Source organism: Ceratotherium simum, chromosome 4, assembly GCF_057802395.1.
Source record: "Ceratotherium simum simum isolate JZ-2026a chromosome 4, ASM5780239v1, whole genome shotgun sequence".
NCBI lineage: Eukaryota > Metazoa > Chordata > Mammalia > Perissodactyla > Rhinocerotidae > Ceratotherium > Ceratotherium simum.
The window spans coordinates 69,872,393-70,016,571 of NC_141903.1; the positions used below are offsets into that span (position 1 = coordinate 69,872,393).

General features: G+C 34.9%; 1 long non-coding RNA gene across 3 annotated transcripts; it reads right to left on the minus strand.

Annotated features, from left to right (window-relative positions):
• Nucleotides 1-38,598: 38,598 nt before the first annotated feature.
• LOC147917320 (uncharacterized) lies at nucleotides 38,599-101,308 on the minus strand. 3 transcript variants are annotated; one of them, XR_015552001.1, is made up of 7 exons: nucleotides 101,021-101,308; nucleotides 89,143-89,285; nucleotides 52,545-52,650; nucleotides 50,519-50,581; nucleotides 50,266-50,341; nucleotides 49,346-49,500; nucleotides 38,599-43,632 (listed from the first exon to the last, which is right to left on the minus strand). It is a non-coding gene; the product is annotated as an uncharacterized LOC147917320 (long non-coding RNA). The 3 variants fall into 3 exon arrangements; XR_015552000.1 differs by lacking the exon at nucleotides 50,519-50,581; XR_015552002.1 differs by lacking the exons at nucleotides 49,346-49,500; nucleotides 50,519-50,581.
• Nucleotides 101,309-144,179: the final 42,871 nt, after the last annotated feature.

Genomic DNA, 144,179 nt, shown 5'->3' on the forward strand with positions numbered 1-144,179 from the left:
TAGTAATTTGTCATAGAGTTAAACTTAAAAAATATGCTTACATAAACCAGGATATGATTTGCAATATTACATATAATAGCAAAGTAAGTATAACAATGTAAAGTTAAATAAGCAGAAATTATTTAAATAAATTCTGGTGAGTGTATGTGTGTGCGTACATATAACAGTTATATACAATGAACAAGTTAGATCTTTTTGTGCTGATATGAAAATATATCCAAAATATATTATTAAAAAAAGCAATAAATGGAATGTTTATAGTATAGTGTACTATATACTGAAAGAATAAATTGTATAAAAAATATATTTTCACTTTAAATGATATGAACTGACATATGCATTTATCTATCTATTTATTTTTGTGGAATGCAAAAAAATGTTAATAGGTGTATTTGACAAGAAAGATAGAGAAATGTGGAAGAGAATATGGAATTTTCCTTTTCATTTTATACAGGTTTATACATTGAACTTTTAAATATACCTATTTATATTTTCAAAATTAATCAATATTGATTATTTTGGGAGTGGGTCCTTTATTTCTGTTTGTAATTTTATATATATAAAAACTTTAATAGTATAAATATAAAACATCCTGTGATTTTATTTGGTGAAAATTAATAATGTTGCCAATTTATTAATAACCTTGTGATTTGTCTTTTAATCTCCTCTAAAAATACATTTACCATTACTTTCTTGTATCATACAAAGTAGGATCATTTTATACAGGCTTTGTGTTTTAGTTACATTTTCTTGCCTTTAGCAAAATCCAATACTACCTGCTTCGTGGCAGCCTACTTGTACAGAGTTTAAAAGACAAAATAAATATTCACCATTCTCATGTTCTTCAAATCTGGTCATATTTTTAAAATATATTTTTCTAATGAAGCAGAACTTTTAGGTTATATTGCAGATTGTTTTACTGTATATCGCAAAATAGGTTTGTAATGCAAATTAAACTTATTCCGTACATCTCAAATTGTTGGGGTATTACCTCCATTTAACAATAACTAAATGGATATCATAAAGAAAATGGAATTTCATAATATTTACGAAGTCTCAAACTCAGTTTTTCAAGAAGATTTATAAATAGCTAAGAAAACATCAAAAATTGGCAAAAGACATTCTCAGTTTATTCAGTAGAGTGTAGATATCAGCAAATATTTCCTGAATTATTAATTTAAGTAATATATACTAAGGACATTATTGCAACCTGATGGATAAGAAATTGTTCAAGGGGAGTTGTTTTCATAATAGTCTACATAAATAAAAAAATTTTAAAAATACTGAAATGCATGTTGGAACTTTAATACATTGAATTCTAAATATCAGACCGAATATAAGTAAAGAAGAGGGTTTAAATGGAAATCTGTTCAAGAGGAAATATATTATAGGATTAAAGCTATAACTGAATGGTTAAATCATTGAAAGTAAGTGGACTGACAGGAGTAAAGTAGAGGGTAATAATATACATTTAATCAACATTAATGGAAAAGAAATAATAGAATCTATCAAAAGACAAGAATCATAGATTCTGTAAAAGATCCTAAAATAGCTTTGCAGCAGTATTAAATGGGAAATTGAATTTATTTTCTAATATGATAGCAGTATCAGTGCAGCATAGAAATAGAAGTGGACCATCCAAATTTAATAACATGAATAGCATTATTATCTAGACAATAGTACTGAATTGTGCTAGTTTCTGCTTTTATTGTCATTGTTTAGGCACAGATATCTTTAATGTGTTGTGAACTCAGGGAAGTTTTATTCTTATCTAGATTCTAAAGAAAATGTTTAGAATTATAAAAGGCTTGTTTCCCAAGTTTAATCACATTTAATTTGATATTTTTCCTTTCAATTACACTTATTAACAGCTGAATCCTAACAGATATCTGTTTATAAATCCATTTACTAAAATGTGCCTTTCTCTGCAGTCACTCCAATAAAAACAGTGTAGTCCATTGCACAGCCAAATTGGTGTAGGAGAGAAAGAACTGCTACTTTCATATACATTTTCTTTCCTTCTACCTTAGAAGCCAGATCAAAGTCTTTTATGTTATGTGATGCTGCTGCCTCTCAGGGCAAAGCAATAAACTTCTGAAAATTTCATCCCTGCTAACTTAGTGATATAAATGTCAATTTACTTTAGCTGAAGCAGACTTTTGAAATCAATAGCAAGGATTACTGTCAGTAGAAAGTATATCTTGCTACTTCTTGCAAGTAAGTGGACAATTGTAGAAAATATTAAGTGAATTGAATGCATCCTTCTCAAAATGTTGTCAGTGACATTTTATAATTTCCTATTGACTGCTTTCCAGTTGGTGTTGCTGATATTAAATTATAAAACCTAGACTCTGTTTGAAGCTCCTGTTATGTTTGATTATCTACTCTCAACACAGAATCTCAGTTTTCCCAGCTTGAATGTTTCCATTTACTCATAACCATCTGTGGAGGAGAAAAAATAAAATAAAAAACACATAAGCAGACATGATTTAGAGTTCATGCCATGAAAGTATTTCTATGCATGCATGTGACTGTCAATCTCTGAATTTTGTAGTACAGTTTGAACAATTATTTCTATGAAGACATAACTTTAAATCTGTCAAAGAATGTACATTTCAGGAAAGAGAAAGGCAAAGATTGACTTTTCAACGTTTTAAAAGATATTAAAGACATTTAAAGAAAGAATTTCTATTACAGGACATATTTTTTAAATAAAATTGTATCTCAAGTAATTTCATAACTGGAATACTACAAAAATAGTAATGTCCAGGGCTAGCTACAATCCTCTCCTACTTTATTTAATTGTACAAGTGAAAAGTTTTTTCCTTGTGTTTTGTACTTCCTTCCATCATTTAGGCAGCTGACATGCAGAAATCCCAGTGGATCTAAGCTATCAAAGGAAAAATCTATTTGGTACAAGTAGGGAAATATTCAATGCTACAATAGCCTACGTAAATAATTCAAGACCTTTGAATATTCACAAGAAAATTATTTGCTAATTATTACTCAGTATAGGAAGGTGATGACATGGGAAGCAAGAGTCATGTCTTCCTAAAATTCCCTACCATTTCTCTTTTTTTCAGCTTTTTCACCATATGAGGTGAAAAACAGATTTGACCTGGATAAACAATTGATTGAACAATTATTCAGCATTAAACACTAAATAGATACAGAAAACATATATTCTATTTGCAGTCTTACAGGAACTACAATCCAATATCAGTCTGGATTCCATAAGGAAAACAGAAGCCATTCTCTTCGGAATATAGAATTAGGTCTTTACATGACTTCGCAATTGCTTAGGAAGTGAAATTCAGGGAAACTTTCCACCAATTGTTTGGGGACCTGCCACCAAAGGTCACAGAAATTGACATTGAACTTTTTTACCTGAAGTCCTAAACCAGAGGTCCTTGATGTCTGCCTGGAAGCTGCTACATTCTTGAGGACTTTTGAGAAGCTGTCACAAGTTGTCTAGTCTGATACAGTGAAGAGGGTAGGCCTCAAGATGCCTCTGTGAACTTCACCTCTGACCAGGGAATAAAGGCTTCTCTTCACTCCAGTCTTCCAGAAGTCCTGAATTCCTTTCATAGGAAAATCTTATCCAATAACCATACAGTGAAGGTGGAAGTGATTCCCTAGTTAACCTCAGATAGTCCTGTACAGTGTATGTATTTGTGGACTTAGCAGCTATGCACACCTCTTTTATACATATCTAAGTTCTGACCAAAGGTAATAGCAACAATCTTTGCTTAACTTGTCAAAACTATCCCTGTAATGTCAAGGGCATAATCATCTTCTCTGCAAAAGGGGAGATACAAAGTCCCATAAGCCATTCCATTCATCTCTGGATGACGTTCATTTCTTTTCTAGCTCAGTCACTATCTTTCTTGGATATCTTGAAATGTAAAGACTAAAATATAAATTTAATTTCTAGTGACACCATTTACATTAGATAATAAGGGAACCATCTTGAGAAAGATGAAAAAAACGATTTGTTAACACCTAAAACATCTATATGTACATAAAAGTAAAGAAAAAAATATATAATTACTACAATCCTTACTTGTGTAGAAGGTCACATTGTCATAGTTGGCATCTATAACTTCCCTTTTCACTACCTCTGGAAAGGGTCTTCCACATTCCCTCATCTTCAGCCAGCACAACACCCAATCACGTTTCCTTGCCTGGTGAGTTCTCAAATTCATTCCCAAAGGAACTTGTGCTCTAAGTAGTCTTCCCTGTGTCAAGTGGTTCTAGTCTTCCATTACTTTTTACCAGAATACACGTATGTAGTAAGAGAATCTCCAGGCCTACTTCTATCTGCCTCCATTGAATGGTAGAAAGCCAATCAAGACAAACCTACCCGGCTAATACAGTAAACCTCTTTTCTTTACCTAATGCTTCAGTGACAGAAGGAGCACAAAATGCTTAGTTTCTGGTCTGATGGAATCAATCTTGAATCCCTTGGTGAAAACATCCTTCCCTTAGGAACCACGACCTCCAAATCATCAAAGCCTACTGTGGTGAAGATGAAACGAAACTTTGCTAAGGGGAAATTAAGGTCCATGGTGTGAACAACTACTCTCATGTCCACTCCTTGGTTCTTGGACCTATGAATGCTGGCTATAAGACAAAGAGCATCATCACACTGATCACTGGTGCAGAGGATATACCAAAACACAGAGGACATTGTCTAGCCTGACTAAGCGTTACTCTGCTGGTACTGCTCTTCAAATACTATTCCAGTACTCTTTAACAGCTTTAAGGTTGTTGTATGTATGACGAGGCTGTATGGTAAGTGGTGGTACATGACTATGAGTAGACCATTATATAAGGCAGGAAAAGCAGGTCTATATCCAGAACAAGTATCTATTCTAAGGGAACACAGATGTTGCCATTTCTAATATGAAGGTATGCAAGATAATCAACCTGCTGTCAGGTGACAGGTTTCTTCTAGGGGAATGGTGTCCTATTGGGAGCTCATGGCTGATCACTGCTACTGGCAAGAGGGCTGTAGCCAAATCACGTCTTGGACAGAGGAAGTACTGTGTTTTAAAGTTCACAACTCACCTTTACTTCTTTCACCATGGTCACCTTATTCAATTGTTGGTTGGCCCTTGAGAAAGAGCTGAGGTTTCTGGGAAAAGAGGCTGTCAGACATTCACAGAATCGATCATCTTTGCTACCTGGATATTAAGAGCTTTCTCTGTTGTGGTTATGCTTTTTGCCCATACTAAGATGTCCTTTTGCTTATCTCCTCCCCAAACCCCTTGTCACTAATTTATGAATTGTATTCTTTTCTACTCCATGGCATCCAGCCAACATGTGAGTAGTGGCTTATGAATCACTGTAAATGACACTGGTCCTCTATACTTCCAGGGAAAGTGAACCCTCGGGCATACTACTTGAACTTATTCAGATTCCCCTTCACTACTAGCATCCAGAAGCCTCCTAATAGGGACTGTACTATTGCTGTTTTCCACCATTAGGGGGTGCAAGGTTCAACCTTTCTTTCTTTAGTCAGCTGGTTATGGGAAATTCCTCACGAGGTCACGCATGTGGGTTGAAAAGGGAGCTATGAATCAAGAGTAGATGCCATGAGAATCTGACCTACTTACAAATGGAACTTACTTGTGCCTTAGGGAGTTCCTTGAGCTTTTCCAAAGTAATAAAAGTTTGAACTAAATTGTGAAATGGATATAATTGACTTAGCTTAAGAGGAGGCAAAGAATTCCAAGCAGAGAAAATAACAGAAATAATGATTTGGAAAAATAAGAGAATGGAGGATTTCTATAAATGAATATTGATAATAGTTTGAAAGTTGTATGACATATTACAGGGGATTCTATTTAAGGCCAATGGTTTGTACTCTTTAAAACTTTTAATTTTCACACTGACTTTGCAAAGGTATTTTATAATTACATATTTGTGTGGATAGTACAACAGAAATATTATTAGAAAAAGTTGAAAATTTTAAAGAATAATTGTTGCTGTCTCACATAGAAACCATTATGCAAAGAATATTGGTAGTACTTGTAATTCTAAGATTAGAAAACAGAATCCAGATGTATGAAAAGATAAAAAACATATAAAGTAAACATTCAACTACCCAGCTAGAAAAATTAACAATCAAATTAATCAAAATAAAAACAGGGAAATAATAAAGACAAAATTAATAAAGTTAGAAATATAGAAAATCATAAAACCAATGAAAACCAGTGAAGTAAACATACTATGTCAAACATGTTTTCAAGAGGAAGCAAATAGCACCATCAGATTTCAGTAATTAAAGAGGGAAAGGGAGAGTAATGGAGAAAAGTGCATCTTGAGAGAAGCTATGACCTTGAGGTGATGATTGCAGTTAGCCTAAAGTGACCCCACATAGAAGATTTGGTAGAATCATCAATTTCATTCCATCCTCCCTCAGATCCAAGTCCAGAGATCTTGTTGCTTGAATATAATTACAACAGAGGAAAGGGTGCTTATAGATTTAGTCCATCCTGGTCTGCTTCTTGGTATAGAGAGCAGAGTATAAAGTACTGGAGAACGGATCTAATGGAATAAATGGAAAATACCTTTGGAAAGGATACAGTAGTGAATATCAGATGATTTATCTGTCTCCTTAATTCTCTTTTCTAAGAGGGACACATGCCATGCAGTTTAGATTAGGCAAATTCACACTCTGAATAGAGAGGTAGGCATGTGACACAAGTCAGAGCAACAAGAGAACCTCATAAGTCTGGCCACTTGATTGTTTCAGAGGTGGATGTGTAGATCAAGCTAAGAAATCAACATTTTCCTATGGATGTTGTGCCTAAGCTATCAGGAAAGATATTTACCTAAGAAGGATGTTAGGCTCAGGGACTGTTGAGGGATAAATTGGTAGTCAGATTACTCAACAAGTAGTGAAATCATTCTTGAAGAGTCAAGCTAAGGAAAGACTACTGGAGTCAAGAAATGAAGAGAAACAAAGGCCAGAGATTAACTTAAGTCCATAGGTCCATTCATGGTTGAAGCTGGCTGCAACTACAAACTTCCTAGTTCCCAACTGTCTGAAGCAATATATTCACATTTCTTGGTTAAGCTAGTTTGACTTGGGTTTTGGTTACAGAATTTGATACCTGAAAATAGGATATTTCAAGTGAAGAGCGTGAAAAGTGAAATTGTCTCAGTTGAGGTCGGAAGTGGAGCAATGAGAATACTTTCATCTTCACTTGTGAGGTCCACAGTCCTTACAGCAAACCAATTTACTGAATTATTGCCTGTTATATCTTTGGAAATCAGAAAATATATTACTGAGGCTACAGTATAGAAAAATGTCTTTTAAAAATATTTATCAACTATTTCTTATATTTTTCAGTAAAGTATTATAAAAATAGAAACAATTTCCGTCCAAGCTAGCTACTTGTAATCTGAAAAGGAATAAGATCTGGGTTTTTATACAGAAGTCCTTTAAGCCTGTGGTCAACAATCCACATTTAAGTGACTAGGTAATCATGTGATCTTTAGATCTAGGAAAAGCTAATCCTCTGCTACTGAAGAACATTTTTCTCCCTCCACTTCAATATCAGCCAGACAACAAGCTTGCTTTCTGTTTTCCTCAACTAGTGAGTCGTGCTTATTTAGTATAGTTAATTTCTGACTTATTTCCTTTTGAGCTTATATCTGTATTTTTTAAAAATTTTGATCTCGTACTTTTGAATGTTCCGAAATATGTTCAGAAGCAGAAAGGAGTCCACACAACCACAACTGCCACATTGCCTAGGAGGATTGTTTTATTTTGTTGAATCTTACATTTTGCTGTATTTCTACCTGTTAACTGCATCAAATGCTTTTGGCGGTAAGAGAAATATAAGTATATTACAGTGTCTTCTGCCGCTAGTCATAGAGACTTACAGCAGTGTCCTGCTTACAAAGTTATTTTGATATCATTAAAGTAGAAAAAGAATAATCAGAAAAACTCTTTCATAAATAAGCTTGTTATTTCTCCCCCCAAATTTAGACACAGGGTTGTATATGGAATTGCTTTTATTTTAATCTGGGTAAATACAAAATATCATCTTTTTAGAAACAGTAATACAAAGAAAAGGAATGCTTCAATCTGAGCATCAGATAGAGTTGTCAGATCAGATGAGTCACAGTAGCAGCCTTAGCCAATAGATTTTGCATGATGTATTCCCAAACTCAAGCTCATCTCTCTGCGATGAGCTTATTACAGCACTGGTTATGTCAGCCAATGATTTCAATAATTATAGCTTTAATAATTAGATAAATCCTATTGTAGAGACGAACAAATCAGACTCTCTTAGAACTGATGCCATTGTACATTCATTTGATTCAAATCAATAACCTTCTGATTATGACTTGGCACTCCATGTAGGTCTGCCTATTTATATAGCCTGATTCATGTACTATGGCAAAGTATGGTTAGTATTCTGTTTTCATACCCTAATCTTCAGATTTGTTTATATAACTATCCCTCTGATAGCAGGTCCATTTTTGTTTTGATGAAATTGGGTTTCTGACTCTTCAACATGAGGGCCATATCATGAATTGTGGTACTATGATAAAATCTTTAGGGCAAATGTGACTGGGATGAGAGCTGTCCGTCACTTCCTGCTGCGCAATACAAAACTAATATTCACTGCGCTCTTGCCTTCCTCCAATTAACTTCTCACTACACTCAGAATAGACATGTCTTGGTAATTCTATCTACTTGGAGGAGCTCTTATAAGGCAAAGACTACTTTCTCTCAAGATGATTCATGTAAACTATGTTTGCAGGCTCTTCTACCTAAATGTTACTTGGAAACAAATTTACCTCAGCTGCTGCAATAATTTCTCCCTATTTAGTTAGATTTATAGTTGGATATAGGATATAAGCTATATCTACAGGCTCTATAGGCAATATTTGCCAGCCTTACTCTTAGAGTGCTCATTAGAGGCTTTGGAAAAACAGCCAAAGTTTTGACTATGTAAGTTACATACTTACATACTTATCTGTACAATTTCAATTTATTTGCAATCAGAATCTGACAAAGTGTCTGAAAATGCTAGGCCAGGTTCCAAAAATCACAGCCAAATTCTGTGACAGTAAATTTTATTGCCAGAAGAATGGATATATCTAAAATATGATATATCTATGTCCTAATTTACCTTTTGTTAACCTTTGCCTTCTATGAACTATTCTGTGAAATCATTTTTCTATCTACGAAGTAAAAATTCCTATTTTTGAGGAGTATAAACAACATTGTTCTGATAAATGTTTAATAACCAGCTCAGGGGGGAAAAAAAGGAAAGAAAGACATCAATTTGTAGCTTTTGACAATTTTTGTTGGGCAAATACTGCTATTACAGCTGAATCCAAGCTACTAACGTGTCATTGGTGAATGTGGAGTTAGGAAGAGATGTGCACAAAACACTCTCATGAACCAGAGCCTCCAGTACACAAGTGAATAAGATACATTTAAAACAGAACTGGATGTATTTTTTATCAGGAAAACAAAGAGAATCTAAGCTGAACATGCCATGGAGAGGTTATGAAAACTAAAATATGTGGATTTTAGTTTATTTTAATTGATTTTTAAATAAAATGATTTGAGTTGGAAGTAATATATTAAAATATTTAACCTTGGCTCATTCATTTTACTGCTGAAGAAAGAAAGTTCCAAGTATATAGAGATTTGCCTCAGTTGTAGAGCTGGTTAGTTGACAAAGCTTGAACTGCAACTAATTTTCCATATGCCTACAATGAAAAAATGACTGAAAAAAATGAATAAAGACTCAACAAATACAGTTTCAAAGAGATTTTTAAAAATGCATTATTCTAGAATTCCAAATTAAGTGACCTCTTTCTTTCAGGACTAATGATTGTACTTTTTGATAGAATTAAAAAAGGTTCATTAAATTATAAATAAGATGAAAAGTTCTGGTTACATGTAATGTGAAGTAAGCACACTCCACTCTCTATCCCACTGAATACGGCTGTAAAATCTGGACGGAACGCATGGATCGGCTATTTGAGAGCCCTGAAAAGTAAATAGATGCAAGTGCATTGAGGAATAAGATGGGAATTCAAAGTATTAACAAATCAGTGGTGAGTTTGTCATTTTTCCTCTGCTGGTATACCCTGACCTGGACTCAGAGCAGCTTGAAACCTGGAACAAAACCCACAAGTGGGCATAGACCCTGACCAACTGTACTCAAGGAAATACCCTCTAGTTCCGGCTCAAGGAGAGGAAGAAGAGTGTCCCAACATTCAGAGAGAGAATGGGAGGAATCCTCAATTGATTACCTTTTCTCTGTTCTATATCTCAGCACCCGCACAAGTGCATGGTGTAGCAATAACAGCAGCAGTGAAAATGGGCGGCTGCAGTATCTAAAAGTCCAAGGTGGGGAAGCTTCCTCTGATCAGAGGACCGTGGTCCCAAGAGGATAGGACAAATCTCTATTGTTATTGTTTTTGTTTTTCCTCTTTCTGTTCTCTTGTCTGTTGTATCACAGGCACAGATGTGGGGAGTTCATGGGAGATCCAGATAAATAAAGACCCAGACTTCTGCCCAAAGGATGGGAAAAAGAAGCTTCCGGGTACCACAAAGTAGGGAATTATGGAGAGAGACAAACTTGGGAAAGTAAGCCCACAGAGTTGTTTATGAACACCTGAGCTCACCTCCGAGTTGTGCATGTGCGAATCTGATCTAAACAGTATGCACAGACAGTGGAAACAGAACCGTGATCCCAGGTCCCATATCCCACTGCCAAGATCCCAGATTAGACAGTGGATAGGGCACAGATGAGTCAGCTCTGAAGAGCCCTGCAAAGATTTAAAAACAACACTTACACTAAAGCCATGACCCACAGAACTTACTGTTTTAACCAACTAGATTGATTTTCTGTCAAAACAACAAAAATACCAACATGTTCTCTAGGACTTTAACAAGACAGTCTCATAATATGGTATTGAAAATGAAGAGCAGGGAATCCAAAATTTCTTGGCATAAAAAGAATCAGAAAAATATCAACTCACATGGGACAAAACCACCAGACTCTCTGAGACATTTATTTGAGAAAAACTTTAAAGCAGCACTTTGTAAAAATATTCTAACAAATAAAGAAGGACAAACACCCTTGAAATGAATGGAAAGGGATGGAAATTCCCAGCAAAGTAATAAATGATATAAAGAATGGAAAAATTCTTTATAAATCAAATGGAAATTTTAGAACTAAAAAAAATAATCATAATAACAAAAAACAAAAAAAACAAAATTCCCTCACCCTTTTGGATTCAATAGCAGGCTGCAGATGATAAAGATAAGAGTCAATGAACTTAAAGATAAATCTATAGAAAGTATCCAATCTGACCGAAAGAGAAAAGATTGAAAAAAATGAACAGTATATGAGGTTCCTTTGAGAGACCACCCCTCATAGAACTTGAGAAAGATTTCAATAGAAAGATGCAAAAAGTAAAAGAAAAAACAAAATGTTGGAAAATCCCCAAATTTGGCAAAATATGTAAACATATAGATTCAAGAAGTTCACTGAACCCCATACAGTATGTAAACAAAGAAACTGACACTGGGATACATCGTAATCAAACTGCTAAAAATTAAAGAGAAAGTACTGAAAGTAGCTAGAGAAAATGACATACAGGCTAACAACAATTCAAGTGATAGTATATTTCTCTTTAAAGACCACAGAGGCCAGAAGGAAGTAGCACAATATGTTTAAAGAGCTGAAATAAATAAACTGTCAACCCAGAAATCTATATCTAATGAAAATATCCTTCAAGAATGAAAATGAAATAAATATGTTTGCATATTAACAAAAACTAAGATTCCATTGCAAGAAAACCTGTTTTTATTTTTTAAATTGCTAGATAAAGTTCCACAGGCAGAAGTAAAACTGTATCAAATGACAGGCAAAGCAGACTTGAGATCGAAGAAAACTGTCAAGAATAAGGAGGATATCACACAATAAAAAAATCAGTCCATGAAAAGTACATTAATCTAAAATGTGTACGCAACTTCACAATAGCCAAGACTTGGAAGCAACCCAAGTGCCCATCAAGGGACGAATGGATAACGAAGATGTGGTATATATACACAATGGAATACTACTCAGCCATAAGAAACGATGAAATCCAGCCATTTGTGACAACATGGATGGACATTGAGGGTATTATGCAAAGTGAAATAAGTCAGAGGGAGAAGGTCAAATACCATATGATTTCCTTCATTAAGTAGTAGATAATAACAACAATAAACAAACACATAGAGACAGAGATTGGATTGGTGGTTACCAGAGGGGAAAGGTGGAGTGAGGAGGGGAAGGGGATAATTCGGCACATGTGTGTGGTGATGGGTTGTAATTAGTATTTGGGTAGTGAACATGATGTAATCTACGCAGAAATAGAAGTATAATGATGTACACCTGAAATTTAAACAATGTTATAAACCAATGTTACTGCAATAAACAAAAAATTAAAAAAATAAATAAATAAATAAAATAAAATGTGTATGCAACTAACGAAAGTACTTCGAAATACGTGAAGCAAATATAGACCTACTAGAAGAGACAAGTCCACTGTTATAATTGGGGACTTCAACACTCTTCTTGCAGTAATTGACAGAACTAGTAGAGAAAAAATGAACAAGAAAGAAGAACTAATGACACCATAAACCAACTGGATCTAATTGACATTTGTAGAATAGTCATCCCTCCATATCCCTGGGGGATTGGTTCCGGGACCCCCATGGATGCTCAAGTCCCTTATATAAAATGACATTGTATTTGCATAAACAACATATACACATCCTCCAGTGTACTTTAAATCATCTCTAGATTCCTTATGATACCTAATACAATGTAAATACTATGCAAATAGCCGTTATACTGTATTGATTAAGGAATAATGACAAGAAAAGAAAAAGTTTGTAGATGTTCAGTACAGGTATTGAGACAACCATCACAGGCCTTTCAATCCACAATTTGTTGAACCGGCAGATGCAGATCCCACGGATACAGAGGGCTAACGGTCCTTCACCCAACAGTGGAAAATATGTCCTTTTCTAGTGCACATGGAACATTCACCAAATAATAGACCATCTTGAGTCAGAAAATGAAGCTAAAAATAAACATAGATTGTGGAAAGTATGGTGATTTTAAGTGCACATTTTACTTATAGCTATTAATTTCTTTGTCTTCTCCCTTTCCATCTCCTATCAGATAATTATAGTCATTTTATTTTTCAACAGTTATGGTTTTTACCATTTAGTCTCTTTCTATAATACTTAGCTGTTTGGCCCTAAGTTATGTGAAAATTGTCTTAATTGCTCTTTATCAGTTGCCTGTTTTGTTTACCACAGCTTCTCTATTTCTGATTATTTTATTTGGGTTATTTTTGAAATCCAGTTACGGCCTTTCTTCAAGATGTTCTCACGTATACCTTTTTCAAAATAGCTTCATCTTTGTTTCATTGCTGTTGTTTTCACAGGTTTACAACAATTTGACTGATTATAATATTTAAGTCAAAATCTTTCTGAAAAATTTGTAAACATTGCTCCATTGTCATATGTCACTTGCTATTTATGCGGAAGAGACCATCCTATTTGCTCTCTTACAAGAGATTTGCTTTTTATACCTGTTTTCTCGTGAATCCTTTTTTGTCCTTTAATTTTAGTAGCAAAAAGGCAGTATCTAGTATTAGTCAGCTATTGCCACAGTAATAGTATATAACTAGCTACATGAAACAATTGCACAAATCATAAATATTTGCGCTCATGTTGACATGTCTGAGCTTTGACTGTGGCAACTCGGCTTCAAGCTGTTAATTGCTAGTCAGCTAGGAAGGATCTGCTCTGTGTATCTCATTTTGGGATCCAAGCTAATGGGGCAGTGAATGCTGGGTCCTGGACTTCTAAAGGCAATGATCAGAGACTTATAAAGGACATGCACTCACTCAAAATCTCTTTAGGCATAGGCTTTGAACAGGCCCACTGCATGTCTACCCATATTCCTTCAACCAGAGCCGTTACTTGGTCATGCCAAACATCAATGGGGGAGGAAGAGGGTCTCCAACGTAGGCAGCAGGGAAGGGAATGATTTACTCAATAATAATCTGATCTACCATATGTCTCAACATTTTTCAACATTAATTTTTCTTATCACAGAATGCCTTTTTTAATTTGCAGATTTAATTCTTTATTTCACGAAAATATTTTCTCATTTCTGTAACTATCTTGTATCTAATTTCTTAAATCTCAACCACTCACTGCCTTTAGGATTTGAAACTGAAAAGTTTGTCCATGCCAGTATTTTGATCGTTAACTGAGTTTATTCAATCATTTTAACATCATAACATATTTCTTAAATGTATACTGATGATTTTTCTTTATCAGTTTGTAGATATTGCCTGAAGTCATTCTTTTTACTTTATTCATTTAACACAAATATTTTAAGCACTTACTATGTGCCAGGCTTTTTTTTTTTTTTTTTTTGTGAGGAGATCAGCCCTGTGCTAACATCCGCCAATCCTCCTCTTTTTTTGCTGAGGAAGACGGCCCTGGGCTAACATCTGTGCCCATCTTCCTCCACTTTATATGGGACGCCGCCACAGCATGGCTTGCCAAGCAGTGCGTCGGTGCGTGCCGGGGGTTCTGAACCAGCGAACCCCGGGCCGCCGCAGCGGAGCGCGTGCACTTAACCGCTTGCGCCACCGGGCCGGCCCCTGTGCCAGGAATTCTTACAGATATAAAGGTGAAAATGATAAAATCATGGATGTCATGGACATTTTAGTTTGAGAATTGGGTAAATAAACAAAATAATTTTACCAATCATTGAAGACTTTACTGAAAAAGTGACTTTAGTGATAAAACTTCAAAAAATCATTGGATGGTTGCTCTCTCACATATATATGTATATTTTTATATATGTACATACACATATGTACTCTTTTTTTGGTGAGCACATTTAAGTTCTATTGTCTTAGCAAATTTTAACTGTACAATACACAGTTATCAATTATAGTCACTATGTTATACATTAGATCCTCAGACCTTATTTCTCTTATAACTGAAAGTTTATACCCTTTCACCAAACTCTCCCTATTTTCCCCACCCTTACTCCCTGGCAACAACTTTTCTACTCTCAGTTTCTATGAGTTTGACTGTTTTTTTTTTTTTGGTTCCATATAAAAGTGATACCATGCAGTATTTGTCTTTTTCTGTCTGGCTTATTTTACTTAGCCCAATGCTGCCAAGGTCCATGCATGTTGTCGCAAACACCAGGACTTTCTTTTTTCTCATGGCTGAGTAATATTCCATTATATAAATATATATGTGTGTATATATATTTGTGTGTACACACACACACACAGACACACACACACATACCGCATCTTCTTTATCTTTTCATCCCTTGATGGACATACTTAGGTTGTTTCCATATCTTGGCTATTGTGAATAATTCTCCAATGAACATGAGAGTGCAGATATCTCTTCAATATCCTGTTTTCATTTTCTTTGGATAGATACCTAGAAGTGAGATTGCTGGATCATATGGTAGTTCTATTTTTAATTTTTTGAAGAACTTCCATAGTATTTTCCATGGAGGCTGTACCAATTTACATTCCCCTCAACAGTGCACCAAGGTTCTCTTTTCTCCACATCCTCTCCAACACTTATTATCTCTTGTCTTTTTAATGACAGTCATTCTAACAGGTGTGATACAATAGCTCATTATGGTTGTGATTTGCTTTCCCTGATGATTAGTGATGTTGAGCACCTTTTCCTGTACATGTTTCCCATTGTACGTCTTCTTTGGAAAAATGTCTATTTAGTTCCTCTGTATTATACTTTTAGATTTATCAAATCCATTACTAACAGATTAATTTCTTGAGAGAAGAGATTAAGTTTATCATTTATTTCCAAGTGACCAGTATAAGGCCTAGAACGTGTAGTTCTCCATAAGTGTATATTGAATAAATAAATGAAGAAATAAACATAAATGTAAAGATAAATGTTCGGGTTTTTTGCTATTCCTGGCATCAGATGTGCTAGCATTGGCCACAGCACAGTAATGGAATTTCTGGATCAAGCCATCATTTCTGTGAGGTAGTTCAGAGCATCACATGGGATGCTCAGCTGCCATCCTCTTAATCCCACCCACACAATGCTTTTTTTTTTGCTGAGGAAGATTAGCCCTGAGCTAACATCTGTGCCAATTTTTCTTATTTTGTATATGGGACGCCGCCACAGCATGGCTTGATGAGCGATGTGTAGGTGTGTGCCTGGGCTCTGAACCTGTCAACTCCAGGCCACTGAAGCGGAGCACACGAACTTAACCACTGTACCACAGAGCTGGCCCCCAAAATGCTTTTTTTTTAAACCAACTTTATTTTGATATAATTTACGTACTATACAATTCACCCATTTAAAGTGTACAGCTCAATGGTTTTTAGTATATTCACAGGGTTGTGTAATCATCACCAAAGTCAATTTTAGAACATTTTCATCACCTCAAAGAAAAACCTTCTGCACTTTAGCTGTCATTCTCCTACTCTTCTATACCCCGTCAACACTAAGCAACCACAAATCCACTTCTTGTCTCTATGTATTTGCCTATTCTGGATGTTTTGTATAAATGGAATCATAAATTTGTGCTCTTTTGTGACTGGCTTCTCCCACTTAGCATGTTTTCAAGGATCATCCATGTTGCAGCATCCATGCTGCAGTAAGTACTTCATTCTTTTTTTATGACCAAATAATATTCCACTATTTGGATATACTATACTTCGTTTATCCATTCATCAGTTGATGGACATTTCCACATTTTGGCTATTGTAAATGATGCTGCCATGAACGTTCCTGTTCCAGTTTTTGTGTAGACATATATTTCTTTTCTCTAGAGTACATGCCTAAGAGTAGAATTGTTTGGGTCATATGGTAACTCTATGTTTAACTGTTTGAGAAACTGCCAGACCATTTTTCAAAGTGGCTGCATCATTTTACTTTCCTATCTGCAATATACAAGATTTCTATTCCTCCACATCCTTGCCAATACTTGTTATTTTATTTTTTATTCTAGCCATCCTGGTGAGTGTGAAGTGAAAGGTTTAAGTTTTGAGAGACTCTTTAGGGAAGTTAGAATTACTATAGGGAACTGGTGCATCAGGACTTAAGAAGAAAAAATTAGGGGCCAGCCCGGTAGCATAGCAGATAAGTTCATGCACTCCCCTGCGGCAGCCCGGGGTTTGCAGGTTCGGATCCTGGGCACTCACCAAAGCACCGCTTGTCAAGCCATGCTGTGGCGGCATCCCATATAAAGTAGAGGAAGATGAACACAGATGTTAGCCCAGGGCCAATATTCCTCAGCAAAAAGAGGAGGATTGGCAACAGATGTTAGCTCAGGGCTAATCTTCCTCACAAAAAAGAAGAAAAAATTGTAGTTTTTTGCAACAACCTAGCTCTAAGCCTGATAATGAGGAGAATTCCAGATGTCACATTTGGCCAAAACTCTGAACTCAGTTTAAGAAACCTATGTCCTTGAAGTCAAATCCCTATGTCTAATTCAAAATTATCCCTTTTAAGAAGCAGTTTTGTTACATGAACTTTAGCATGATCTCATAGTATATATTTGTTACTTGTGGCTTCATAACATTTTTAACATTATGGGAATTCCTCAGATTTTCTCTTGATTTTCCATTACAAAATCCAAAGACCTATAATCGCAGACTCCTCTATATCTAAGGTGCAGGTTCATGATCTAGGTTTCCTCAGTCAGATGCACCTGACCAAGATTTGAAGCCTAGCAGTGTGATAATGAAGACATGATTCTTCAGGGAGTGTAGCTGCAGAAATGCTGGCACCCAGATGCAGGTGCCATTGTTGCTAAATAGTGTGTGTGAGCATTTTTCCTGCCCTCTGCTCCTCCCCAAGAATCTATGAACAACCTAGCATATTTTAATAATCTACCCAGAATGGATTTTGTTATTTATATTCCTGACTGACATTGTTCTAAAATATTTTTCTGATTTACTGCAAGTTACATATAAAGCAATAAAAGACACAAATACACACGTATATAAACTAATCCCTTTCTTATTCCCATTACATTCCCTTTCTACAGTTCTAAAATGATAACATTAGAGAAATAATAAAAGTGGATTTAAGTATAGCAAAAAGTCAATTTTATTTTAAATTTAATTCCAAGGACATAATATTAAAAATTCTTCTATTTCTACCAGCACCTGAAATTCATGTCAATAGTCAATAGTGTTTCAACAGATATTCCACTGTACAGCCTCTTCATAATGTTTGAATTATGGCTTTATGGCAAGTAAAAATTACATTTATTACAAATCTGTTTACACATTTTGTTTGCAATTACTTCTGTTTTTTTAGACTTTTAGAGAGCATTTTTGCTGCAATTTTGTACAAGTGATTTGCTTTGTTCATGTTCTTTTCCTTGATGTCTCCATTAAAAAGAGGATCTGTGGCCATAAAATCTGTTAATACAGATATTCAAATACCGCTCCAACACTATGCTGATCTGACTTTACCTTGGCTGTGTGAAAACACCTTCTCAGAAATATTTTCCTGTACAAACTAGTTTCATAAATTATAGCTACCTAGGAAATCACAGAGTGATGTAAAGAGATCTCAAATTTTGGTTCTGCTGGTTAGCAGAGAAAACTAGAATGAATAAAATAATATTTTATGTTTTTGCAACTTAATTCTTGAAGTAATATTAAAACCTTTAAGTAAAAATATGAAAAGTTTTAATTTATTACATTTCTTTTATTTCTTTCTGTACCTCTCCTCCCATTCTATTTTTTACTTTTTTGGTCCTTACTGTATATACATAATATGGAATTCTAGATATGGTTCTACCAAAAGTGCCATGAAAAATACTGAAAGAAATGATAAATCTGTCTCACTTTTTTTCTATACAAAAATAAAATGCAATATATCTATCATCCATCTATCATCTATCTATCTATCTATCTATCTATCTATCTATCATCTATCTATCTATCATCTATTTATTTTGTGGAGTTCAAGGTTTCCTTGTCCAGTAAACTGTTACCATATGGGACCTTCAAAAAGAAACAGATTTCTCTAGATTTCAGAAAATTAAAGAATGCATTGTTATTTGACGTCACCTGGAGCATAGACTCGAGGCTTTCGTGCGCTGAGCCTGACCACAGTGGTTTGTGAGGTATGCCCGCTCCAGCGCTAGCTGCGTTTCAGGGTTTTGAGAGCACTCACCAGTCCTGGGAAACCAAACAGCAAACAAAGCCTCTGCACGTGGAGGGGATATACGTAAGTCCTGTTTCAGGAAATTTAAAAATACATGAAATTTTCATATATTAAACTTTGGGGAGCATTTGTCAGGAACATTTTTTATACTGGTGTAGTGCCAAGGTGTTGGATAGACTTTATCTGGTAGAGGAGGATTTTGTCCTAAATGCCTGCCAATAAACGATTCGCGTATTCAAAATAATCTAATAGGAACCTACTCTGTCCTAGTCAGGGTGTGGTGCTAGCAATTGAAGATGATGAAGCAAATATAGTCCAGGCCTTGATGTGCTTATATCCCAATATGACAACAAAGGGAAAGGTAAAGCAATTTTAGACAGTGCTTTGTAATGTGGAGAAAATAAAACTTGGTAACTGAATAGGAAGTGATCTTAGACGGTTGGCCAGGGAAAGTCTCACACTTTAGAAAGTACATTTAAGCTGAGTCTGGAATTATTAGATGAGACCAATTATGAAAATATCTAGAAAGAGTATTCCCAGCAAAGTAAAAGATAAAGCCAAAGACCCTGTAGAAAAAACGTATTTGCTAATTCAGATATAAAGCAAGTATCGTTGAAATGCAGTGATTAAGAGGTATATATTGGTACAATATGACACTATATTTTATATGTTTCAAAAATATATATGTACATATTTCAATTTTAGTTGGAAGCTTTTGGAAAGTGCAGAGTATTTTTTCCTTGAAAAGCTGAACACAAGGCTCTGTCCTTGCAACAGCTGACTGGGCATGGAATGGATATCCGGCCCAAAGCCATCCAACTATAGGTGAGTCAGTTGTCTAATAATTATCCCGGTGTTTGAGTTCTGCTAACCAAACTAATCGGTCCTTCTATCATGAAGAGGTTTGTATAGAACATGCAGAGATAGAGTACAGGCAATGGCAAGATCAGAAGTTGAACTACACAAATAGAGGAAGCCATTATGATGCAATGAAGCACTAGAATAGCAAATAACGTACGACTACTGCTGAGAAAGCAATAAAGGAACCATGGGACATGGTTGTACTGTATCTTGAATTATCATGTAGTTCCCGAACAGTATTACAGTCTCTATGAGTCTGAGTGAGCTATTGCTGAGATTGTACTGTTTGATGAATTCTTCATGTATTCTTTTAATACCATACCACTAGTTTAGTGATGCACATATCATTCTCTTATGTTCTAACAGAGCTTTAATAACACAGATGCTATTTCCTTCTCATGGAAAATCATTTGATGAGATAAATGTTAAAAGATTTTAATGGTAAAATCTGAAGGTTACACATTTAGCTAGTGGAAGTTGTGGGATTAGAATTGAACCATCACTGACACTGAAGTTAATATGAATAGACGTTTAGCCAATTCTTTATATAATACTGATTCATGTGTGGCTCGAGTTTGCACAACTTTAATAATAAAGGTCAAAATTGGATATAAGACAAGCCACAGGCAGGGAGAAAATATTTTCAAAACATATTTCTAACAAAGGACTGTTATCCAAAATATACAAAGAATACTTAAAACTGAAAAATAAAAAAAGGAACAAAACAATTAAAAAGTGAGAAAAAGATCTGAACAAACATCTCACCAAAGAAAATAGACAGATGAAAAATTAGTATATGAAAAGATGTTCAACATCATATGCAATTAGTGAATTGTAAATTAAAACAATAGTGAGATAACACTACACACCTGGTAAACACTGACAAAACACTGGCAACATCAAATGTTGGTGAGGATTTGGAGCAACAGGAACTCTCATTCATTCCTGGTGGGAATACTAAATGGTACAGCCACTTTGAAAGACAGTTTGGCAGTTTCTTACAAAACTAATACATACTCTTACCATACTATCCACCAATTATGCTTCTTAGTATTTACCCAAATAAGTTGAAAACTTATGTCTACACAAGAACCTGCACACAGATATTTATAGCAGTTTTATTCATAATTGCTAAAACTTGAAAGCAACCAAGATGTCCTTCAATAGGTGGATGGATAAAGAAACTGTGGTACATACAGACAATGGAACATTATTTAGCTCTAAAAAGGAATGAGCTACCAAGCCATAAAAAGACAAGGAGAAAACTTAAACGCATATTGCTAAACGAAAGAAGCCAGTCTGAAAAGGCCACATACTGTATGATTCCACCTATTTGACATTTGAGAAAAGGCAAAACTATGAAGATAGTAAAAGGATCAGTGGTTGCTGCAGATTGCAGGGACAGACAGATATTGGGGGAGCATAGAGGATTTTTAGGGCAGTGAAACTATTCTGTAGGATACTATAATGGTGGAGACATGTATTATACCTTTGCCAAATCCATAGGTGTACAACACCAAGAGTGAACCCTAATGTAAACTATAGACTTTGGTTGATAATGATGTATCAGTGTAGGTTCATTGGTGATAACAAATGTGTCACTCTGGTGAGGGATGTTGATAATGGAGGAGACTGTACATGTGTAGGAGCAGGTGGTATGTGGGAATAATCTATATTTTCTGCTCAATTTTGTTATGAAACTAAAGCTACTCTAAAACATAGTCTATTTTTAAAAAGTGGATACAAGAACTCTGAAAGAAACATAGGTTTATCTATAGCCAAAGAATTCCACCTCATAGAAAAGTGGGGTTTTTTTGTTGTTTGTTTGTTTTTAATTTGGGAGTTGAAAGGATAGCCAATGTGAAATAGCACAATGGTTTATTTATTTGTTTACTTGTGTGATAGCTCTTCTAGTGCACCTATTTAAATCTTTCATTTTAATGGTTTAGAGGTGCTCCTGAGAAAAGTGCAATTATAGTTCTATTAATTTCATATTTCAAGTAGCAATTTAGGATATTGTATTGATAATAACACTGTATTTATTAAAAATTGGTAATTAGTTCTTCAATTCTTAATTAGTTGATTTATTATTTAATGATAGTCATTATAAAACATCATACCAATGATTTCAAAATATCACAGTTCTTTTAAAAGACATAATGCTGCACATTTGTCTCGAAACTGTATTCTTGAAAGAAACATTGACATTTCTAATTGGTTCCTAAATACAGTGAATACATCCCTACCTCATAGATTTTGTATTCTCATGGGAGCATATTTATGTGGAAAAAAATTGATACATTTCATTTTTGCACAAAAGTGAAAAATCCATATAAAAGCTTACAAGGCATTTAAAGAGAATAGATGCTAATGACTTGATTTAGAGTATATTTTTACTTGTTTCTACCCCACTTATTAATGACAGTGAAAGACAAGGCTATTCCTCGCATATTCCTTTAGCACTTTTCTATAAAGTGGTTTGAGGTCCTGTTTAGAGTGATTAGCTGAGAAGTTATAAAACCTATTCTCAATGTTGACAAAAAATAACAACTTTAATGTTCTTCTCTAGAAAATACAGATTTGAAACTTCTATCATCATCACAATAAATTTTATCATATTTTAATGTGGTGCAAATAATCATAATTCCCTGGGATTTTAGATATAACTCTCCCTTTATTTTCCCTTTCAGATAAAATTATAAGGATCTAGAAATTTTTCAGGTTTGTCTTTCTATTACTGAGATAAGCTGTTTAAGAATTGCCACTGAAAGGGTGGATTTTTCTTTCAGTTTCCTCTTGTAATTCTACAAATCTATGCTTATATTCATATTACTATATATGAAATACACTTAAATTTGGACATTATGCTTTACCCACATACTTACCAGTTTCTCACCTCGTTATTCTTTCTTGTTTCTGTGACTCACTTCTAGGATTATTTCCTTCTTCTGAAGGTCCGATTTATTTGTGGGGATTGCATGAGGCCTGTATCGAGGGTGTTTGCCTCTGACTGGTGCACTGACTGCCACCATTCTGAGAACACTTTAATTCTTGATTTCTCAGTGTGAAATTCTCCATACCATCCTGTTAATATAAAATTACACCACAAGCCCCTGTGAGACCGGCCAACGGTTATCCATTCTTGAGGAGATCTTTTTACTCACATCAACGCTAAGTCAAACCAAATATTTTTACTTTCTTTCTTTTTTCTCTCTTTTCTGGAAGACTGGCTTTTATAGTCTTATCTTTAATTAAGGGCCAAGTTTTTAAAGATCTATGACTTTAGGAAGGGCTTTCAGGTCCAACTATATAAATTTTATGAGCTCAGTAACCAAATGACAGTTACAGCTAGGGTTTTTGTAGACTGGATTCTCAATCTTTATGGCTTCTCAATGGCTTAAAGAATTGCTCACATACTAGTTTCCTATGCTTTAATTTTTAGTTACTGGGAAAATGTCTTCTCTTGTTGTGAGTTATACTAGGCACTTAAAAGTATTGTATTACCTAGAATTTTTGTACACACATTAATGGACATTTTTTGTGTAATATTCTTATCCTTATTATTGTTTTGTTTCCTTTTAAATATTTTTGTCTGAGTAACAAGCTTGAATATTGCCAGATAATGGAGATAGTATGAACAAGTGTCCATAAATTGATTCTGAACTTAGGGGGATAGCATTCAACCTTTCATGGTTAAGTATGGTGTTACTTAGAGACATTAACAAGATGGTGGAATAGGAAGTCCTAGCACTCGGTCCCCCCTCCAGAAACACCAATTTATAAATGATACAGGGATCAAAACACCTTTATGACAAGTCCAGAATCCAGTTAAGAAGTTGTAGTACCCCAGACAAGCACAAAACAAAGAACAGATACATTGAAATGGGTAAGAAAGTCAATTTCACTTACTAACATCAGACCCTGCCCCAGGCCAGCACAGCTCAGCACTGAAAGAGATCAACTTGGCCTAAGTTACCTATTTTTGTCTTGCCTCACCGGGAACAGTGAGGAAACCAGTATAGTTTGGGTGTCTGTGGGCAGCTAAGAACAAGGACAAGGGATGACAGTTTACTGCAGCTGGCACAGGTCTGAGATATTGGAGGTGGACACACAACCTTAACACTTCTCCCCTAGGAGGGAGGGAGAGGAGTGGAGTGTGCCTCCAGTGTTCCAGACGTTCAGTGCACAGCACCAGGGAAAATGGGCAGGTTGCTTACTCTGGCTATCATAGCTCTGCAACATTGGGAGAATGTGTACAACCCTGCGACTTCTCCAGAAGGAGGGAGAGGAGTGGAGTGTGTACATCCATAGAAAAGGTTTGAGAGGCTCTCAAAATTTGTAGCTGAGCTGAATGGTGAAAGTCTTTCCCTGTTGAAGACAGTTCATAAAGTTCAAGAGAGATGGCTGTCTCTTCAAATACACAGACACCAACGCAGAGCAAGGAATATGAAGAATGAGGGAGATATGACACAACCAAAGAAACAAAATAAATCTTCCAGTGACCTACTCTGAAGAAATGGATATCTATGAATTGCCTGAAAAGTAATTCAAAATAATCTTGTTAAAGAAGCAGAGTTAGTTACAAGAGAACACGGATAGACAACTAAACAATATCAAGAAAATGATACATGAACAAAATGAGACCATCAACAAAGACATAGAAACCATAAGTAAAAGCAAACAGAAATTCTGGAGCTGAAGAATACAATGACTGACCTGAAAAAATTGGTAGAGAACTTCAACAACAGATGTGATTGAGCAGAAGAATCAGTAAATTTGAAAACAAGTCATTTGAAATTATCCATTAAAAACATGCATATACATAAGGACATTATACTGTCATTCAATTTGTGAATTATTTGAGGCTTCAACTTAAAGCATCAGCAGTTATACCGCTCATGGGTTGGAAGAATTAATATTGTTAAAATGTCCATACTACTCAAAGCAATCTAGAGATTCAATGCAATCTCCTATCGAAATTCCAATGGCCGGGCCTGCCCAGTGGTGTAGCAGTTAAGTTCGCTTGCTCCGCCTGGGGTTCGCAAGTTCAGATACTGGGTGCAGACTGATGCACCGCTTGTGAAACCATCCTGTGGCGGTGTCTCATGTAAAGTAGAGGAAGATGGTCACAGATGTTAGCCCAGGGCCGATATTCCTCAGTAAAAAGAGGAGGATTGGCAACGGATATTATCTCAGGGCTAATCTTCCTCACAAACACACACAAAAATTCCAATGGCATTTTTCACAGAACTAAAACAAACAATCCTAAAGTTTGTATGGAACCACAAAAGACCCAAATAGCCTAAGAAATCTTGAGAAAGAAGGACAAAGCTGGAGGCATCACACTTCCCTAATTCGAGCTATATTACAAAGCTATAGTAATCAACACAATATGACAGTGGCATAAAACCAGACACATAGATCAATGGCACAGAATAAAGAGCCCAGAAATAAATTCATGCATATATGGTGAATTAATTTACAACAAAGGAGCCAAAAATATACAATGGGAAAAGGACAATCTCTTCAATAAATGGTGTTTGAAAAACTGGACAGCCACATGCAAAAGAATGAAAGTGGACCACTATCATACACCATACACAAAAATCAACTCAAAATGGATTAAAGACTTGCATGTAAGGCCAGAAACCATAAAACTCCTAGAAGAAAACATAGGCTGTAAGCTCCTTGACATCAATCTTGGTGATGATTTTTTTGGGTTTGACACTAAAAGCAAAGGCAACAAAAGCAAAAATAAACAAGTGGGACTACAACAAACTGAAAAGTTTCTGCATAGCAGAGGAAACAATCAACATAATGAAAAGGCAATCTGGGAGAAGATCTATTAACAGATGAATGGATAAGGACTATTTGGTATATACATACAGTGGAATATTATTCAGTCTTAGAAAAGAATAAAATCCTGCCATATGTGATAACATCTATGAACCTGGAGAACATTATGCTATGTGAAATTAGCCAGTCACAGAAGGATAAATAGTGTGTGATACCACTTATACAAGGTACCTAAAATAGTCAGACTCATGGAAAGAGAGTCAAATGGTGGTTGCCAGGGGGGCCTCGGGAGGGGGAATTGGGGAGGTTCTCTTCAATGGGTATAAAGTTTCACTTATGCAAGATGAATAAGTTCTAGAGAGCTGCAGTAAAACATTGTGCCTATAGTTAACAATGCTATATTTTTATCTTTAAAAAATTGTTAAGAAGATAGATCTCATGTTAAGTGTTCTTACTACAATAAAAAATAGAAAAATAAAAATAAAGTAAAAAAAGAACAAAGTAGTTGAGACATAGGAAAGATTACACCGAACAACTATTGCATAATAATTCTAAACATTTCTTCTTTCCATTTTAGGAATTTGATTTTCTTAGGTTTCTTTTTAATTAAAAATATTCAATAAGAGCTCTCAAGTTTTCAAAGCCAAATAGATATCTCAGAAATTAGATTTAAGGCATCCTTAAAGAACAATTTATTTAGTCCTAATGTAAAAATCATCCAACAAAATATGCCATTTGGTATAAGTAATTTTATTAGAGAAACTCTGTGGTTTCATATAAGTTGTGCCATGTCTGAAGCTACCAGGATTAATTTGTTTTATGAAGATATTAGATATTATAATCCAATTTATTTGGATGTGTAATTTACATTTTTTATTGTTAAGGTAATCTTCTACTAATCTTAAACATTTATGAAAGTAAAGCAGCCAAACACCAGTAAACTTATTATAGGGAGTTAAGAAGTTCTGATTAATTTTGTTTTCTATAAGATGATAAAACAAGTATTGTACAAGCTAGATTACACTTACATTTTTATATTATGGTAAAATCAGGGCAAAATTGTGTTATAAAAATAGTCTAGATGATTCACATTACTTGAAATATCATATAAAAATTTCTCCCTTTTTATATCTGTAAAACAATATTAATACTTCAAATTATTTAAAAACATGAAAAAGCTTCATTATTTTTATTTTATAAACAAGGATAAATCTCTAAACAGCAGTTTTCCTTAAAAAAACCAAATATTATTCTAAAAGTATACAAGTATTCAGAAGTTTCTATAAACTTATTAACATTGGAGCTCCTGAAGAATTTGAGAGACTTTATAATCTGATCTATTAATTTACTCCCGTTTTGTGTTATATCTTACTATGTTGACTAGATATTCCTAGTGTATACATGTAATGATAAATTTTACCAGCAACTGAAAAAGCTAACCATTGTCAAATTAAAATGGTTTCTATTGAGGGAGGTTGGAGTAACTGTTTAATGCTTGACAGTACCATACTTCACATAGAATAAACCCAGAAAGGTTTTCTTTTACAGCTGAAAAGCAGAATTAAATAAATCCCGAAAAAGGCAGCAATAGCTTCTCTTTCCCCAAAAAATCATAGACAACTAATCCAAACTGAAAGTTCAAGGGGAAAAATAAAATCCCTTCTAGAGTTAAAACAAAATCTCACAGGAGACTGCAATTTCCTACATGAAACTCACTCCTGGTGTGGACCAGCAGGAGAGCGACCTGAGCACAGATGGTCACGTGAAAGCCGGCTTTTCTCATTTCTGTGGGCAGGTGGCACAGTACTTGTGAGTGAGGCTCATGAAGGAAATCGCAGTGGAACCTTCAGACTGCTAAAGTATAAAAAGAGTACTGAAGCTAGAAACAAAACAAAGCAAAGCAAACAGCAACAACAAAATACACACACAACGCTGAGTCTATTAATTTGCAAGGGAAGGAAACCCATAAGAGCGAGAAAAGTGCTTGGTTTGCTGACAGGGGTATAATTAAGAATTTTCAAGTGCAAGAATGGGGAGTTCATCTAGTCATGCTTATTAAGGATTAAAAATGAATCTTCCAGGGGCTGTACTGGTAGCATAGCGGTCATGTTTGTGTGCTCCGCTTTCACAGCCCGGGGTTCACGGGTTCATATCCCGGGTGTGGACCTACACACTGTTCATCAAGCCATGCTGTGGCGGCATGCCACATACAAAATAGAGGAAGATGGGCACGGATGTCAGCTCAGGGCCAATGTTCCTCAGCAAAAAGGAAGATTGGCAAAAGATGTTAGCTCAGAGCCAATCTTCCTCACCAAACCCCCTGAAAAAAAAAAAAGAATCTTCCAAATAGGCCTGTACTTAATTTATTAAGATAAGTCCCATTGCTGATTGTTTAGGAAATAGTCTTTATTTAAGCCCAGTAAGGGTCTGGGAAAATGGAGTCTCTCAAAGTTGATGGTCCTTAATCTCCTTCATCTGTTAGAGTCAATTGTAAGAAAACACTGCATTCAGTTTTGATATCTCCTAGGCAAGTGCCACACTAAGTATAAAATGTTCCTTCTATAACAGATCAGAATAAATTGCAAGTAGTAAACTACATTACTTCCATAAATGATGTTCTTTCAACTTGAAAGTGTTTATGGACTGTTTCAATTAGTCTTGACCAGAGAAATGGAAAAGTTATGAGACTTTATTTTTAGCACTGTATAAAGTAGATGGGCAACCATATAATCGAGTTTAAAGCTTACAATATCTTAGATATCACCTAGTCCAACAGCTTTATTTTATATATAAACCCTCTAAGGTGCAAGAAATGTGTCACTTGCCCAACATTAGAATGCATGTCAATTGGAGAAGTGTGACTGGTGTCCATGTTGGAAAACACTAAGTGACTGCTTTTCCATTGCACTCACTGACTAGCTTAGTTTATGTAATTTTCTAAGATATTCAAATGTTTAAAAGTGACAGAAAGAATCGTGAATTTTCAAAACAAAAGTTAAGTGTAAATATTTATTAGTTTAAGCAACTATGCCATGAGTATATTTATAAACTAAAAGGAAAGATCCAATTTTCCATGAAAGAAAAATAATATTCTTTGTGCATCTGCATTTCTTTCTTTTATTTCTTTAAGTAAAACTAAAACTGCAAGATTTTTTTTAGGGCTTATTATCTAACAGCAGTCACTGTTTCTGTCATAATTAACATTTCTGATTGCTCTTTTTGGGTGGCAGTAAAATCATTTCAAAGACTGTATTTTATCCCTCTAGTGATGTATATCTACAGCAGTCCAACCACTGTTATAAATTCAATCTGCCCTTTTCTGGAACTGTCTGAGTAGATAAGTAGGAAAATGTAACTGTATATTGCCAACCATAGATGTCGTTAGGCTTTCCACTGAGTTAATGAAAGACTAAGTTTGTGGGAGTGTTGATTTCGTTCAATTTTCAAACTGAGTTACTGCAAACCTCCATTAAAAGTTCAAAATATAATGTCAACATTATAGAAGGGCATACTTTCTCTGTACACAAGGATCCCTAGGTGGCTGTTGTAAATTAAAATGCTAAAAATGAAGACATGGATGCTCAGAAATAAGGACTCATTAAAAGAGAACAGAGGGCAAAATGTGTTGCTAGCCTTCTCAAACGTTAGAATTTATTTTAGGTGACAACATAATTAACAATCTTAATTATACCTATAGAATGAGGAAAACCCAAGAAATATCTCTACTACAAAATTTTACTTAAAAAAATCCTTGTTCTGGTATAACATTCAAACTTATGATAAACCAATTTTCTTAACATTGGGACTCCTCAGAATAAATGCCAAGAAAGGAATTAATTCACCTTTTAGTAACTTGAAGATTGATGTATCACTTTTTTTCCAGTGATTCTTTAAAGTGGCTTTAAAATCTTGTCAAATAATGTGTTCTGGGTTTGTTTGTGGATGATCACCCAATGTGAAAAGGTCTTGCCCTCTAAAAACAGGAATAATCTCAGCCAGGCCCGATGGCCTGCTGGTTAAATTTTGGCGCTCTCACCGCTTTGGCAGCCTGGGTTCGGTTCCTGGTTGTGGAACCACACCACTCATCTGTCAGTAGCCATGCTGTGACAGCGGCTCATATAGAAGAACTAGAAGGACTTAGAACTAAAACATACAACTATGCAGTGGGGCTTTGGGGAGGACGAAAAAAAAAGAGAAAGAGAGAGGAAGATTAGCAACAGATGTTAGCTCAGGACTCAGCTCAAGGCAGATCTTTCCCAGCAAAAAAAAAGAATCAAAAAAAACCCAGCAATAATCTTAAATACTGTCACTCAAAGTTTTCCCCAGAGTTTAATGATCGTCGGGTAATAGAGTTTGTCACTTCATGTATCAGTTGAATTTAAGTTAAATTCATCACTACATGGAATCTGGAATAAGAAGTGGTTACATAGGTTGAGGAGTATTTGGCTTACCATTAAATGTTTGCAAGATGATGCAATTAATTTCTTACTGAATAAGTGAGAATGCTTTGATTTTAAAGGGATTGAAAAATAATTCCACTTAGATCTCTCCATGCACTTAATCTCTTAAAAACAAGTATGATCTATGGTTTCATTGAACTCACTTTAAAATTGTAGAATGAAGATGGTGTAAAAAGGACAAGTCCAAATCAGTGTATGTATTAGTATTTTGTTTTTATTGAGATATAATTGACATATGACATTACACGAGTTTCGGATGTACAAAATAATGATTGGATATTTGTATATATTGTGAAATGATCACCACAATAAATCTAGTTAACATCCATTTCCATATACAGTTACAATTTTTTTCTTGTGATGAGAATTTTAAGATCTACTCTCTTAGCAACTTTAAAATATGCAATACAGGGGCCAGCCCGGTGGTGTAGTGGTTAAGTTCGCGCACTCCGCTTTGGTGGCCCGGGGTTTGCAGGTTTGGATCCCAGGTGCAGACCTATGCACCACTTATCAAGCCATGCTGTGGCGGCATCCCACATATAAAGTAGAGGAAGATGGGCATGTATTTTAGCCCAGGGCCAATCTGCCTCCGCAAAAAGACAAGGATTGGCAACAGATGTTAGCTCAGGGCTAATCTTCCTCTCCAAAAAAATATATGTACATATATACAATACGGTATTATTAGCTATAGTCACCAGGCTGTACATTACATCCCATGACTTTTTCACTTTATAAGTGGCATTGTGTACCTTTTGACCCCAGTACCCATTCCACTCACTCTCCACTCCTGCCTTTGGCAACCAACAATTTATTCTCTCTGTATCTATGAGTTAGTTGTTGTTTTTTTTTTTTTTTTTAGATTCCACACATAAATGAGATCTTACAGTATTTGTCTTTATCTGTCTGACTTATTTTATTTGGCATAATGCCCTCAAAGTCCATCCATATTGTCACAAATGGAAGGACTTCCTTCTTTTTTCTCCATCTCACATCCTCTTTATCCATCCATCCATCAATGGACACTTAGGTTTTTTTCCATGTCTTGGCTGTTATAAATAATGCTGCTGTGAACACAGGAGTGCAGATATCTTTTCAAGTTAGTGTTTTCATTTCCTTCGGATAAATTCCCAGGACCGGAATTGCTGGCTTACATGGTAGTTCTATTTTTAAATTTTTCAGAAGCCTCCCTACTGTTTTCTATAGTAACTGTACAAAGTTACATTCCCACCAACAGTGCACCAGGGTTCCCTTTTCTCCATATCTTCGCCAACACTTGTTATTTCTCGTCTTTTTGATAATAGCCACTCTAACAGGTGTGAGGTGATGTCTCATTGTGGTTTTGATTTGCATTTCCTTGATAATTAGTGATACTGAGCACCTTTTCATGTACCTCTTGGCCTCTGTATGTCTTCTTTGGAAAAATGTTTATTCAGACCCTCTGCTCATTTTTTAATTGGATTGTTTGTTTTTGCTATTGAGTTGTGTGAGTTTTTAAAATATATTTTGTATATTAACCCCTTATGAGATATATGATTTGTAAGTATTTTTTCCCATTTGGTAGATTGCTTTTTCATTTTCTTAATGGTTTCCTTTGCTGTGCAGAAGCCTTTTAGTATGATATAGTCCCATTTGTTTATTTTTGCTTTTGTTGCCTTTGCTTTTGGTGCCATGTCCAAAAATCATCTTCAAACTGATGTCAAGGAGCCTACAGCCTATGTTTTCTTCTAGGAGTTTTATGGTTTCAGGTCTTACATTCAAGTCTTTAATCCATTTTGAGTTGGTTTTTATGTATGGTGTATGATAGTGGTCCACTTTCCTTCTTTTGCATGTGGCTGTCCAATTTTTCCAACACCATTTATTGAAGAGATTGTCCTTTTCCCAGTGTATACTCTTGGCTCCTTCGTCATAAAAGAATTGACTATATATGTGTGGGTATATTTCTGGTCTCTATTCTGTTCCATTGATTTTTGTGTCTGTTTTTATTCCAATAGCGTACTATTTTGATTACTATAGATTTGTAATATAGTTTGAAATCAGGAACCACGATGCTTTCAGCTTTGTTCTTCTTGCTGCTTTGGCTATTTGGGGTCTTTTGTGGTTCTATGCAAATCTTAAAGAGCTTACATGATGTATTTCCTCAACCACTCAATTTATCAACTGTTAGATGAGCCCACTTGGAAATGATCTCCAAAACTATGAAAGTATAATTATCAAAAAGGTAAAATTTTTACTCTCAGGTAAATGTAAAATGAACATGCATCAAATGTTTTATTTACCCCATTATTAATGAGGGCATTAGGCAATCCACCATGCACAAGTCTATGACAGAATCATATTAACTCTCCAGGCAGTAGTTGTGAGAGATGAATCCAAGGTTCTCTCCCTTCCCACAACACCTTTAGTGTGGAGGACAGATTACTATGTTATAGTTATCCCTTTTTATTCTGATGCCAAATGTTCTGACACCAAATATCAGCCATAACTTTGAACAAGTATAAATTTTAAAAATGTAAAATCATAACTTTTATGCAAACATAAAATGAGCATATATCAAAGATCTTATTTTGAATCCGTTAAATAATGGATAAATTAATTTGTTATGATTCTTTCAATGAACATCTGAGACTAGATTACTTATAGTCAATTTAACAAAGAAATATTAGTATAACATTGCTAGGTTAGATATAAAACTGGTTAATGCTCAACAGGCCATAAATCTTTGGAGAAATCTGTTCCACTAGACAAAATTTCTTTGTATCACTACAGAATGAACATCTACACCTTAAGAAGAAAATTTACTTAGTTTGAAACTATTAATCAATAGTAAAAAGTGAGGTAAATTAAGTACATTACCTTAGAGTATAAACTTTTTGTCACTATTTTAATATCAGAAGGACTTGCCTCTAAAATTTTTGTCTCATTTTTGCCGTGTTTTGGATAATGATTTTTTCTGATAACCTTTGTCAACAGTCTTTCCCACATGGCTATTTCATATTGCCAAATCTCCTGGTGTAAATATCTATTTTAGTGATTTTGCAAACCCCTTCCTCTTGGCTTGAGGTGAGAGGGGAAAACATCCCTTCCTTCCTCATGGTCATGAGGGAAAAATATGTTATGCTGACAACTCTCCCTGATGAAATCTTCTCATCCGAAGTTCAATCCTATCATTTTATACTCTGGATATGGGTGATCACTAATATAGGCAGAGTTGTTATGTAAAAAGCATGAAGTGTCATTTACCTTTCTTTTGGATAAAGAGGTGTTTGTAATCATTTGTATATTTCTTAAACTTTGGGGATCAGCCAAAACAGTTACAGAGAGAGTTCCTATTAACATTCTGTTGTAGCTTTACATATTTCATTTAAAAATATTCCACTCTCTATAATGTCTTGAAAAATGTCTCTAAAGCCAGTAACTAATTAGTTATCACCCTATGATGAGTTCTATTTGGAGAGCCCCTTATCTCCCCTTATCTCTAAATTGTGAGCACACTGGGCTCTTATCTGTAATTTGAACTAAACAAAAGTTTCAGCGTATAATTAAATATCAATACTATATTGAACTATAAACTCATTTCCTGGTTCAGACCTGAGCTGAAAAGGTAGCCCCTGTAGCTGTGGTTCTCAAATGACAAACTGTGTATGTGCAGTGTCAATATCATTGGGGGCACTCATGAAAAATACAAATTATTGGGCCTCTACGCAATTTTATCAATCACTATCTTGGGGGACTGAGTTAGAAATCTGTACTTTTGACAGTTCCATAGGTGATTACAATGCCCACCCAGGTTTTGGAAGGTGTGATTTGTTGTTTAATGTTCATGTTTTTGATGCTTCCTATGGATCCAATTAGAGCATCGCTCCTTGCAGCAGCAGGTATCTTTTTATTATTTAGCCATTTTATGAAAATGTTCCTTTGGCTCTTTCCTGGCCCCCCTTACACACATGCAGAATAGAATCACTAGGACAAAATTCAAACTTTCCAAGTCAATTATAAATGATACTACTCAAAATATTCAGTCAATATCTTCATTTTATTTAAATATTCTAATATTGTTTTTTATATTTTAAAAATAATGGGAGTTTCACATTTTACTATGGACACATAGTTAAATATAATGGAAATGTCCTCTGTTTTCATTCAGGTCATTATTTTATAGATAGATGATAAAAGCTATAAATAGCTAAATAGATAGTCACGTTCAACATCAGCAATCAGAAGTCTACCTCCTGAATGTATCAGAAGCTCTTTGAGTAATCAACACAGATGAGAGAGTGATGCTCCTTGGATGATGGGATAACACTCTGGGTAGTTTAATAGAACTACCAGTTATCTCTTGTGGCCTCTGGGCCTTGACAGTGGGATGTGGATTTTGGCCTCATACTTTTATATATGTTTAAGGGCAGCTGTTCACAGGCTGGTGCTCTAACATAAAATTATGTTCAGTTTATGCCATATGGCTACTTAATCTGGTCATCTGACCTAACTAGCATATAGCCAAGAAAAAGTTGGAGTTTTAGGGAAGTAACACAATGACAGTTTCTGAACTATGACTACAGACATGACCCTGAAGATCTTAACAAGCCTACTTTTTCATGCTTTTCTATTGTCTTTTCCTTTCTCGGACATCATGCCCAGACACACAGACAACTTTACGCTTCTATTTGTGCCCTGTTTCTTGTGTCCCTGTGATAGTTCATATATTGGGGAGTGAACTTCATATCTGCGGGGAGTGAACTTCTTCCACTGTCACGTGATCAATTCTCTTTCAACTTTAAGATTCAGCTTAGAAGACAACTCATTCCAGATGACTCAAGTCATTATTTCTTTTTCTTCATAAAAAGTACACTTTTCATATACTATCATAAAAGTTTACAGATGAATCTGTCATAGAGTTTATAAAATTTTACCCAAATTATTTACTTGTCTGTCATCTCTACTAGTCAAACTGGTCCTTGGACATTTTATCTCTTTCAATATGATCACCTGATAGGAAGCTTGGAACACAGCAAGCATGCAAATAAGGGTTGATGATTAAGTTAGTTATGCTAATTCTGCATGCCTGTATCCAAGCCTGTTGATAATTTTCATGCTTTTAAAATGGAGAAACAGGAGAAATGATGACGATTTTATCCTAAAGTAATTTTGCTAAAAATTTTCCATGTAATGTTATTGTATTTTCCCATTCCCTTAAATAATATTTTCAGTTATATATGTTATATGTGTTTCCATTTTAGATCACTTCTCAAATAATTGTGTCAGTTCTCTAATAGACAAATTTTCAGTAACTTTAAAGTGTGTGAAATTATATATATCAGTTCTCCTTGACATTTAAATATTTACACATTACATTTATAATTTTCTATCAAATGAATAATCAGGAAAATATGTATATATTTATTGTATATAAAATATATAGATGATAAGTTCATAATTATTCCCTCTTATTTGTTAGTTGAGCAAAGAATTGTAGTATTTGGTAAAATTTCTCTCAGAACCATAGAACATCTGAACATACATACATGAGGACAATACATCTGAACATGTATTGGTTTAAAGGATTTACCAAATATTTTTGCCATTTTCAAGTTTTTTGAATTATGAAATTTGAATCATCCATTAATGATGCTACTAATAGGATTCCAAAGATTTATTTGTAGAATGATTTCATAAACCATACTCCTTTAGAATTAGGAAGTAAAATACTAAGGAATTTTGAATTTATACCAGCAAAAACTTAATCTTAATTCGATAACTAATGATTTTATGATTCGAAACAAATATGTTTATTTTTACCATTTTAAATTCCTCACTATAAAAATCTAAAATGCTCAATTTATGTTTTTACAATGTGCTGATGACAAATAAAATTACAGTTCTATTACATTGTTTAATGACATTGTTCGATTACTGAGATTGGTACATTTTTCAATGTTTCCTTTTTTGGTCCTCTAATTGGAATGTTTGAGAAAAAAGATATGATGGGAAAGCTGTGATTATAGTGCCTAAAGTGAGATTATTTTTTCTCTACAATTTTGACTAGTAAACTTTAAAAGCCTATGACGAACTTTAACTTAGCTCCAACGAGATAATATAATATAGATTTCTTGGTTCTAAATCTTGAAATGACAAACGTGAAGTTGGAATTAACTATAGCTATCATATAAAACTAAGCTTACTACATTCATAATAAGATAATTTTCGGGGCTGGCCTAGTAGTGCAAGCGGTCAAGTGCTCCCGTTCCGCTGCTGTGGCTCGGGGTTCGCCGGTTCGGATCCCGGGCGCGCATCAACGCACTGCTTGTCAAACCATGCTGTGGTGGTGTCCCATATAAAGTAAAGGAAGATGGGCATGGATGTTAGCCCAGGGCCAGTCTTCCTCAGCAAAAAAAAAAAAAAAATGAGGAGGATTGGCAGATGTTAGCTCAGGGCTGATCTTCCTCACAAAAAAAAATAAAGATGATTTTCCACAGTAACATAAGGGGATGCTCTAGCTTAGTTGCATTTTCAATTAACCATGTGCAACATAGATGTGATTTAATACCTAGGGAAAAATATGTGCTCACTTCATTTCACTACTTTTGGAAACATGAGTTTCCAAAAGTGCCTAAAGTGTAATAGCATTATCTCAGGCTACATTCAACCTTCTCCAATGTAAATTATCTTTCTCAGAATGTTAAAAATTTCAGCTATCTATTGAAGTAAAACATCACATCTATACTTGGAAAGAAATCATGTATATTGTCTTAGGAAAGGTTTTTTTTTTTTTTTTTTTTTTTTGAAGTGTAGTGTTTCCTTTGGTAACTTAGCCTTGTTAAAATAATTTTTGGTAAGCTTGCAGCACTTAACGTTTTCCAAACATAATTTGAAGTAATTTTTTTCTTATAGTAAGATCTTCTTATCTATAAGAGGCAATATGCCTGTCATCTCCAGGTGATTTATTCCTTGACTTTTGAACTAGTCATGATAAAGTATGTATTGAAATACATTTATAAACTGTCTCCTTCCAAAAAGTATCTGAGAGACTTACAAGGAAAACCAATTGAAGAAAATGGGAGCAACTGATGAGGGTTAATATGATTGGTTTCTGGCAATCTGCAAAATGAGGTAAACATGGAAAATCATGAGGCAATATATAATTTCCTTCGGAAAAATAAATAAAATTCTGAATAAATAATTCACGTGACCTACCACAGTGAGAGATGTGACGCTTCAGTATTTGTCTCCTTTTTGACTCAATTTCATTTCTTTGAAGACTTCCCTTTGTTGATTCCATGTGGTTCTGGTGGGATTGTACATCATAGAAACCACTCCCCTTCAAATCTCAGGGGTGTTGGGCTTACGACCAAGGCTAGATTGATTAGGTACTCCCTCTCAAGAAGTTGAGTCTTGAGCAGAGACCCAGCACTGAGGAATTTTTGACCTGAGATACCCACTGGCATTGATCTCGGGAGGAGCCCTCAAGCCTCTCCCAGTGAGATCTCAGAGACGCTTCAGGTCCTCTCCTTTGCAACGCCTGGCTATTCTGTTTCTCATCTGATTCTTACTTTATTCGTTCAGTAAATGCTTATGCCCTAAGCTTAAAATTCAATACCACTAAATGATTTAGGCATTATTTAGAACGATAAATGAAACAAAATTTGTAGCGAACAGTGTCGTCAACATCAACGTTTTTAGCAAAGAAGTCTGTGCAAGACTGGTGGTCTGTTTAAAGTAAGAATGAGGAATAGATAGCATATTCCTTAGATTACTTAATTCCCATTTCTTTCATATTTCACAATAAAGAAATAAAACCTTGGCCCTGCTGTTGTACTGGTGGAAACCTTTCAGCTTTATTAATGTAAAAATATATTTTGGAGATGATGTATCAACACAAATGAATGGACACGTTATTAATTGGTGTCACAATATTTACTTGTATGAATAAATTATATATTTTAAAATATAATTTGCTATTGTTGGTCATTTAGGTCAGTTCCAAATTTTGCTATTATAAAAAGTTCTGTAAATACATGTCAGTGTTTTTCTATTTTTTGTGTGCATATACAGAATAAGTTTCAGGAGTTGTATTTTTGAGTCTAAAATAGTGTACATTTTACATTTTGATTGATATTGTCAAATTTCTTTCTAAAAGTACAATACTAAATATTGAATGGATAATACACAACATACAAAATGTATTGCATTTGTGATTTTTTTATAAATAATATGTAATTAAGTAGCACTGACACACAAAAGGAAGATGAGAACCATCTTTTTTCCTGAACAGATAATAGTTATGATCAAAACATTTGTTAAAAATTCCAAATTTTTGCCACTAATTTAAAATTCAAATTTAATCATATATTAAAGTCTAACATGAATTTGGTTCAATTCTCTATTTTTTATTCCATTTTGTTTAGGTTCCTATTCCTTTTCCAGTGTTAAATTGTTTTAGTTACTTTTCTTAAGAATATTTCCCTACCTCCCTCCCATTTTCAACCTCCCAATTATTAATTATATTTTGTTCTTCTACAGTTAACATATTTTACTTTGTTTTTAACCTTTATCATTTTAAATTAGATATTAAAATTCCCTGCAGTTATTAACTTTTACTATATAATTTGTCACATCATTAAGAAAAAATACAGAAATTGACATGCTATTACTTTCTGTCACTTTACACTTTTTATATAATTTCTACTTGGTCTTTATTTATAACATATATTGGGTAAAACTGTATGAAATTGGTATTTTTGTTGATGAAGAATTTCTTATATCAGCTATCCTATATGATTCAACATATTATATTCTGTTACTCATAATTCTCACAGCTCTTTAACATTAGTTCCAAATTCTATAGTTAATATTCAATATTAAAGATGCAACATTTTTACTACAGATTCTCAATTATCTATTGTTGCCCTCTCTGCAAAAGGCTTATGATTGTGATATTTCCTGAGCTAATAGATCATTCAAAATGATTGCCATTTCCATCATACTGTACTAAGAATTTTGATGGGTACAATATTCTTGGACAACAGTTTTGTGTGTGTGCATGTGTGTTAGTATAGGTATATTTATATTTATTATGATATAATTCAAATACATAAAATTTACCACTTGAAAGTGAAAAATTAAGTGTTTTTTAGTATATTGCCAAGTCTGTACAACCGTCACAACTAATTCCAGAATATTTTCAACACGCCAAAAAGAAACCCCATACCAGTTAGCAATCAGTCCTCATGCTCTCTTCTCCTTGGCAACGAGTAATCTACTTTCCGACTGTATTGATTTGCTTAATCTGGATATTTCATATAAATGGAATCATACAATATGTGTCCTTTTGTGTTTGGCTTCTTTCACAGCATATTTTCAAGGTTCATTGATGTTTATCATGTATCAGCTCTTTATTCTTTTTTATGGGTGAATAATATTCATAATGGGTGAATAATTTTATATATACAGTCATCCATTGATGAGCAATTGGGTTGCTCCCATCTTTTGGCTATTGTGAATAATGTTGCCATAAATATTCATGTATAAGTTTTTGTTTGAACATCTATTTTCAATTCTTTTAATTCTTATGTAATTCCTGTATACCTAGGAGTGGAATTGTTGGATGACGTAGTAATTCTATGTTTAACTTTTAAGGAACTGCCCAACTGTTTTCTGCAGTGGCTACAATCATGTTATATTCCCTGCAGCAATGTATAAGAGTTCCAATTCCTCCACATCTTCAGTAATGCTTATTATTTTATGTTTGTTTTAAAATTATTATACCATTCTTGTGGGGATCATATGGTATCACATTATTATTTTGATTTGCATCTCTCAGTGACAATGATATCTTTTCATCTGCTTTTTGACCATTTGTATATCTTCTTTGGAGACATATCTATTCAAATACTTTTCTCATTTTAAGTTGGATTATTTATCTTTTTATGTTGAGCTGTTACAATTCTTTATGTATTTTGGATACTAGACTTTCACTATACATATGACTTGCAAACATTTTCTTCTATTCTGTGGGTTATCTTTTTACTTTATGAATAGTGCCTTTTGAGCACAAAAGATTTTATGTTTGATGAGTTCCAATTTATCTATTTTTTTCTTTGGTTGCTTACGTTTTTGGAGTCACTTCTAAGAAATCGTTGCCTAATCCAAGGTCACAAAAATCTACACCTATGTTTTCTTTTAAGAGTCTTATAATTTTGTGTCTTAGCATTAGGTATTTGATCAGTTTTGAGTTAATTCTTGTATATAGTGTAAGGTAGGGGTTCAAGTTCATTCTTTTGCACACGAATATCCAGTTGACCCAGCAACTGGATGAAAAGATGATTTTTTGAAAAGATGATTCTTTTTCCCTTAGCACCTGTGTTGGGAATCAATTGACCATAAAAGTGAGGGTTTATTTCTGGACTCTAAATTCTACTCCATTGATCTATACATCTATCCTTATGTCAGTACTACTCTTTTTTTTTATTCCTGTAGCTGTGTTAGTAGGTTTTGGAGTTGGGAAGTATGAGTCCTATAATATTCTATGTTTTCTAGATTTGAGGGGCTATCGTGGGTCCCTTACATACCCAAGTGAATATTAGGATCAGTTCTGTATTATTATTTCTGTAAACAAAAAAAAAAAGGAGTTGGAATTTTGATAGAGATTATATTAAATATGTAGATCAAGTTGGGTGTATTGTTATCTTAACAATATTAAGACTTCCTAAACATGAATGAGATGTCTTTCCATTTATTTAAGTCTTTTTTAATTTCTTTAGGGAATGATTCATAGTTTTAAGTGTACAAATCTTTCACTTCCTTGTTTAAACTTATTCCTAACCATTTTATTCTTCTTTTTGATGCCATTATAAATAGAATTGTTTTCTTAATTTTATGTTTGGATAGTAAACTGCTAGTGTATTGAAATACAATTGATTTTGGTGTATTGATATTGTGTCCAGCAGCCTTGCAGAACTTGTTAATCATTTTTAATATCCTTTGTGGATTCTTTATGGATTTCTATATATAAAATCATGTCATCTGCAAATAGAGATAGTTTTACTTCTTATTCTCCAATCTGGATTATTTGCATTTCTTTTTCTTGCCTATGGCCCTGTCTAGAACCTCCAATACAACGTTGAATAAAAGTGACAAGAGCTGACTTTCTTATTTTTTTCTTCATCTTCAGGTAAAAGCTCTCAGTCTCTCACCATTAAGGATGGTGTTAGTTATGCATTATCTGTAGATGTCGTTTCTCAGTTTATGAAATTTCCCGTTTTTATGTAGTTTATTGAGTATTTTATCATAAAAGAGTGTTGAATTTTATCAAATGTATCTTCTACATCTATAGAGATTGTCATGTACGTATTTTTTCCCATTATTCTGTAAATACAGCGTATTGCATTGATTGATTTCTGTATGTTGAACTAACCTTACATTCCTGAGATAAATCCCACTTGCTCATGGTATATAATCCTTTAAATATGCTGCTGAATTTGGTTTGCTAATATTTTGTTGAGACTGTCTGTGTCAATATACATAGAGGACCCTGGCATGTAGTATTTTCTTGTGAGAACTTTGTCTGACTTTACTATCAGGATAATATTGGCCTCCTAAAATGAGTTAAGAAGTACCACTTCATCTCCTCTATTTTTTCTAAGTGCTTGGGAAGTATTGGTGTTGATTCTTTAAATGTGTGGTTGAATTCACCAGTGAAGTTATCTGGTCCTGAGTGATTCTTTGTGTGAAGTTTTTCTTATTACAAATTCAATCTGTTTAGTTGTTTATAGATCTATTCAGATTTTTTTTTCTGCTAAGTTTTGGTAGTGTGTGTCTTTCTAGAAATTTACTCACTGTTATCTAATTGGTTGGCATATAATTGTTCAAAGTATTCCTTTATAATCCACTTTTATTTCTGTAAAGTCTGTAGTAATGGTCTATTTTTAATTGCTGATTTTAGCAATTTGAAATGTTTCTCTTTTTCCTTGGTCAGTGTAGCTTAAGAGTTGTCAATTTTGTGTATCTTTTCAAAGAATCAATTTTTTATTTTGCTGATTTTTTTCTATATTTTTTATATTTCAATTTTTTGTTCTCTAATCTTTACTACTTCCTTCTTCTGCTTGCTTTGGATCTAGTTTGCAGTTCTTTTTCTACTTTAAGGTTGAAGATTAGGTTATTGATTTGAGATCTATCTTCTTTTTTATTGTAGGAAATTACAGGCATAAATTTCCACCTGAACATTGTTTTCATTGCATGCAATAAGTATTGACGTTACAAAGTATTTTGTAATTCGCTTGTGATTTATTCTTTGACTCTTTGGTTAATTAGGAGTGAGTTGTTTAATTACCACATATTTGTGAATTTCTTAAACTTTCTTCTTTTATTTCTAATTTCATTTCATGTGGTGGGAGAACATACTTTGTATGATTTCAATACCTTAAAATTTATTAAGGCTTGTTTTATGAACAAACATATGATCTATCCTAGAAAATGTTCCATAAGCACTTGAGAAGAATGTGTATTCTTTTGTTGGGTGGAGTGTCTGTTAGTTCTAGTTGGCTTATAGTGTTGTTAAGTCTTCTATTTCCTTGATATCTTCTGTTTAGTTCTATCCATTATTGAAAGTAGAGTATTGAGATCTCTAAATATTATTGTGGAAATGTCTCTTTCTGCCTTCAGTTCTGTTAGTTGGTACACTTGGTGTTGGTACATTTGATGGTGTCAGGCCTCTGAGGCTCCATTTACTTTTCTTCATTCTTCTTTTCTGTTTCTCAGACTGGATTATCTGAATTGATCTTTTCTCAAGTTTGCTAATTCTTTTTTCTGCCTGTATAAATCTGCTGTTGATCCTTTCTACTGAATTTTTTACTTCAGATATTTTACTTTTCAACTATAGGAATTTTATTCAAGCTCTTTATAATTTCTATCTATTGATATATCTATATTCAATATATTCAATAGATATATTTAATATATCTCTTGATATTCTATATTTGTTGAGACAACATTCTCATATACTCCTTTAATTATTTAGACTTGGTCTCATTTAGCTCTTTGAACATGTTTAAAATAGCTAATTTAAAGTCTGTGTCTAGTAAGTCCTACATCTAGGCTTCTTCATGGACAGTTTTGATTGATTGATTTTTTTTTTCTTTGTGTAGGTTACGCTTCCTTGATTCATAATGTATTGATGAAAAATAATATAATGAGCAGCTCTGGAAATTAGATACTCCTCCTCCCCAGAATTTGTTGTTGTTGTTTCTACTTTTTTCTAAAAGATAGCTGAAAGAAAACAAACCAAACGATAAATTGGGTGTTTAGCATAAAATTCATGACAACAATGGCACAACGGATAAGAGGGAGCAATTGATTATACACAATTAAAAATTTTTTACACTAAACATGAGGTGGTATAATATGTGAAGCTGCTTTTAGATTATTTTAAAATGTATGTTGTAAACCCTAGAGCAAGCACCAAGCAATATTTTAAAATAACATAGCCAATAAATGAGATAAAATGGAATCATTAAAAAACTTCTAAATCAAAACCAGAGAAGACTAAAAAAGAGAAAAAAGAAACAAGGACAAAATGGAACAAATAGAAAACAGCTAACAAGACACTAGAATGCACTCTAACCACATAAATAACCATTTGAATATCAATGATCTAAACCCACTAGTTAAAAGAGAATCTTATGTTAGATAAAAATTAATGATCCAACTATATGTTGTCAGTAAGAAATCCACTACAAATATAAGACTTTGATAGGTTAAGGTAAAAGGATGGAGAACGATACAACAATTAACCAAAAGAAATCTGGAGTAACTATACTAATTTCAGACAAAGTATACTTTAGAACAAGAAAATTTTTCAGGGATAAGGAGTAATATTACATAATGATAAAAGGGGTAAATTTTCCAAAAATACTTAAGAATCCTAAATATGTATGCATGTAGCAATAGAACATCAAAATACATGAGGAAATAATGGATAGAACTGAAAGGAGAAATAGACAAATTTGCAATACATTTGGAGACATTAGTATGCCTCTCTCAGTAATTGATAGAACAAGTAGCCAGAAAGCCAATAATGAAATAGAAAACCTAAAAAGTGCTATCAGCCAATTAGATCTAATTGAGAATTATAGACCACTCCACCTATGAATAGCAGAACACATTCTTCTCAAGTGCACATGGAACATGCGTCTAGATAGACTTCATCTTGGGATATAAAACAAACTTTAACAAATTTAAAAGGATGGAAATTATACAGAGTATGTTCTTGGACCATAACAACATTAAACTAGAAGTCAATAATATAAAGATATCTGGAAAATCTCCAACTATTTAGAAATTAAAAAATACACTTCTATCTAATCCATGAGTCAAAAAGAAAGTCTCAAGGGCAACTACTTTAAATTTAATTTAAAGTAATTAAATTAGCTGCCTTTTTTCTCCAGCTTTCCCCTTAGCTTCAGAGAATGGTAATCGATAGCAGTGGTGAGACAGTGAATGGTAAAGTTATATATTACGACTCCCTGCCTACCTTCTTAAGATGATCTTCCACAAAATCATTTTTGGATGGTAATAAGTGTGAATGTCAGATTTTGACCCCTCACCTTCTTTTCCCTCTAATATTGGGAGGAGCACAGCTATTATAGATGGAGTTTAAGAGCAGTACTGATTTTAAACGTGCTTTCTTTCTGAATTCCTGTTAAGACATAATGGTATGTGTTGGATTTCTGCTAGCATCTTTCCCTCCTTATTCTTACTTGTTTGGGTAGGATTTTATTAAAGGAGGTTTTGTCATCCAGTTTCTCTGTACCCTTTTACTCAGGACTTTTTCCCATGTTTGTAGTTGTTTTTTTTTCCTTTAATTATGCCATATTTTGTTTACGGTGAGAGATTTTTCATTCAACAATAAGTTTATAGCATTTTGTAACAAGATTTCAACTTGACTAATTTGATGAATGACTTTACAGGGCAAATTTGAAGGTGAATTGTCAATTTCAAAAATCACTTGGTTGAGAAAAGAACTTGGCATGAAGTGAAAAATCATTCTCAGAGTTGTGACTGATTTCTAAGCCCACTATGCAATTCTGTTAATCTAATCATTGAAGAAAAAGAAATAATCTCTAAGACATTATTCGCTAGGCCTTCCCCTTGCAGAGAGAAGATGGATATTCAAAAGCACTATGCTAGGAGCAACATCTAATATTAACAGCAATTTCTTAATTTGGTCCATTAGATTTTCCTTTTATCACATTTCACCTTATTTCTTCAGAACATTATAAATAATGTTTTATCTTGAAAGGAACCTTTGAAGATACAGCTTTTGATATACCCTTAGAGGATATTCTTCATGTCTGATACACATGCCCAGTTAAAATTCCTAAATATTACTCATAGTACCTGTCTTCATTTTTTTCCCTAAAATCTTTAATATATTTCATGGTCTCACCTAATGTAAAGGGTAAACATTAATTTTAGTTACTAAAGAGATCCAGGAAATTATTTCTCATTGTTATACCTTTTCTATTATCACCGCTTCTGAATCTGATAGCCTTTTTTCCCCACATATTTTCCTTTTTCCTCAGGTGAATATGAGTATATTAAGCATCAAGTGTGGTATGAAACTTTTAATTTATTTAGCACTTCAAATATACTAAATACTTACTAATTACAAATTAAAATTTAAAAATAAGTATACTGCTTTAGCTTGAAATTTTGAACTCTGCGTTTATTTAAAGGCTTTTATATGTTATAATATTCATAATTTTATAATACATAACATTATATATATTATATATAGAGAGAGAATATTAATATTCTTGGTGGTAACTAATGGATCAAAAACTAATGTAATCGCATTAGATATGCCAATAAAAAAGATATATGTATGGAGAGAGAGAGAGAGAGAAAGAGAGATATCCAATATGTGAAAAATAGGAGTAGTTCCGATTTAGTAGAAGCTTTTTTTGGTTGGGTGTAGGACATTAGTGAAATTTTATTTTGTTTTAAATATCTTCCACTGCTGGTCATACTCCTAACAACTTAAACAGGTTAAACAACAGAAGAATATTCTTTATGAGAGCCTCCTTAGGCTGCTGGTAATCAGCTGTCTGTTATCTCTACATTTGTTTGTTTGTTGTCTTTGTTATTTTGAAGTAATTTAAGATTTACTGTGGGTTTGCAAAGATTTTACAGAACACCACAGCATAGCTGCCAGTTGGGCAATTTATCACCGTTTTAGAAAGTTCCCATATACTGCCTCACAGCAATCCTTTCAAGCAGATATCATTGCCATTTAACACATTAAAAAAAAAAAAAAAAAAAACAGAAAAAAAAAAAAATGAGGCTCTCCTATCCAGCAAGTGTCAGGACTAGAATTACATCTTCATCCACCCAACTCCAAAGCAGGTACTCCTTTTCCGCATAAATAAAACATGATAACCCATTACTCCTGTCTATATTGCTCCTTCTTAAAGAGAGGAGAAATAGATTCAAAAGAACACTAGTTCAGGATTTAGACACTGGAATTCTAGTACTGGTTCTGCAGCTTACAAGCTTTGTGACTTCAGGCATGTAAATGAACTTCTCTAGGCCTTAATTCTTTCATCTTTAGTAGAAAGGAACTGAAGAAACTGAACCATAGAGCTCCACCAAACTCTAAAATTTTATGATTATTTTGGATTCATTCTTTCTCTGCTCATGAGCACTGAATATTTGCCAGAGGCCTATAAAAGTTTTGTGGGGCCTAATGCCTATTGCCGCTGAGAGATCATTTTAATGAGAACAGAAAAATCTTACTATTGCAAATTGTCAAAAATATATGTCAATGTGAACAAATTTGTAGGGCGCCACCCAGGGCCTTAGAAGAGAGGCTTGCAAAGGAGGGTTCCTGGAGTTTAAGCTTCATTAGCTTCACTGTAAATTTGCCTTTGGTGACACCACTCAAAATGGCTTTGGGGCATGTTTTGTTGGGAGGTGGTAAAGGGGAAAGAGATGATGGAATGTTTAATGTTGTTAACCAGGAATTCTCCTGATCTTCTCTCCTGTCCAAAGTATTGCGGGGGCAGGGGGGTGGTAGAGAGGCGGTCCATTTTCAGTGGAGATGTAAGAAAAAAGGAATTTTTCACTCTCAGGAAGGTTCAAAAAGTCTCTTCCAGAACCATGCCAGAGAGGTAAGGCAAAGTTGCTTTGGTTGTAAAGACAAAGAGACGAAGACTCAAGTACCTACTTATTTTCATTTCAAAATTAGGCAGTCAACAATGCACCTAGTATACTGGAGAAATCAAGGATTCCCAAAAGCTATTGCAAAAAGCGAATTACCTGAAGACTATGATATGAGTGATTTGGTTATCAAAGACTAATGTAATTAGTGATATGCCACGTGATAAGTGTAGTTAATAGCATGAAAGTTGTGAGATAAAATCTATATGTAACAGTCAAAATAAGTGTGTTAAATGTGGGGAAATCAACATTAGGTTCCAGGCTACCCTGCCTTCAGCTCATAGACCACTATGCATTCTATCTCACAAAAATTCTATCTCACAAAATTCCACTGGATAGAAACACAAACTAGCCTATCTTGCTGCAATCTAAAATATTCTGCAGACTAAAATAATTCATGGTTTTGGTTGATTTCATGTTTGCCTAATGTAACATTCATTTTTGTTTTTTGGGTTTTTTTTAAGGAGGATATAGCTTTCAAGTAACGATGAAGACATTTATTACACTGATGTCTCTCCAAGACAAATTGTCAAACCCTTCAAGACATAGGAAGATGGGGCTCATTATTTCCCACATGTTAGTCAAGGTCACTGAGGAAAAAAAAAGTATGAAAAGTTAATATTGCAGTAAAGAATTAGCATCAAAAATGAAATAATATTTGAAATGGAAAAGATATATTATCCCCATAGCTCTGCCAAATTCAGTGTCTACACAAATTATTATCTCTCTTTTAACTGCCAGTAAGTTATAATTATTTGAGTTACAGTTCTCTAAGGACAGCTTTAACTGCTTTCTTTTACTTAGAAATTTCCTCTATTTTATCTCTCTCGGTCAAAATGACTTCAACTCTTACAATATCATTTTCTTTTATTTCAGAATTGTGTGTCATAGTGTAAAATTTCCAATTGAATATACCTATTCTCTTTCTGTCTATAAAACACACCTACCAAATCTTGTGCATAACTTGCTAAAATAGAAAATGTTACATTTTAGTTTCTCACAAATATTCTTTGTACTAAAATCTTAGTATATACTTTCACTTTTAGAATTATCGAAGTTTGCTGAATGCAAGAAAAGTTTACTCTGCAGTTGGTAGTGTTAACCACTAATAACTCATGGATTAACAATATAGAGAGTTTTATTCCTAGAATAAAAGAGAAATATATTATCACTCCTCTACTCTTACTTCTAATTTTACTATCAGCTCTGTAGAAATGGTTTAAAAACTGCTTTATATGTTAATTCATCCCATTAATTGTGGTACAATTATTGATATTGTTGCAATTTTACTATCACCTTTCTTGAACCCAGTTTCTCTTTTCTTTGCTTACAGCTGTGCTTAGAAGTAATTTTTGACAATACACATTTCCACTGTGTTCTCTAAAATTACTGAAGAACTGAGAAAGTTATATACCTCAGAATTTGTTTAGAACATGTCTATTATATAGATAATGTATAATAATAATATAATATAGTATAATAAAAAAACTAGACCTTCATCTGTAAACATTTAATAATGGGAATTTAGGGAATCTGGTGGCAGCATAGATTTTGAGCTCCTCAAATCCCAGTTAAAACAACTAGATAGGGAATCCAAATTCTCCTGGGCAATATATCCAAAAACTAAATGCAAGTGCCTTCACAAACCCTAAGATAAAAGTCGGTGGCCGACCATAAGAGCAGGAGTAGGCATGGAGAGTCTTCAGATCATGACATAAGTCTAACAACTGCCAAAGGAAGGACTGAGTAGGAAAAGTCTCACCTCACAGCCGAGTTCTGAGAAAGATTCCACCTGGCCAATGGGCTGCCCTTTGATGGAGTCTGGAATTAGGCAGAAATCACATGGATCTAGTACTCCGTATCAGGTTCTGTCTTTGGCTTGGTGCAGCCCTGGGGAAGCAGGCTTTGGTCTGAATGCTGTGAAAGAACCAATGGGGCAGCAACAGGAGGCTGATAATCAGGTATGCTCCCCATCGAAGGCTCCCAAAGAGATCTGAGCAGAGCATCTGCATGGCTGCAACAGTCCACCCATTACAATTCATACATCCACTTCTCTAAGCACTTGCATGGTTCTCTTGGGCCTCTCTTTCTGGGGAAGGCTACTGGGATGAACCACAGTTCCTTTTTTTCCACTGCGGGTCTTGGGGCCACAACTGGGTAGGAATTCCAAGATAACTTTTTGGAAAGAAAGACTTCCTGCAGATGTTGAAACTTAATTTATCTTATTTTCATTTAGAACACTGAGGCTGGATATTGAGCCCCCATCTTGTGACCACGAAGTAAAAAGTGATAGAAGAATGAAGAGAATACATAAGAGAAAAAGAGGACATTGTAAAAACTATATAGTAGAACTAAAAATTTTAAAATTATATAAAGGATGAGAGAAGCAGCTGGATCAATTTAAATCTTTCTAAATATCTTTCTGGGCACTATAGGAGAATAAAAATATCTATTAATTCAAACTCTTCTGAAAATTGTTTTGAAATAATAACTAAAATAATGTAATTTAAAAGTCTACTCCAAATTGACAGAAGTAAAAAAAAAAAAATGAACAGAATAAAGAGCACATAATTTGGAACGTGCTCTTAATCTTAGCATATGGACATTTTGGGCCAGATATTTCTTTGTTTGGTGAGGTTGTCCTGTGCATTATAGGATGTTTAGCAGTGTCTCTAGACTTACCCACTTGATGCCAGTAGCAGCCCTGTAAGCGCTGTGATCACCAAAAACAGCCTCTATTTGCGAACCACTGACCTAACTTAAGGCAGAAAAAAAGAAAAATATAATCAATAGAAAACACAATATACATGGTAGAAATAATTTCACGTATTTCAGTGATCATAATCAATGTAAAGTTTTCAAAATCACTCATTTAAACAAACTCTTAAAATGTATTTTTAAAATCACAGCTATATACTGTTTTAAAAAGTCTCACCTAAATCAGTGATTCAGAAAGATAGAAAATTAAGGCCTGGGCAAAACGAAATACCAGACAATTCTGTAAAAGAAGGTGATATAGTTATATGAGGATGTTAACAGAATAGCATGAATAGGAATAAAGAAGGACAGTATCTAAAATATAAAAAATAATTCATGAAGATATAAAAAACACACACTGCTACAGGCCTTTTACAATAGACTAAAAATATATAAAACATAAATTGTTAGATTTCAAATAATAAAACTATATTTAACATATTTCAATTTTTCTCAAAATGAATCAGCCAGTAGAAAAATAAATACCAAGAATATTGATTAAACAGTAAAGTAGTTTATATACAGAATATATATTATATTAATATTTTATATTACATATTCATATATGTTATATATGAAATAAAGAATGTGTATATATGTATGCATATATCTCAACATCTATCTATCTAGATAGACACATAGATAGATGGATAGATCTGTCACAATGTGTTAGTAATAACCCTACGACCACTACCAAACACATGAAACTTTTCTAAAATTTGACCATGTCTCAGGGCACAAAATGACAAATTTATGAGAAATAATAATAACAATAGTAGTCACCACAATACAAATGATCTTCTTTATATATAATGTAATATAATTAAAAATCATTAATAAAGGAAGTCCCTCCTCGATCCTCTTACATTTTGGGAACTTAAAAATAAACACTTCTAAAAACCTCATCCACTTAAAATGAAATCACAATAGAAATTACAAAATAATTGGAAATACACAAAAGTGTGAACAAGACCATGTTTCTTCCCCTGAGCCCTCCAACCCTATCTTCAATGTGCAGAACTGGCCCGCACATTGGTGTGACACCCAGCCAGCTTCCCACAAGTCATTCAGTACACTGACAGGTATCACGAGAGAGCACACACACTCAGAGCTATTGCAGTCTTTCTCCAAGGAGTACCACAGCAACCCTCCCACTAAAACCACTGGGATTAAACCCACATCTCCTGGAAACTTCTAATCCTGTCGTCTAGGAGGAGAGGCCTGAGCACTGTGGCTAAGACCTTCCTTTCCCTTGGACTTCTACCTACGCAGGGAAGTAGAGAGAACTCCAAACTCACCCCATTATATCCTGTACTACTCAAAGCCTTGCTACCTCTATCTGCTTGAATCCATTGGGACTAACCTCATTGTGTCTGTTTGTCTCAACCACCAAAAGACTCCCGAGACTGCCAGTTTACTTTTCTATTTCCACACCTTAATCCAGCAAAGCTCTGTACATCCTTATTATTTCTCGTTTTGCAGTCTTATCTCAACTCCTTAAATTCTTTACTCTGTCCCCTGAAATTCACTGTTACACATAAAATCCTCTGTATGGTCAACATACTATCTGAACAGTCCTTTCATTTGTTTTGCTCAGTTGAAATCAGGTATCACCTGGATATACTAATTACACTAATTAGTCACAAATTCCCTTGCAGTGTCTCTCAATGGTGGCTTTATTTTTTCTCAGAGTCCTTACATCACTGTTCTTGGAACTGAACTAGGTATTCTTTTATTTTTATATTTTTATTTTTTTAAATTTTATTTATTTATTTATTTTTCCCCAAAGCCCCAGTAGATAGTTGTACGTCATAGCTGCACATCCTTCTAGTTGCTGTATGTGGGACGCCGCCTCAGCATGGCCGGAGAAGCGGTGCGTCGGTGCGCGCCCGGGGTTCCGAACCCAGGCCACCAGTAGCGGAACGCGCACACTTAACCGCTAAGCCATGGGGCCAGCCCGGTATTCTTTTATTTCTAAAGCTTCATTTAGAATATATTTCCACATTTTTTGGTAGCCATCCTCAGGATAATCCCCAATAAGTCCTATTCCCTGGTATTCACACTTCTGTGTAGTCCTCTCCCACATTGAATAGAGCTGTTCTAGGTAACCAATATGTTATTATGGGAAATGATAGAGTGTGACTTTGAAGGTACATCATAAAATATATTGAAGCTTCTCCCTTTCTTTCTCTTGAATCACTTACTCTGAATCTGGTTGCCATGTGCTGAGGACATTCCACCAGTCTTATGGAGAAGTTCACATTTTGAGAAACTAAGACCTCCTTCCAACCACCAGAATCAACTTGCCAACTGTGAAAAGTTCAGAAATAACAGAAGTAAAACCAATGAATCACTGAAGTAGTGATTAGTACAAGTTTATTGTGCACACACCAAAAAGACAGTTTGCAAATCAGGAGCACTCAAACCAAAACACGGAATGAGGCTCAGGGGTACATTGTTATAAAGCAGCTGATATAATAAGAAGACAGTGACTGTTTATTCTTCACAGGGATTGGTCATAATATTAGAATTTTCTTAAGTGATAGGGAATTGGTTAGTAGTTACTTCACATCAACCTTGGGAAACGGTTCAAATTTTGCTTCTGATTTCTAGAAGCATAAGCAAGAAATGAACAAGGTCAAGATAGTCTTGCAAAATCAGCTGAATTTAGCTTTGCTGGTATGCCTAAACTGGTTTTGTCTGCTCAGGGAATTTTCAAGGTTGGTCTCCACTTGTTTTTGATTTTAACACAACTATATGAGTGAGCAATTTTAGAAGTAAATCTTCCAGCCTCAGTAAATAAACTCTGATGACCCCAATCACAGCTGACACAAAAATTGCAGCATCGTAAGAGACATCCCAAGACAGAAGCATGCCGCAAAGATACTCTCAAAGTCCTGACCAACAGGAACTCTGAAATAGTAAATATTTTCTGTGTTTTAGGATCCTAAATTTTAAATTAATTGATTTTGCAGCAAAATGTAAATAATACAACCATTCTTCCTAAAATCTCCAGCTCTGAATCTCAGGTCAACAGGCTATATCAACCGCCACACCTCATTATTGTTATCATCTGCCTAGCCCCAGGATACCACTGGTCATTTTCTAATGATTTTGGCTACTATCTCCTTGTCACTCTTTCAAATATCACTCCAGCCATAATTCTTCTAAGTTTCAATATATATGGTGATAACTTTTCCAACACTCTACCCCTTCAGTTTCTTGAACTCTGCTCCTCTAATTATTTTGTCCATATCCCTATTTCAGCCACTTACTACCATGGTCCTACCATAGAACTTAGAATTGTCAATTATTGTGATTTTTCTATAATTTCAATTTCATGTATCCTACTCTGTGGTCACCAGTTTCTCTCTTCTAGATCACTCCCTCTAGTGCCCAAATGCTCACAATTCTTTAACTTCTTTTAGATCTGTAATTTATGATTCCCCCAGACATTCTTCTGTCCTTCACTCTTTTGGTGAGCCTAAGATCTGGTTTGCACCCGGGTACCACTTCAAAAAAAGTTCTTGTGAAGGTCAACAATGATCTCTCATTGCTTAATCCAATGGTAAGGTTTCACATTTCCTCATCTCTCATCTCAAACTTTTCATGACCTTTGATACAACTGATCACTCCTTCTTCCTTGATGTACTTTCTTATTTTATTTCCAGAATGCCAGACTTTCTTGGTTTTCCTCCTATCTCGTTAGTTGTTCTTTCCAAGTCTTTTTTGGTGGTTTCTTCTCTTTTACTTGAACTTCTACTGTTGAAATTCTTTAGAGTTCTGTTACTGTTATTATTTTCTATCTATGCTTTATTTTATGGTGATCTCATCCATTCTAACAATTTTAATATCATCTCTTTGTGTGTGTGTGTGAGGAAGATTAGCCCTGAGCTAATATCCGTTGCCAATCCTCCTCTTTTTGCTGAGGAAGATTGGCCCTGGGCTAACATCTGTGCCCACCTTCCTATACTTTATATGGGAGGCTGCCACAGCATGGCTTGATAAGCAGTGTGTAGGTCTGCACCTGGGATCCAAACCTGTGAACCCTGGGCCACCAAAGCAGAGCACGTGAACTTAACCACTACTCCACCGGGCCGGTCCCTTAATATCATCTCTTGTTGACAAATTCCAAGTTTATTTCTCCAGCCCAGGCTTCTCTTGAACTCTAAACAAATATCCACCTACCTACTCCACATTTGAAGTCAGATGTGTAAAAGATTTCTCATACTCAACACATAAAAAGCTGAATTCACAAGATTTTCTTGCTCCACTTACAGCTCACTTCTTCTCCATTGATGGCTAATCATCCTCCCATTTGATCTGGCCAAATATTTTAGAACCATAATTGTGTACTCTTTTTCTCTGTCACACCATATCCAATACATTAGCAAATCCTATATTCTGTACTTTAAAAATATACACAAAATATCTCCAATCTCATTATTGCTACCACCTGTTCATAGATGCCATTATCTCTCACAGCATCCCTGATTCTTCCCTGCGTCCCTTTAACCTGTACTTAACAACAGCCAGAGTTATTATCTACACATGTCAGTCACATATCCTCTTGGCTATCTCTTTTACCCTCTTAAGTCTTTGCTCAAATTTCACCGTTTGGGTGAGGCATATTTTAACTCTATCTGATATTGCATTGTGTCACCACTTCCCTCCCACTTTCTCTTATCCTGATCTGTGTTTTATATCTTCTATGATATTCATCACTTTCTAACATAATCATGCAATTTTCTTATGTTCTTCTTATTTGCTGTTCTTTTCCCCCGACAAAAATAATACTGTAAGCTCCATAGGGACAGGGACCATTTGTGTTATTTAACATTGGTCTGTCCCAAGTATCTAAAATGGTTACTGTCAAAAAGTAAATAATACATAAATATTTAAAATAAATTAATAAAAGTACTACAAGTCAAACTGAAATGTTGCTAACTTTGTATTTAGAATGTAATCTTGCTGTGTAAATACACACAATAGAAATGGCTAAAAGACTGAAAATACATGTTAAGCATTAAAATCAATAATCTAGAAAATAGGAAAATAAACTGAGTAAAAAAGCCAAAGTTAATACAATAGAAACAAAGCTATTTCTCTGAAAATATTAATAAAATAGGCAAACTTCTTACAAGCAAAATCAATAAAATTGAGGGGAGGTGTTCAAAGGTAATGTTAGGAATGAAAATGGAAACATAATTAGAGATACAATATGAATTACCAAAAAAAAGGAATATTGTGCACAATTTTATGCCAATGCCTTTTTGAAGACTGAGATGAAACAGATATTATCAAAATTTATTAAAGAACAAGAAAACCTGACTATACCAATAGACAGAACAGAATGAAAACATAATCCAAAACCATTGACAAACAACAAAAAAGTTGGCTCAGACAATGAAAAGCTGAATTTACTAAATACTTTTGCAAATGAGTATCCCTATAAGATACAATAGAAGTAGATCTAAAGATAACCAAGTCATTTTCTGAGACTGGTATGACTGTCATAAACTAATAGCTTGCAAGTAAGAAAAAATACAGGGGGGCCAGCCTGGGGGCACAAGTGTGAAGTGCACGTGCTCCGCTGCGGTGGCCCGGGGTTCGCCGGTTCAGATCCCCAGCGCGCACTGACGCACCGCTTGTCAAGCCATGCTGTGGCGGCGTCCCATATTAAGTGGAGGAAGATGGGCAGGGATGTTAGCCCAGGGCCAATCTTCCTCATCAAAAAGAGAGGAGGATTGGCGGATGTTAGCACAGGGCTGATCTCCTCACAAAAAAAAAAAAACAAAGAAAAAGAAAAAGTATAGGGCTCATTTAATACTATTGATTTAAAATCCCAAATAAAATAGCCAAAAAATCAAGCCATGTAACATAAAACCAATCTACTCCAAGTAGTAGAGGTTGGTTCAAACATGCAGGCATGCTTCATCTTGAAAAAAAATGGTTACAAAGGAAAATTTTTATTCAATCAGAAAAAATTTAGAAACAATCCATCATTTATTCATGATAGAAATGCTTAGAACACAAGAAGTGGAAGCAAATATCTTAACCCCCCAAAAATATGTCAAAAGCTTCGGCAAATATAATACCTAATTTAGAAATTCTAGAAGCCAATTAATTAATCAAGGTCCAAGTCAGGACAAGAATACCAGCTCCAGAGAAACTCTTGCATGTTACTGCAAACATAAATATACTAAATATATTTTCACAGGTGAACAAAAGACTAATATACAGCATAGGAAAAATAATGTATATGCTTCATAAAATGAAATTAATCTGTACACTACAACATGGATTGATGTTGAAAGCATAACAACAGCAAAAGTATGTAAAACACGTATATTTTATGAATCAGTATATTAAATCAATAAAATTATGTAAAAGACCTCTATTCAAATTGTTACTCATAGTTTGTTGCATCACTAAAAATTATATATACTTCTACTTTTTTATTTCAAAAGGTATCAATGTTTATTCATTCATAAATACTTTACTTTAGGCTTAGTGCTTTGTAGTGTCAAATTCCATCCAGAGGGTTATACCAGCTTACATTTCCACCAGCAACATTGAGAATGACTAACAGCACAGCCTCACCCACAGACTCTTTTTTCACATTTTTTTCCAATTTGATAGTATCTCATTGTTTTGATTGTATTTCTTTAAAATCGAATGAGTTTGAAATGTTTTCATATTTTCAAAATTGTTTTTATATCTTTTTTGCTGAATTGCCTGTTCATATCTTTTTCTCTTGTTTTCAATCAGGGTTTTGCTCTTTGATGCATCTTTTAAGGTTTTTTTTTACCTTAGGTTTTTCATTGGTTATTTTATGTTGATTTTCACAATACAAAAGCTTTTAAAAATTTTTTACATATTCAGATTCATTATTTTTTTTCTTGTTGCTTCTGGATTTTGTATTTATTTAGAAAGCCTTTCCCTGCACTGAGATTTAAGAGAATTTAACCTATATTTCCTTGTAATGTTTCTATGGCTTCATTTTATTTTTTTACATTTGTATCCCTAATCTAATTGGAATTTTTTCTTTATGCATGATGTGAGATGTGGATACGTTTTCTTATTAAATATGACTATGAAGTTGTTTAAGCATTTTAATTAAAAGTTAGAATTAGCCAAAGAAATCTTGAGAAAGAAGAACAAAGCTGGAGGAAGCACACTTCCTGATTTTAAACTATATTACAAACCTATAGTAATCTGAATAGTATGGTATTGGCTTAAAAAAAGACATATAAATCAATGGAACAGAATAGAGAGCTCAGAAATAAACCCACACATCTATGGTCAATTAATTTATGACAAAGGAACCATAATATACAACGGGGAAAGGACAGCCTCTTCAATAAACAGTTTTGGAAAACTGGACATCCACATAAAAAAAAGAATGAAAATAGACCACTGTCTTACACCATACACAAAAATCAACTCAAAATGGGTTAAAGACTTGAATGTAAGACCTGAAACCATAAAACTCCTAGAAGAAAACATAGGCTGTATGCTCCTTTATATAGGTCTTGGCAAGGATTTTTTGGATTTGACATCAAAAACAACAAAAGCAAAAGTAAACAAGTGGGACTAATCAAACTAAAAAGCTTCTGCACAGCAAAGGACACCAACAACAAAATGAAAAGCCAACTTGTGGAAGGGGAAAACATACTTGCAAATCATACATGTGACGGGGTTAATATCCAAAATACATAAAGAACTCATACAACCCTATACCAAAAAAACATATAACCCAACTAAAAAATGGTCAGAGGATCTGAATAGACATTTTTCCAAAGAAGACATACGGATGGCCAACGGGTACATGAAAAGATGCTCAACATCATTAATCGTCAGGGAAATGCAAATCAAAACCATAATGAGATATCACCTCACACTTGTTAGAATGGTTATTATCAAAAAGACAAGAAATAACAAGTGCCGGAGAAGATATGGAGAAAAGGGACCCTTGTGCACTGTTGGTGGAAATGTAAATTGATGCAGCCACTATGGAAAACAATATGGAAATTCCTCAAAAAATTAAAACAGGAACTACCATAGGATCCAACAATTCCACTTCTGGGTGTTTATCTGAAAGAAATGAAAACACTAACTTGAAAAGATATCTTTATCTCCATGCTTATTGCAGCATTATTTACAATAACCAAGACATGAAAACAACCTAAGTGTTCATCATTGAATGAATGGATCAAGAAGATGTGGTAGATATAGATATAGATGATACAGATACAGATAGATAGATATAGACATATAGATATAGATATAGATATAGATATAGATATAGATATAGATATAGGTATAGGTATAGATATAGATATAGACAGATAATGGAATATTATTTGGCCATAAAAAAGAAAAGTCTGCCATTTGTGACAACATGGATGGACCATGAGAGCATTACGCTAAGTGAAGTAAGGAAGACAGAGAAAGACATATACCATATGATCTCACTTATATGTGAAATAAAAAAAAAAAATGAAAAACAAAAAAACAAACTCATAGATACAGAAAACACATTGTTATTTGCCAGAGTTGGGGTATAGTGGGTGGGTGAAATGGGTGAAGGGGTCAAAAGGTACAAACTTCCAGTAATTAGACACTAAGTCCTGAGGATGTAATTTACAGCATGGTGATGACAGTTATTAATACTGTATTGTATATTTGAAAGTTGCACAGAGTAGATCTTAGAAGTTCTCATCACAAGAAGAAAAAGCGTGTAACTATGTGTGGTGATGGATGTTAACTAAACTTATTGTGGTGTTAGTTTGGTAATATATACATAGATCGGATCATTATGTTGTGCACCTGAAACTAATATATTATATGTCAATTATATCTCAATGAAACAAAAGGAAAAAATCCAAATTATATCAGACCTAAAGAAAACACTGGAACTATATTGTTTAAGTAACTGGGACCTGCATCCCACCTAATATGAAAGGACAAAGAAAAAATGGGGAGAGAGAATAAAGTTTCAATCAAACCACTGTGTAGATAAATAACCTCCTAGGCTCAATATTCCAAATTTGCTTTGGTGCAAAGGTGGTGGTTTGGGGATTAGGAAAGAGTATATAATAATTCTTATTAGAAAAAAAAGAGTCCATGGTTGACATCTCGTATCTGCTCAGAGATGAGACACCTAAAAAGAGCGTTGATTCCAACCTACAGGGAAAAAAAGCCAGCCAAACTACAAATTCACAGCTCTCCTTGAGTCTATCTAAGCACTGAGGTTGCAGGGCAACCAACTAACACAAAGACTAACGAGATGCCTGCAGGAAGAGACTGGACACAAGCAATGGCTTGTGAGGCAACTGGATACCAAATGAGTTTGCTTAGCATGTTTTGCGAATTGGTGGACATCAGAAGTACATTGGTGAGGGAGTGTGAAGCTCCTGGGGGCTACAGAAATTGGGGGAGTCCACATCCTCCTCAAGGTTTTCTCCTTGAACTCCACTGAGTGTTCACAGAAAGTACTCAATAAACTTATAAGAAAATGTCATTTATGTTGCAGACCTAGAGCAAGAGAGTGGCAGCTATGGTGGGAAGGGCATAAAATTCAATTAGTTCCTTTCTTTCTTTTTTTTTTTTTGTGAGGAAGATCAGCCCTGAGCTAACATCCATGCCAATCCTCCTCTTTTGGCTGAGAAAGACCAGCCCTGAGCTAACATCTATTGCCAATCCTGCCCCCTTTTTTCCCCAAAGCCCCAGTAGATAGTTGTATGTTGTAGTTGCACATCCTGCTAGTTGCTGTATGTGGGACACGGCCTCAGCATGGCTGGAGAAGAGGTGCGTGGGTGCGCACCCGGGATCCGAACCCAGGCCGCCAGTAGCAGAGCGCACGCACTTAACCGCCAAGCCACGGGCTGGCCCCAATTAGTTCCTTTCTCCACTCTCTCCCTATGGAATAAAGTCTTAATATGTGGAGGTACCAGCAGGGTAAAAAACATGGTCACCATCGGGCACTGAAGTAAACATACTGCGTCTGAAGGAAAGGAACAGAAAAAAATTTAAAACCTGTCTCTGGAGGAGGGGTCGCTATGCAAGATGGACTCAGAAATACATCCAGAGAAGGGCAGGACACCGAACGAATAATAGCTGAGACACGGGGACTTGGTGCTTGTCCAAGACTAAAGCTAAATCAGAAAAACAAAGTACACGCTCCCCTCCACACCAGGCTGACAAGAGATGAATATTGCATTAGTCAGAGTTCTCCAGAGAAACGGAACCAATTGAGTGTGTACTCAGTACCTCAATATTGCAGAATTTTCTGATTAAGTTTTTAGCCACAGAACAGCTGATTTCTGCTTTGTCTGTCTGCTTCTTGCTCCCTGCACTTGCACTTTAGGGGTTTTCCAAAGCCTTATGGACATATTGCTTATAAAATAATAAGTTCATGCATGTTTTTATAGTTATTATTTTTTCATGATTGTAATGTCTGAAGTCCTGGCAACTTGGTGGTGCTGAACTGTATGTAATTTTCTCCCTGGCCCAAGGAGAACCCAGGAGGCTCTTGGTTACTACTTTCTCTTCACACTCTAAATATTTTACAGGAGTCAGCAAATGATCAAATTCTCTGAGGAGTAATAGCATTGGTGAATCTAGGGCTTCTTCAATGTCCTTATCTGTTCTCTGAGATCTTAGCCCCTTGATTTCTGGCTGTCTGATGTTTTCCGATGCCGTCAAACAGCTATTTGTTTTCAATTTTTTAACCTACGCTTTATAATTATTAGTGGTGGAGGTTTAGTCTCACATTTTGCTGAGGTCATTGATAATGTTTATTCTAACATCTGTTTAGATATTTTCTCTATGAAATTTTTGTTCTTGAGTATGAGATTCTTTGTTGGTTAAGTTTGTTGTATTATTGCTCTCTCATGCTGTACACTATTCTTAAATTTTGATGATTCTCAGATAAGTGCATATTTCATACCTTTTAACCTGTTTTGTATATGCTTATTGGTTTACAGTGTAGTTTTCCTTTATTAATTGTTACTGGGGCTGGTACATGTGTGTGTAGAGAGGTGAAAAATGGGACATACAGCTAAAGATGATATCGTTCATCTTACCTCCAATGATTGTGAGTTTATTGCTGAAATGTGGGCTGTAGTATCTGATCATCTAGAATCTTGATCTCCTCATGCCTATAGGATATAACCAAACCTGTGTCCTTGCCTCTTATAACCACAATTCTGAAATGACTGCTTATGACTAAAAGAATAAATGTGATATTGCTAAATTCTTGTTCTGGGAGGAGTTGAGCAGTGGGAAAAGATTTATTGTTATCATTTTGTGTGAATGATCCTAATACAATATTACCAGAAATAATTCTGTTACTCTAGTGGGCTGAATAGTGGTCCCCACAACGATATATCCAAGTCCTAATCCCCGGAATCTGTGAATATTATCTTGTTTGAAAAAAGGTGTTTAAAGATTTTATTAAGTTAAGGATTTTGAGATGAGATCATTCTAATTTATCTGGATGGGCACTAAATCCAATGACAAGTATTCTTAAAGGAGAAAGACACAGACAGAAGAAAAGACACAGAAACACTGAGCAGCAGGCAGTGTGAAAGCAAAGGCAGAGATTGGAGTGATGTGGCTACAGCCAAGGAATGCTGACAGCCACCAGAAGCTGGAAGAGGCAAAAAATGGATTATCCTCTGGAGCCCTCCTGGGGACTACAGCCCTGCCAATACCTTGATTTTGGACTTCTGGCATCCAGAACTATGAAAGAATAAATTTCTATAGTTCAAACTCCCCCCAAATTAGGGTAATTTTTATGGCACCCGTAGGAAACAATTGCCTTCGTCTTTCTAGCAGATATCACTTCTAGTTTTTGATTATCTGTGAAACCAGTTACAGATAATGTATGCTGTCCTATACATTTTATATTTCAATATTAAACCCAATCCATTTGCCATTTTTCAGAGATGCCACATGAAATTTGGGTAACTAAGTGTTTTTATCACTTAGAAACAGAGGAGAAGGCTGCCTACCACAATGCTCAATCCACTAACTTGAACCAATCCCCAACATATTCTGAATGTTCTCATTCTAATCTATTTAATTAACACAATTAATACACTAAAAAAAATTATTTAAAAATAATTTTGATTGCTAATATTCATTTTAATTTCTTAATGGTTCATTTTCATTTCAATTAAATTGCTTGAATCAAAAAACAAATTATTATAAAACATAAAATAAACACTATAACATCTAATTTTCCATTCTAGTGTATCTTCCTTTTTATTTGTAATTCATATTCAAGTTATTTCAGCCCTGTACGGAATAAATGAAAAATTATAAGGTAAATAATATTGTGGATAAAGGATATGGCTATTAGACTATTCGATTTAATGGAAATTTGTTTGGGAAGAGATTTCTAACAGAATTGATACGAAAGTGTTAGAAAATTTTAATAAGTTTCACTTAAATTGCTTTAATTGCCAATGCAAAAACAAGGGATAAAAATTAAAGTAGTAAATTATTTTCACTTAAAATCACTGGAATTAATTTCCAGGGGGATTTATATTATTTAGACCTTTTTTAAAGTTTCATTTCACACACTGGAGTTTTGAGAGCTTTGATTTTTAAATACATGACAGATAGGAGCCAGCCTTAGAAGACCGTGCTTTGACGCTATAAATCAGTCATGTTGCACACACTGAGATTTATCATCATTTACAGGCATTTTACACTCCTGCGAGAGGTTTAAAGCATGATTATTAACACTTGTATTATAGACTTTGAAGAAGCCCCTAGGGTTTGTCAGTCAGTTATGCAAGTTGAAACAGTAAATAACCACCTCAATTGCTAGCATAGAAAAGACAGGTTATTTTTGTAGAGTTTAACCATCAAGTCAAAATTATTGGTCTCATGATAGAAGTTTGTCTTATAATTAAGCTTATCATCCTGTGACCTTGGATGCTGATTGTCCAATTGATGTTGAAAGCAGCTGCTGATTCAGAAGTTCCAGGTGGCGCAGAGTAGATTGTTACAGTGAAAACCACTAAAAGACTCTGCCTGTTTCAGAGTCTTAAAATCCATACACTAACATAAACAAATGATTCTTAGCTATTCTAAATGCTTAAGTGCGTGGAAAGGAAGAATTTTAGTAAGGAAAATGATTATCCTTAGACTATTATCTGGGCCTTTTTCTTAACCCTTGGGGATTACTAGAAAGGGTTGAAGTGTTATTAAGTGAAAATTTACAATACCTTCAGCAGAGATGGAGAATTAAGCTCCATTAGCCTTGTTTCAAAATAAGGCTTTATATCATATTAAAGAGTGAATGAACATATTTCAAAATTATACTTTAAAAGAGTTTGTTTCGGAGAAGCATGAGATCATTAAACAAACACTTAGTGTTCTGACTTGTAAACACTTTCTTGATCTTTAATTTCATGTTTACAGACCATTTTTCTAGAAGCCTGGAGCCTGTCACATATGGTGGACAAAGACGAAGAAAATGAATCTCTTGGGAAACTGGCATAGATGATAGATATCAATTGTTAAACATGGAACAAGAAAGTCTGTACACATAGATCATAAAATTTTACATATATGGTTTGAATACAAAAATAACTAACTTAACTAAATCCTTACTTAAGGAATAGTATAGTAACTGAAAAATTAATTCCACAGACCAACTCCCGAACTTTAACCATCATCAGGTCTTAATCGGACATGTACCTGATACTCCATTTTCCTTGCTGGTCGGAGCTAATACAGTTTAGTAGCTTAACTCTGGCGTAAGTCCATAATGAGGCTGGTAATGAGGTCCCAGCAGGTGAGCGGGGCTCTCCTGGCTCTCATGTGCCTGAACCAACCACACACAGTGTACTGCTCTTCCCAAGTGCTTCTCTCCACCTGCTGTGTAAGCAACTAATAATGTAAGATCACCACAGCACAGGTCCTTTGTACTTTACATCTCCCTGTTCCCTAAAATGACTGTTGCTCCTATCAGTACTTTAGTCTGAAATATATTTTGCAGCTCCATATGGGTTATAGATATTTAAGGTGAAGCTCAGATGCAGAAGCCTTGACAAATATGCCCTAATTTAAAGCTTTTATGTTTTGTTTTTCAAATATAAGGGGACAACTTAGAGACTTACAATATAGACTAGAGATCATATGTAATATATGATCATATTTTGACATGTAGAGATCATATGTCAAAAAATATATACTTGTTATATAGTAAATGATAGTGAGTGTTGTGAGCTGTTTTGTCACAGTTATTATTTTTATTATTCCATTCTGGCTTAGTAATATTTAGAGATTTAATATTTAGATATCTTTGTATATTAATTAATCACATTTTTATAAAGTGAATGTTGTTAGAAATTTCTGATAAAATGATCAAAGGATTTATCATTTATCACAGACTATAAAGTATATACATCACTTTTCATTGATATTTTTATATTTAGTAGAATCGAGGAAGCTCATTTTATCAGAAATTGGTTAAAATAATTGTATTTATTCTACTGATAAAAAGTTTTTTTTAAAAACTGATAAAAATAATGTTCCAAATAAACTTTCCTTCATTCTTTATTATATGAGTTCAGTGTAGATTTTGCTATTTTTGAAGTTCATTTCTTCCCTTCTAAACAGCCCCAAAACACACCCATTTTAAACCTTATCTAGCAATTTCTTTAATTTAACCATTTCTTTAATTTAATAATTTCTTGAATTGTTCAATTGCTTTAATGTTAACTCTTTTTCTAGGTTTCTACTACTTTAAGTACCTTACATAATCAAGTAATTAATTTGAAAACCTCTGTCACTGAAACATAAAAAGCAGAAAATTCAACCAAATTAAATTTTTAAAGAAAATAGAATTATATCATTAAATCTACAGTTGATTGCAGGGTGAGAAATTGCACATGAAAACTGACCTGGAAACTAGACAAAAACTTTGAATGGTATATAAACCACAAAAAGAAATTTGTATTTCACATGCAAAGTCATATTTGGAATTATACAGCAGAGTTTATTTTCATTCAATACATCACAATGCATAGAAACTTTTTTCACACGAATTTCCATTGCTTCTTTCATTTTTTCCATATTTTTTTCATACCCATCAGTGCACATGCTCTCAACGAATCCGTTTTAACACTAGTCTCATCTAAAATTCCAATGTTACTTGGAATAAAGTGAAAAAAAATCATGTAGCAGAACCACTCTGTGTTCACTCTTTAAGTTGTGTTTTAAAGTCCACCCAAGAACAGTTGTTACATATCGTAATAGACAGGTTTTTCTTCAGAGGCTGATTACTTTTATTGATTAACACTACAGCCAATTTACTAGCTTTTGCCTGCCTAGAGATTGCCTGATTCTTTCAGGAATAAGGTGAAGCTTGTTGAAAAACACTTCCAAACTGTCTCCATTGAAGCATAACGGAGAGGAAGTTGCTTCTCTTCTAGTTGAATAAGACTGAATGAGCAGTCTCATGCACAAATGAAAATTTCTGCTCTAAAAATACTGAATAGAAGCAAGAGCTTCAACACTGTGTAATTCTAAAAGAGAAGGCAGTGGTAACAATGCTTACAGAATCAAAAAAAAATTCAATATTTAAGATAGGCTGGAAAAATAATCTTGGAGATACTTGCAGTTATTTTTTCTTTTTTAAGTTGGCAAATTTGTAGTTTCTACTGATATTTTTCATGTTCTTACATATGTTTCAGTCTATATATTTAGAAAGTACTATGTATAAAGATAATGGCATCCAGTAAACTCTGTTTTGTTCTAATGCATAACTCAAATTTTCAAACTATGCAATTACTATAAAAGAAATTATATGTCTTTCTTTAAAGTAATTTGAGAGATGGATATAAATTGAGTTTCAGAAATATTAGAGTAATGTGGATAAGGTTATCCAGTCAGAACCATGGACAGAACTCCTGATACCTGTGTAGTGCTGCTTCCATCTCAGTAGCTTATCTCTTTATAAATAATGGTATGTCAATATCAATACTCAACAGTATCACTAGATAGTGGATTAAAAGGTACATTGTTACAAATTTTTTTCTATTCTATAGGGTAGTGATCGTCTATCTCATTGTATTAGGACAATGATAATCCCTAAAAAAAATTAACAATACAAAAACAACAAGAAGACAATAAATTAAATATCCAAGTACAATAAGAAAAATAAAACTTTTCAGTGTGCCTCAACAGATAAAAGAAAATGACTACAAAGATTTATAATGAAAGGGAATGGACAAGGATATTGATCCAAAATAATTCAAAAGGTGAAATCTTGATAAATAATTATTGGTAAAGAACGTAGAAAGAACTCAGATGTCAAGATCTCCCTCACCAATATTTAAATATAATTTCAAAAAGTTAGAAAGAAAACACAGAAACAAACTAATATACATATTCGCAGCATCAAGAAGAAAAATTATAAGAATAATTTAATACTATGAATCTCGCAAACAACGCAGCAAAAAACTTCCACTTTTAGATATATGACTACCTTGCAGGACCAATCTTTATGCTATAAAAGGGAACATCTTGATAAAATTTAAATTGAGTCAGGACCTGGTATCCTAGTGATAAGGAAGAAACTAAATGAGGTGAACCTCAATTTTTTTGCTACTTTTCCCTAGAGACATTTGCCATATCATAAGTGGCCCAGGTAAAGATGTGAAGAGCTGAGTAGAAATCTGTAAGAGATGAGAAATATAAGAAGAGTTTTATGCAGTCAGAGCTGAAGAGACAAATGTTGGTGTTTAGAACCATTCAGGAATTGAATTTATAATATCTCAGAGAAAATAAAAATGCAAATAAGCCTTACATGTTACATCACTTTTTTCCTTTCAATGCATTTCTCTTCTTTGAACGTAGCAGTAAAAATGGCTGATAATTTCGCAAAAAGTAGTGTTTAAGAGTCTCAGAAGCTAAATAAGGCTTTTGGGAGGTTATTATGGAGATCATTGTGCACAAAAGGCATATGATCCCTAGAAAAAAGAGTAGGGTTTAAGTACAGACCCTCAAGGGATACACAGTAAAGGAAAAGCAATTTGGAAATCAACCACTCAAAATAAAATACACCTTAGAATCACCTCAATCCAAAAATAATTCAGGTCATCTACCCCTTCTCTAATTGCTTCCAGAACCAAAATATACATTTTTGCTGGGAAGATAACATTATTCAGAGCCTCTCACACAATGACTACATTCAAAACAAAATTAGAATCACACCAGAAAATAAGACCAAGAGAAACACCAAAAAAGAGAAAAAGGCTCCTGGATGACCCAGATATCAGTATTAACAAATATTGTTTTTAAACATTAATAGCAAGGTCAAAAGCATAAATGAGAAGCAAAATTTCAGCGATAAGTGGAAATTCATAAAGAGAAAAGGTGGCACTTCTAAAGCTGAAATCTGTAGTAGCTTAAAAACATGAATTCAGTAGACGGACTTAAGAGCAAATTAAACACAACTGAAGAGACAATATTTGAACAGAATAATAGATCAGTAGAAAAAATGCAAATTGAAGCAGAGAGACAAAAATAGCCTGAAAATACATAAAACAGTATAAAAGCTACAGTGGTCATAGATGAAAATATCTAATATTTGATCCAGAAGTAAAAGAGAAAGATAATGGGGCAAAGTTTCTATTAGAAGAGATAGTGGATAAAAAGTTTATAAAACTGAAAAAAATTGACAAAAGACATCCATTTACAAAGATTTTAGTTATACAAAACCCAACAGAATAGATCTGAGAAAACCACACTCAGCATCATAATGAAACTGTTGAAGAGGAAAGTCACAACAAAAATCTTAAACTAACAAAAAGCTACAACTCACATTTAAAGGAGCAACAAAATAACGAAGAGTTGTATTTACAAGAGAAATGATGGATTTCCATCTTCTAAGTGCTGAATTAACTGCCAACGTAGTATTTTATTTCCAGTGGGAAATAGCCTTCAGAGATACTGAAAATGAAAGTTATTTTCAAACAGAAACAGAGGAAACTCTCTACCTGGAATCAACACTAGAGAAAGTGGCTGGGCATTTCTGATTTGAGTCTTTCATGAGTTTGCATTCAGGTATCAGCCAGGGCTGCAGTTATGTGAAGGCTGAAATCAGGCTGGATGATTTGATTTTGAGGTGACTCACTCGCATGGGCTTGGAAGTTAGTATTAACTAGTGATGGGAAACCTCAGCTGTTCATGATATAAGGCTCTCCACAGGACAACTTGAGTGTTTGCATAGCACGGTAGTTGGATTCTCTTAGAGTGAGTAAAGCAGGACTCCAAGATAGAAGCTCGCATGCCTTTTGTAGCTATTCTCAGAACTACCAGATCACCACATATCCTGTATTCTGTTGGTCACAGGGTAAGCCCTGTTTCAGTGTGGAAGGGGACTACATAAGGACATAATAACAAAAGGAAAATCATTGGAGTTCATCTTTCAGGCTAACTCCAGAGGTATTTGAAAAAATAATAAAATAAAACAAACAACAAAAACTAGTACTGTAACTCATAATTAGAGAAATGTTAATTAAACTACACCCTGATTCAATTTCTCACCTTCCACCTCTCAGATTGCTAAAAAATTAAACTTTATGGCAACAGATTCCAAGTGTGAACCTGTGGATAAACAGGTATTCAGATACATTTCAAACTAGAGAGGAGTTTGGCAATATCTAACAAAAGTACATTAGCATTTAACTTTTGACCTAGAAAATTCACTTCTATGAATTTAGGCTGAAGATACATCAACAACTTGAAAATTATTTGACTAATTATTTGAATAATTATTCATGCAGTATTATGTGTAATTAAAACAGAAAAAGGAAGAAATGAAACATGATACCTACACATAGGCAAGTGATCAAATAAAGATAGTACATCCACATAATGAAGCATTATGTAGCTGAAAGAAAACTCTTTTAGGAAGAAAAAGGAAGGAAACAAACAAGGCAATAGCTGGTGGGAGACAATGGGTTAGGAGAGGATATGATTAAGGTGCAAGAAATATAGGTTGTGTATTTATTGATGGGAAAGTTCCAGTGGAGAGGAGGGATATAAATATATGATTACGCAAGAAAGAAGGGAGAAATCTGGCGGGATATTCTTGAATAGAGGAAACGGGATGGATCTGGTGTACAAATGAAGCAGTTAGCCTCTGTTAAGAGCTGAGAACTCTACACATTTAGGGGACAGAAGGTAGAATACAAGAGCACAGACACAAGTGAGTCAGGGTGTATGTGGTGGTGGGAAATTTTCTTACTGAAATTTTCTTCTGATTGTTTTTTCTTTCTTAGCAAAGTAGGAAGCAAGGTCAGCAGTTGAGAATGTGAATGAGAGGAAAGATGTTAGGTGTTTGACAAGAGAAGTAAAAGAATGCAATAGTCATCTAGAAGAGTGGAAGTTTGAATGAGCCAGAGAAATGTGGCATGATTGGTAGGCAGGATTAAGGAACTGGTAGAGATAAATGATCTTCTCCATAAAGTGAGACCAGGCATAATTATGCTTATCTTATAGATGAGGAAATTGAGGTAGAAAGAAAAGTAACATGTCAAATGTCACAGAGCTAGTAAATGCCAGAATTAAAACATGCGTCAAGTCTGAACCTGAAGATGGTTAATTAATCATTTTATCCCGCCTAATTAATCTTTATGGCTTTACAACATTTCCCATTGATACCGAAGGTAAAGTGTTTTTAAAATCTGAAGCAAATCATTCTCCCTTCTGTTATAAACAGACCCTACATTCACAGACGGGGTTTAGGAGGCAGCAGCACCATAAGCTAAAACAGAACCAAAGAAAGGCTATATTCTCAACTTTAAAGGAACTCATGACCATAAGCAATATGGAAAGGAAGGAGTATATGGGAATTGTGAAATAGTCACACCTACCCATATATGCCATAAGATTTTGATAATGGTAAGAAAAAAGTATACTGCATGGAAAAAAAAAACTGGTAAAAAACTGAGCCACTTATTTGCTGAAGGTTCTTCTTTTGATACATGCTGACTATGAGACATAGGAAATTATAAGTTTATTCATCCTCCCCTAAACTCCCATCACAGTGTACTACAATTAAAAATGATTGAAATGATAAATTTTATGTTGTGTATATTTTACTACAAAAAAAGTAAAGGATACAGATTGGGAAAAAATATTGTGAGCACTCATTTTCTCTGAAAAAAATTATATGGATTTCAATATGGGAATAATTGAGTTGCTAAGTATAATTTGACAGACATAATACAAAAACAAAAGGACAATCATTTATTGGGTATGAGCAGGGCAACTTGCCCTATATTCTTAAATTATGAGGACATGAAAATTTATCAAAAAGCTCATTTTTATCTCAGAAATTGTAGAGCAGGCAGTATTAGGAGAAAGAATAGTGGGGGTTAGAAAACTTAATTAGAGATAGAAATAAAGGAGGAGGAAAACCTGTGGTGGGTTGACCCTGTCCACATAGCTACTGTGAAAACTTTCTCCTTGGACCACTGATTTTACATCCTCTGAACTGATGACTCCCTCAGATGTGCTGTCTCCACAGTGATGTATGGCTAATGGTAAATGAAGCTCTGCTGCAAGATAAACAAAGATTCAATATTTTCCAGACAGAAATATCAGCCATAACATATGAAGTATGGAGAGTTGGCAGGATAGCTTCAAAATATAACAGACAGATGGACAAGGGGTTATGAAGGGAGGGTGAGCCATTCAGAGCTGATGAAAGACAAAGAGCTGGTACTTGTTAGTTCAAATGCTAGTCAAAATGAGGAAAAGGTTATTGTTCTCAATTAATTATGGCTGTAACATGAAATGTTATGCAAAAATAATCTAGACAGCCTTATATGCCCAAGTTTCAAAAATTCTTGTCCCTTTTAACACACTCCGGACCAAATGTGGCAATCTTTTTACCTTAGTGTTCATCCCTGCTTTTGGACAGCTATGACTAGTTAAAAAAAAAAAAATCTCATTCAGAAGGTTTACAATTTTTGCCTTTTATTTAAAATATAAAATTGTAAAACACAATGTTTGCTTTTCATTCTCTTTCCAGTAACATTTTGCCATAAAATGAGAAATGCAAACTGCAAGTTGAATAGAAGCTGGTCGTTAGCTGATTCTGCTAAATCTCTGTTTCCAAAACAATCATTATTTGTAATTATATTTTGCTTCCATAATGATGGTTATTAAACTGGCTCACCCAGATAGAGAACTTAGCAAAATAATTTTAGACAACCTTGACTACAATATCACTAGAAACATAATTATTTCATGACAGCAGGAAGTACTTTCCACTGTTTGTCTCTTAGGAATGAGAGAGTGCCTGGAGCCTGGTCACCAAGGATTTGAACTTTTTGTATTTTTGCCAGTTATATGACGAAACAATGCAAATTTTTAAAGCAATATTAAATCAATCAAAGTTACAAAATTACTATAGAAAATGGATGTCATTATAGAAAACAAGACTTGTTAATCTTATTCTAAATCTAAAGTAGGAAAGTATTCATTTCTAACAGTTTTCTTACAGCAAAAGCACGGATTTAATCAGCTAAGCGTGTATTTCTTAGAACAAGTATGCTATTCTACCTGTTGCGTAGCTTTCTGTGCACTTTGCGTTATCATCCTCCAAATTAAGCTGTAGAAAGATAGAGATCATGTCCATCTCTTCATACACAGGAAAGTTTTGTAAAGCTCAGGTCCCTTCAATAGTTCAGAACCAAGAGAAGTCTTTGTTAGGGCATCATGTTTCAATCTTCTCTATCTTTTCAGATGTATAATCACCGTACCCCAGAAAAATCTAAATTCCTGCCATACAAGTCTCTAGCTTCTATGTTTTGATCACATGCTTTCCTTCTACAAAAAGTCGTCCTCCAGTCCCTTTTCCTATTTTCTAAAGTGTAAATTTATTCTATCCTTCAACTTCCAGTTTAATCTTAATCCCTCCACAAAGCCATCTGTGATCCATGAAATCTTCTACTTCAAGTGAAAACATGCTGTCTGCTGTGAAAACTTTATGACTTTGTGGTATCTCATGTGCACAAGTCTCCTTTCCATAATAACCTCAAGTACAGGGATCAGGTCTTACATATCATGAGAGTAGGGCTTCCATAAAGAAGCACTTAATTCTTGTAGAATAGTCAATGTTGAATTATCATAGGAGTACTTAATCCTATATAGATTTAACAAACACTTGACAGTAAATACCGACTCTGTTCTACTACCATGGGCTGTCTATACTGAAACCCGGGTAATAGGAAGGATAGAGAGGGCAATGTAAGTAATTGGCAATTTAAATTTTCGAGACCCCAGACCAACTTGCATAGTAAAGAAGAAAAATGAGCTTCCTCAATTTCTTAGTTCAAGGATTTTTTTTTAAGGCACCATTGCCAATAAATAAAACAGGAAAGAAAATGCATATATGCAATTATATCTACATTAACTTGACCAGAATATCAGGAAGAACGAGTAGATTCTCTAAATCTAGAAATATTCATGAAATAAAGACTCAAAGTAATTCTCATATTCTTAACTCAAATTAATTTCTTTATAACCTCACCCATTTGTCTTTATCCTAACAGTTTCCCAAAATCTTCTCTAGAGCTTTCATGGAGTTAGAGAGATGAAAATTGGTTCTGACTATATATTCTCATTACTTCATTTACCTTTCATTGTCATAGGGTGAGGAGGAGGGCAATGATCAGAGTACATAGCATGTTCAACATTTACTTATATCATAGCTCTAGTACTGTAGTAATTAAATTTCTATTCTCTCATTGACTCGTCTCACTTCTTTGGTCAAAAGAGTGCAAACCCTTTCATGATTCTATCAATTTTCTCTACATGTTTGGTCACTCTTTTCTTATAATTTCTAGTGATTTGAATACATTCAATTTCAAATATATTCAATTAAATATATTTTTAAGTTAATTTAAATTTATTTCCCTCACCATAAAGCAGATGTCCATCCCTGAAAATCCAGCCATCTAAACAACAAATAACTGATCTTATCTATAATGCTAAAGTTAGTTATTTTGCATATTTATTATAACTATCATTTTTTTAATATATATACCTTGCCTAAGTAATGAGAGACTGAATATACAAATAGACAACACCCAGACCATATGTAAAAGTAGAACTGACCCACAATCTGCAACAACCCATCCAGGAAGCCAGACCACGAACCGTGCGGCAATCGGCCCAAAACATTCGGTACTTAATACTTCCCTGGGTTTTGCCCCACTTCCAACTTAGGACGCACTGGAGAAAACCAAATATGCTCCCCTAACCAATTGCAAGGCTTTCAACCACTCAAGTGCTTCTTCTCAATTAGCACATCAGCCTGTACCTTGGACCATAATTTTTGATGATGTACCTCAGCACTAATTTGCTAGTCTTTTCTAATCTTGTGTATTACATACATCTACTATTTCCGTACTTTATAGTGATCCATAGATGTTGTCTGCTTTTTATATCTTTGATTACTTTCCAGGATCTATCACTTGATTTATAAGTATTAGGTGCTCAGTAAATATTGATTAAACAATAAACTAATGTATTGTTTGTCTTCTTAATCATTTATTTTGTGATATCATGGTAATGATGGTAATATCCTAATAAAAACTAAATTGCAAGATACCAATGGTTTATAAAACAGATTTTTTAAATGATTTAATTTTTTTAATTAGAAGTTATCTGTTTTATTACCTTCACTGAGGTAGATGATGTGTAAGATACTATTTTATCAAACATATAAATTAAGCCATTTGCTAAAATTAATTAACCACTTGCCTATTTATTTGGTAGGATGATCAATACAATCAGGGTTACCCTCAATTTTAACCTTAATTTTAATGCTTTTACTTTCCAAATATCTCCAAGTATGCATTCTTGGTTTGTTTGGGCTTTATTGCTTGTTTCTTTTTTAGATTTTGTTTTTCATTGCTTTGAATAGTTCTATGTGCCTATAAATTAAAACTAACTGAATCAATATATCTCCACAATATCCATGTGTATGATACTTTGTACAAATAGAAATTATTATGCTTATTGGTAAGATCCTACTAGGTCTTTCGTTTGGTGGCTTTCAATTTTGTGTTTTTTTTTTTTTTAAATCACCTGCTTAAAACTAAAGTTCTTATAAGTAATATTTTTGTGTTCTTTATTTCTCTATTGATGTTCTTTTCAATTTTGTGCATCTCCTTCTAGTGCATATAAAAGGAAAAGGAATAGGAGAAAGACTGAAATTAAAAAATAGTTTCCATTTGGGGTAAGGTCATCATAAACTTCGATTTTTCACCTTATATTTAAATCTTTCTCTTTTATTTTATTTTACATGTTTTCAGTTTTAATGCTAGTATATCCTTCTTAGAAGTTTAAAATAAGTCTCTTTTAAAAAGTCTTAATTTTTAGGTAATTCCAAGAATCTAGTATATATTTAATTTAAAAGCTTTGCTTTTATTAAGTCACAAATGCTGCTGCTGCTGCTGCTGCTGCTGCTGAGGATGAGAAAGCAGGGACAATGGAAGATAAGCTAATAATTCTACTTTTTGTTTTGGAACAGACAACAACAATAAAAATACCTTACGTTACAGCATTTATAATGCTTAGGTAGTTTTTTTCCCCCCAAAGTTCTCCAATACAGTATATTCACTTATTTTCTAGAAATAGAATTTTCCTTGTAGGCAAACTAAACTATCATTTGCTATGTATCAGCATTTTCTTTAATTCTCCTTCAGCAGACCTTTCTTTCTTATTTCATGATAGGGCAGGAAATTGAAAGAGCCCAAGGGTATTATTTAATTACATGTTTTCTCAGCTAGAAATCGAATAGGTCACTTCTCTCTGAGTAAAACCTTAATGATAAAGGAAGAAGGCATCAGAAGTATTATTAGAATAATGATAGTCAAAAGCAGATCCTGATACAGGACAAATCAAGATAATTTTCTAGGTCTCCACTAATAGTGATCAATAGGAGACACCTTTAGGTTGACTGCCCAGCCCAAGACAATAGTGCCATTTTTTTCCATCAAATCTATGTCTCTCTCCCCAATTCACAGGGTCGGACCTTCAGTGGTAGTGTCAGTACAATGGGCCCCATACCCACACAAGAAATGGTGACCTAACCCAAGACAATCAGAATCCATTCCCCGGGATTTGAAATGGGTATTAGGTGATTGGTTTCTAAGAGATTATATGTGCCAGTCTCTTTAAAAAAGGGGGAAGGGTTTAAAAACTTGGGCACTGAAGTACAATTTTCCTCTGGTACTTGGACAAAGTTGGTGACAAAAAAAGAAAAAAAATAGATTATAAAAGAATAATAAAGTAGGTAAACATTGAGAACCATAAATGACAATATCTTGAGTTCCTAATGTATTTCTATTTCCTATTCTAGTTGCTTTCTGAGTCCTGCCTGGCTATATTTTGGCCTTTTGCTTCTTTGAATCCTCAATATAAAGCCTTCCTTTTCCTTAAACTCAAGCTGGTTTTTGTTACAAATTATGTTAATATAGAATCGATGTCGTATAGGCCAGCATAGTCTTGTCCAGAGATGAACTAACTTTGCAAATTTGGCTGTGCAAATTTCTATCATTCTAGATCACGCATAGTATAGTATCCTAAAATACATTAAACCCATGGATTCTCAAGGTTAGGAATGGAAAAAAGAAGGTAACTCCAGGGTATGGAAATAAAAAATGTGAATTTTAAGTCAGAAACTTCTAGAATCCTATCCAATAGGCAAATATTTTCCAGTGTCTATTTTTCCCCTAAATTCAATTCCTTATCTGGATAGTTTTTCAATTCAGGTAATACCATATTCTCCCTAGTTGTGTAAATTGCCTGGATTATCAGCAGAGGGAGGAATAAAATCATCAATGGTGATCCCAACCGAGAGAGCATCATTCCAAACAGCCTTGATCGTCAAGCTGTTAGCATGTGATCTGTGCCGACACTGCTGTTGCCACTGCAACAACTTAGGGCACCTGATTTGGCCCTACCTTTTCTTTCATGGGTAGCGTGTTTCATATTTTCTAATGATAAATGTTTGGAATAGGAATGAGATTCCTGATTGTAAAGTTGAGTGACCAGAGCCAGAAAAGTTACCCAATTGGAAGGTATCCTGTATCCTTATAGGCTGCCTTCCCACGACCACACCACTCCTCCAAGAGAGGACAGCTGAGGCTGCACAGAGCACTAGCACGCCAAGTCAGGATCATGTTACACGCAAAAGCCACGTCCTAACCTCTGCTTCTGGGATTGAAGATCCCTGGGTGGATTCACTGCTGTAAAAAGCTGTTGTTAAGATGTAGTGCTGAGGCAATGAATGGCCGGTAGCAGCTGATCATTTTTATTTGCACTTCAATTATAACACTTGACTGCTTTCAATTAAAAAATTTAAGCATTACTCTTTAAGCTGCTAATCTAAAACATAGATATATACCCAGAGTAATGAGATTCTTAAGAAACAATAATTTAAACATGTATAAAACTGAAGTGACAAGTATACTGATAGAATAGACTAGAATAAAGTTGTGCTGACCCAGATATTTGAAATATGGAGGGAAGCAAAAAGAAAATGTAAGAAGGAAATTAAAGTTTCAAGAGAGAATCATATAGACTATTGGTTTGATTTAGAATTTTATAAAGGTCTTTATTGTAAAGGATTTGTACAGATTTTTATGCAACACATGAGGTGCACACACACACAAACACACATACAACACAACACACAAAACATATAATCACCATTTTTTGGTGATACGTTTAACTTTTTTTTCCCCCGTGGCATTTTTCATTACTATTCACTCACTCAGTTTCCATTCCTAATTGAAAATGTTTGTGAAAAATAAAGGGAGTGCCGTTTTCTAAACATTAAATGAAACAAACTATATTTGCAAAGTAAGTTTTACTTTTATATATACGCTCAGAAAAATACGTATCCTCAGAAATATATACTAAAATATATATATATACTTACACAAATATACTCATATTCACTAACCTTAAGAATATCAAATAATTAAAGAAGATATTATTCTCTTCATTTTTAAATTAGCATGCTAAGTGACTTGTACAGGGTCATGTAGACGACTGGCCTCTTCACAGAATAGTGGTCTCAGAGTAGTCAGACATCTTACCTGGTGGCTGGTTACTAAGAAAGAATATGTCAAGTGGTAAAGGTAGAAGCTTCAGATCTTTTAAGGTGCAGCCACAGCAGTTATTCAAGTTCGCCTCACAGCATTCTATTGGTGAAATCAGGTCACGGGCCAGCCCAGTTTCAAAGGAAGAGAAAAATAGACTATTTCTCTATGGTAAGAGTGGCAAAGGATTTGCAACCATGTTTAATCATTCTAACAGGCTGGCATGGGTCCAGTCACCCTAGGATCCTCAAGACCAAAAATGAGGCTATGAACTTTAAAAATGACAGTAGTCAAATAGGGGCCTCCCTGGTTCACGATAGGCTATAAAATAGTTTTAATCTGATTTAGGCTCCTTGAGCAAGATAAAGCTTTTGCACAGCTTTGGAATATATTTGGTATCATTGACGTTTAATATTAATAATATTAGTAAATGTTATGACTTATAAGACAAAGGAATGTCAAATAACCAGAGTTCACTTTAGCATTTTAATTTCATAAATTCTGAATCTAAATGAGATATATTTACCTATTGAATATTTACCTATTCTTTATATTTCTTTATATTTTATTATATATTTACCTATTCTTTACTATTTCAAAAGTGCTTTTATTATAAATAAATAATACACCTACTCCTACCCTAAAGATTGAGTAAATATGTAACAATAGGGTATTTAGCAAGAAATGAAATGAGAGGTTGAAATACTTGTCCTGATAATGTGTCATGAGTAAACAATGAGCTACTTATGGAAATTACTTCTTAATAATCAATGGAAGAACGCATAAAGTACACAAATGGTTTATGATATTGAGATAAGTGCTCTGAAAAAGAAAACAAGTCCCAGTCACACGGGAATATGTTATTTCAAATGGAAATTCATAAAAATCCTGCTGTTATTCCAATGTCAGTAGAGTGGGTACTTGGAGTTGATTTTGTGATGAGGGTTATGAATTTGTGAACTACGGCATGCATTTCCCAGGTGGCTGGAATGGGGAGAAGTTTTGGAATCTAGGCTTCTGCCAGGGAAAATAGGTTTTTCTCAATACAAACATTTATGAAAGGAATTAACATTACAGGAAGCTTCACTGGTAATTACTAACTGAGCTTTGCTCTCAAAATTTCATAGAAACCTCAAAGGTCAACTTTCAAATCTTTCTCTCTTGTTTTTAATCTCTCTATATTCTGATCCTGTATCTAAATAACTAAGCCCCACTGAGATATTCCATCTTCATCTCAAATTTGGCATTTCAAAAACTAAATTGGTAATTTCCCTGAAAAACAATGTCAGCCTGATCTTAATTATCTAATCTTTAGTTTCTGTGTAACTTCTCTGTCAGCCATTCCTTCCTTTATATTCTTATAGCTAACATTCTATTGTATGCCCCTGCGTAACACCAGGAACACTAAAATGATGTATTCTCTTTTCTTCCTGCTTCCAAGTTGGCTATTAGGATTCACTTGCATACTACCTACTGGTTTTTCTGAAATAATATTTTTCATATGACATTCATACAGCCTACCTACTAGACCCAGACTATATACTACATATATACACATACACGCACACACACTATATTAACCTAGTATATAATACTCTCAGATTTGGAACCCAAACTGGTCATCTGGTTTTACCTCCTATTATATACACAAACCACCACCATTAAGCAAAATGATTTAACCATAATATTTTCACCAATTTCATTTGCTTTCTTGCTTCTGTGCTTTTTGCATAGCCTTCTAACCCTTCACCCCTAAGAATCAAGCTCCCCATGTTCTAGCTCCCCAAATTGCCAATGTAAACCTACACATCCTTTAAAGTTCAGTTGTATCTCTCCTCAGTCTTGGCATTCCACCTCTACTCTCACTTTCAACTTCTCTCCACAGGGATCTGTTCTTCTCTGTAACTCCTAGTGTATGTTTCCATCTCTCTTTGATCAATTTATCATGTTAGCCGGCTACCAACTCTTTTGTTGATTCCTTTTATTCATGCCTTATCACCTTAAATAGATTGTAAGAATGCTGAAGACAAGAAAATCTGTTTTTACTTATCTGTGGACCACATGGTACTCAGAGTTGCTGGTTGATTAAGTTGATTCATGTAATTCACTGAGATAATAATACATATAATAATAATACACTTGAGTTTGTAAAAGCAGCATGTAGAAACTAGAAAATAAGTTTCCTGCTGGATGTGAACCTAACTCCAAGCATCACAATGAAGTGAAATTTGAGCGGTTTATAAAAAGATCAGATGCCAAACAAAGAATTAAGATGTTGCATATTAATCTACAGTCATCAATGCTAATGGGTGACTAACTAAAAGACTGTAACAAAATGATAGGAAAATACTCATCAGCTGTAAATCATACACTAAGAAAACCAACACAAGTCCTTTTCAAAATATAGCAATCTTTATACAACAGCAAACAAGCAAGAAAGCTTAGAACATGTCACGATGGGGAGTATACAAAGGGAAAAATATCCAAGAAACATTCTTTATAAAAGAAAAAATATATTAGGAGAACTTAAATCTGTTTTGTGCTATTTTATAGACAGTACCGTGCAATCCAGTGTGACACACAGTGTTGGGGAAAGAAGAGGGAAAATGATTTTCTTAAGATTTCTGTGGTTCCATACATTCTGCTCTTATACTGAAAACCCTAACTTATATTCATGCCTACTGCAGTATAAAATAGGATGCAAAGGACCTTCTCTAAACAAATAGTATAAATGAAATTAAAACAAAACCAGGTAAGAATTGACAATGGAATTTTATGTCCAAGAAGTTATGGGTCATTATCTGTCGTGTAGGGATAAGATAAATACTCTTTGCCTAAAGGGGTATGCTTTAGACAAGGTTGTACGTCAAGTCACAGGGGTTGATTACCCAAGCAGATTGGTAAAGCAAAGCAACTCAGTTTGAGAAATAGCGAATGAAATATCACTTACTCATATTGTTTATCAAGCATCGAATGGTAACTCCCTTTTGAATATCAGCCAGCACATCTGGGACTTACGAAATAGACATTCTAACAGAAAGGACAGCCTTTTCAAAGGAACACAAGCAACATTTGAAAGTTCAGCTATAAAAAATTATTTTTATTTTCTCAATCTGTTGTGGGTACTGTCAGATGCCACGAATCATGTGGTGTCTGGGTCCCAGGGATAAAGTGAAAGGAATCCAAGTCAGAGATGAAAGAGGATGGTTGACAGATGATGGACACTTGGGCCCTTGTAAACCCTGCACATGTTCCCTTTGGGATGCCTTTCCAATGCCAGTTGGAGCAAATCCACACTGTCCAAACTGTCAAGAGCACTTTTGTGATATGTGCTTCCACAGAGTCCCTACAATATGAATGGGGATAGATGTCCTGTGCTCTGAGGATCCAGATCTTTCAATTATTCCATTTCAGCCCAGCTTTTACACATTTCTATATGTACTCATGCAAAATAAAAGCAGTACAATTCGCCCAATTATATGCCCATAATAGCGACATGTTTTATACATTTTTAACCTTTCATGATATCATTGAGTTTCAGAGTGTATCTCCTATGAGCCAAATATATCTTTTGTGTTTGATTTGTGAGATTTGCAAGCACACATTATTCAGCATTCAGTGAGATATGCGTTATTTTGAATATGTGATAAAGTGGGCTAGATTTAGGAATGAAAATTATATGAAGGCTATAGATGGCACTAAATTGAAAAACATAAAAACATAAGTGAGCTCCAAAAATCAATCTAAATAAATTATACAAAATAAAAAAGGAATAATATACCTTTCAACGAAGCTTTGAAACTGAAGAAAACATTAAAGGCTTATTTTGAAGAATAATGAAAAAGAATGACACTGAAGAGGATGTCCACTATTACTAATTACCAGCTATATAGTTATCTTATTTGTAACTAAAATGTACAAAGAAACAAAACCTGCCCCAACTCATCCAAATACAAAATAAAAGAAAATTATTCTTTAACAGTTCTCAGAGATTAAAAAATCATCAACATCCTATTTGTATGACTTTCTATGCAAGACATATTGAAAGCCAGATGAGACAAGTTAATGAAGCTAACAGAGCAAGTAAATGGTGGAGCCAATTCTGTAATCTTGGTTTTTAGTTTTGGTTGTTGATTTTGTTCCTTTATGTTCAATGAACTTTCAAAGACACAAATACACATGTGATAAAAGTTTTCCACCTTTTATCAGAAACTACAGGGGCGATTGAGACCTATGAATGAATGAATGAATTTCAACATTCATTCAAAATGAATGAATGTTAAGAAAATTTCACACAAGATATTGGCTGTTGGACTAGCTTCCAAAAAAAATAAAGTTATAGTTAGATTCATTCTAAACTCATATACTGAAAATGCTGAAGATTTCAGAATTAGGACTGTTTCTGCATTGGCAAAGTGGGGCAAAAGGGGTTTGACTAATGTTCATAGAAAATTCCAAATCAATATACTGTTGTAAAATTTGGCAAGCAGAAACATGAAAATATGTCATCTCAGTTAGACTCTAACCCAGCCTCTTCGGGAAACACTGAAATTAATTTCTTCTTTACTTACTGTTTAATCCACTGAGTTAATCTTTCAATTTATCATAACTCTAAGTATAGAAAGTAAGTTGAAGTTTTTTGACATTTAAAATCACTTACACTTGGAAAACCTATTTCTGAAGAAACAGTTTTAAAGTAGTTTAAGAAAAATAAATGTGGTTATTTTCTCTGAGATAAAAGAATTTTTGAATCAATATACACAATTTAAAATCTCTTGAAAATGTATTATTGTATTTTTTGATGGCAGATTGGCCATGATGACACTTATTTCTGGTTGCTTATAACTCTCCTGTTCAATATATTCAAGTTCCTATGCTATTCTATGCTGTCATTAGGGGAATTTGGAATTGCTTATGCTGGAAAAGCGTGCTCTGACCCAGGATTGAATTTAGCTAGAAATGTGAACACTCAACTTACGGGGAAAAATAGGTTTCCATTTTTTATAGTAATGGGCTTCAGAAAGCAAATTGTATTTACTAGTATTCATAGTATATTAAATTGTAAATTTTGGCAAAGACAAATAAGCATTATAAAAAATTAACACAATAGTAACTAAGATAATGTTGATGTTATATTCTAGTTACTAAGTACTATAATTTTAATATTTATGCATAAAATCATGTAGTTATGTAAAATTTCTATGTAGTAACTAATATGTAGCATAAAATTTAAATTTAAGGTATTATTACATAATTTATAAGTAGCATATTTCATCATAAATATATAAATATGTATTTGTTAAACAAATTCAGATAATCCATCATTGCATTTAAAATTGTCTTTTAAAAATTTATTTGTTCCATTTTAATCATGCACCACTAGATTGAGCATCTACTTTTAGAAGCAGTACCTATTTATGTAACTTCCCTATATCCCTTAAATAAGTACAGGGCTTTATTCTGGGGGACAAAAAGGAATAGGGTTCATAAGTAACTCTTTTATCATATCAAAGATATAGTTTGAAAGGAGATACAATCCATTTACTTATTTCTAATAGAAATGGGAAAATGGAGAAGGAATGATAAATTACGAGAGAGAATAAATTTAGAGGTAAAAATATTGATAATATAGAATGTCTTCTGAAAACTGTTGTCACGGAAATTGATAGAGTATTTTACTCCAAAAGGGCAAATGTTTAACAAGCAATATGGTAGCATAGACTATTTCTATCTTGGTCACCATTGTATCTCAGCACCTGTAAGACTACCTGGTATATAGTAGAGGCTTCATAGATATTTGTCAAATTAATGAATTGATGAGTATATGCCTTTTGCCTTTCTGAGTTGCAAGATCATATGTCTTCCCTGTAACCAGTTTTCACTTGATAGAGGTCTTCAGATTATTTATAGATCTTTTGGGCCATCTAAAATGATGAACTCAAAAAAAAAAAAGTTTACATTTTCTAATGTGGGGTTTTGAGGGGGAGAAAAGGGAGAAACCATCTTAATATTTGTCTTATGTAAAAGGCATCTTTATAGAGTGTGTTTGTCTCTGCTACTGACTGCCAAATCCTTAAAGATTAGAGAGAGCTCAGAAATCAGTCAGAACTGGAATGTGGAAGAAGGATTTCTAATATTGGGGTTGTTCACACAGGTGGTGAGTAACTGGGAATAGAGAGGAGGTGATACTGAAGGCAAGTAGGTGAGAATTAAAAAATCTGCCACCAGCTAGAAAGGACTGGGATCATGGTTCGGTCTCTAATCCTCGAGTAACTCAAAGAGCATTTTTATCAACAAGAATGAGTTTTACCTCTTTTTTACCTTATCTACTATACTCCATAATCAATTTCCTTAGAAGAGAGAAAGAGACATGAGAGACTGATAAATATATTCTTAGGATATGTGACTACCCCTTGTCAGAGGAGGGCAGAGAACCTTGATTGACAGTCATTTAGACACTCAGCAAATATTTAATGATTGCCTACTCTGTATGGAGCACTGTTCAAATATTTGAACAAGTACTTGAAGAAAGTAAGGGGGCAATTCATGATCACATCTGGGCGAAGGGTTTTTTACGCAGAAGGAACAGAAATTACAAATGCCCAGTGAGACTGGAGTGAAGTGAGAGTGGGGTGGGATAGTAGAAGATAAGCTCGAAGAAATAACAGGGGTACTGATTGCATACGTCTCAGCAGGAACTTTGGTTTTAATTGTGAGTAAGATGGGAAAAGAATGGAAAATTTTGAAGAAGAGTAATATGGTTTAGTTTACTTTTCGATGAAATCATGTTGGCTGCCATGCTGAGAACAGATTGTAGAGAGCTAAGCTTGGGAAGCCAGGAGACCAGATAGGACATAATAATTTAGGTAAGAGGCTATGGTAGCTGTGGAAATAATAAGAAAGGGCCAGTTTATGGGTATAACTTAAACATTAGGCCAACAGGATTTGCCGATGGCTTGGGTATAAGGGATCAATACAGTAGACCAAGACTACAAGCATCAGGGAAAGGCATTTTTCCAAAAGTAAGCAGGGATGCTTCTACCAGAAGGAAAAATGATGCTTAGTAGGGCAAAGAAACAAACGTCCATAGCCGTTACCAAGAAGGTATGTCAGGGATAATAGAAAAAGAGAGGAGACCAATTATCATCACTGCAGCACAAGGTCAGAGACAGGTCATAAGTGGGAACAATTTGATGCTGATATCCAGAGTTTTGCACTACAATTCCTTAATTTTTCTTCCCCAAGATCTAGGTTGATTATACCATCTGGGACAGGACTAACTCTACAAGTTTTGAACAAGTGGTCCTCTATGTTGGTAAAAGAATTAAAAGGTAAGAACTAGTAAAGAAAAATGTAGACTGTACATCTTTTAGCATTTAAAAGAAAACAAGAAATAATGGCTAGGCTAGTGTGTTTTATCATACGGTCCACACACTTGACGCCGGTAACTGACCCCTGGGCAACAAAAGACCCCGATATGGTTTTGTCCATAAGTACAGAGAAACAAGAATCCCATCAGATATTTTTCTAGTTATACAATGTAAAAAGAAATAAGAAGAGGCATTGTTTCTATTTTAAGTGTTTTAGCTTGGAGCAACTCAAAATGTTTCAGTTAAGATCTAATCAGAGAGACTAAAACAAATGCAATATATGTGAACTGACTTTTCTAACCAAAGGACAATATTACTATGTGAGTGGAAATAATAATATATTTTAATACACATATATTTGAACTTTTAGAATATTTTATGAAATAGAATGAAATAAAAGTGTTTTCTGAGAATATAGATTAAAATAATTTTAAATGAAATGTGATTGGGTGAAAGATTTTTCTTCTTGGTCAATCAGGAGTATTACCAAATTAAGATAACGTTAATTATGTAAGTTGAATCCTACAAATGCTACTTCAAATACTGACTAATATCAAGAATTTGCCTCTGTCGTAAACGCAGTAGCATGTGAAGGCAATCATTGGAAGAATATGTGTCTGCAACACAAGCCTTGGCAAGCGAAACACTGCTGGATACACGGTGTACAATCAGTATTTGTTGACTAGTTGACACCAAGCATAGTTTGATTGTGCTCATGTTTTTTTCTAAAATTACTTCCCATTTTGATTTTTTATTACTAATCACACAATGCAAAAGAATACTTTCCATGTAGTCTTGCCTTCGTTATATTAATAATTCATTCAAATCAATTCCTACAACTGATCCTGCCCTTCATTCTCTGTAGGCATCTCTGATGTATGCTACTTAACTGCAAGGGTGTATATATGTGATATAGTAGATGGGAAGTCAATCCCAATTTAGTAAAACTCTGAAACAACAACCATTAAGTAAAAAATGCACTTGTCAGACAATTAGACAGTCTTCAAAAGTTCCCTCCTCCTTTTTGACATGTATGCATCTTAACATTGAGATAAATCCGTGTAAAACCATCCACACATACTCTAGTGCTTCAGATAATTTCTAGAAGTATAGAAGGTATTATTCATCTTATTCTTATAGAAACACACTAAGATGTGACCAAATGGGTCCAGATTCTTTGTATTGAACTAATAAAATTCTAGAGTTGACAATATCTGTAAAATGACTTTCTAGGACTCTTCCCATAGAAAATGTATAATCAACAGTCATAGAATTGATGCAGTCCAGAAGGTAAACTATTTAAGTGGCTAATCCATTTACACTTGTTTAGAAAGTTTGTGTGTGTATAAAATGATAGATGTATATAATAATCACATAAAGCAAAGGAATATGAGGAAGAATAAGCACAGGAAGACAAAGTAAAATCCTGCTGTTTAGGATTTGCATATTGTAGGCATGTATCCATTTTTTTTTCTTCCTGGAGTCTTGTGTATGCATGTATGTATGTGTATCCCCTGATTTAAATCTTCGTTTTATTCCTTGGCTGTACTGTTGGCTGCTGGGTTGGCGAGATTAACTCCAACTGCCAAAGAAGCTTCAGGCATGAACAAAGCAAAAGACAAAGGAATGTTGGAGGAATGAAAAGATTCCAACAATCTGAGCAAACAAATGACTATAATTAGCTAATAGAGATCCACAATTCTCCTCTGTAAACATAATACTTCATTCTATACCTGGAGTTTGTTCTCCATTCTCTTATAGAGCAGAGAGCCCTAAAATCTTACCATGGAATTCACAAATACATTGATATTTTTGTAGTATTTATCCACTGTTTAATTTGAATCATTAATCTCCCTCTGGACTCACCTGCTCCTGCTTTCTTGGCTTCTGTTTGTTCTCCTTTGCCTGATCTTTTCCTCTTTCCCTTAACTTTCTGTGAAATACAGCTCAAATTGAATCAACACATTTTTTCCCTAGCCCACTAGATCTTCTCCTTATTAGACTGTTGCTAAATGTATCTTTAGTGAGTCTGCAAACACCTGCACGACATGTCCCATATTTGCCTTCTTTTATGTTCCATGACACACAAGAAGCTGTCTAAAATCATATTTGATGATTTAATGATCAATTTCCCAGTATTAACCAAAGTTTCTGATTCAGAGATATTTTTATAATTTAGGATAAATTATTTAGACTTTTCAATTTTGATGATCTAGTAACAAATAGTGATAGCTAACTTTGTTTCATTTTGCATTGATCTGAACGTTTGAGATTTTCTCCTTATGTTTGTTAGCACTCTGATTTTCTGTTCTAAGTTGCTCATATCCCTTGCCAACTTCTTTTGTGACATTTCTCCTTTTCTTGTTAAATCACAAGAGTTTTTTGGATATTCTCTATATTACTACATTGTTGGTTTTAGACATTTCAAATATCTTTTCTCAATCTATTTTTATACTTGTATATACTCATTATAACAATCCAAACAATAGAGCAATGGGAGTAAAAGTAATTGCCTTTTCCTGAATATTTATGCAAAAATAGTGCTTTTTCTTATTGGTTGTTGAATACTTAGCATATTACACAGAGTCAGGCACAAAATACGTATCCACACTATATATTTTGAATATATTAATGTGAATTACAAGTGGAATCACCTTTAGAGGCAGGCAAGAATTTCCACGCCCTGGGTTCTGTGCTCTAGGGGACTCCCTGTTGTTCTCTTTCAGCTGAATCCTTCCTGGGGTGAGGGATCCATGTGATGAAGTTAACCACTGAACCTGAGCCTGAGATCCCCTTCTAGACCTTACTCTGAGCATCTGTGATCTTGGTGTTCCCTGCGCAAATTGTCCCAAGCCTGCTTTCAAGGTCTAAGCAGATCTCTTCTCTAGACCACCCTGAAGACAAGCTGTGCCACAGATGGGGCACTTCTATTTTTGAGGGGTGGCCATATAGAGAGATGTGGATAAAGCTTGGATGTGAGGCTCTCACAGGGCAAATGGAGCTGGGAAAATAAGAAAAGACTGTGAGCCTGGGCTCTGCTGCCACTGTGGGGACTCTAGAGTGCTGTCTGTAGGAACTGTAAGCTTTTAGGAATTTTTCCAGGAAGAAAACAATAATGTGTAGCCCCTCTCACCTTGCAGTTTCCCTCTGTAGAAGAGCTTAACAGGGCAGAGCTTAACAGGGACATAGCTGGAAAAGGAAAAATGTAGTTTGCAGAATCCCATATCCAGCATCACAAAAAGAATAGAGGAGGGTCAGTTTTTTATTGAAAGGCAAAAACTTAATAACTGACAGAACATGCTGAGAAACTAGAATAGCCACAACAATACTGAATAAAGAACAAAGTAGGAGGATTTAAGCTAACTAATTAAAACCTTTATTATAAAGCTACATAATCAAGAAAGAGCAATACTGGTGAAAGTCAAGATATTTTAACAAATTGAACAGAATAAAGAGTACAGAAGAAAATATATATATATGATACATTGTTTGAATAAATGTCTGGAACAAGTTGAATCTCAGTCCCTACCTCACACCTTACACCAAAAGTAATTTAAGATGGATTATACACCTGAAGTTAAAAGTAAAAAAAAATAAAGCCTCTAGAAGAAAACAGAGAATAATATTTTCAAGAGCTTAGAATAGGCAAATAATTCTTAAGAGAGGATGAAAAAAGGATTAACTATAAAATTAAAAATATAATAATGTATTGGACTTCTTCAAATTTAAAACCTCTACTCATCAAAAGGCCTTGTTAAGTAAATAAAAAGGCAAATCACTGACTGGGAAAATTTTGCAATAGATATATCCAAGAAAGGATTATTATTCAGAATATGTAATGAAATCTTACAATCAAGCAAACAAACAACAGAGAAAACAACTTATTTAAAAAATGGAAAAGACTAGAAAAGACAATTCACCACAGAAAATGCCAATAAACACACAAAAAGGTGCTCAAGACTATTAGTGATAAGGCAAATGTTAATGAAAATCTCAATAAGATTCCATTTCATACCCATTCGATTCGCTAAAATTGAAATACTGGCAATTAGAAGCATAAACCCAACTATCTCTTCTTTGCTCATATCCAGGCTCATAAGAATATTTCTGTTTCATGTACAAAACATTTTCTTATTGCTGATGAGCCTATTTAAAAGCAATTGGATGCTACGAAAGGACAGTTACACATTAAGATATTTTAATATTATATTATCTAAATATTTGGGATGCATGAGATTTAAAAAGTGAGAGTAATGTGAACTTGAGTTACTTACTGTACTAATTTTATTCCAGTTTCATCTAGCTTCATCCTCAGATGAGTATCTCAGATTGAGATCTGAGAATCAAGAATGTGCAGATTCCTGTCAGCAGGTTAAAAAGAGGGGTTGTGGAGTCATCAAAGCAGCAAGGTGCAACTCTAAAGGAGACAAGAATCTAGTAAATCAATGATCACCAGCAATCATTTTCTTTGGGTGAGTTTGCATCTACCAAGATGAGTTTCCTTATGGAAAGTTAAGTAGCCGCACTTCCCCCCAATTCCAGCGAAGGCACAGCATTAAATCCATCTAATGCTCAGGAACAAAGTGCATTGACACCTACCATATATTTACTCAAAGTGGAATGGACTTGAGAAATTAAAAAGGCTACTTAGTCTTTTCTCATATTCATTTCTTCTTTCAAATAACTCAGGCCAGGCCCTAAGCACCGGAAAGTGTGGAAAACATATTCGATTGAATGAAAATCCCAGTCAAGTTCAATAATTCATACCATGCTTTCTCTGTTACAACCTTCACAATACTTAAAAGCATCTTCTAAACAGAAAAATCTCTAGTAGAGAGTCCATGTGGAAAGACATCTAAAAGCTCAACAGAAACATGAATACATTATTAAAGCAGCAATTGTAGCACAGAATGATCTGTAGATACTAACAACTTGTAGTTTATCTAAAAGCACATAGTAACAAGGTGCACCTATTGAAGGCTGGAGGCAAAATCATAGCCCCTGGGAATTTCCTCTGATTTAATCGATGAAAACTTTAGTATTTCCTGAAATAATGCAATTGTCTTTAAGGAACTTAGAATTTTTTTTTAAGATCTTAAAAATTAGAAAAGACAGAATCAAAGCAAACATGTATACCTATGTTTAGGAGGGGAAACATGATGAAGGGTAACAGAGTTGAAAGGGACAGTGATCAGAATTGATTACAGTTAAAATTTCTTACTTTCGCAAATTTATAAAAAACATATGACTACATCTTTGAAGAGCCCCATGCAAATGAAGAATCTCGACGAAAAATCGTCATGATAAACCTCCTTCTATGGATAATGTTATCTTCTTCTGATTTCCTTTTGTTGAATACTTAATATAATGTCACTACTTGCTTCAAGAAAAAAAAAGAACTAGAGGCATATACAACACATGTTCTTAAGGCACTTATTCATTTTCTAAAAATAAGCTACATAGGGCATGCACAAATATATGTCATGCTAAGATAAGAGGAAAATATATTTAAAACTTGCCAAATAAATTAAGAGTACTTAAGACTGGGCCTTTATTTTCACTATGAATTAACCAAAACAACATATGGTTAATGATGAATAAACAACAGATTGCATTACATTTCCAAGAAATAAAATTTTTCTGAAAAACTGAAATCTTGTGTCTCCTAATTACCAGCAATAATTATGCTTTAGGTAAACCTCATAAGCTGTGACATTAATATGAATAAAAATGTATCTCTTATTTATTTATTTGGAAGTTGTTAAAAGAAAACACTTATCCTTTTTAGAATCATGTATGTATTTATTGGCTCTAAATATCTCTTTCCCAAATACAGGTTAGATGAATATTCTCTATTTTAGTGGGACTAAATGCACATTTAATTTCTGTTAACATACATTGTGCACTTATAATATGGCAAGCATCAGCAAAATGATTTTATATACATTGTCTATTTATTATTTCAGCAATTTTAACATCTTAAGACTATGATGCAATGCGATGTTTACTAATGGAGAACATATTGCCTAAACTTTTGGATGATGAGAAAATCTAACCAGTACACACAGAGTTAGGTCTTCGGTAGATGTATTCTGGGCCCTCTTTCAGGTCTTTTTTTCTCCACAGTAAGGAGGTCAAGGTGGCTTAACTGCTCATCAAGAAGGTATGCTTCTCTTTTCATAGTTTAGAATTGTCACTGGACAGTGTTCACCAGCTGCGGACCATATTTTGCTGCCCCTCTTAAGTCCGGATGGGGCTTTGTGACTAGTTCTTTAAAGGAAATATGATCACAAGTGAGATGCGTAATTTCTAGGGAAAAATGGCTAAGTAGTGGACATACCTTACTCCACTTCTTTTCCCCTGAATGCCTGCTGGATTCAGAGGAATCCAAAGCCTTAATGGAGATCCAAAGTTGAAGATTCTGTGTCCTTGTATCATCAACTATAATAAAGCCCCTAAGGAAACACAAATATGTGCACCGGTCTATCACCAAGGGAGGTTTTTAAAATTCGAAGTCACTGAAAAATGATTTTTATTTGTGACAGCAGCTAGAATTACTCAAACTAAGATGGGATTTCTTTTAACCAGTCTAGATAAACTCTAACGTCCTTTTCTCACACAAAAAGATATTGGTTCTCAATAAAACTAATTTAATGGTGTATCTTGATAATAAATTATTTTCACTATTTATATAATCATTTTTCAAAGAGGTTTATTTTTAAAAAAGCCTTCTGTTGAGGTACACTCAAAATTCAATAAGAGGATTCATTTTTTTTCAGAAATTATTTGCCTTTTAATCACATATCAAAGAAAATTCTGCTTTTATATATCATAACTGATATGTACATATTCTTGGGTCAATGACAAGCATTTTACTAACATTTTCTTACTAAATTCCTAAATCAATATTATTAATAGGCACTTATTCTATACCCATTTTGTTAATGAATGAACTAAAGCTCAGAGTTTAAGAAAGTTACTCAAGGACACACCTAGTGAGAGGTAGAGCTGAGATTCAAATACAGATCTATATTATTTCCCATATTAATTTTCCATTGCTGCTGTAACAAATTGCCAAAAATTTAGTGGTTTAAAATAACACAAATTTATTATTCTCACAGTTCTGTAGGTTAGAAGTTCTACATGGGTCTCACTGGGCTATAATCACTGTGTTGGCAGGTCTGGTGTTACTTTCCAGAGGTTCTAGGGGAGAATCTGTTTCCTCAACTTTTTCAGCTTCTAGAGGCTGCCCACATTCCTTGGCTCATGGCTCCCTTGCTCCATTTTCAAAGCTGGCAAATTGCATTTCTGAATTTTCCTCTGTAGTCAACTCTCCCTCTGACTCTACTTTTCTGCTTTTCTCTTCCACTAGAGGAACACTTGTGATTGCATTGGGCTCTCCTGGACAATCCAAAATAATCTCCCTATTTTAGTGTCAGCTAATTAGCAGCCTTAATTCCTTCTGCAATCTTAATTCCCCTTTGCCAGTTAACATATTCCTAGGTTCCTGGGATTAGGATGTGGACTTCTTTTGTGGGAGGAGAGGGGGGCATTATGCTGCCTACCACACTTTTCAAACCATACTCTTAACCATTATACAGAATGCTTCATGACCTAGACCATATGTGGTAATGGTGACAATTACGAAATGATCCCCAGGAATTTTCAATTCACTTCTTGAATGTGAGAAAATTATCTTCAAATAGATTTCATCCATTGTCAGCATACCTCTTTTGTTGCAAATCTTATTTCAAAACCAAATACTTTTTTTCTCCTCATGAGTACAGAAAATAGAAGGAGGGAAAGATATACTCATATAGTCATCCACAGCAGGTAGATTATAGTGCAATTTTCAGCATCAGTAAAGTGTTATTTCTAAGGAAAGAATCGTTAAGGTTTCATTTTTCTCATGTTCATTTCCAGAATATTCATGTAGGCACTCTCCTACCAAGTAATTTGAATAAATATAAACATAACCAGTAGGCAGATCTGTGTAAATAAAAACAGAGAAGTCCATATCATAGAAAGATGTGCACAAAGGGAGCATAAATTTTTATAGTTCTGCCATGCAAAAGTAGAGGGGTAGGATTTGTGAAAATATAGAGTGCTTTCAAAAAAGAATCAAGATGTCTTAATAAAAGAAAGTATAATTTGAGTAGCTCTGCTTTAATTTTCCATTAACTATAAATGTAAGAAGATTTTAGGTTTTAAAAAACAAATTGTCAAATAAAGTATAATAGAAGATTGAGAACTGAATAGTCAGAGATCATTCAGCCAATTCAAAATCCTAAGTATTATGTATATGTTTATTGTGCATGCTCAATGATTGCTGTATGTAAAATTAAATATTATATGGATATATTTAATTCAAGGAGAAGCAATAATCACCCTGCAAAATCATAAGAAAATGTAGAACTAGTTCTCTGGTGGTGTGGTAAAAGAGAATCTGGAATGTAAACAAACACACTTAAATTAACTAACTATATGACCTTGAACCACGACCTAACTTCTCTGTCCTCTCTTTCCTATGTGTAAATGTAGGGGTTTGGACCTTAGTGGTTTTCAAACATTAGCATACCTCAGAATCACCAAGAGAGCTTGTTAGAAACTGGATTGCTCGTCCCCAGTTCCAGAATTTCTAACTCAGCCAGTTGGAGTGGGACTCAGAAATTTACATTTCAAGCAAGTTCTCAAGTGATGCTGATGCTGTGAATCCAGGGCCACACTTTTGAGAATCATAGGGGGAAATTAATAATACTTATTATTAGCAGTTGGTAAAGGGTATCAGAGTCACTACACATGCATTCTCCTCCCCACTTTCTTACCCTTCTTTCCACTTCTAAATGATTCTTGCCCTCTTTCATACCCTGCTAAGAATCAATGGGTTATGTGATTATTTCAGCCCAGGAATTCTTTAAATCTATGTCCATAGTAAAATCGTATGCAGAAAATATGTTTGAAAGAAAGAAAGAGGAATTCCATTTGCACTGAGTTGTTACCAATGCCTTGAACTGTAATAGATGCTATGGAAGGTAGAAGAAAAGTGTAAGAATTATAAGAATCCTGCTGTGAAAAAGTTTAATAATGTATGACTGAAGGCCATAAGAAGAGCAAATACAAGGTTGGTGGAAAGGAATAGAAGAAAGCATATCTTACAGTAATTGAGAAATCTAGTTCATTCTCTTTAAAAAATAAACTGTGTGAAAAGCAAGGGTTATTTGCTGAACTCTGGAAGTTCCAAATTGAAACCTCAAACCAGTTGAATAGAATATACAAGGCATCTTAGAAAAAACTTAAATTGCAGTGTATAAATGGCAATAATCATCAGAGTAAGAACACTGCAAATGACACACACAGTTTGAATTCCCACAAAGCCTCATTCTGGTTTCAAAAGATGTGGTCTCTATGGCAGCTCCTTGACAGTGGTGCATCTGTAATGCATTAGCTCTGTGAGGTGAGAGTCACCATGGAGCACATAATGGTCTGCAGAGTCCCTAGAATCTGTGACTGTCTTGTAGTCTGCAAAGCTTCTGGTGTAGAGAGAGCCAGCAGTCTTAAGCTTGCTTGGCTTGTAAGGGTCGAAAATATCAAAATATGCTTTCAATTAATGAGTCAAGTACGAGGAAAACTTGTATTTCTTTGGATGGCAAAATTCTTGGCTTTTCATCCTATGCATAAGAAGGAAATAATGACAATGTTTTAAACAAGATGAACTCAATATGATAATTCATCCTTAATGAATCTTATAAGTAAAACTTTTGTAGAATTCTTAAGATTGCCATGGCAGCTTCTCATTAGTGCCTTTCTGTGGTTACCCAGTAATTCCAGTAACAAAATACCCTGCTCAAGAGGCAAGCCAAGGCAAATGAAAACATGTGAACTTCTTCATTTTTAAATTCCAAGTTTAGAAAATTTATTTGGGTAGGCCCTGGAAAGGAAGGACTATGTTGCGTATATCAGGCAGTTTGCCAGGTACATAAAGTCCACTGCACGTTCTCTACAATTTTCCCCAATCGCGTCTGCATCCCTGCCTACAAAAATTATGAGGAAAATACAGTGCTTCTCAAATTTAGAATTGTCTGGATAAAAAAACCTAAAATATTCATAAGAAAAAAAGGAAGAGGATCTGTAGAAATCAAGTGATAAAAGTTTACAAAAATTGTCTTTTTTTACATTGTCTACAGCCATCAAATAATTAATGTGTAAATAATTAATGTAACACAACGTGACAAGAATCACTCGAAGGAGTTGAATGATTGGAAATAAAAAATATTCAAGGGTTTGACTTAGATCATAAGTAAGACACACAGTCTCATTTATTTTCTTCCAACAATCTCACAATGAAAGATTTGTGAATGGAGCACACCGTGAAAGTTGACTTAAATCCTCCTATGAAAGAGAAAGAAGATCTAATATACCTAGCAAGATGTATAATCAGAAAGTAGTGTGATATTAATACTTAATTTCAATGGTTAGCTCATTTTGGGATTCCCTTTAAAATCTCCCCTACTTGTTTCTGCAATTTAATACGAGTCAGACCCATGCACAGCAAAAAATACTCATGTTTTCCACTCTGGGCATCTTAGCGATGTCTACAAACTACTTATGAGTGGCATCTTTCTATGCCCCTGACCTTGTTGTTATTGTCCTCTGGGAAAATGTCCACTCCCCACCAGAGCCACCACCTATAGCAGCATGAATGTGTACTGCATAACTTGGGGACAGCCTTCACATCTTGGATGTAATAGACTTGCATATTCACCATGGCAGTTTTTCAGCAGATAGCAATAAATTGCCTTATTCTTACAAAACTAATATAATATTACAGTTTTCTGACAGAGGAGATCAACGTGTCTTTGGGAAGTGGGGCTTGATTGAACAAAGGTACAACAGAGGTTACAGGTATCTCTTCTTTCCTGCCTAGGATGTTCTCCAAATTGAAAAACCCTTGCTCACTAATCAAAGCTTTTAGGTCATTGCTGAGACTACACTGTCCTGAAGAAAGGGTGAAGTGTGGCAGATTCTTGAAATCTGCATGACCTGGCCTAATTTGTCTCCTGAATTTTATAGACTCTTTCATACAAACAGCTCGTTTAGCTGTGGTTAGCCCCACTGTCTGTAGGAATTACAGTGGTTAGCCCCACTGTCCTTGGAGCTTGTGTGGCAGCAGACATCAGCAGAGTGTCGTCTCCCCATCCATCCCCAAGGAACCAACACACAAAGTTATCCTCAAGTCTCTCTCATCTACGTCACTATGTATATCAGTACATTCACTGAACTCCTTAAGAGTGTGAATCCCAATTTAGGTTCAATTGGTAATCAATTCACTGTACTCTTTTTAACCTGCTAGCTTCATTCCTTTGATTTCCTTCCTTCCCAACCTCAATTACATATTGTCTTTGCCTGTATGAGGATCTCAACTGGCAGTCATACTATCTTCATTATTCTTCAACATATCCTCTGTTCTTGCTCAGGATCCTATTAACACTAATATTTTGCAAATCCGGGCACTAATTTCTAATATCACATTTCTAATAAGAAAAGATCAAAGATCTTTGGACATAGTATTTTTCTCCTTTTTGAGGAGTAAAGGGAGGAGGAGCAATGTCTCTAGAAGATGAAACTGAGCAGAACACACCTGACTGTGTTATGGGGAAGGAACCTAACTGCTCTGAACAACAACAAAAGGAAATAAAACTCTTTAGTATCTACTATTCAGAATCTTAACAAGGGTGAGGTGAGTTCTGAACGCAAAGATAAAGGAGAATGGATTCTTTCAAGTTTTAACTGGAGTATTAAGAAGATTTTACTTCACATTGAGAATGTGGCAAACAGACTACAGAAGATTACCAAGAAATATAATGGCAAATATTAAAAATGTGTTTTTTTTTTTTTTTTGGCTAAGTAAGGTTCTCCCTGAGCTAACATCTGTTGCCAATCTTCCTCTTTTTACTTGAGGAAGATTCTCCCTGGGCTAACATCTGTGCCAATCTTCTATTTTGTACACAGGTCACCACTACAGCATGGCTGACGAGTGGTATAGGTCTGTGCCCAGGATCTGAACCCGAGAACCCAGACTGCCAAAGCGGAGCACGCCAAACTTTAACCACTAGAGCACAGGGCCAGCCCCCTAAATGTGGCTTTCTTCCTCCAATAAAAAGTAAAAGAATGCAAAGTATTATACCTTAAAATTTTGTATCATTATGCTTAGTTTATATAAGTTCCTTAATTACAACTATATATGCAGTTATTATTATACATAAAAACATAAAATTAGTATTAGTGGCTTAGTTCTGACAGTTACAGAAATGGGAGATTTTTTAATATATTGGGACAATACTATATAGAATATTTCATGCAATGTCATTATACAGCATTTATCATTTTAGAATTTTCCTTTAATAATCAAAATCCAAGCAGGTTTCCAACTATCAAAGATACATCAATATGGTTTGAAATTAATATTTTTTACCATATTATTTAAATAAACGAGGTTGACTTGTATAAGTTGCCACAGTTTGCCAAGTCACAAACAGAAATGAATATGCTAATTTCCCAATTCATAACACATCCAATTCAGATTATTTAAGATCACTAGGTTAAATTCACAAATATATCTCCTGATGAATACACTCAGTAGCTGGATATGTGAATGGTTTCTGGGAGAAAAACTGCATCCATAGGGAAAGAAGTGATCAAAAGGATTTTACTTTTAAAAATGTAATTTAAAGGGCCTTCAATCTTTCCAAACCTTGGTATAAAATTGGATGGGAAAGTAGTTCACATTACAATAATTCAAAAATCAGAAACCAGTTAGATTGATAATGAAAATGAAAGAAATCATTTAATAGATATTACTTTTTCAATTGAATTCAGAATGGGCAGCCTAGTAAAATTACAGAGGCCATTTAAAACAAGAAACCACAAGATCAGGTAGATAATGAGAAAGGAAATCAGGAAATCTAGATGAGCTTCTCAATCAGAAAAAGTTGTTTGCTGTCCAAAGGAAACCCTAATTCTCACCCATGTGACACCAAAACACACACACACACAACCACACACACACACATGGCTACAGTTTAAGGTGATCCTATTTGCTGTGTCTTTTTGTATGCTTATCTTCTCAATCTGATTTTCCCTTCTTTCTAACTAAAATGGAGAATTAACCTGGAAACTTGTAAAATATTTAATGCTCTTGTAGATTGTCCATGATGTCATTTTTGAAAATAGGCAAAATTTTTAAAAATGTTTCTGTGATTGAATTTAGAATTCCTACTCTATAATAACAGTAACTACTCAGCACATGTTAAAAAAAATCTCTGTGTGACTTTGGGAAGTTATTTTTCTTCTCTGGTTACCAATCCCCTGTCAACACAAATAACCAATAATCGTTCTGTAGAAAAGAGAGATCAGGTGAGTTTTACTTGATCCATGCTGAGGACTAGCCTGGGAATGCAATCTCCACAAAGGAAGAAAGTATTCCAGAGAAGTATGGTTTTCAGTACAGTTTTATACCCTTTTAGAACAAAGAACATACATCAAACACATCCAGGATATTCAAGGAGATATTTAGTTACTGATTAGCAGGTCAACTTGATCCTGATGTCCAGGAAAGCAAATTTATCTTCAAGCTAGTACTGATACTGGCATTGTAGGAAAGGAAGTATGCATCCTTATCTTCAAAGAGTGCATTCTTTTACTTTGAGATAATGTTTAATGTATCTTTATCTTTAATGGTTAAAGCAGATGTACAATGTATGTTTAACAGGCCATAAATCAGGCTTCTTAAGTTCAGGCTGAATCGGGTTTAAACCAGAAGAGCTACCCCATAAAGCTCAATATGTAAAAATTTCTTATCACCTCCATCAATAAAATGAGATATTATGTGTCTTATCTGAAAGGTAGCTGTGGACTAACATACTAAAATAGATCAAATGTGCCAAGAGCTCTGGAGGAGAGCATGACTAACTATGAAATATTCAGTAGGATGTGTTAGACATCTGAGTTTTCATATTTAATTAAGTAATTGACAAGAAACACGGATCAGGAAGACTATGACTCTATTGCCTATCTTTTTATGTATTTATGTTTTATGGCAAGTTGAGAAAATACTTTAAAAATAAATTAAACATGATTTAATTTCTAAAAATCTTTTATTTTACTCATCTAAAGGTGACATTTTCAATGATTTTTTTTTTCTTAGTGTATGCTGTGGGAATTGGGAACTCATATTATGTAAAGGATTTTATGAGTTCTAGTGGAGTAAAATACAAATACTGTAAGTAAGTGACAAATAAGCACAATGTAAGTATATGTACAGTGCGGCATAGCCAGTGCTCTGTGAAAGGCACCTGTCCAGTATATACATGCTGATGGACCAAAAGCAGTATTACAATTCTTCCTGCTATCTCTTCAAAACCTACTAACACACAAGCTGCAGCCAGATAACACATCATATTTATTCGGTCCACGAAAATGTCATAAAAATTTTTGTGTTAGTTGCAAACATTGAATAATTTGGATATTTTGAATACATGTCTGAATTTCTGGTTTCTTTTCCTTCTTTCATAAGAAGAATGAGAAGGAGCAGAAGGAGAAAGAAGGCATTCTGGTGCACTTGAAAACATTCTATCTTTAAATGGGCAAGAATGGCCTAAGGCTATTTATCAGTTGCTGTTTATCATGATGCTTTGTTGCCTTTCTCTCACCCAATGAGCGTCGCTTACATTACATTATCTGCCTGCCCCAGTTGGCATTGGTGCTTATAACTCCTATATTAATATCATCATATAGAGATTAATGGAAAGATTAATAAAACAAAAACATAAATAAAGCTCATTTTGATTAATTTACCTGTGCTTTATAATTTTCAGTTTCCTTATCTTTAAAACGGTGATAATATCAACCTCAAAGGGTATTGTGAGGATTAATTGGAAAAATGAACCTAGAAATAATATAATACCTCAAGAAATATTTATTACTAATACTTTTTACTAAATTATAAAGACAATAAAGAAGTAAATGGTTTCGTTGATACTAGCAATAGATATCACTCCATAGCCATGCCGACAAATGAAGATATTTTTACACATATCATAAAATAGCAAGCTAAATAGGAATCCAAATCAGCTGTGTGAAGTAAACATTCTTAAAAAATATTATTTGGTAATCTCACAAATAAAACAAAAATACTTGGATTTATGCTATATTTAATTATACCAAGTCAAATCAAGATAATATTAGGGAAAAGGTCTATAATATTCAATAATCTTAATAACTACAATGAAGTCTTTCCAAATCCCAAATCTACCTCTTCTTTTTCTCCCCTCTCTGCCAACCTCTTTCATATCAAAACATGGACAGCAGTATAGCAGGTATTGCAAGCTTAATCTCTGGAAAAGGTATAGGACACCTTGGAACGGGACAGTCACTTTAAGATAACCTAGGAAACTGAGATTCAGAAAGGTAAAATAACTGATCTGAAGTAGCATGGTTATTAATTAATTAATCTTATTAATAAAAGATTAGAGACTTAAATCTAGACATCCTAACTCCCAGCTCAGTGTTTTTCAAAAAAAAAATGTTAGTTCCATTCACATTTACTTATAAACATATAATTTTCAACTAAAGATTTAATCATATAGGGCGGAGTCAACATGGCAGCGTAAGCAGACTATGAACTCACCTCCTCCCGTGGACACAGCCAATTTACAACTACTCGTGGAAAAATTACCCCTGAGACAGAACTGAAAACTGGATGAGAGGAACTCCTGCAAAAACGGACAATCCTAACTGGGGTAGAAGAGGCAGAGACTCCCTTCTGGAGAGGAAAAACGCCGCCTTCACAAGCCGCCAGATTCACGGCCGCCGGGAGCAGCTCACAGGTACGCAGCCTCCCTGGAGGCGCGGGGCCCTGAGCTGGGGAGCAACCCCGCTGTGGGCATTTTGTGGACCCAGCACAATCGAGACCAGCGGCATAATAACTGACTGTGGCTGCTACTAAAACACTGGGGAGGACCCCCAGAAAACCCGGTTCACAAAGAAACTAAAACTGGCTCTTAAAGGGCCCGCGCGCAAACTCACCCGTTGCAGAAAGCACCCTAAAATCACCAGAAAGAAAGGTGCACAGTGCTGTGGTGAAAAGAGACTCACCTAATAGGCCCTGAGTGCATCTCGGTGAGGGGTGAGACCTCTCCAGGGACTGGGACATTGGCGGCGGCCATTGTTGTGGCCCGGTGTGGGCGTGCTGACACAGACGCCATTGGAGTTCTCCCTGAGGCCTGCTAGCCCAGGGTCTGCCCCACCCGCTAGAGCACCGATTTAATCCAGCTCAGCCTGGGCAGGCAGCCCACCCTAGAGACTGGCCCCACCCAACAACAAGCCCTCAGGCAACTTGTGGGCCTGCATAGATTGGTGACTGGATTCTCTGCAGCCTGCCAACTGAGCCGAATTGAGTGGGGCAGGGTGTGCACAAGGAGTAGGTGGAGAGTGTGGGGCGGTGGCGGAGTGTGTGGGGCTCCCACCGTGGAAAGACTGAGTCTGCTTGGGGAGGTCGGGGTGCTCACACGGGGCAGGACTGTGTTGACTGTGTGTGTGGACCTGTGGGCGGCAGGGTTTGTCAGCTGCAGAAGACTTGTGCTTCTCAAAGACCCACATAGGAGGTTTGCCCCACCTTCCAAAGCCTGAAACAATTGGGTGCTCCTGTGCCTGAGGCCAGCACCACCCAGCTGCAATCCTCAGAGAGCTGACAAGAGACCTAATAGGCTAGAGGCTTACAGCAATTGTAAGGACCTGAGCCTAACAACCTGCCACATTGGGGGCCTACTCACTTAAAAGAAATACTGCAACACAAATGTGGTATTAGAACTTATAGCCAACTGTGCTGTGTCTCCCCACACCTGATAAAGAGACTGAAGGGCCCACAACAACTACAAGCAGCTGAGCATTACAACAGCTGGCCAGGAGCATAACTCAGCCTCCCTGGGCGCCTACAGGGAGAGCAAACAGGCCACAGCAGAAGGATACACGTAGCCCACATAGGGGTCACTCCTAGAACACTGAGAACTGAGGGAAGCACACTGGAAGCCTCCTAAGGCACCACTTACATAAGGTCACCTATCCAAGAGCAGGAGACGTAGCTGACCTACCTAATACGTAGACACAAGCACAGGGAAAGAGGCAAAATGAGGAGGCAAAAGAATACATTCCAAGTAAGGGAACAGGACAAAACCCCAGAAAAGGAACTAAGTGAAACAGAAATGAGCAACCTACCTGACAGAGAGTTCAAACTAAGAGTGTTAAGGATGCTCACTGATCTGGGGAGAAGAATAGATGAACTCAGTGAGAATGTCAACAAAGAAATGGGAGATATAAAAAAGAACCAATCAGAAATGAAGAATACAATACTGGAAATGAAAAATTCATTAGAGGGACTCAAAAGCAGAGTAGAGGATACAGAAGAACGGATCTGTGAGCTGGATGAAAGACTAGAAGAAATTACCCAAGGTGAACAGGTAAAAGAGAAAAGAATTAAAAAGAGTGAGGAGAGTCTAAGGGACCTCTGGGACAACATCAAGCCCACTAACATCCGTGTTATAGGTGTCTCGGAAGGAGAAGAGCGAGACAAAGGGGGCAGAGAATCTATTTCAAGAAATAATAGATGAAAACTTCCCTAACCTAAGGAAGGAAACAGACATCCAGGTACAGGAAGCACAGAGAGCCCCAAACAAGATAAACCCAAAGAGGCCCATACCAAGACACATCATAATCAAAATGTCCAGAATTAAAGATAAAGAGAGAATCCTAAAAGCCGCAAGAGAATGTCAAGTTACATGGAAAGGAAACTCCATAAGGCTATCAGCTGACTTCTCAGCAGAAACCTTACAGGCTAGAAGAGAATGGCATGATATATTTAAAGTGCTAAAAGGAAAAAACTTACAGCCAAGAATACTCTACCCAGCAAGGTTATCATTCAAAATGGAAGGAGAGATCAAAATTTTCCCAGATAAGCAAAAATTAAAGGAGTTTGTCACCAAGAACCCAGTGCTACAAGAAATGTTAAAGGGACTGATTTAAGGGGAAAAGAGAAGACCACAAATAGGAAAAATTATCTATTTCCATAATTAGAACGTAATGGATACAAATACACAAGAAAGAGGTTAGATATGATATCAAAAACATAAAAGGAGGGAGGAGGGAAGTTAAGAGTACAGCTTTCAGACAGAGGTCAAACTAAAGTGACCATCAATTCTGTATAGAAGAAGAAAGGAACAGAGAAGGACTACTAAAACACTGAGGAAAAAAAAGTTAAAAATGGCAGTAAGTACATACTTATGAATAGCTACTTTAAACATCAATGGACTAAATGCTCCAATTAAAAGGCATAGGGTGGCTGACTGGATACAAAAACAAGACCCATATATATGCTGCATACAAGAGACACACTTCAGACCTAAAGACACTCACAAACTGAAAGTGAAGGGATGGAAAAAAATACACCACGCAAATGGCAATGAAAAGAAAGCTGAGATAGCAGTACTCATATCAGACAAAAGAGACCTTCAAACAAAAACTGTAAAAGAGACAAAGAAGGGCATTACATAATGATCAAGGGAACAATCCAACAAGAGGATATAACACTTGTAAATATCTACTCACCCAATGTAGGTGCACCTAAATATATAAAGCAATTATTAACAGACATAAAAACAGAAATAGACAGTAACACAATAATAGTAGGGGACTTTAGCACTCCACTTACACCAACGGATAGATCATCGAAACAGAAGATCAATAAGGAAACATTGGCCTTAAATGACACACTAGAACAGATGGACCTAGTGGATATATACAGAGCATTCCATCCAAAAACGGAAGAATACACGTTCTTTTCAAAGGCACATGGAACATTCTCCAGGATTGATCACATATTAAGCCACAAAACAAGTCTCCATAAATTTAAGAAGATTGAAATAATACCAAGCATCTTTTCTGACCACAACGGTATGAAACTAGAAATCAACTGTAGGAAGAAAATCAGAAAAGCCACAAATACGTGGAGATTAAACAAAAGGCTACTGAACAACGACTGGGTCAATGAAGAAATCAAAGAAGAAATGAAAAAATACCTGGAGACAAATGAAAATGAAAATACGACATGCCAGAATTTATGGGATACAGCAAAAGCGGTTCTAAGAGGGAAGTTTATAGCGATACAGGCCTATCTCAACAAACAAGAAAAATCTCAAATAAACAATCTAACAATGCACCTAAAGGAACTGGAAAAAGAAGAACAAACCAAGCCCAAAATCAGTAGAAGAAGGGAAATAATAAAAATCAGAGCAGAAATAAATGAAATAGAGACCAAAAAAGCAATAGAAAAAATTAATAAAACCAAGAGCTGGTTCTTTGAAAAAATCAACAAAATTGACAAATCTTTAGCTAGACTCACCAAGAAAAAAAGAGAGAAGGCACAAATAAGTAAAATCAGAAATGAAAGAGGAGAGGTTACAACAGACACCTCGGAAATACAAAAGATTATAAGAGAATACTATGAAAAGCTATATGCCAACCAATTCGACAATCTGGAAGAAATGGATAAATTCTTAGAATCATACAACCTTCCAAAACTGGATCAAGAAGAAGTAGAGAATTTGAATAGACCAATCACCAGTAAGGAGATCGAAACAGTAATCACAAACCTCCCCAAAAATAAAAGTCCAGGACCAGATGGCTTCCCTGGTGAATTCTACCAAACATTCAAAGAAGACTTAATACCTATCCTTCTCAAACTCTTCCAAAAACTTGAGGAGGGGGAAGCTCCTAACTCATTCTACGAAGCTGACATTACCCTGATACCAAAACCAGACAAGGACAACACAAAAAAAGAAAATTACAGGCCAATATCACTGATGAACATCGATGCAAAAATCCTCAACAAAATACTAGCAAATCGCATACAACAATATGTTAAAAAGATTATACACCATGATCAAGTGGGATTTATTCCAGGGATGCAGGGATGGTTTAACATTCGCAAATCAATCAACATAATACACCACATTAATAAAATGAAGAAGAAAAATCACATGATCATCTCAATAGATGCAGAGAAAGCATTTGACAAGATCCAGCATCCATTTATGATAAAAACTCTGAATAAAATGGGTATAGAAGGAAAGTACCTCAACATAACAAAGACCATATATGACAAACCCACAGCTAATATCATCCTCAATGGTGAAAAACTGAAAGCCATCCCTCTAAGAACAGGAACCAGACAAGGATGCCCACTGTCAGCACTCCTATTTAACATAGTACTGGAAGTCCTAGCCAGAGCAATCAGGCAAGAGAAAGAAATAAAAGGGATCCAAATTGGAAAGGAAGAAGTAAAACTGTCACTATTTGCAGATGACATGATTTTATATATAGAAAACCCTAAAGAATCTATCAGAAAACTTTTAGAAGTAATAAATGAATATGGTACAGTTGCAGGATACAAAATCAACATACAAAAATCAGTGGCATTTCTGTACACTAACAACGAAGTAGCAGAAAGAGAAATTAAGAATACCATCCCATTTACAATTGCAACAAAAAGAATAAAATACCTAGGAATAAACTTAACCAAAGAGGTGAAAGATCTATACACCGAAAACTATAAAACATTTCTGAAAGAAATTGAAGAAGACACAAAGAAATGGAAAGATATTCCGTGCACTTGGATTGGAAGAATTAACATAGTTAAGATGTCCATACTTCCTAAAGCCATCTATAGATTCAATGCAATCCCTATCAAAGTTCCAACAACACTTTTCACAGAAATAGAACAAAGAATCCTAAAATTTATATGGAACAAAAAAAGACCCCGAATAGCTAAAGGAATCCTGAGAAAAAAGAACAAAGCTGGAGGTATCACACTCCCTGATTTCAAAATATACTACAAAGCTATAGTAACCAAAACAGCATGGTACTGGCACAAAAACAGACACACAGATCAATGGAATAGAATCGAAAGCCCAGAAATAAACCCACACATCTATGGACAGCTAATCTTTGACAAAGGAGCCAAGAACATAGATTGGGGAAAAGAAAGTCTCTTCAACAAATGGTGTTGGGAAAACTGGATAGCCATATGCAAAAAAATGAAAGTAGACCCTTAGCTTACACCATACACAAAAATTAACTCCAAATGGATTAAAGACTTGAATGTAAGACCTGAAACTGTGAAACTTCTAGAAGAAAACATAGGCAGTACGCTCTTCGACATCGGTCTTAGCAACATCTTTTCAAACATCACGTCTGACCGGGCAAGAGAAACAATAGAAAAAATAAACAAATGGGACTACATCAAACTAAAAAGCTTCTGCACAGCAAAGGAAACCGTCAACAAAACGAAAAGACAACCTAACAATTGGGAGAAGATATTTGCAAACTATACTTCTGATAAGGGCTTAATTTCCAAAATATATAAAGAACTCATGCATCTCAACAACAAAAAAACTACCAACCCAATTAAAAAATGGGCAAAAGACCTGAACAGACATTTCTCCAAAGAAGATATACAGATGGCCAACAGACACATGAAAAGATGTTCAAAATCACTATCAGGGAAATGCAAATCAAAACTACAATGAGATATCACCTCATGCCTGTCAGAATGGCTATAATTAACAAGACAGGAAACAACATGTGTTGGAGAGGATGTGGAGAGAAGGGAACTCTCATACACTGCTGGTGGGAGTGCAAATTGGTGCAGCCCCTATGGAAAACAATATGGAGATTCCTCAAAAATCAAGGATAGAACTACCATATGATCCAGCTATTCCACTGTTGTGTATTTATCTAAAGAACTTGAAAACACCAATTTGTAAAGGTACATGCACCCCTGTGTTCATTGCAGCGTTATTCACAATAGCCAAGACTTGGAAGCAACCTAAGTGCCCATCAAGGGAAGAATGGATAAAGAAGCTGTGGTATATATACACAATGGAATACTACTCAGCCATAAGAAACGATGAAATCCAGCCATTTGTGACAACATGGATGGACATTGAGGGTATAATGCAAAGTGAAATAAGTCAGAGGGAGAAGGTCAAATACCGTATGATTTTCTTCATTAAGTAGTAGATAATAACAACAATAAACAAACACATAGGGACAGAGATTGGATTAGTGGTTACCAGAGGGGAAGGGGGGAGGGAGGAGGGTGAAAGGGTTAATTCGGTACATGTGTGTGGTGATGGGTTGTAATTAGTATTTTGGTGGTGAACATGATGTAATCTATGCAGAAATAGAAGTACAATGATGTACACCTGAAATTTTTACAATGTCATAAACCAATGTTACTGCAATAAACAAACAAACAAAAAAAGATTTAATCATATATACCACATATGTTATTGAGCATTATCCTCATCAATAAAATTCAAATAGATACAAGTATTCTAAAGAGTTAATAATGAAATCAAGCCACTTATTTCAGCAATTCTTACAGAAAATTAATGGAACCAGAACTATTGAGAGGAAGTAAGTTGAGAATATTTACATCATCACGAGACCCAAAAAAAGAAGAGCATGACTTGTTCATCTTTGCCCTTCCAGTTCCTAAAATTGAGCCTTGTTTTCAAATGAATACATTTGAGAGCATTGGAGAGGGAAAAAGATAAAAATATAAGCTGGACTAGAACATATCTTTACAAAACATCTGATAAAGGATATGTATTTAAAATAAAAGAAATCTTAAAACTCAACAATAAAAAAACCTATTATAAAATGTACAAAAGATCTGTATAGACACTTCACTCAAGAAGATATACAGATGTAAAACAAGCATATGAAAAGATTCTCAACAGCAATTGTCATTATGGAAATGCAAATTGAAACAACAATGTGATATTACTACACATCTATTAGAATAGGTAAAAATAAAATTAAAAACTGACAATACCATCTGCTGGAGAAGATGCAGAGCAACTAGAACTCTAGTTCATAGCTTTTTTGGCAGATTGTTCAAAAACAAAACCTAGTCTATTATATGATCCAGCAATCATATTATTAAATGTTTACCTAACTTATTTGAAATCTTATGTTCACACAGAAACCTGCATGCCACAGGTTTTATCCATAATCTCCAAAAACTGGAAGCAATCAATATCAACAGGTCAATGATAGACAAACTGTAGCACACCCACACAATGGAATACTATTCACCTATAATAAGGTATCAGCTATCAAATCATGCAAAGACAAGAATAAATCATAAGTGCTTATTTTTAAGTGAAAGAAGTCAGTCTGAATAGGCTACTATATTATTCCATTTTATATCACTTTCTGGAAAAGGCAAAATTATCGAGACGATAAACACATGAGTGGTTGCTAGCGGGGTTGGGAGCAGGGAAAGTTACATAGATGAAGAATAGGAGATATGTAAAATGATGAAATATTTTCTGCAATATTGTAATGGTGGATACATGCAACTTACATTTGTCAAAATCAAAGAACTTTACAGGATAAAAATAAACCTTAATGTATGAGAATTAAAAAGAAAATCTTTTAGGAAGCTGGGAGGTCTCAGCATAGCATGCAAACTGTAACAAAAAAATCTCACTGTGTTACAAATATATGAAACAGCCTCACTCAAGAGTGTGGGTGTAAATCCCTTGAGATAAGTCATTTTGAAAGTAAGTGGAGATTGTGAGAATAAAGGCAAAGGGAACTGCACATAAGCACTGTATTCTAGTTGATAAAGTTATTTTCCATGGGGTTATAGGCTAGCAATTTGGAAAATGGTATGTATGGATACTGTAATTGAAAAATTAAGCAAGTAAATTACAGAGGGTAGAAGCCAGATTTCTCACTGTTGGAGTGGGAGGCTAGAGACTACCAATGGGGGAAGGCTAGAAAGATCCATGTGGTGATAGATTACGCATCAATATGAAATTATGTTTAGTTTAATATAGACATAGATGGATATACATACACATACAGAAACATTTATAGATGTGTGTATATGCCTGAGTTAGTATATATACACGTGTTTCCTCTCTCTGTCACCTGAGAGAACCTGAAAGCAGCAACACCCCATCAGCAGTGATCACACCTATCACCCAGATCTTGATTTCTAATACCATTCTCCAAAAAAGGGAACTGAGGCACTTTGGAGAAATGACTAATTCTAGGACTAGGGGGGCATGGAATATATAAGATGTGCCTTGAGCACCTTGTAATGCCAGAAAGTAAAGAAGTGCTCAAAAAAAAAAAAGGATGGAGTATGTCAAAAAGACACAGAAGCCAACTGTAAGAGCTCCCAGTGGTCAAGTCTGGACAAAATTAAGCAACAAACTTAAAAAAGGAGTATTTGATAGTAACCTAAAGTATAAAGTAAATATCTACTAGTCCATAGTGATATAAATAAATTATTAAATAAATTTGTAAAAGTTGAGGAGAATAGACAAATCTCCCATCCTGAAGAATTCCAAATAATTTATGCTGATACTCCACCTTCAAGGAGGTGAAGCATAACTTCCCACTCCTTATGAACTGTGCTTTGTGGCCTCCTGTCTAAAACTATGTGGGAAGAAGGAAGCAGAGTAACTTTAGAGTGGAGAAAGATGGCAAACACAACCTTGGTTTGATGACCATGGAAACAGCATCAGTGATGTCATGTAGATAGCTTTTACTCTTGATATGATGTTACGAGAATGACACTTTAACCCCATGGTCTTCTTACTAAAAGCTCATAGCCCTGATATAATCATGAGAAAATTTCAGAGGAATCCCAGTTGAGGGACATTTTACAAACTATCTGAGACTCCTCAAGTCTATCAAAGTCATCAAAGAGAAAGAAAGTCTCAGAAACTGTTGTAGCCAAGAGGAACCTAATTTGACATGACAACTAAATATAATGGGGTATCCTGGTTGGGATAAAGAAACAAAAAAAAGGAGATTAGGTTTAAAAAAAAACCTAACATAATCTGAATAAAGCATGGACTTTAGTTAATAACAATGTATCAATATCAGTTTCTTAACTGTGACAAATATACCATACTAATGTAAGATGTTAATAACAAAGAAAACTAGGTATAGGGCTCACAGGAACTCTCTGCATTATTTTACAACTTTTCTATGAATCTAAATCAACTCCAAAATTAAAAGTTTATTTTAAAAACAACAATAAATAATAGAAATCACCAGTGATTCTGGAAACTCAGTGCAGACCTCTTTGTACTGGAAATACATTTATTGTTTAATGCCTGATTACTGTGGTTTGAAACTTGGACGGGTTTGGTTTATATTGTGTGGAGATACTGTAAATGGAGAAGAAACAAAGTAAAGGGGATGTGTGATGCCCTAATGATAAAACTCTACTCCACAAATTGGCATAGAGTCAATCTGGTAAGAAATCACAGCAAGAAGGAAGAAGACTGAGGAACATACCTGAAATAATCTGAAATGTTATAAAACAGTAAGAATCCCAGACACAGTATACAAATATCAATAAGAAAGCCTGCAATCACCATAGTGCAACAGGTACACTATGCCCAACACTAGCAAACAGCTTCTTATACATTACAGCTCAGTTAGCATTACATACTAGAAAGCATACGAGAATTATACTTACAAAATCTAGGTTTCAATGCCGTCTCTACTACACAGTTGGTGACATGGCACTGAACATCCCCAAATTTCAGTTACTTTATTTCTAAAATTGAAATGATCATAGCTACTCTGCAGTGTCAAATTAAATAATGTGTATAAAGTACTTTTTAAATAATAAAATCTTAAATAAATGTATTTTCTTTAATTTCCATATACAGAGCACCCTTGATTCCACATTTGCGGGCAACGTGTAGAGGTAAAAGATCAGTTTAGGAAACATAGTATATTAATCAAAGTGCTTGAAATTGGGTTGACTTGGGTGTCTGTGAAATGGTTTAAAGCTTCATGAGTAAAAAGGTTCAGGGCTCTACTATTACAGTTCTACAGATGAAAAATGCACCTTAAAAAAGATAGCTGAAATATTTGATTTCAGGGTAAGTTGCTACCAGCATAGCAATATGAGATCAATAGAGACTACGTGTTCTCAGCTCTGTAACTGAGCCCCTAACATCTATGGAATAAAATGTTCTTCTAATTTCTTTCTATGAATTTGTATCAATTGATATAGTAAATAATAAATCTATCTAAATTCCAAAATAGTTAACTACAGGCATTCCTCACTCTGCATGGTAGTATGGGACCATGACAATTACTGTGCAATTTGCAATCTTAATGATTGCTCTGTGACCTTTAAAACTTGTTGTCAAAACATTAAAAATCCTCTCACTATCAGTTATAAATGTATAAAGAAATTTAAAAAATACAACTATTTGTTTAATACATTGTATTTTAAAACATTAGAAACATTGAGATTAAAGTGTTTTATTTATTTGTAAATAATTTATCAACAGTAGTTTAGAGAGTGCTTACCTTCTCATCATATAATTTATGATACAGAGAGAGAAAGAGCGTCTTCCATGTATCTTGGCAAATTGTCATACTCCTTGTTAAATTTGATCAGGGATAACATTTTATCCTTTGCCCTTTCAGTGACATAAATTGTCTCAGGTGTTCCTTTAGTGTGAATTTTTTTTGCCAGTGTCACTTCCTCTGGGACTTCTCCAACCTTTTCTTCACAACCACTTTCCTCCTTTATTATCTCTATCTTTGCCTTCACTCAGTTCCGTTGTGGGTATAGCTAGAGGCTCTCAAACAGCAGCAGTGTCGATGTTCCCATGATCAGCTATTTCTTCTGTAATTCCACATATGTTGATTCAAATTTCACTTCCAATGTTATCTCTTTTCATTTCTTTGCTACACTTCCATCTTTGATGGCTAATTTTCTCTTTCGATGGTGCATTTTTGTAAAATGCCACATGGGTTTATCACTGAGGACAAGGAGTCACTGTATCTGTGCATGAACTGAAGACCTAAAGGAAACGAGGGGAGAGGCTTATGCACATCTTATGGAGGAGCATTTCCTGCAGAGAGAACAGCAAATGTAGAGGCTCTGAGCCGAGAGTAGTCGGTTATGCTTAGAGGAATAGAGAGGAAGCCAATGCTGCCGAGTCAATGAGAGAAAAAGTGGAAGAGATGAGGGAAGAGAGGAGGGGCTGGCGGATTACACAGACCCTCAATTATATTTACGGCTTGGTTTTACTCTGACTGAAATGACAAGTCATGGCAAGGCTTGGGCAGAAGAGTGGTATGAACTAACTTATATTTTAATAGTATCACTCTGGTTTGTTTCTTAAAATCAGACTGAAGAGGTGGCAGGGCAGAAGCAGAGGTAGTTAAGATTCTATTATAATAATTCAGGAAAGAAATTATGGGGCTTAGACTAGCATGGGGGTCCTGGAGTGATGGTAAATAGTTGAATTCTGAATATTTTTCAAAATCAGAGACATTATAGCAATTTTTCAATATCACAAAGGTGCTTGAATAGTCCTCTAGAGTTGGTTGAAAGGAAATTTGAGCTATTAATTGCCTGGAAGGAGGAGGTAGAGCTCAAACACTAGCCTTCTGTAAAGAAATATATCATCAACCATGATAGTTCTTTTGAGGCATAGTATGCCAACATTTTCCCTGACCAAAAAACAAAAATAAAGCTGGAAAAAGAAGAAAGAACATATTTGACCAGAACTTTTCAAGGTTAATTTTAGGGGTCCCTTCACCTTTATATGGGTTATCAGTTTCAGTTCAAAAAATATCCAAAGGCAGGGAAAGGATTCAATGACTTAGGATAAGAGGCAGCATGATGGCCTCCAGGGAGGGCTAACCTACCCTCCAGAATTAAAGGCAAAGTCCTGAGGCCTCAGGGGTTTTCCTTGGAAACAACTTTATGCTCAACAACTTGAAGACATAACAGCTTAATGCAAAAGTGAAAGCATGTGCTTTCAAGTCTCCTCGTGGGACAAACTTACATATGAATTTATATCTCCATCTCTCAACTAATTCTAGTATCCAGAGGAAAACATTCTCAACTTTGGAGTGTTTGCATTTTCAACATGGAGTAGAGAATGTAACTATATTCCAATTGCTCGTATAGGAGGTGCTTTACCCAGATTTGCACATAAATCTTTGAGTTGTTTGTAGAGAATGTATTTAACAAATGTCAAATGCTCTACGTTACTGGTGATATCTTTGTTTAGCCAAATCCTGTGACTCACTATTATACTGTGAGTCCCCTTATTTTCCCTTCCTGCTACTCCCTCCTTGATATATTTCACAGCCGATGCTGCAGGGTGCTCATTTTAACACATTCTGTCTTCTCAAGTAAACAAATGAGTACTGATTTTTGTCAGTCCCGGTGACTCATCTTTTGTAATTTGTCATGCCAGATTTCATCAGCCACTTCACACTGGCTTAGTGGAAAAGCACAACAAAATCCAATTGATTCAAAACCAAACGATTTATCATAACGTGACACATTTTAAATGATGAAGTTCCAGGATAGACAGAGTAAAGGCATTGCAGTATTCAAAAAACTCATGAGAGAAAGAAAATAAAAACTTTCTCTTCGTAATTCAGTGTTCACAAGCATAATGCTAGATGTTCTGATCATTTTATAAGAAACTCAATATGGATTGAGAATAACCTCCCTGATTTTACGTATATACATATATAAAAAATTTATTTCTTGCAGATTCAAAAGTTGGCTAGCTTAGTATAAGACTAATGCATCAAGTATAGCACATTCCCGTGTTGACCCATCAAGTTTACCTTGATTTTCCAAAGATCCAATTCCAGTCATTTAGCACTTGCTAATTATGAGAGATACGACTTCTAAGTTCTTCTGAATAAAATTTCGGAGTGCTTCCCAGACCAGCACATCATCAAGAAAAGTAGCTAGACTCATTATCCAAGAACGTGTGATTGCAATGTCAACTGAAGCATTATTTTGACTGGTTCTCACTGCATCATGCTTCTTCCTTGGCAGTACGCCAGCAGACAGATTTTTATTTTAGATAGCTCCCAATGGGATTCCTGTAAAGCCCACATGTCAATTGCCCTACATATTATGTACAGGAATAAAATGAACAATCCTAATATGCATTAAAAAAGACACTATTCATTGTACATGTAACTTCTTTGGATAGGGGCCGTCTTCCTAATTTACAAATATTTAACCATAACCAAAATAGCTATATGTTTACTTTTATGACTAAAATGGTATTAAGTATGAAATTTACAACATACAGTAATTGGGTAGAGTTAAATTTCATTATTTCAACACCACATAGGTACTAAAAATGGCACTGTGCTAAATCTGTGATTTCACTTTATTTTCACATCTATCCTACGAATACAATTAAATCTTTATTTCAGTGATGAGAAAACTAAAACACTGATGCTGGGGATTCAAGCAAACAAAACCTAACCTGAGATGTATGAGGACAGACAATTTAAAAATTAGTTATAGTTCAGTGTAATGAATGTTAATAATAGGGCAGTTGGTAGAAATGGATAGCAAGGGAACTGGCCAACTTTAAAGTATCTAGAAAAATTCCAAGGATAAGAAATTTTATAGTAGGAATTAAATCAAGTCTAGAGGTTACTAGTTAAAATTAGATGAGGAACACTTTTTGGCCTGGTGGCATAGCAGTTAAGTTCACGCGCTCCGCTTCAGCTCACCAAGGTTCACCATTTGACACTCTGGGGTTCTACTTAACAAATGTTGTTTTTAAAAAGTTGTAACATATACCAATTTTATTTAATATTGTATCCTCTGGTCAATAGTGTAAGACCAGAAAGAGAATTTAGAAGCATAAGCATTGGAAAGGAGGAAATACAACTTTCTTTTTTTGTTTTGCAGATGATATGACCATTCATATAGAAAATTCAAAACAATCTACAGATTTCTAAAAATAATAATTGCGTTTAATAAGTTGGCTGACTGAAACTAATATACAGTAGTCAACTGGTTCTGATATCCTCTTCCCTTAGAATTAGTGCTTCTCAAAAAGTTTTTCTGGTTCCCCAATGAAATAGACTCTCACTTAATCAAGTCACCACTCCTTTAAGTGAAACACATCTGGACATGATTGCCAAATCACAAAGTTTAACAGTTCACTCTCAAGCTGGAATCTCTCTCTCTCTCATACACACACACACACGCACATAGGCACACACAGTTAAAATTTAATAGGGATGTTTCAGGGAATATAAGTTTTATATTTCAGAAAAGAGAAAAGCACAATTATTGAGAAATGCTGTGGAGGAATACAAATAAACTCGGCAATGAGGATTCACATAGGTGATTAACATTAATTATTTGATGAGTAATATTTTATATGCACTTTGATAAATTGTAATTTCTCTAGACTATATAAAAATCTCCATGTAATTGAAAAAAATTGAAATTAAAGGAACAAGGCACAATCGAGATAACTAGTTATGCTCTGGAGGTCATAAACTTTTCCTCGTTATTAGTACCACAAGCATAAGTAGGGAAGGTTAACAATATTTCCAAAAATGAAACTGAGCATAATACAGTAAGCACAAATAAAGCACTTTATTGGGCATCTTTGATGCTTGAATAAAGACAATTAAGTAACACTTGTCAAAATTTTGAGTAAGAAGGATAAGTAGAAAATTTATTTTAAAGAGCCATGTGCTGCTAAAATGTATGCTATACATTTATAGGGCACAGAAGTGATTAGATAACCCAATTTATAATTAAGAAAGTCTCCCAGATGTGTATGGCAGAATGAACGTCTGGTTCAGGGAAAGAAGCAGGATTACATTATTTTAAAATAACAGTGGTAATTTTAATCAAGATTTTTGCCTAAATTTGCGAGCTAAGTGAAAAACTGATTACATAATAATCAAAAAAGTAATCTTAGATGGTGATGCCCAAATTTTCCTATGTCTAAAAATGATCACTTAAATTTTCTCTCCAATTAGATCCACATATATTAATGAAAGGGGGACAGATGTTTTCTTTAAAACTAATTCTTATCAATAGAATTTGAGAATGCAAATGTGGCTGCTGTTGTATAATTAACCTGAAAAGGATAGTTTAAGAATTGTTTAATTCTTAAAGGCATGCAAATAGTTCAATATTATTTGAATATTTAGCTAGTCAAATATTTGTTTAAAATTGCTTCTTCTCCTCCAATAATCAAATGTTTATTGAGAATCCACTATGTACCAAGCACAGTTTTGGGTCTTAGAGAAACAGTAGTGAACAAATCATATAAGATTTCCTTTCCTCATGGAGTTTAAATTCTAGTGGAGGAAAACAAGTAATACAAAATATAAAATCAAAATATATAATACAGTAAATATGAAAGGACTAAGGAGAAAAACAGAGCATGAAGTAAGTATGCTAACTCAATGTGGGAGAGGTGTGGAATTTAGCCAGGGGTTCAGAGATGTCCACTGGAACTGATGTTGACACATCCAGATCCTACAATCCTACAGGACCCACCCAACTCTTGGCTTTGTCTCTTTACCCCACTTCCTGGCTGTAGTGGCCACAAGGGTGGTTTGCCCAAATCCATCCAGGGAATGCAGACATTCCCACTATTGCCTCACTTTTTAATACCATTGGTTATTTTTAGCCTTTCCTAGAATGAAGAAAGAACTTCAGCATGGCTGTCATCATGTGCAGCGCAGACAGAGCCTCAACTCTAGTGCCCTCGTCCAGCAGAATTGAGCGATGGAGGTTTTGTCTTCATCAGTGACAGCCTGGAAACATTGTGTATCATAGGCCAGAAGTATTTGGGAACTTACACCCGATGAGGTAAATCTTGATAAGTGAGAAATAAGAGATTGCAAATAGACTATATGAATTGCTCGCTCTTCCCTTTCCTGATGGTTGGTTCCCAGAAGCAGTGATTCCATTGGCCACTTCTAGAATCACTCGAGTGACCTAAGAAAGAGTGATATTTCTTGTGAGAAAATTGTTAGCTCAACAGGATCACCCTGTATTACTTTATTTGTCATTCCTTGCCTCACTTCCCTTTTTCTAAGATACCCTCACCTAAGCTTTGTCTCAGCCCTGTTTGCTAGAAAACTCAGAGGTATTAGTTAACTCCTGTTGCATTACAAATTTCCCCCAAATATAGTGAATTAAAACAATAGCCATTTGGTATTTTGTGAGTCTATGGGGTGCCAGGGCACTTCTAACGATCTGGGCCAGGCTTAGCTGATCTCAGCCAGGTTCACTCCTATCTGTGGTTGGTAGATTGGAAGCTGCAGGTCTAGGTTAACCTCAGCTGGAATGATTTGGCTGTAATGCACATAGTCTTTCATCCTTCTGGCCTAGGCTTGTTTTCTTGGTCGTGGCCAGGCTCCAGAAGTATAAGCATAAGTGTGCAAGGACTCTTAAGGCCTAGGTTTAGGATTGGGATCTATCACTTCCACAGCAGGCTACTTCCCAAAGCAAGTCAAAGGTCATTGCAGAGTCAAAGGGCTAGAAAGCATCTAATCTCTGTTATCGTGGAGGTAGCTGCAAAGTCATATTGCAAGGAACATTGTCAGAGGGAAGGAAAGAATCATGGCCGTGTTTGCAATCAACATATTATGCCAGGATTAAACAGAAGGCCTCACTGAAAAGCTGACATTTGGGTAAAAATATAAAGAAGTTGTGAAAAGAGCTATGAAGTTATCTTGGGAAATATCATTCAAGTCATGGAGAATATTTAGGGCAAAAAGTCTTTAAGGCAAGAACATGCTTGGATTATAAAAGGAAAAACAGGAGGTGATGGCAGTTAGAGCAGTGAACAAGGTAGAGGGTCCTGGACATATGTTGTTGAAGTCTTGAGGTCTGGGGGGAAAGTGATTGAATGATTTCAAAGTTCAAGCACTAACTTGATGACATAAACTCACTTCTGAGTGATTTTTATCTGGCTCCAAGGCAAGAAGAAATTCCTCATCTCTAAAGTGAAAGAGTAGCATAAAGCAGTGTATTTCAAACTGTTTTAAGTAGCTGAGCCATTTTTCCAGTGAAATCTTTTATGGAACTCTTATATATAAAAAGTAAACTCAGAACTGATCTGTTTGAGTGGTAATGAGACAGGCCAGGCTCAGCCGCTTGCCTCCTCTCTCTGTGGGGGTCCAGAGGCTCTTTCTTATTAATGTTTTTAGTAACTAGACTAGATGATCTTTAAAAGCCTGTCTATATCTCTGATTCAGTAAGGTAGTAAAGGTCTCGTTAACTGCCTAACACGTCAGAAAATTGAGCAGTTAGCTGGTCGTTCATTGCTAGACCCTCCCTCAACAAACACTATACCCTGTCACAAAAAAAGCAGCCTTTGAAGCTGTTCGTTTTTATCACTAAATTAAAACAAAACTCTTTAACCAGATATTTAAATATTATATATTATGCTTATTTCAGAATTTCTTCTAATCACTGTTTTGCAAATTAATTCAAGGTAATATTTCCTAGAACCAGTTTCTGAGAATCTCAAAAATATTTATCAGATTCTGCTTATTTATGATTCCTATGGCACCTAAAAGGAAGAAAAAATATTACTAGTAGGAAAAATCATTCATTAATAATATAATTCTAGCGTTTAATAATTTTATTTTTTTTTTGCTTGAGGAAGATTGTCCTGAGCTAACATCTGTGCCAATTTTCCTCTATTTTGCATATGAGATGCCACCACAGCATGGCTTGATGAGCAGTATGTAGGTCTGCGCCTGGTATCCAAACCCACAAACCCCGGACCGCCGCAGCAGAGCACATAAACCCAACCACTGTGCCACCGGGCCAGCCCCTAGAGTTTAATAAATTTTATAATAGGCATATGATTCTGATGTAGATGTGAGATAAGCTAAGGATTCTTTCTTTTTGATCCAGTGGCAAAATTGTACAAATACATGGGCAACAGGTTGCTTAACTACATTCATTCAGGTCAGTAGGGGAGCACACAGGGATGGTGGAATTTAGATATAGATTTTTATATCTAACCACTGGCTTCCATTCCTTCTAAAAGCCAACAAAAATATAAATAAATATCAATAAAGTATACACAACATTTAAAAATCTTTAAGCCAGGAATTTCTCACTCTGAGAACACTTAGACGACTTAACGTTCATCTTATACAGTGTTTGTAGTTGCCCTATATCTCTATGTGTGATATGTCACATATTTAAAATCACATAGAGGGCTGACCCCACGGCATAGTGGCTAAGTCTGGCGGGCTCTGTTTCAGCGGCCTAGGTTTGCCACTGAAAATAGAGAGAAAACATGGTAAAATCATACACCCTACAATCAAACATTTGATTATAAAATGATTTTTTGCTGCTAAATTAAGAGCCATATATAGTGTAAACTAGTGTTAGGCACAACATTTTATAAGGGAAATCAATCTTTGCTTAAAATGAGTGATTCTCATTGATATTTTCATTAATCAATGAAAATTAAAGAATTTTCATTTGAGTACGATATTTAAAATACATTTTAATAGAGATGTAGCAATTTTAAAGCTTGTCATTATAATCTTCCCAGTGATACCATTTTCGTTTCTGCTCTCCTTGATCCATGTTACCTAATTTTTTCTCTTTGCTTAAATTGTTCATGTCTCGCTAGGTACTTTTTTTGATCCGGAAGTGCTGCTTTTACTTTTGAAAGCCATTTGCACAATACAGCTATTGTACATAACGCCACAAAATACAGAGTTGGAAAATGTCAGAGATCATTTCTTGTAGTCCCTAGTAACAGTTCATGACACTTAAAAAAACTCTTGTCAGCAGAATATTGAAGATAAATAATTTCCTTCATATTTCTGCAGAAATACACAAAATAAGCCTTTGATCTAAAGTGACATTTATTAACCCAAATGTAAGATTAACTGCATCATTTGTCTTGAATACAATTTTACACTCATCTAGAACCTTTCATCTTAGACTCTCAAAAAAGGTAAATAGATTTATTCTGTAATCCTTACAAGACTCCTATAGCTAGGTAATTATTTTTATTCCTCTTTTATTGAAGAAGAAACCAAGGCATTGAGATACCCCCAAGTCATACTGAAAGTCAAATCTGACTATACAAACAAAAGTTGTATTTGAATTTCTAGCTTTCTATGACAAAGTTGCAATTTTTATCCAAAAGAGTTTTCTAGGTTTTTTTTCCAAAATATACATTTTCTAAAACATAGTAGAACACATGCAAACTTTTCTTCTCCAGTAAGTAAACCAAAAATAATACTCACTTTTAAATATTATCTTAAGATTTCCAAATATGGGCTATGAATAGCTATACTGAAGAAACTCTTTGAGTATTTACTTGCTTAACAACGAGAAAAGGATGTGTGAAAGCTTATGGAAAGGCAGAGTCTTAGGGATCCTGCCATAATGATCTTACATTAACAATATGAGATCAATTTTCATTATGGACATAAAGTTTTATTAAATTATTTAGGGTAGTCAAAAAGTGAGGGAGACAAAAATGTTAAAAGTTGAAGTTTTTGCTGATCCCATTGCTGTGAAGAATGGCCATACTGGTGTATGTAATTGAAAGTTACAGTTACAGCAAGAATAGTTCTTCCATTACAATTATAGACACAGATTTATCTAAACATTTTCATGATTACACTTCATCAACATTTTATCTGCCTATGTCACAGCCTATGCCAATCCAATACAATATGCTTTTATAGCACCACATCATTCTCATAGTAGTTAGCAGCTGTACATTTATATTGTTTGCAGAATTATATAATTATCTATCTCCCTTACTGCACTATAAGCTGCATGAGGTGGGGGATGGCTTCTGTCTTCACACCATTCCCAGTACTTGGTACAATATGTTTCACATATTAAGTATGAAAGTACTAATACATTAAAACGTTTTAATTTGAGTGGGATATTGGTTAAATTGTGCTTCAGTCAAAGATATTTTTTCTATTATGTGTAATGTTAGCATATAGTTGTGGTAAAACATCCCATCCATTTACTCATATAACATAATGGGTTAGCAGTGTAACAATGCTTCAAGCGTTTTGTGGCCTTAAGATGACTTTTAGAAAATGAAACAAATACTCTATCTAAAATGATGTCAGTTCATTAGTTCAATGTTAGCAAGTTCAAATGTAACTTACTCTGAGTTTATTATGCTACTGTTGAAATAAAGTATCATAAATTAAATTAATTTAGTGGATCCCTTGACTAAAACCCAAGAATGTTGGGTCAAAAAATTTTTATCCTCAAGTCCCCACCAAGCCGTTTTTTACATCTGTTAATAAGTTTCTTTTGAATCTTTAGTGCCTTTTATTAGATGGGGGAGAGCAAATGGATTCCCAGAATGAAGTTAAACAGAGAAATTTGGTACTTACTTTGGAGTTGTCCAGAATTTCTCAGATTCTAGAAGCTTTATATTTCAATAAACATCATTTTGGAGATCAAATGAATTTTAAAAGAGACAAGAGTATTTTCTGTTCTATTACCTAACTTAAAATATTTTATGCTGTATAAAACTTACTCAAAGAAAACGAGTTTTAAAAAGCTTGGTGAAAACAACAACCACAAAAATTGCACCAAGTAATACCACGCTGTAGAACAAAATGCTTAAACATAGTAACATGGCTTGAATTGTAACTGTAACTTGGAAACAAGCAATTTGCTGTTTGTTAAGAATATTATCTAAAACATCTGAATCTCTATGTGCTTGTGTGCCAATGAATGTATTATATCACTGAGATTTGCACACATCAACAAAGGCAAATGTAGAATTAGTAGATCAATTGTTTCATATTGCCCTTGTGATTACAAGTGGTCCTAGCCCCAGTCAGGACAGGAACTCAAGTCTTCTGAGTCTGAGTCTGGCGGTCCTCTCACCGCAATGTCATTGGAAGGTCTGTGCTGTAGGATTGCTCTTGGGCTCCCACAACATGTAGTTGTATAATCTCTCTCAGTGCCTGACTTGGTTTTTAATCTCTATATCGGAGGTACGAAAGTCTTATTTTTTTGAGGTATAATTTACTAAAATGATTTAAATGTATATGCAAACACTAAACATCTCAGTGCTTATTCATAATGGCATTTATGGTGTTTAATAGTGCAAGGTTTGTGTGTGTGCTTTAGCAGCTCACGGTAATTTCAGATACATTCAGTTTCATAGGCACATAGCAGATTATCCTTTGCTTAATATAGACTCATTTGAAACAGAAATATTCTCAATTTATTTTAGATGTCATAATGAATTCTGATGCTAAAGCCATATGAAATCATAGACATGTACATGACTAGAATTTCCCTTTTCCGATTTTTTTGTCATTTCCAAATATTGCTACTGGGTGTTCTTTTATATTTAATCAGAGTAAGTGCGTAAGGGAAAAAAAAAAGCTTCACATAATATCCTGTCAGTGAAATTAGTAAAACCTGGAAAGCAATTTCCATTTTAGTATGTGGATCAGGAGATAAGATGCAATATTGGTTCATTTTCACGATGGCAAAAGAAAGTGTAATTTTCAGTACTCTTCTAACTTCTATTATCCACACGGGAGCTGTTATTATCTGCATAATGTACTGAGGCATTTGCAATTAGGCTTACTGTTCAGATTAGTTTCCCTTGGTTTCAAGTCACTTTCACTTGAAACGATAAAATTAAATTAGCAGTCTTACGCAGGTCAGTGTGAAGTTCCTCCCGATGGATTGTGCAAGCTATTGTTGCTCTGTAACAGTTTTCATATCATAACATTCAATGCCATTGGAACACAGATATTTTTGCCCCATTTGTAGGAATTTTTAATAAAAGAGGGCAATCTACAATCTTGTTTAATTCAGTTTCTTCCATTTAGCTATAGTACAAGAGTTTAAAATAGCAATAGAATGCTTTGCTGTGGAGTTAATTGTATACTTTTGGTTTTCAAGCTACGTGATGAGGTTTATATTACAAATTAAAATATATTGGCATGATAAAATAACACTGAGTCCCAGTTGTAATTCAAATTGCATTTTTTCTTTGAAACAGAGAGTCGAATTACTCTATGAAATTATGTCCGGAGAGAACTAGTCACTTTCTTGCTTGTTTTCATTTTCTCCTTCTTTATTTTCTTTTATTTCCTTTCTTTCTCTTCTAGTACATTTACCAAATATATCAGAGGGTTGTTTCTGTTTGTTTTGTTTTTTGTTTATTTTGGTCCTTTCAGATGGTAGGGAATCCAGAGAGGAGTTTTCTTAAAAAGGAAAATAGCTAGAGCAGACACGTATAAGAGTAGTGTTTACATTCAGATTACACTGATTCATAATTGATCAAAGGGAAAAGAAACAAATACATATATCAAAGGGAAGAGAAACAAATACAATGTGGAATTGACAAAAATTTGAACATCCTCAACAATGGAGGTAGCTATATTTTTGCCCTGCTTATTTAAAACAGAAGATAAATTTTTATCCTAGACTCTTGCCATGTGGAATTCTCCGTAATTCCTTAGCTACATCTGACTCTTCAGTCTTCCCTCTACTTGGAAACCCTCATCCCATTCATTGCTTCACTAGCTTTTACTCTTCCTTCAAACAATAGTTTTGTAAGACCTATATTGACTGAATAAATGAATGAATCATTAAATGGTAAGTTAGGTATTTTTTTCTTTTTTAGAGAGGTAGAAAAAATTGGCAACAACAAACAAGCTAAATGTGCAAGACTACTTAAGTCGTCATAAATCCTTCCATGATTAATTATTTCCCATTTTTTCTTATAATATATATATTTTTCTGACTCAGAAATCACATCTGGTTGTGTGTGTGTGTGTGTGTGAGTGAATAAAAGAGAAGTAGAAAGACAGAGAATCAGACAGACTATGGATGTCTGTAGGTAAGGAATCCCATCTTCAGTTCACATTCTCTCCCACTCTCTATTGCCTCATTCTGATCATCTGACCACCTCGCACATTCACGGTAGCCGACCTGCCCTAGAAAGTAAGCATTTGAATTCGGAATTCTTATTTTACCTATACCTTGGGAATAACAATGTTCTAGTAACAACGGAAAATTAGATAAGATGTATTTGCTCTAACCTGGTGATTTTTCTGTACAAAAGGATTGACTGTTATATTACTTTGAAAATCTTAATCTTCTGACACATTTACTCTTGTTTATTTTTTAATTTAGAGGCCCAATTTAGATATAAACTTCTCAGAGAAACAACCACAGGTACACAGTCCCTATCCAGGATTCTTAAAGTCAAAAGTTTCTGGAGATCCAATATTAGTCCATAATTGATCTGACTATAACACCTTACTAGAACTCATGTAAACCTAATTTTGGTCTTTATTTATCCACTTAGTGTGATTATTTGTACATTTTTCTGCAGAAATATTAATGTAGTTGACTATGAGGTATTGTTGATATTTGAAATGTTCCAAATTCCTTCCTAAAATAAAAATAAAAGTAATCTAAATTCTGACACTCGTCTAATCACAAGGATTTCAATTAAAGTAGTAAAGAATTACATAAAATTAAATACAAAATAACCTCAAATGTAAATATAGGTAGACTAGGAATAAAAAAACCAAGAAAGTTCAAATGCAGATATGCAGAACCTATAGTTCTATATCATTACAAAAGTTGATTCAGATTTTAGTCTAACTTTCTTGACAGCTAAGCAAAAAGGTAGGAGGACAAAACCAGTTATTTTTTTCACATGTCAGAAAAATGATGTCAAAATATAATGGAAAAAATATCAAATATGATTCATAATTCCTAATAGCTCTCTTGGTTCTGATTCTATTTTGCCTGATACTTTGGAAAAATTTTATAAAGTTTTGAATAAAAGTTTTCTAACTTACAAGATATAATAATTTAAATTATTAAAAATTTCAGGAATTTTGAAGTTTTATAATATCATGAATTGGATCATAAAAGAACAAATAATTTAAGAAATAATAATAAATATAATCATCTCAGGTAAAATTGTTTTAGGTTAGTCATTTAGACTATCAAATTATTATCAACAGAATATAGTTATCAGTAACCCCAATACAAAAAAAAAGGGACAGACATTAGCACAACACTATAGAGAAAAAAATATTTTTCCTCTAGAGGATAGTCTTTGTGTAGCTTATTTATATAGGCTGCAAAAATGAATAAAAAGAAACACCTCTTGCAGCTGACAGAGAAGGGATGCTTTCTTTATTCTGTAATGTTCCACAAGCATTTAAGTTTTTCCCACATGGGAAAGCTATTTTTAACTTGAATCCAGGAATGAACAAGATTAAGGTATCTCGTTACTATAAACTTTTTTCTGGATGAAATTCCCATAATCTGTTATTTTAAACAACCTCTTTGTCAAGTTGTGTTTGACAAACATCATCAGCTAGACTGTTTATTGTAATTATGTCCTAAAACTATATTACAATAATATTAAGTTTAAATATACCTATAATGGTGCTACCTTAACAGTTTTACTTTTTGTTCTCCTTTTCATACATACCAACTATTTCACATATTATCTTCCTTGATATTAACTAGATACTACCTAGGATTATGAAAGATGGAGATTTAATCCTGAAAATAAAGTATATTCTCCAGAGACACTATTGCCCCAGATGAATAATGATGTCTTACCCAGCATATCTTACTGGTAATAACTGCTAGTTAGGGAAGGTGGTGAACTTGACGGTGACATTGAGACCCACCCTACCCTTTTTCTCTTTTCACACTATGGTTGAAGATTGCTCTATGTTTTCAAACATATGTGACTGAAAATTGAGATTTTCAAAAGAAAACAAGCCCAATTAAAAAAAATTCTTGCCTTAAGCCTTTTTTTGGTTTTGATCACGTATGTTGCACATGAGGTAATCCTCTTATTATATTAAAACAGAGATGCCTCTCTTTATATTAGTTTGAGTCTTAATCAGCTTGAATTCAGAGAAGTGAGACTTTTTGTTTAAGGGCTTTTTGCAAAACTTGATGCTAACTTGGGAGACTTACCACAGTATCCAGGCTCTATGGAAAAAACCTGACGTGATTTAAATTAAAAATTAACAAATATATGCATGTGCATAAACTTACCCAGTTGTACTGAATAGCAATTAATTTTAAAGGTCTGAAAAATGGTCTAATTACTAAGAAATTATTAATTTTCTATAAAAACTGCACGATCTATCTTATTATATTACTGCCTAAAATTATTTTCTGCTGACTGATCTAAACTATGCTTTACAATCCATAACATGTGTGGTGTCATAATACCGCTATACTTGGCAGGGCCTGAAAATTAAATACGAGCTCAAAATAAGTTTCAAAAACAAGTTTCAAAATAAACTCAAAAATATGTTTCCTGAGAGTGCTAAACTACCTTACGTGTTTTAAAAGTACACTTTAATAAAGAAACTATGATGTATTTATATACACCTTCTAACCAAACAAAAAATAGGACCATAAAAATTTAGACCAGTTGAAGATAAGTGTAGCTTCTTACACAAGGAAGTAATAGAAATATTCAGTCAATTGAACTTTTTTCCTCGGCAAGCATATCAGAAGATGACTTAGTTCAGATTTGTCTGTTAATGTATTAATTTAAAAGGCTCTTATCTTGCTTTCCCAAACTCCCTTTTAAGCCAGTATCTTTCTGAATGGCACTCAACTTTAACAGCGAATAGGTGCTTTCTATGCAGAAGGTGAAAAATGCCTACAGCTGCAGAAAATAAGCCACATAACAGTGACGCCAGATTGTCTCAACAGAATGGGGTACAGCAGGGACTCAGTTATTTGTGAATCTGTAATATTAATCCTGTCTGAGAGCAATACACCTGTTCTATATACACGTCTACAAAGGTGTAAATACCCTGAAAAGTTGAATGATAAAGTTCATGCAGATTAAAGGAACACTATAATGGATAGACCTAGGATATTTTGTCCTACTCTGTATCACTCATTCCGACAAGTTATTAGAAATCAAGATATTTTAAAGTTTAAAATTTGTTCACAATGCAAACCCGAAGACTTGGAGAAAAGCGATAGTTTTAGTTTTGATTACAAGTACAAAGCATTCTCCATAGATAATTTAAAAATAAAAATCAACTGTAATCTTATCATCTTGAGATAGCCTCTATTAGTACTCCTTCCCTATGTTCATTTTTATTTATACTTTATATAATTCATTTTAACTTTATTATTATTTATAGTAGCTATATATTTTAATTTAAAATTGCCAATATTTGACTGTTTCTACTGATAAAAATGGAAATTCTGTATGATTTAAAATCTGTATCATGTTGAATACATAGAATACACATTATCCTGCTTTCTCATTTAATATTATATTGCCATCATTTAAGCATGTCTTGATATTTATTTGCCTAAATATTCTTTGCATGAATGATATATAACTTATTTAATAATTTCTTAATCTTTTAACATTTTAGTTATTTCAAACATCACATTATTTTAAATTGCTATGAACAGCCCTGTTTCGAGTTCTTCAAATAGTCCTCCAGAGGTTTCCTTAGGACAGGTTGTTACAATTGCCAACATTAAATCTTTAAGTATCTTGCTCCTCATAGCCACATTTCTTTCCATAAACGCCATGCCAATGGAGACTGCCCTGAGCAGTCTATGGACATCCATCTTACTCCTTCTCAACAACAGCGATACAATTTACACATTCTAATCATTGCTTATGTAATAGGTGAAAAGCAGTTTTGAATGTGATTAAATAGAGGGATACATACACTATCGTTAAAACATAAGACTAAAGATGTCAAGCTGAGCTTCTGAATTCATTTCCTGTCCTATGAAAAACCCAACAGAATAATATTAAAGAAATGTTGAAAAAGTGGATAAACCTGAAGCACAAGGAAATTCTTGCCATGCTTTCAGCAGGCAAGAGATTTCAACAAATTTCTCAAAGATAGAAAACCGAGGGAATAGTCTTGATTGATATGCCACACAAAAAGGGGCTAGAGAAGTGGGCTCAGTCACTTGGCTTAGTTTATACCCTGAGACAAGAATTCAACGAATGTACTTTCAGTGGAGGCCAGGAGTGAGAGGAGTGGGCATTAATTAAAAGGCTGTATTAAAAATCCCCACCTACCTTTCCTGTCCTTGCTGCAAAATGATCTCCACACAGGAAGTTGCCAATTATAGGTAAATAAATTTTATTTTTAATTAAAAAAGAGATTGAATATGCAGCCTGGTGTAGAGTATGGAGAGAAGAATATGTGGTAGAATCTAACAAGGGTTCTGGTTTCCTAAATTAAAGCTCTAAGTATTTTAACATTTCAGAGCACAGGGTATTAACCGATGCTTGACTATTCCTTAAAGTAGAGCTTTGCATTGGGCATGCATGTACCATATACACAGAGCTTCTGAGTATTTCTATTGTGTCTTATTTTTAAATATGAGAGGAAAACCAAGGGTCACCCAAAGTTTGAGGGAAATTGCAGAAGGAAAGAGAAAAATCTAAGATAATAAAATACACAATCTGATGTTGAGATAAATAGAGATAATCCAGAGAACAAAAGAAAACATTTGAAACTAAACTTTATTTAGCAGTCTCAGGCAAGTTACAGAAGATCTTATAATGATAAAATAAGAACAGAAGGTGCTATGAAACAGGAATTATCTGAGAGTGGGAAAGATCTCTTGGAAAATAAAAATATAACTGTAAGAAAAAAATGCAACAGGAAGATTAGAAATGAAAGTGGTGAAAATGCCCAAAATGTAGAATAAAAGACAGTAGAAAATAGAAATACCTAGAAAATCAATTCAGAATGTCCAAGAGTTTCAAACGCAGACAGGTTGATTATAAAACATTTACACTGGGGCGGGGGCGGAGTCAAGATGGCGGCGTAGGCAGACTCTGAACTCACCTCCTCCCGTGGACACAACCAATTTACAACTACTGGTGGAAAAATTACCCCTGAGACAGAACTGAAAACTGGATAAGAGGAACTCCTGCAACAACGGACAATCCTAACTGAGGTGGAAGAGGCAGAGACTCCCTTCTGGAGAGGAAAAACGCTGCCTTCACAAGCCGCCAGCTTCACGGCCGCAGGGAGCGGCTCACAGGTACGCAGCCTCCCTGGAGACGCGGGGTCCTGAGCCGGGGAGCGCCCCCGCTGTGGGCATTTTGTGGACCCAGCACAATCGAGACCAGCGGCATAATATCTGACTGTGGCTGCTACTAAAGCATTGGGGAGCACCCCCAGAAAACCCGGTTCACAAAGAAACTAAAACTGGCTCTTAAAGGGCCCACGCACAAACTCACCCGTTCCAGAAAGCATCCTAAAATCACCAGAAAGAAAGGTGCACAGTGCTTCGGTGACAAGAGACCCACCTAATAGGCCCTGAGTGCATCTCGGTGAGGGGTGAGACCTCTCCGGGGACTGGGACATTGGCAGCGGCCATTGTTGTGGCCTGGTGTGAGCGTGCTGACACAGACGCCATTGGAGTTCTCCCTGAGACCTGCTAGCCCAGGGTCTGCCCCACCCGCTAGAGCACTGATTTAATCCAGCTCAGCCAGGGCAGGCAGCCCACCCTAGAGACTGGCCCCACCCAACAACAAGCCCTCAGGCAATGTGTGGGCCTGCATAGATTGGAGACTGGATTCTCTGCAGCCTGGCAACTGAGCTGACTTGAGCGGGGAGGGTGTGCACAAGGAGCGGGTGGAGAGTGTGGGGTGGTGGCGGAGTGTGTGGGGCTCCCGCCTTGGAGAGACTGGGTCCGCTTGAGGAGGTCGGGGCGCTCACACGGGGCATTACTGTGTTGACTGTGTGTGTGGACCTGTGGGCAACAGGGCTTGTCAGCTGCAGAAGACTTGTGCTTCTCAAAGACCCACATAGGAGGTTTGCCCCACCTTCCAAAGCCTGAAACAATTGGGTGCTCCTGTGCCTGAGGCCAGCCCCACCCAGCTGCAATCCTCAGAGAGCTGACAGGAGGCCTAATAGGCTAGAGGTTTACAGCAATTGTAAGGCCCTGAGCCTAACAACCTGCCACACTGGGGGCCTACTCACTTAAAAGAAATACTGCAACACAAATGTGGTATTAGAACTTATAGCCAACTGTGCTGTGTCTCCCCACACCTGATAAAGAGACTGAAGGGCCCACAACAACTACAAGCAGCTGAGCATTACAACAGCTGGCCAGGAGCATAACTCAGCCTCCCTGGGCGCCTCCAGGGAGAGCAAACAGGCCACAACAGAAGGACACACGTAGCCCACATAGGGGTCACTCCTAGAACATTGAGAACTGAGGGAAGCACACTGGAAGACTCCTAAGGCACCACTTACATAAGGTCACCTATCCAAGAGCAGGAGACGTAGCTGACCTACCTAATACGTAGACACAAGCACAGGGAAAGAGGCAAAATGAGGAGGCAAAAGAATACATTCCAAGTAAGGGAACAGGACAAAACCCCAGAAAAGGAACTAAGTGAAACAGAAATGAGCAACCTACCTGACAGAGAGTTCAAACTAAGAGTGTTAAGGATGCTCACTGATCTGGGGAGAAGAATAGATGAACTCAGTGAGAATGTCAACAAAGAAATGGGAGATATAAAAAAGAACCAATCAGAAATGAAGAATACAATACTGGAAATGAAAAATTCATTAGAGGGACTCAAAAGCAGAGTAGAGGATACAGAAGAACGGATCTGTGAGCTGGAAGAAAGACTAGAAGAAATTGCCCAAGGTGAACAGGTAAAAGAGAAAAGAATTAAAAAGAGTGAGGAGAGTCTAAGGGACCTCTGGGACAACATCAAGCGCACTAACATCCGTGTTATAGGTGTCCCGGAAGGAGAAGAGCGAGACAAGGGGGCAGAGAATTTATTTCAAGAAATAATAGATGAAAACTTCCCTAACCTAAGGAAGGAAACAGACATCCAGGTACAGGAATCACAGAGAGCCCCAAACAAGATAAACCCAAAGAGGCCCATACCAAGACACATCATAATCAAAATGTCCAGAATTAAAGATAAAGAGAGAATCCTAAAAGCCGCAAGAGAATGTCAAGTTACATGGAAAGGAAACTCCATAAGGCTATCAGCTGACTTCTCAGCAGAAACCTTACAGGCTAGAAGAGAATGGCATGATATATTTAAAGTGCTAAAAGGAAAAAACTTACAGCCAAGAATACTCTACCCAGCAAGGTTATCATTCAAAATGGAAGGAGAGATCAAAATTTTCCCAGATAAGCAAAAATTAAAGGAGTTTGTCACCAAGAACCCAGTGCTACAAGAAATGTTAAAGGGACTGATTTAAGGGGAAAAGAGAAGACCACAAATAGGAAAAATTATCTATTTCCATAATTAGAACGTAATGGATACAAATACACAAGAAAGAGGTTAGATATGATATCAAAAACATAAAAGGAGGGAGGAGGGAAGTTAAGAGTACAGCTTTCAGACAGAGGTCAAACTAAAGTGATCATCAATTCTGTATAGAAGAAGAAAGGAACAGAGTAGGACTACTAAAACACTGAGGAAAAAAAAAAGTTAAAAAATGGCAGTAAGTACATACTTATGAATAGCTACTTTAAACATCAATGGACTAAATGCTCCAATTAAAAGGCATAGGGTGGCTGACTGGATACAAAAACAAGACCCATATATATGCTGCATACAAGAGACACACTTCAGACCTAAAGACACTCACAAACTGAAAGTGAAGGGATGGAAAAAAATACACCACGCAAATGGCAATGAAAAGAAAGCTGGGGTAGCAGTACTCATATCAGACAAAATAGACTTTCAAACAAAAACTGTAAAAAGAGACAAAGAAGGGCATTACATAATGATCAAGGGAACAATCCAACAAGAGGATATAACACTTGTAAATATCTACTCACCCAATGTAGGTGCACCTAAATATATAAAGCAATTATTAACAGACATAAAAACAGAAATAGACAGTAACACAATAATAGTAGGGGACTTTAGCACTCCACTTACACCAACGGATAGATCATCGAAACAGAAGATCAATAAGGAAACACTGGCCTTAAATGACACACTAGAACAGATGGACCTAGTGGATATATACAGAGCATTCCATCCAAAAACCGAAGAATACACGTTCTTTTCAAAGGCACATGGAACATTCTCCAGGATTGATCACATATTAAGCCACAAAACAAGTCTCCATAAATTTAAGAAGATTGAAATAATACCAAGCATCTTTTCTGACCACAACGGTATGAAACTAGAAATCAACTGTAGGAAGAAAATCAGAAAAGCCACAAATACGTGGAGATTAAACAAAATGCTACTGAACAACGACTGGGTCAATGAAGAAATCAAAGAAGAAATCAAAAAATACCTGGAGACAAATGAAAATGAAAATACGACATGCCAGAATTTATGGGATACAGCAAAAGCGGTTCTAAGAGGGAAGTTTATAGCGATACAGGCCTATCTCAACAAACAAGAAAAATCTCAAATAAACAATCTAACAATGCACCTAAAGGAACTGGAAAAAGAAGAACAAACCAAGCCCAAAATCAGTAGAAGAAGGGAAATAATAAAAATCAGAGCAGAAATAAATGAAATAGAGACCAAAAAAACAATACAAAAAATTAATAAAACCAAGAGCTGGTTCTTTGAATAGATCAACAAAATTGACAAATCTTTAGCTAGATTCACCAAGAAAAAAAGAGAGAAGGCACAAATAAGTACAATCAGAAATGAAAGAGGAGAGGTTACAACAGACACCTGGGAAATACAAAAGATTATAAGAGAATACTATGAAAAGCAATATGCCAAACAATTCGACAATCTGGAAGAAATGGATAAATTCTCAGAATCATACAACCTTCCAAAACTGGATCAAGAAGAAGTAGAGAATTTGAATAGACCAATCACCAGTTAGGAGATCAAAACAGTAATCACAAACCTCCATAAAATATAAAAGTCCAGGACCAGATGGCTTCCCTGGTGAATTCTACCAAACATTCAAAGAAGACTTAATACCTATCCTTCTCAAACTCTTCCAAAAACTTGAGGAGGGGGGAAGCTCCCTAACTCATTCTACGAAGCTGACATTACCCTGATACCAAAACCAGACAAGGACAACACAAAAAAAGAAAATTACAGGCCAATATCACTGATGAACATCGATGCAAAAATCCTCAACAAAATACTAGCAAATCGCATACAACAATATGTTAAAAAGATTATACACCATGATCAAGTGGGATTTATTCCAGGGATGCAGGGATGGTTTAACATTCGCAAATCAATCAACATAATACACCACATTAATAAAATGAAGAAGAAAAATCACATGATCATCTCAATAGATGCAGAGAAAGCATTTGACAAGATCCAGCATCCATTTATGATAAAAACTCTGAATAAAATGGGTATAGAAGGAAAGTACCTCAACATAACAAAGACCATATATGACAAACCCACAGCTAATATCATCCTCAATGGTGAAAAACTGAAAGCTATCCCTCTAAGAACAGGAACCAGACAAGGATGCCCACTGTCAGCACTCCTATTTAACATAGTACTGGAAGTCCTAGCCAGAGCAATCAGGCAAGAGAAAGAAATAAAAGGGATCCAAATTGGAAAGGAAGAAGTGAAACTGTCACTATTTGCAGATGACATGATTTTATATATAGAAAACCCTAAAGAATCTATCAGAAAACTTTTAGAAGTAATAAATGAATATGGTACAGTTGCAGGATACAAAATCAACATACAAAAATCAGTGGCATTTCTGTACACTAACAACGAAGTAGCAGAAAGAGAAATTAAGAATACCATCCCATTTACAATTGCAACAAAAATAATAAAATACCTAGGAATAAACTTAACCAAAGAGGTGAAAGATCTATACACCGAAAACTATAAAACATTGCTGAAAGAAATTGAAGAAGACACAAAGAAATGGAAAGATATTCCGTGCACTTGGATTGGAAGAATTAACATAGTTAAGATGTCCATACTTCCTAAAGCCATCTATAGATTCAATGCAATCCCTATCAAAGTTCCAACAACACTTTTCACAGAAATAGAACAAAGAATCCTAAAATTTATATGGAACAAAAAAAGACCCCGAATAGCTAAAGGAATCCTGAGAAAAAAGAACAAAGCTGGAGGTATCACACTCCCTGATTTCAAAATATACTACAAAGCTATAGTAACCAAAACAGCATGGTACTGGCACAAAAACAGACACACAGATCAATGGAATAGAATCGAAAGCCCACAAATAAACCCACACATCTATGGACAGCTAATCTTTGACAAAGGAGCCAAGAACATAGATTGGGGAAAAGAAAGTCTCTTCAACAAATGGTGTTGGGAAAACTGGATAGCCATATGCAAAAAAATGAAAGTAGACCCTTAGCTTACACCATACACAAAAATTAACTCCAAATGGATTAAAGACTTGAATGTAAGACCTGAAACTGTGAAACTTCTAGAAGAAAACATAGGCAGTACGCTCTTCGACATCGGTCTTAGCAACATCTTTTCAAACATCACGTCTGACCGGGCAAGAGAAACAATAGAAAAAATAAACAAATGGGACTACATCAAACTAAAAGCTTCTGCACAGCAAAGGAAACCGTCAACAAAACGAAAAAGACAACCTAACAATTGGGAGAAGATATTTGCAAACTATACTTCTGATAAGGGCTTAATTTCCAAAATATATAAAGAACTCATGCATCTCAACAACAAAAAAACTACCAACCCAATTAAAAAATGGGCAAAAGACCTGAACAGACATTTCTCCAAAGAAGATATACAGATGGCCAACAGACACATGAAAAGATGTTCAAAATCACTATCAGGGAAATGCAAATCAAAACTACAATGAGATATCACCTCATGCCTGTCAGAATGGCTATAATTAACAAGACAGGAAACAACATGTGTTGGAGAGGATGTGGAGAGAAGGGAACTCTCATACACTGCTGGTGGGAGTGCAAATTGGTGCAGCCCCTATGGAAAACAATATGGAGATTCCTCAAAAAATCAAGGATAGAACTACCATATGATCCAGCTATTCCACTGTTGTGTATTTATCTAAAGAACTTGAAAACACCAATTTGTAAAGGTACATGCACCCCTGTGTTCATTGCAGCGTTATTCACAATAGCCAAGACTTGGAAGCAACCTAAGTGCCCATCAAGGGAAGAATGGATAAAGAAGCTGTGGTATATATACACAATGGAATACTACTCAGCCATAAGAAACGATGAAATCCAGCCATTTGTGACAACATGGATGGACATTGAGGGTATAATGCAAAGTGAAATAAGTCAGAGGGAGAAGGTCAAATACCGTATGATTTTCTTCATTAAGTAGTAGATAATAACAACAATAAACAAACACATAGGGACAGAGATTGGATTAGTGGTTACCAGAGGGGAAGGGGGGAGGGAGGAGGGTGAAAGGGTTAATTCGGTACATGTGTGTGGTGATGGGTTGTAATTAGTATTTTGGTGGTGAACATGATGTAATCTATGCAGAAATAGAAGTACAATGATGTACACCTGAAATTTTTACAATGTCATAAACCAATGTTACTGCAATAAACAAACAAACAAAAAAAAGATTTAATCATATATACCACATATGTTATTGAGCATTATCCTCATCAATAAAATTCAAATAGATACAAGTATTCTAAAGAGTTAATAATGAAATCAAGCCACTTATTTCAGCAATTCTTACAGAAAATTAATGGAACCAGAACTATTGAGAGGAAGTAAGTTGAGAATATTTACATCATCACGAGACCCAAAAAAAGAAGAGCATGACTTGTTCATCTTTGCCCTTCCAGTTCCTAAAATTGAGCCTTGTTTTCAAATGAATACATTTGAGAGCATTGGAGAGGGAAAAAAAAGATAAAAATATAAGCTTCGGACTAGAACATATCTTTACAAAACATCTGATAAAGGATATGTATTTAAAATAAAAGAAATCTTAAAACTCAACAATAAAAAAAAAACCTATTATAAAATGTACAAAAGATCTGTATAGACACTTCACTCAAGAAGATATACAGATGTAAAACAAGCATATGAAAAGATTCTCAACAGCAATTGTCATTATGGAAATGCAAATTGAAACAACAATGTGATATTACTACACATCTATTAGAATAGGTAAAAATAAAATTAAAAACTGACAATACCATCTGCTGGAGAAGATGCAGAGCAACTAGAACTCTAGTTCATAGCTTTTTTGGCAGATTGTTCAAAAACAAAACCTAGTCTATTATATGATCCAGCAATCATATTATTAAATGTTTACCTAACTTATTTGAAATCTTATGTTCACACAGAAACCTGCATGCCACAGGTTTTATCCATAATCTCCAAAAACTGGAAGCAATCAATATCAACAGGTCAATGATAGACAAACTGTAGCACACCCACACAATGGAATACTATTCACCTATAATAAGGTATCAGCTATCAAATCATGCAAAGACAAGAATAAATCATAAGTGCTTATTTTTAAGTGAAAGAAGTCAGTCTGAATAGGCTACTATATTATTCCATTTTATATCACTTTCTGGAAAAGGCAAAATTATCGAGACGATAAACACATGAGTGGTTGCTAAGCGGGGTTGGGAGCAGGGAAAGTTACATAGATGAAGAATAGGAGATATGTAAAATGATGAAATATTTTCTGCAATATTGTAATGGTGGATACATGCAACTTACATTTGTCAAAATCAAAGAACTTTACAGGATAAAAATAAACCTTAATGTATGAGAATTAAAAAGAAAATCTTTTAGGAAGCTGGGAGGTCTCAGCATAGCATGCAAACTGTAACAAAAAAATCTCACTGTGTTACAAATATATGAAACAGCCTCACTCAAGAGTGTGGGTGTAAATCCCTTGAGATAAGTCATTTTGAAAGTAAGTGGAGATTGTGAGAATAAAGGCAAAGGGAACTGCACATAAGCACTGTATTCTAGTTGATAAAGTTATTTTCCATGGGGTTATAGGCTAGCAATTTGGAAAATGGTATGTATGGATACTGTAATTGAAAAATTAAGCAAGTAAATTACAGAGGGTAGAAGCCAGATTTCTCACTGTTGGAGTGGGAGGCTAGAGACTACCAATGGGGGAAGGCTAGAAAGATCCATGTGGTGATAGATTACGCATCAATATGAAATTATGTTTAGTTTAATATAGACATAGATGGATATACATACACATACAGAAACATTTATAGATGTGTGTATATGCCTGAGTTAGTATATATACACGTGTTTCCTCTCTCTGTCACCTGAGAGAACCTGAAAGCAGCAACACCCCATCAGCAGTGATCACACCTATCACCCAGATCTTGATTTCTAATACCATTCTCCAAAAAAGGGAACTGAGGCACTTTGGAGAAATGACTAATTCTAGGACTAGGGGGGCATGGAATATATAAGATGTGCCTTGAGCACCTTGTAATGCCAGAAAGTAAAGAAGTGCTCAAAAAAAAAAAAGGATGGAGTATGTCAAAAAGACACAGAAGCCAACTGTAAGAGCTCCCAGTGGTCAAGTCTGGACAAAATTAAGCAACAAACTTAAAAAAGGAGTATTTGATAGTAACCTAAAGTATAAAGTAAATATCTACTAGTCCATAGTGATATAAATAAATTATTAAATAAATTTGTAAAAGTTGAGGAGAATAGACAAATCTCCCATCCTGAAGAATTCCAAATAATTTATGCTGATACTCCACCTTCAAGGAGGTGAAGCATAACTTCCCACTCCTTATGAACTGTGCTTTGTGGCCTCCTGTCTAAAACTATGTGGGAAGAAGGAAGCAGAGTAACTTTAGAGTGGAGAAAGATGGCAAACACAACCTTGGTTTGATGACCATGGAAACAGCATCAGTGATGTCATGTAGATAGCTTTTACTCTTGATATGATGTTACGAGAATGACACTTTAACCCCATGGTCTTCTTACTAAAAGCTCATAGCCCTGATATAATCATGAGAAAATTTCAGAGGAATCCCAGTTGAGGGACATTTTACAAACTATCTGAGACTCCTCAAGTCTATCAAAGTCATCAAAGAGAAAGAAAGTCTCAGAAACTGTTGTAGCCAAGAGGAACCTAATTTGACATGACAACTAAATATAATGGGGTATCCTGGTTGGGATAAAGAAACAAAAAAAAGGAGATTAGGTTTAAAAAAAAACCTAACATAATCTGAATAAAGCATGGACTTTAGTTAATAACAATGTATCAATATCAGTTTCTTAACTGTGACAAATATACCATACTAATGTAAGATGTTAATAACAAAGAAAACTAGGTATAGGGCTCACAGGAACTCTCTGCATTATTTTACAACTTTTCTATGAATCTAAATCAACTCCAAAATTAAAAGTTTATTTTAAAAAACAACAATAAATAATAGAAGTCACCAGTGATTCTGGAAACTCAGTGCAGACCTCTTTGTACTGGAAATACATTTATTGTTTAATGCCTGATTACTGTGGTTTGAAACTTGGACGGGTTTGGTTTATATTGTGTGGAGATACTGTAAATGGAGAAGAAACAAAGTAAAGGGGATGTGTGATGCCCTAATGATAAAACTCTACTCCACAAATTGGCATAGAGTCAATCTGGTAAGAAATCACAGCAAGAAGGAAGAAGACTGAGGAACATACCTGAAATAATCTGAAATGTTATAAAACAGTAAGAATCCCAGACACAGTATACAAATATCAATAAGAAAGCCTGCAATCACCATAGTGCAACAGGTACACTATGCCCAACACTAGCAAACAGCTTCTTATACATTACAGCTCAGTTAGCATTACATACTAGAAAGCATACGAGAATTATACTTACAAAATCTAGGTTTCAATGCCGTCTCTACTACACAGTTGGTGACATGGCACTGAACATCCCCAAATTTCAGTTACTTTATTTCTAAAATTGAAATGATCATAGCTACTCTGCAGTGTCAAATTAAATAATGTGTATAAAGTACTTTTTAAATAATAAAATCTTAAATAAATGTATTTTCTTTAATTTCCATATACAGAGCACCCTTGATTCCACATTTGCGGGCAACGTGTAGAGGTAAAAGATCAGTTTAGGAAACATAGTATATTAATCAAAGTGCTTGAAATTGGGTTGACTTGGGTGTCTGTGAAATGGTTTAAAGCTTCATGAGTAAAAAGGTTCAGGGCTCTACTATTACAGTTCTACAGATGAAAAATGCACCTTAAAAAAGATAGCTGAAATATTTGATTTCAGGGTAAGTTGCTACCAGCATAGCAATATGAGATCAATAGAGACTACGTGTTCTCAGCTCTGTAACTGAGCCCCTAACATCTATGGAATAAAATGTTCTTCTAATTTCTTTCTATGAATTTGTATCAATTGATATAGTAAATAATAAATCTATCTAAATTCCAAAATAGTTAACTACAGGCATTCCTCACTCTGCATGGTAGTATGGGACCATGACAATTACTGTGCAATTTGCAATCTTAATGATTGCTCTGTGACCTTTAAAACTTGTTGTCAAAACATTAAAAATCCTCTCACTATCAGTTATAAATGTATAAAGAAATTTAAAAATACAACTATTTGTTTAATACATTGTATTTTAAAACATTAGAAACATTGAGATTAAAGTGTTTTATTTATTTGTAAATAATTTATCAACAGTAGTTTAGAGAGTGCTTACCTTCTCATCATATAATTTATGATACAGAGAGAGAAAGAGCGTCTTCCATGTATCTTGGCAAATTGTCATACTCCTTGTTAAATTTGATCAGGGATAACATTTTATCCTTTGCCCTTTCAGTGACATAAATTGTCTCAGGTGTTCCTTTAGTGTGAATTTTTTTTGCCAGTGTCACTTCCTCTGGGACTTCTCCAACCTTTTCTTCACAACCACTTTCCTCCTTTATTATCTCTATCTTTGCCTTCACTCAGTTCCGTTGTGGGTATAGCTAGAGGCTCTCAAACAGCAGCAGTGTCGATGTTCCCATGATCAGCTATTTCTTCTGTAATTCCACATATGTTGATTCAAATTTCACTTCCAATGTTATCTCTTTTCATTTCTTTGCTACACTTCCATCTTTGATGGCTAATTTTCTCTTCGATGGTGCATTTTTGTAAAATGCCACATGGGTTTATCACTGAGGACAAGGAGTCACTGTATCTGTGCATGAACTGAAGACCTAAAGGAAACGAGGGAGAGGCTTATGCACATCTTATGGAGGAGCATTTCCTGCAGAGAGAACAGCAAATGTAGAGGCTCTGAGCCGAGAGTAGTCGGTTATGCTTAGAGGAATAGAGAGGAAGCCAATGCTGCCGAGTCAATGAGAGAAAAAGTGGAAGAGATGAGGGAAGAGAGGAGGGGCTGGCGGATGACACAGACCCTCAATTATATTTACGGACTTGGTTTTACTCTGACTGAAATGACAAGTCATGGCAAGGCTTGGGCAGAAGAGTGGTATGAACTAACTTATATTTTAATAGTATCACTCTGGTTTGTTTCTTAAAATCAGACTGAAGAGGTGGCAGGGCAGAAGCAGAGGTAGTTAAGATTCTATTATAATAATTCAGGAAAGAAATTATGGGGCTTAGACTAGCATGGGGGTCCTGGAGTGATGGTAAATAGTTGAATTCTGAATATTTTTCAAAATCAGAGACATTATAGCAATTTTTCAATATCACAAAGGTGCTTGAATAGTCCTCTAGAGTTGGTTGAAAGGAAATTTGAGCTATTAATTGCCTGGAAGGAGGAGGTAGAGCTCAAACACTAGCCTTCTGTAAAGAAATATATCATCAACCATGATAGTTCTTTTGAGGCATAGTATGCCAACATTTTCCCTGACCAAAAAACAAAAATAAAGCTGGAAAAAGAAGAAAGAACATATTTGACCAGAACTTTTCAAGGTTAATTTTAGGGGTCCCTTCACCTTTATATGGGTTATCAGTTTCAGTTCAAAAAATATCCAAAGGCAGGGAAAGGATTCAATGACTTAGGATAAGAGGCAGCATGATGGCCTCCAGGGAGGGCTAACCTACCCTCCAGAATTAAAGGCAAAGTCCTGAGGCCTCAGGGGTTTTCCTTGGAAACAACTTTATGCTCAACAACTTGAAGACATAACAGCTTAATGCAAAAGTGAAAGCATGTGCTTTCAAGTCTCCTCGTGGGACAAACTTACATATGAATTTATATCTCCATCTCTCAACTAATTCTAGTATCCAGAGGAAAACATTCTCAACTTTGGAGTGTTTGCATTTTCAACATGGAGTAGAGAATGTAACTATATTCCAATTGCTCGTATAGGAGGTGCTTTACCCAGATTTGCACATAAATCTTTGAGTTGTTTGTAGAGAATGTATTTAACAAATGTCAAATGCTCTACGTTACTGGTGATATCTTTGTTTAGCCAAATCCTGTGACTCACTATTATACTGTGAGTCCCCTTATTTTCCCTTCCTGCTACTCCCTCCCTTGATATATTTCACAGCCGATGCTGCAGGGTGCTCATTTTAACACATTCTGTCTTCTCAAGTAAACAAATGAGTACTGATTTTTGTCAGTCCCGGGTGACTCATCTTTTGTAATTTGTCATGCCAGATTTCATCAGCCACTTCACACTGGCTTAGTGGAAAAGCACAACAAAATCCAATTGATTCAAAACCAAACGATTTATCATAACGTGACACATTTTAAATGATGAAGTTCCAGGATAGACAGAGTAAAGGCATTGCAGTATTCAAAAAACTCATGAGAGAAAGAAAATAAAAACTTTCTCTTCGTAATTCAGTGTTCACAAGCATAATGCTAGATGTTCTGATCATTTTATAAGAAACTCAATATGGATTGAGAATAACCTCCCTGATTTTACGTATATACATATATAAAAAATTTATTTCTTGCAGATTCAAAAGTTGGCTAGCTTAGTATAAGACTAATGCATCAAGTATAGCACATTCCCGTGTTGACCCATCAAGTTTACCTTGATTTTCCAAAGATCCAATTCCAGTCATTTAGCACTTGCTAATTATGAGAGATACGACTTCTAAGTTCTTCTGAATAAAATTTCGGAGTGCTTCCCAGACCAGCACATCATCAAGAAAAGTAGCTAGACTCATTATCCAAGAACGTGTGATTGCAATGTCAACTGAAGCATTATTTTGACTGGTTCTCACTGCATCATGCTTCTTCCTTGGCAGTACGCCAGCAGACAGATTTTTATTTTAGATAGCTCCCAATGGGATTCCTGTAAAGCCCACATGTCAATTGCCCTACATATTATGTACAGGAATAAAATGAACAATCCTAATATGCATTAAAAAAGACACTATTCATTGTACATGTAACTTCTTTGGATAGGGGCCGTCTTCCTAATTTACAAATATTTAACCATAACCAAAATAGCTATATGTTTACTTTTATGACTAAAATGGTATTAAGTATGAAATTTACAACATACAGTAATTGGGTAGAGTTAAATTTCATTATTTCAACACCACATAGGTACTAAAAATGGCACTGTGCTAAATCTGTGATTTCACTTTATTTTCACATCTATCCTACGAATACAATTAAATCTTTATTTCAGTGATGAGAAAACTAAAACACTGATGCTGGGGATTCAAGCAAACAAAACCTAACCTGAGATGTATGAGGACAGACAATTTAAAAATTAGTTATAGTTCAGTGTAATGAATGTTAATAATAGGGCAGTTGGTAGAAATGGATAGCAAGGGGAACTGGCCAACTTTAAAGTATCTAGAAAAATTCCAAGGATAAGAAATTTTATAGTAGGAATTAAATCAAGTCTAGAGGTTACTAGTTAAAATTAGATGAGGAACACTTTTTTGGCCTGGTGGCATAGCAGTTAAGTTCACGCGCTCCGCTTCAGCTCACCAAGGTTCACCATTTGACACTCTGGGGTTCTACTTAACAAATGTTGTTTTTAAAAAGTTGTAACATATACCAATTTTATTTAATATTGTATCCTCTGGTCAATAGTGTAAGACCAGAAAGAGAATTTAGAAGCATAAGCATTGGAAAGGAGGAAATACAACTTTCTTTTTTTGTTTTGCAGATGATATGACCATTCATATAGAAAATTCAAAACAATCTACAGATTTCTAAAAATAATAATTGCGTTTAATAAGTTGGCTGACTGAAACTAATATACAGTAGTCAACTGGTTCTGATATCCTCTTCCCTTAGAATTAGTGCTTCTCAAAAAGTTTTTCTGGTTCCCCAATGAAATAGACTCTCACTTAATCAAGTCACCACTCCTTTAAGTGAAACACATCTGGACATGATTGCCAAATCACAAAGTTTAACAGTTCACTCTCAAGCTGGAATCTCTCTCTCTCTCTCATACACACACACACACGCACATAGGCACACACAGTTAAAATTTAATAGGGATGTTTCAGGGAATATAAGTTTTATATTTCAGAAAAGAGAAAAGCACAATTATTGAGAAATGCTGTGGAGGAATACAAATAAACTCGGCAATGAGGATTCACATAGGTGATTAACATTAATTATTTGATGAGTAATATTTTATATGCACTTTGATAAATTGTAATTTCTCTAGACTATATAAAAATCTCCATGTAATTGAAAAAAATTGAAATTAAAGGAACAAGGCACAATCGAGATAACTAGTTATGCTCTGGAGGTCATAAACTTTTCCTCGTTATTAGTACCACAAGCATAAGTAGGGAAGGTTAACAATATTTCCAAAAATGAAACTGAGCATAATACAGTAAGCACAAATAAAGCACTTTATTGGGCATCTTTGATGCTTGAATAAAGACAATTAAGTAACACTTGTCAAAATTTTGAGTAAGAAGGATAAGTAGAAAATTTATTTTAAAGAGCCATGTGCTGCTAAAATGTATGCTATACATTTATAGGGCACAGAAGTGATTAGATAACCCAATTTATAATTAAGAAAGTCTCCCAGATGTGTATGGCAGAATGAACGTCTGGTTCAGGGAAAGAAGCAGGATTACATTATTTTAAAATAACAGTGGTAATTTTAATCAAGATTTTTGCCTAAATTTGCGAGCTAAGTGAAAACTGATTACATAATAATCAAAAAGTAATCTTAGATGGTGATGCCCAAATTTTCCTATGTCTAAAAATGATCACTTAAATTTTCTCTCCAATTAGATCCACATATATTAATGAAAGGGGACAGATGTTTTCTTTAAAACTAATTCTTATCAATAGAATTTGAGAATGCAAATGTGGCTGCTGTTGTATAATTAACCTGAAAAGGATAGTTTAAGAATTGTTTAATTCTTAAAGGCATGCAAATAGTTCAATATTATTTGAATATTTAGCTAGTCAAATATTTGTTTAAAATTGCTTCTTCTCCTCCAATAATCAAATGTTT